The sequence below is a fragment of the Trichosurus vulpecula genome, chromosome 3 (assembly GCF_011100635.1).
Source record: "Trichosurus vulpecula isolate mTriVul1 chromosome 3, mTriVul1.pri, whole genome shotgun sequence".
Classification (NCBI taxonomy): Eukaryota; Metazoa; Chordata; class Mammalia; order Diprotodontia; family Phalangeridae; genus Trichosurus; species Trichosurus vulpecula.
Window position 1 is genome coordinate 396,285,087 of NC_050575.1, and position 144,179 is coordinate 396,429,265.

Sequence of the window (144,179 nt, forward strand, 5' to 3'; positions counted from 1 at the left end):
GTGCTCTACTCAATGTGCCACCTAGCTGCCCCCCTAGTATTGTATTTAAAAATTTTTGTGTCAATATTAAGGAAGTTGGTTTACTTTCTCTGTTTTTGCTCTCCTTAGTTTAGGTATCAGCACCATATTTGTGTCATAAAAGGAATTTCGTAGGATTCCTTTTTTTGCTTTTAAAAAATAATTTATATAGTGTTGGGATTAATTTTTCCTTAAATATTTGGTAGAATTCACCTGTAAATCCTTCTGGTCCTGGTCCTAGGGGACTCACTGATTACTTCTTCAATTTCTTTTTTTAAGATAGGACTATTTAAGTATTCCATTTCCTCTTCTGTTAATCTGGCCAACTTATATTTTTGGAAATATTCATCCATTTCACTTAGATTGTCCGTTTTATTGGCATACAATTGGGCAAAATAACACTTAATAATTGCTTTAATTTCATCCATTGATAGTGCATTCACCCTTTTCATTTTTGATACTAGTAATTTGATTCTCTTCTTTCTTTTTTAAAATAATATTAAATGGTTTCTGTATTTGTTTTTCCCCATAAAACCATATCTTAGTTTTATTTATTACTTCAATTTTTTTTAAATTCTATTTTTAAAATCTCTCCTTTGATTTTCAGGACTTCCTTATTGATATTTAATTGGGGATTTTTAATTTGTTCTTTTTTCTAATTTTTCTAGTTGTATGCCCAATTTATTGATTTGCTCTTTCCTTCTTTTATTGGTGTTAGCATTTGTGTGTAGCTATATACATATACATATGTGTATACATATACGTATATGTATATGTATACATATACACACATATACATACACATATAAACACATACACATACATATGTATACACATATATGCATATACATATACACATATGCATACACATGCACACATACATATGCATGCATATACACATACACAAACACATATACATATACATGCACATATATACAAGCACATATACATATACACACATATACATACACATACACATACACATGTATACACACATACACATACACATACACATATACATATACATACACATACACATACACATACACATAACTTATGTTTCCCCCCACGTACTGCTGTAGCTGCATCCACAGATTTGGGAATGTTGTCTCATTGTTGTCATTCTCTTTAATGAAATTAATGATTGTTTCTATTTGTTCTTGATCCACTCATTCTTTAGGATTAGATTACTTAGTTTCCAATTAATTTTTTAATATAATCTCTGTTTTATTGTATTTTATTTTGTTAAATATTTCCCAATTACATTTTTCTTTTAAAAATATTTTCAACTGTCTTTTCTTTTGAAATTTTGAGTTCCAAATTCTCTCCCTTCCTCCCATACCCACTCCCTGAGAAAGCAAAAGCAAGCAATATGATATCAGCTGTATATGTGAAATTATGCAAAACAAATTTCCATGATGGCCAAATTTTTTTTAAGCAAGAAGAATAAAGACAAATTTATACTTCAATTTGCACTCATAGTTCATCAGTTCTCTCTCTGGAAGTAGATGACATTTTTTTCATCATGAGTGCTTTGGAATAGTCTTGAATCATTATATTGATTAGAGTAACAAAACCTTTCACAGTTGATCATCATTATAACATTGCAATCACTATGCACAATGGCCTCCCAGTGCTTCTCACTCCCTTTGCATCAGTCCATATTGGTCTTGCCATGTTTTTCGGAAACTACCTCCTTCATTTTTCACAGCATAATAATATTTCATCACAACCATAGGCCACAATTTGTTCAGCCATTCCCCAATTGGTGAGCATCCCCTCGATTTCCAATTCTTTGCCACCACAGAGTTGCTATAAATATTTTTGTACATATGAGTCCTTTTCCTTTTTCTTTGATCTCTTTGGAATACGGAGCTAGTAGTAGTATTGCTGGGTTACTGTTTTACAATCCTTTGGGCCTAGCTCTAAATTGTTCTGCAGAATGGTTAGAGCAGTTCATACTCAACTAACAGTTCCTTAGTATACCCATTTTTCCTCATCACTTCCAGCATTTGTCATTTCTGCTGGGTGTGAGATGGTATGCCAGAGTTGTTCTAATTTGCCTTTCTCTAATTGATAGTGATTTAGAGCACTTTTCATGTGACTATAGACAGCTTTGATTTCTTCTTCTGAAAACTTCCTATTTGTATCCTTTCATCATTTATCAACTTGGGAGTGGCTCTTATTTTTATAAATTTAACTCAGTCCTATACTCATTAGATATTTGAAAAATAAGGCCTTTATCAGAGAAACTTGCTAAAAAAATTTTTTTAATTTAATTTAATATATTTAGTTTTCAGCACTGATTTTCACAAGAGTTTGAATTAAGAATTTTCTCCCCATTTCTACCCTCCCACCCACTCTGAGATGGCATATATTCTGATTGCCCCATTCCCCAGTCAGCCCTCCCTTTGTCACCCCACTCCCCTCCCATCCCCCTTTCCCTTCTTCTCTTGTAGGGCAAGATAAATGTTTATGCCCCATTGCCTGTGTATCTTATTTCCTAGTTGCATGCAAAAACTTTTTTTTTGTTTGTTTTTGAACGTCTGTTTTTAAAACTTTGAGTTCCAAATTCTCTCCCCTCTTCCCTCCGCACCCACCCTACCTAAGAAGGCAAGCAATTCAGCATAGGCCACATGCATATCGTTATGTAAAACCCTTCCACAATACTCATGCTGTGAAAGACTATGTTTTGCTCCTTCCTAACCTATCCCCCTTTATTCAGTTTTCTCCCTTGACCCTGTCCCTTTTTGAAACTGTTTGTTTTTGATTACCTCCTCCCCCTATCTTCCTTCCCTTCTATTGTCCCCCCTTTTTTATCTCCTTCCTCCTTCTTTCCTGTGGGGTAAGATACCCAATTGAGTGTGTATGGTATTCCCTCCCCAGGTCAAATCCAATGAGAGCAAGATTTACTCATTCCTCCTCACCTGCCCCCTCTTCCCTTCCTACAGAACTGCTTTTTCTTGCCACTTTTGTGCGAGATATTTTACCCCATTCTATCTCTCCCTTTCTCCCTCTCTCAATACGTTCCTCTCTTATCCCTTAATTTGATTTTATTTTTTTAGATATCATCCCTTCATATTCAATTCACCCTGTGCCCTCTGTCTATATATCTATATACCTACATATATACATATATACACACACATATGTATATATATACACATACATACATACATACACACACACACACACACACATATATATATATGTATATATATATATATATGCATATTCCTTTCAGCTACTCTAATACTGAGGTCTCATGAATCATACACATCATCTTTCCATGTAGGAATGTAAACAAAACAGTTCAACTTTAGTAAATCCCTTATGATTTCCCTTTCTTGTTTACCTTTTCATGCTTCTCTTGATTCTTGTGTTTGAAAGTAAATAAAATTTTTTTTTATATTACTTCATTGCCTATGGTCACTTTTAGCAAAATGTAGTTTCCCTGCATATCCCTTTTAATTAAGTCTATTTTTGCTTTTGCATTGTCTGAGATCATGATTGCTCCCCCAGCCTTTTTTAGCTTAGCTGAAATATATTAGATGCTCCTCCAGCCCTTTAACATTGTCTGTGTCTTTCTGTTTCAAGTGTGTCCCTTGTAAACAACATATTGTTGGATTCTGATTTCTATCTGCTTCTTTTTATAGGAAAGTTCACCCCATTCACATTCACGATTATAATTACTAACTGTGTATTTCCTTCCATCCCATTTCCTTCTGTTTCTTCTGTTCTCTTTTTATCCTGCCTCTCCTCAGAAGTACATTCTGCTTCAAAATTTGGGAGAAAATCTTTACAACCAGTGTCTCTGATAAAGGCCTCATATCTAAAATATATAGGGAACTGAACCAAATTTATAGGAATACAAGTCATTCCCCAATTGATAAATGGTCAAAGGATATGAACCAGCAGTTTTCAGAGGAAGAAATTAAAGATATCTATAGGCATATGAAAAAAATGCTCTAAGTCACTATTGATTAGAGAAATGCAAATCAAAACAACTCTTAGATACCACATCACTCCTGTCAGATTGGCTAAAATGACAAAACAGGAAAATGATAAATGCTGGAGATGATGTTGGAAAATGGGAACATTGCTACGTTGTTGGTGGAGTTGTGAACTGATTCAGCTATTCTGGAGAGCAATTTGGAACTATACCCAAAGGGCTATAAAAATGTGCATACCCTTTGACCTAGCAATACCACTTCTAGGGCTATATCCCAAAGAGATCATACAAGTAGGAAATGGACCTATACATACAAAAATATTTATAGCAGCTCTTTTTGTGGTGGCAAAGCATTGGAAATCAAGGGGATGCTAAACAAACTGTGGTATATGAATGTAATAGAATACTGTTGTGCAATAAGAAATGAGGAACAGACAGACTTTATTACAACCTGAAAAGATTTAAGTGAACTGATGCTGAGTGAGGGGAGCAGAACCAGGAGATCATTATACATGATTACAGACACACGGTATCTATAAGGACTAACTTTGGTAGACTTTACCCCTCTCATCAATACAAAGTTCAAAGACAGCTCCAAAAGACTCATGAGGGAAAAAGCTATGGGCACCCAGAGAAAGAATTATGGAGTCTGAATGCAGATTGAGGAAAACTATTTGCTCTCTTTTTTTTTCCATCTTTTTTTGGTTTTGTTTCTCCTTTCTCATGATTCATTACATTGATTATAATTCTTCTTTACAACAGGACTACTATGTAAATAAGTTCAATGTGAAGGTAAATGTAGAACCTACATTGGATTACATGCTGTCTTGGGGGGAAGGAGGGAGAAGGGGGAGGGAGAGAAAATTTGGAACCCCAAAACTTATGGAACTGAATGTTGTAAACTAAAAATTAAAAAAAAAATTTTTTTTTTAGAAAAGCATATTCTGCTTCTAAATACTGCCTCCATTAATCTGCCCTCCCTTTTAGCACCTTCACTTTTCTCTTATCTCCTTCCCTTTCTATTTCCTAATTGGGTTTGTTACATCTCTGTACACAACTGAGTGTGTATAAATATTCTTCCCTCTTTGAAACATCAAGTCCAATGAGAGCAAGATTGAAACATTGCCCACCACACCTCTGTTTCCCCCTCCACTTCCTTGTGCATCACTTTAATGTGAGAAAAATATCCCCATTCTACCTCTCTTTCCCCACTTCTCCCACTGCAACCCCCTTTCAATTCCCTTCATTTGTTTTGTATACCATTCCAACATAATTGACCCACATTCATGCCCTCTGTCTATGTAGATTCCTTCCAACTACCCCAATAAATATAAAGTTCTTAGTAGTAGTTATATATATCATCTTCCCATATAGGAAAGTAAAGTTTAACTTTATTGAGATGCTTATATAATTCTTTCATGTTTACCTTTTTATGTTTCTCTTTAGTCTTGTGTTTAAATGTCAAATTTTCTATTCAACTGTGGTCTTTTCATCAGGAATGCTTGGAAGTCCTCTATTTCATTAAATATCCATTTTTCCCCTTGGAGATTATACTCTGTTTTTCCAGGTAGGTGCTTCTTGGCTGTAACCCCAGCTCTTTTGCTTTCTGAAATAGCATATTCCAAGTCCTCCATTCCTTTAATGTTACAGCTGCTAACTCTTGTATGATCCTGACTATAGCTCCATAATATTTTTAATTGTTTCTGGCTACTTGAAGTATTTCTTCATTGACCTGGGAGCTCCAGGATTTGGCTATAATGTTCTTGAGAGTTTCCATTTTGGAAACCCCTTCAGGTGATGATCAGTAGATTCTTTCAATTTTTATTTTATCCTCAGGTTCCAGGATGTGAGGACAGTTTTTTCCTTGATAATTTCTTGAAATATAATGTCTAAGCTCTTTCTTTGATCGTGACTTTGAGGCAGTTCAATAATTTTAAAATTATCTCACTTGGTCTGTTTTCCCAGTCAGTTGTTTTTCTGATATTTCATCTTCTTCCATTTTTCTTCATTCTTTTAACTTTGCTTTATTGTTTCTTAATGTCTCATGGAGGCATTAGCTTGTACTTGCCCAATTCTAATTTTTAAGGAATTATTTTCTTCAGTGAATTTCTGTACCCTTTTCCATTTTGCCAATTTATTTTTTAAACATGTAATTTTCTTTAGTATTTTGTGCCTTTTTTAAACCAAGTTAGTAACTATGATTTTCTTCCTTTGCTTTCATTTACTTAATTTGTCATTTGCCACTTTTACTATTTTTTTAATTTTGGCTTTTCCAGGAATTCTCATTGGTTTTGTGTCCAATTCACATTTTTTTTCTTTGTAGCTTTGCTTATAGCTGTTTAAACTTCATCGTCTTCTTCTGAGTTTATATCTTGATCTTACTTGCCACCATAATAGCTTTTTATGGTCAGGGTCTTTTGTGGTTGTTTGCTCATTTTTCCACCTTATCTCTTTATTTGGAATTTGATGTTAATGTGCTTTGTTCATGGCTTGGGGAGGAGGAGGGGCATTGTCTCAAGCTTCAGGCTTTTTCACACTGCTGTTTTCAGAGCTAGTTCTGGGGATTTGGAAGTTTCCAGTTCTTCCAAGGTGGTATGATGTGGGGAGAAGTGTGGTCACTGCTTTCTTGGCTTGTGCTCTCATTCTATCTTGGAAGGGCCCCTGATCACTTGGGATTGCAATTGATACTGCTCTTCAAGGTTCCTCCTCCCTTGGCTAGAGAGTATTGTTTCCTCAGTGTCATTGATCACTCAGGGCTGGAAGTGATACTGCCCCTCAGGGCTTTCACTCCCTTCTTGACCAAAGTGCTCCTCTCCACCCTTGAGCTATGACGCAGAAGTAGGCAACAGAGTTGCCAAACATTGTCTGGTCCAGTATTCAGTGCTAGTCTCTTTCAGACCATTTGCCAGGTCTCCTTACCACCTCTGTCTTGAGACCTCCCAAAGCTGCTGCTGCTTTTGTAGTCACCACCTAGTCCCACCACTGGTGTTTCAGATTCCTCCACTCCTGGATATCTATGGCTCATGCTCCCTACCTTTGAAATTCCTAAGTTCAAATATTCTATTCCCTTCACTCCAAGCCAAAGAATCAGGCTTGTTTCTATAAGGGGTGAAGAGGGATATGATCTCAAAGACTTCCCCTTATAGCATGGTTCTCTCAAAGGAAGTTGTTAATAAAGGAGTAACCCTGATCCCTCAGACAAGAATGCAGCCAATGGTAAAAGGCCCAACCTCTGCAACAGGCCAAATGGAAACAGATGCAGAATGTCCACTCATGCCCCGGTCTTCATGATTCTACCAGAGACAACTTCCTAAGCTTCTTCCATGTGGATGATGCCATCTTAGCAAGGCAATGGAGTCTGTACATGCAGCAGACCACCGTTACATAGGTATTCTTGTAGTCCTTGTGGAAAATCCATTTTATCCTCTGAATATCTATAGTTTTTATGAAGTTATTCATTCCTTCTTTTGGTGGTAGCAGGGGATGGGGGAGTGAAAGGTGGGGAGAACCTCTAGATTTGCGATAATTTTTTATGTTGGTTATTTTCTTCAATTTACTCATTTTCCAATATTAGTTTCTAAATTGGGATATTTTGCCAGGGCCAGGCTCTACCCCCTATCATATTTTTGGTGAGATGGTTAGCTCTTGGTCTCATCTTGGATCCTCTGAATTCTTACAGTGACCTTTGCCTCCTAGGCCTCCCTAGCTCTTTGAAGTTCACCATGCTAGATCTTCAGGGCCGTCTCTAGAATCTAAGGCCAGAGTGCTAGGCATCTTGGCTTGGGATGTCTAAGGTTGGTCACTGTCTGCTGTTTTGCTGCTCCTTGAAACTTCCATGGTCCCCATCATGTGGCTTTCTCAGGGGAGCCCTCCATTCTTAATGCCTCTGGACCCAGAGCCTTGCAGGCTTCACAGCCTGTCTCTCTGACAGGCTTGGAGCCTACTTTGGGTTGGCTAGTTGGCTATGCTTTGGGAGGAGAGAGTTCCTGGATGACTTTTTTTTTTGGTAAGTGCTAGGTACTTGGGGGGAAAGGAGAAGTAGCCTCTGGAATTAAAAGACCAGAAAAGGAGATGAAAGGATGTCAAAAAGAAACTTGACTTACTTTGAGATTTTGTCTAAGACTGGCATTTTTCTCACTAAAGATAAGCTGTAGAGAACTCCCCTTTCTCTGCCCCAATCAAGTACCACCTATTACCTGAAGATGGGGGAGGGCAAAAGAATGTGGAGAGAAGGAGAAAGCTGGTGTGGTTACTGATCTAGAGCCAGACATTCTAGAGAATGAAGTCAAGTGGGCCTTAGGAAGCTTTGCTAACAATAAGGCTAGTATAGGTAATGGAATTCCAGATGCGCTATTTAAAATCCTCAAAGATGATGCTGTTAAAGTGCTGCACTCAATATGGCAGCAAATTTGCAAAACTCAAGAGTGGCCACTGGATTAGAAAAGAACAGTTTATATCCCAGTCCTAAAGAAGGCCAATGCCAAAGAATGTTCAAATTACTGAAGACTGTATTCATCTCACATGCCAGTAGGGTTATACTTAAGATTCTGCAAGCTAGCCTTCAGTAATAGGTGAACCAAGAAATACCAGAAGTGCAGGCTGGTTTTCAAAGAGGCAAAGGAACTAGAGACCAAATTGCTAACATTTGTTGGAGAAAACAAATGAGTTCCAGAAAAACATCTACTTCTGCTTCACTGACTACACTAAAGCCTTTGGTTGTGTGAATTATAACAAAATGTAGCAAATTCTCAAAGAGATGGGAGTACCAGATTATCTTACTTGTTTCCTGAGTAGCCTGTATGTGGGTTAAGAAGCAACAGTTAGAACTGAACATGGAACAACTAATTGCTTTAAGATTAGGAAAGGAGCATGACAAGGCTGTATATTTTCACCTTATTTATTTAACTTATATACAGAGTACATCATGCAAAATTCCAGGCTGGGTGAATCAAAAGCCAGAATTAAGGATACTGGGGGAAATACCAACAATCTCAAATGTGGAGATGATACCACTATGATGACAGAAAGTGAAAAGGAATTAAAAAGCCTCTTGATGAGGGTGAAAGAGGGGAGTGTAAAAGCTGACTTGACACAACATTAAAACCAGTAAGTGGAGGGCTTGGAATATGATATTCTGGAGGGCAAAAGAGTTAGGATTACATCCAAGAATCACCTACACAGCAAAACTGAGTATAATCCTTCAGGGAAAAAAATGGATATTTAGTGAGATAGAGGACTTTCAAGTATTCTTGATGAAAAGATCAGAGCTGAATAGAAAGCTTGACTTTCAAATACAAGACTCAAGGGAAGCACAAAAAGGTAAACAGGAAAGGGAAGTCATAAGAGGCTTAGTAAGGTTAAACTGTTTACATTCCTACATGGGAAGATGATATTTGTAACTCATAAGACCTTTCTCATTATTAGCATAGTTAGAAGGAGTATATATAGACAGAGGGCACAGGTGTGAGTTGAATATGATGAGATTTCTAAAATATAAAATTAAGGGGTGAGAGAGGAATGTACTGGGAGAAAGAAAAAGGGAGAGATAGAATAAAGTAAACTATCTCACATAAAAGAGGCAAGAAAAAGCTTTTACAGTGGAGGGGAAGGAGGAGAGGTGAGGGGAAGGGAATGAACCTTACTCTTGTCAGAATTGGCTCAAAGAAGGAATGACAAAAGGAAAAAAAAAACTAAGATCATGGCAACTGGTCCCATCACTTCCTGGCAAATAATGGGAGAAAAAATGAAAACAGTGTCAGGTTTCATCCTTGTGAACCCAAGCCTAGAGTAGGGAGACTCTGAGGTTTTAATGATACTGAACAAACCTTCCTTTGATCCCATAAGAAATGGCACACGCTGACTTGGCCCAGACAAATGAAAGAAAAGAGTGTGGAGAAAGAATTGGGCAGCCTTAAAACATCACTTCCTGACCTGGGCACAGTTCTAGCTTAGGGACCCCCCACCCCAAGGCTGATCTAGGGCTCAGTGACAGGCTAGGAAATAGTCCAGGTTCAGAGAGTTTCAACAACAGGCTTGGCTTCAGGGTGTTGGATTTTTTGGCCATAGTAGCTCCTGGAGACCATCTAAATTTCAGAGTGGCTGGGCTCTCTATTGGCGGAAGAAGTGACCACACTGATACCCAAAAGACTGAAGTATAACAATAGTTTAAAATACTTACCTACTCTATCCCTGTGTCAAATAGATACCTACCCTTTTAGCTACAAGTCTAGTGGTAGGAGAGGACTCTGAGAGTCACAGCACCCATTAGAATGAAAGCTAGCAACGAGTAAGTCCTTAGTGTGGTAATTTGTAAAACAGGCATTATCTTTGAAGCAGAATAGCATTTCCTTTTTGTTTTGTACAAGAATAAGCATGTAGAGGGGAATTAGACCTGTCATCTTAATAAATCTACTTCCTGATAACCAATTTTTATTACAAACAAGAGTAAGACCCAAATTAGTCAAGCTTTTGAACATGGCATAAGACTTTGAGCTTTTAATAACTGCTTCCTCACTTGTGTGAAGGTTTAAGAGGACTGACATCAAAGCTATGAAATTATTTTTCTTGGAGGCTCCCATTATAAGTCCAACAGGTCTTTGAATACTTACCCAGCCATCTTAACTAGAAGATATGATTGATATGGAATTCACTTGCTCACACCATCTTAAAGTATGCTCCTTTATGTATGTGCAAGATTCCCAAGTGTTGTCAGCTTCTGAACAAAAATTAATTGGATCCTAAATAATTTTTTGTGGTATCTCATTGGCTTTCAGATTCAGTATCTTTTGGAAGACAAAGAAAAACTTGGTTTCACCAGAAGGGCATCTGAGACCTGTTTTGATTACATGTCATCTGGGGGTGGAGCCAAGATGGCAGCTGGAAAGCAGGGACTTGCGTGATCTCCCACCCAGGTCCCTCCAAACACCTATAAAAAAATGGCTCTGAACAAATTCTAGAACTGCAGAACCCACAAAATAGCAGAGGGAAGCAGGGCTCCAGCTCAGGACAGCCTGGATGGTTGCCAGGTAAGGTCTATTGCATGGACCTGGGAGTGGAGCGGAGCAGAGCCCAGCATGGGCCATGTGGACCAACCAGACCAGGAACAGGGCAGAACAGGCCCTAGTGCCCAGAATCAGTGAGCTGTGGCAGTTACCAGACTTCTCAACCCACAAACACCAAAGACAACAGAGAAGGTTAGTGGGAAAAGCTGCGGGGGGACAGGGTGAAAGGAGTTTGCGGTTTGGCCACTGCCCTGGGGGCAGCAGAGGAGGTGCAGCTACAGAACTACAGCTGCAGTTGCTTCCGGCCCCAGGCCCACCTGGTGGGAGGAATTAAGTGGTCGATCAGAGCAGGATTGCAGAGCCTGCTTAAGATCTGAGTCAGGTCTGGGTTGGTGGTTCTTGGGGGAGGAGGAGCACCGCTGTGGCAGAGCTTGCTGTGAGAAATAGCTCTGAAAACAACAGCACATCCCCTTAAGCTTGGAACAAAGTACTCTGTACTCTACAAGCAGTTATACTCTGACAAAAAAACTCAATGGTTAAGTAGTTGGCTGGGAACATGGCCAGGCAGCGAAAACAGACTCAGATTCAGACTCGGACTTTGGAATCTTTCTTTGGTGACAAAGAAGACCAAAACATACAGCCAGAAGAAGTCAACAAAGTCAAAGAGCCTACATCAAAAGCCTCCAAGAAAAACATGAACTGGTCTCAGGCTATGGAAGAGCTCAAAAAGGATTTGGAAAAGCAAATTAGAGAAGTAGAGGAAAATTGGGAAGAGAAATGAGAGTGATGCAAGAAAACCAAGAAAAACAAGTCAATGACTGGCTGAAGGAGACCCAAAAAAATACTGAAAAATATACTGAAGAAAACAAGACCTTAAAAAATAGACTAACTCAAATGGCAAAAGGGCTCCAAAAAGCCAATGAGGAGAAGAATGCCTTGAAAGGCAGAATTAGCCAAATGGAAAAGGAGGTCCAAAAGACCACTGAAGAAAATACTACCTTCAAAATTAGGTTGGAGCAAGTGGAAGCTAGTGACCTTATGACAAATCAAGATATTATAAAACAGAACCAAAGGAATGAAAAAATGGAAGACAATGTGAAATATCTCATTGGAAAAACCACTGACCTGGAAAATAGAGTAAATCTTGCTCTCATCAGAATTGATCTGAGGGGGGAATACCATACTCACTCAATTGGGTATCTTACCCCACAGGAAAGAAGGAGGAAGGAGATAAAAAAGGAGGGACAATAGAAGGGAGGGCAGATGGGGGAGGAGGTAATCAAAAACAAACACTTTTGAAAAGGGACAGGGTCAAGGGAGAAAATTGAATAAAGGGGAATAGGATAGGAAGGAGCAAAATATAGTTAGTCTTTCACAACATGAGTATTGTGGAAGGGTTTTACATAATGATACACATGTGGCCTATGTGGAATTGCTTGCATTCTTGGGGAGGGTGGGTGGGGAGGGAAGAGGAGAGAGAATTTGGATCTCAAAGTTTTAAAAACAGATGTTCAAAAAAAAGTTTTTGCATGCAGCTAGGAAATAAAATATACAGGCAACAGGGCATAGAAATCTATCTTGCCCTACAAGAAAGTAAGGGAAAAGGGGATGGGGGGGAGTGGGGTGACAGAAGGGAGGACTGTCTGGGGAATGGGGCAACCAGAATGTATGCCATCTTGGAGTGGGGGGGGGGAGGGTAGAAATGGGGAGGAAATTTGTAATTCAATTACATGTCATCCATAATGACTACTCATTTTGCACCCAAATGAAAATAGGCAAAATTTTTCTAGACAGTAATCTCATAATATATTACAAGAGTCCTAAGATTGGTCTTACCCTCTAACTCAACAATCTCACTAATGAGAATACACACACACACACACACACCACATCCGTTGATCTGTTGTTGTCCTTTGTACTCGAAGAAGACCAAAATGACATCATGATGTTGAGGTCAATGTATAGTGTATTTGACCAAAATAAGCTTGCAAGGCCCTGTCACAGGTCAGGTACAAACAGTCTGTATGAACACTTGGAATGGAGATGTCTCTAAATTTGTGTATCTCACGTTTCTTTTGAGTTACTACAATTCTGCTTTGCTCGTGGATCACAGTGCCTTCTTTGATGCAGGCATGCCATGATGGGCAGTCTAATACCAGTGTCTCCTATGTCTCACAATCAATACCAAAGTTCTTCAGAGAGATTTTGAGAGTGTCCTTGTATTGCTTTTTCTGACCTCCATGTGAATTCTCCATAAAATAGTTATTTGGCATTCAAAATTCATGCCAACCCACTAAAGCTGTGCTCTCTGCAATAGAGTTTGAATGCTTGGCAGTTGAGCTCAAGAAGGACTTCTGTATCCAGTACCTTATCATTCCTGGTGATTTTCAGAATCTTCCTAAGACAATCCAAATGGAAATTCAGTTTTTTGGCATGTTGCTAGTATACTATGCAGATTTCACAGGCATATAACAGTGAGGTCAACACAATGGCTCTGTAGACCTTCAGTTTGATAGCCAACCTAATACCTCTTCTCTTCCACACTTTCCTTCAGAGCCTCCCAAATGCTGAGCTAACTCTGGCAGTGCATGTGCCAACTTCATCATCTATGGGTACATCCCTGGAAAGGAGACTGCAAAGGTAAATGAACTTATCCACAATATTCAAAATTTCTCCATTTGCTGTAACCAGTGATTCCACATATACATGGTGTGGTACTGGCTGGTGGAGGACCTCTGTTTTATTTGTCTTAATTATCAGACCAAAATTAGTACAAGTGGCAGAGAATTGATACATACTCTGTGACATCTCTGCCTTAGAGGTTATATTGAGTGCACAATTATCTGCAGACAAAAAATAGCACACCAACTCTTCCTCCACTTTAGACGTGGCTTGTACTTCTCTTGAGTCTTGTATTTGAAGTCAAACTTTCTATTCAGCTCTGATCTTTTCATCAAGAATACTTGAAAGTCCTCTATCTCACTAAATATCCATTTTCCCCCCTGAAGGATTATATTCAGTTTTGCTGGGTAGGTGATTCTTGGTTGTAATCCTAGCTCTTTTGCCCTCCAGAATATCATATTCCAAGCCCTCCACTTAGTGTTTTTTTTTTTGAGGGGGGAAGTAGGGCAATTGCGGTCAAGTGACTTGCCCAAGGTCACACAGCTAGTAAGTATGTCAAGTGTCCGAGACCGCATTTGAACTCAGGTCCTTCTGACTCCAGGGCCAGTGCTTCACTCACTGTGCCACCTAGCTACCCCCACTTAGTGTTTTTAATGTTAAGTTTCAAGCCAGCTTTAACACTCTCCTCTTTCACCCTCATCAAGAGGCTTCTTAATTCCCTTTCACTTTCTGTCATCATAGTGGTATCATCTCCACATTTGAGATTGTTGGTATTTCTCCCAGTAACCTTAATTCTGGCTTTTGATTCATCCAGCCTGAAATTTTACATGATGTACTCCATATATAAGTTAAATAAATAATATACATCCTTGTCGTGCTCCTTTCCTAATCTTAAACCAATTAGTTGTTCCACGTTCAGTTCTAACTGTTCCTTCTTGACCCACATACAGGTTCCTCAGGAGACAACTAAGATCATCTGTTACTCTCATCTCTGAGAACTTGCTACATTCAAAGGCTTTAGTGTAGTCAATGAAGCAGAAGTAGATGTTTTTCTGGAACTCACTTGTTTTCTCCAACAAATGTTGGCAATTTGGTCTCTAGTTCCTCTGCCTTTCCAAAAACCAGCCTGCACTCTATTCCATATTTCTTATCAGTGCAGCAGCTTCCCTGATCTTTTCCTTTGCTCTATTCTCAGAAGATCAGACTTTCTCTTTTCCAATACCAGTTCCTCTAATTAATCATATTCTCTTTCTTTTCCAAAAGCTAGCCCTTCTGATCATCCCTTCTTCCTAATTTTCAATCTCTCTTTATCCACTGGTTCCTTCTCTGCCACTTACAGGCATGCTTAGATCTCTGGCATCTTAAAAAACCTCCTCTTGACCCCACCATCCATTCAAACTATCATTCTTTCTACCTCACCTCCTTTTCAAAGCCAAACTCATACCAAAACCTAGCTACAGTTTTGCCTCCACTTTGTCACTTCCTAATGATTTCTCAACTCCTTGCAATCTGGCTCCCAGATTCATCTAGACCAATACTGCTTTAACGTCACCAATGATCTCTTTATTACTAAATCCAATAGCCTGTTTAGCCCTCGTCCTTTTGTCCTCTCTCCAGTATTAGATCTGTTAAAACAAATCACCTTCTCCTTTTATAACTATAGCTAGCTAACATTTATATAGTAGCTTTAAGGTTTGCAAAGGGCTTTACAAACATTATCTCAGTTTATCCCGGCAATAACCCTGGGTAAGTACAATTACTGTTTTACATTTTACAGATAAGGAAACTGAGGTAAGCAGAGGTCAAATGACTTTCCAGGGCTACACAGAGGTCTGAAGCTGGATTTCAACTCAGGTGTTTTGGACTCTAAATTCAGGCTTTATCTACTTGTACCACTCAGCTGCTTCAGAGATGTTAAATCTATGAGCCAGGAAAAACAAGTAATAGTACCATTTTGATAGTGATCTGCCAGTGTTGACAGAAGTTGTAATCTTAGAAGGGTTATATCAGAAAAAGCTGGATTAGCTTGGGAACCTTTTCCTAAGTGAAGGAGAAAAGGTAAGTTGTCAAGATGCATACCAAGCCTCTCATGTATACCAAGAGCTTAGCATTTAGCAGTTATTCCCTTCTATGTCCTCTCCCACACTTCCCTAACAAAGGTGTGTCGTGAGGAAAGCAGGCAGGAAGACACATACCATAGCGTCCAACTCTACGTGACCCCATGGGGGTTGCCCATAAAGTTTTCTCGGCAAAGATACTGGAGTAGTTTGCCGTTCCCTTCTCCAGTATGTCCCCATTTTACAGATGAGGAACTGAGGCAAATAGAGGTTAAGTGTCTTGCCCAGAGTCATACATTAAGTGTCTGAGGTCAAATTTGAACTCAAATCCTCCTGACTCCAAGCCTGGGGCTCTATCCATGGGACCACCTAGCTGTTCCTTACTATATGATAGTCACAAACAAAAATAACCTAGAATGAGTACACTAGTACATATGCCAGTGCTTATTGACCTCTGCCTTAAAAAAAAAAGAAGATAATGTTAATTAATATCAATTTACAGGAAAATAAAAGAAAAATGATAAACCTTAATTCTGAATACTCTCTCCTGTCTGGGTTTTGGTGATACTGTTCTGTTATGGTTCTCTTCTTATCCATCTGATTCTTCTCAGTATCCTTTGCAAGTTAGTTATCTATATTTAGTCCTAATGTATGTAACCTAGGGCTCTGTATGGGGTCCTCTTATTTTCTTTTGACATACTCTTTCTTATTGATCTCATTAGCTCCTATTGATTCAAATAATATCTCCTACGTAGATAACTTGCAAATGTACATACCCAGCCCTCATCTCTGCCCTGAGCTCCAATCCTGCATCTCCCAACTGCTTATTGGACATCTCCATGTGAATGTCCCATAGGCCCCTCAAATTTGGCATGTCTAGACCAGAACTGATCATTGTCCCTACTTGTCTTTCTAATTCCCCTTTTTATGCTAAGGTCCTTTCTCAAGCTAAACTGCCAAGCATTCAAACTACTATAGAGAGTTCAACTCTAATGGGTTTGCCGTGTTGTTCAAAAAGCAAATTTATGTTTGCCTAAGACTCTTATGGATAACTCATACAAGGCAAGCACTCACATGGTGGTCAGAAGAATACAAGGACATACTCAAGGTTTCTCTGAAGAACTTTGGGATTATGTGACATGGGAGACACTGTCAAAAGGACCACCCAGCATGGCGTGCCCACATCAAAGAAGGCGCTGTGCTTAGTGAACAAAGCAGAATTGTAGTAGCTCAAAAGAACCATAAGATGTGCGAATTTAGAGACATCTCCACTCCAAATGTTCATGCGGACTATTTGTGCTTGACCTATGGTAGAAGCTTCCAAGTTCATATTGGTCGGATCAGCTAGTCAGACACCCTGTACCTTGACTTCAACAAAGTGATGTCATTTTGGTCCTCTTCAAGAATTTAGAACAAAAACCAACCAACCAATAATTTATGCTGTAAGCATGACCATCCTTTCAGCTACCCAGGTTCACAATCTCAGCATCATTCTCCGCTCCTAACACCCCAAATATTCAGTCAGTGGTCAAGTTTTTTTTTTATCTATTTTAACCACTCAATATTTTCCCCACTTGTCCCTTTCCTTCCACTCTAGTCCAGGCCCTCATTGTGTCTTACCTTGACCATTGCAACAGCCTCCTAATTGTCTTTTTTGTATCTAGTCCATCCCTTCTCCCACCATCCTCCAAACAGTTGCCAAATCTGATATTCTGAAATTCAAATCTACCCATGTCACTTCTCCGTTCAAGAAGCTTCGATGACGCTCCATTATCTTTAGGATGAAGTACAAACTGATTTTTTGGCATTCCGCAATTTTATTTCAGCCTGTCTTTCTAGACAGATTACGCATTGCTTTCCCTCACACACTCTGCTGTAGCCAGAGCACTTGCTGTTCCCCATATATATCCTACCTTTATGCCTTTGCCCACGCTCCATACCTAGAAAATTCTTCCTCGCCTCCACCTTTTGAGAACCCATACTCCCTTCAAGGCTTAGCTCAAATGCTATCTCCTTCAGTGCTTATTGATCCCATCTTCTACAGAAAGCCTTTCCCAACCCGAATTAATTCTACAGCCTTCTATTAATTATTTCATATTGATCCTGTATATAATTTGTACATATTTGCTTGTTGTCTTTCCCCACTAGATTGTGAGCTCCCTGAGGGCTGGGGTTATCTTTTGCCTCTTTTTGTATTCCCAGCACTAAGCAGTGCCTGGCACATAGTAGGTGCCTAATGTGTGACTCATGGACTGATCTTCCCAGTTGTTAATGACATCTTCCCTCTGTCAGTCTGCATTTATTTTGTATATGTCCTTATCTGTGAATCTATTGCATCCCCATAATAGAAAGAATAGAACAGAATAGGACAGAATAGAGTAGAATAGAATGAGCAGAATAGAATAGAGCTCCTTGAGGGAAAGAGTTGCCCCTCTCCTGAATTTTTATCCCCAATGTCTAGCACAGTGCCCAACAAGCTATGGTGCTTAATAAATACTTGAATGATAATCCTACAATTTAGGAAACCAGGAAATGCAACTGAACACTACTACTTCCCATTGTAACAGGTTCTACCTGGTTTCTGGGGGTACTGAACAAACCAATGATTATACAGCAGATAACAACAGAAGATATAGAGGGCTTTGACTTAAATCTTCTCAATCTGACAAAAGGGGAAATTGACAAATTGGAACTTTTGGTAGAAAACTTATATTCCTTATTAAGGGAGTCAATGAAAAGAAATGCTAGGGAAGGTAGCCTAGCCATATCAAATATTAAACTGTATTATAAAGCAGCAGTCATCAAAACTACTTGGTACTGGCTAAGAAACAGAGAGTGGAATAGGCTAGGTACACAAGATACAGTAGTCAATGACTATAGCAGTCTACTCTTTGATAAACTCAAAGAATCCAGCTTCTGGATTAATGTGTTGGTAAGCAAAATGGCCTTTGTTTTCTGTGAGTAATCCTTACTAGGTGCTAAGCCCCAGGCCCAAACCTCTATCTATTAGGTGCTAAGCCTATGTGGGTGTGGATTGGCAACTAAGGTGGGGCCCAAGGTGGGGCTAACTCCAGCGAGGGCCTAGTTTACATGTCTGGGAGAGCAGAGGCTTTTAGACCACACGGGTTTAAGTCTACCTCTCTGTGATGATTCTAGGTCACGTGGGTGAGCCTCACCCTCACGCTGAAAAAGATATAAAAACCAGGGGTTGGCTGTTTGTTCTTTGGAGCTCTTTGGCGCAGCAGCGTGACTCTGGGCCAGCCCTTGTTCTGAGCTCCCGGGCTGAACCTAGATGTTGGTAACTATGAATCTGTATTGGGTCTGTCTGTTGATGTTTGTAACTTGTTTGTATTTTGCTCTGAAGTTCAGTGTGCTGGCTTTTTCCCCTGAACTAAGTGAATGATATTTGTGTGCTGAATTAAAGTAAGCTTGCCAACCCCTTAACCTTGCTTTCCTTAGTCAAGCAGATCAAAAGAACCTGTGCTGTTGGCAGCTTCCTGGGTGCTGGTTGTGGGTGGATCTTACTCCCCCACAGAAGCTGCTAGCCGGATTGTTGAAACAATTAAGAATTCACTATTTCACAAAAACTGCTGGGAAAATTGGAAAATAGTATGGCAGAAACTGGGCATAGCCACTGTATACCAAAATAAAGTCAAAATGAGTTCATGACTTAGGAATAAAGGCTGATACTATAAGCAATCTGGAAGAGCAAGAAATAGTTTACCTGTCAGATTTATGAGAAAGGGAAGAATTCGTGACCCAACAAGAGATAGAGAGCACTACAAAATGCAAAATGGATAATTTTGATTATGTTAAATTGAAAAGGTTTTATACAAACAATGCCAATGCAACAAAGATGAGGAGGGAAGCAGAAAATTGGGGAAGAATCTTTACAACCAGTGTCTCTGATAAAGGCCTCATAACTAAAATATACAGGGAACTGAGTCAAATTTATAGGAATGCAAGTCATTCCTCAACTGAGAAACGATCAGACTTCATTATAAGACTTATATGAACTGATGCTGAGTGAGGGGAGCAGAACCGGGAGATCATTATACATGACTACAGACACACAGTATCTGTAAGAACTAACTTTGATAGACTTGGCTGTTGTCGTCAATGCAAGGTTCAAAGACAGCTCCAAAAGACTCATGAGGGAAAAAGCTATGCACATCCAGAGAAAGAATTATGGAGTCTGAATGCAGATTGAGGCACACTATGCTTTTTTTTTCCCCCTTCTTTTTTGGTTTCATTTCTTTTTTCTTATGATTCATTCCATTGGATATAATTCTTCTTTACAACTGGACTTATTATGTAAATAAGTTCAATGTGAAGGTATATGTAGAACCTATATCGGATTACATGCCTTCTTGGGGGGGAGGGGAGAAGAGAGGGAGGGAGAAAAAATTTGGAACTCAAAAACTTGTGAAACTGTGCTGTAAACTAAAAATAAAAAATAAATTAAAAAAAGGAAAACTTATATTCTTATATATGAGCTCTGAACAAAATTAGAAAAAAAAAATCTATCTCCTTGTTAGAAATAACAAGAATTTTCCCTGGCCATGAGTGAATTTAGGAAAAAAAAAAAAAGGTTTTTATTTCATGTCTTTCAGGTGACTTCCCCTCTAAGCCCAGCACAAGCACACATAAAACTAGTCACAAAAGCTCTTTTATAATTCTTCCAGATTCAAATTGAACCTTGAATCCCATTGGCCAGAATTCCAGGGTTCACTAAACCCTACCCTTTGATTACACCTCATTTCCACATTTCAATTTGGCGACTCCCCCATCCTCATACAATTTATTTTTTATAAAAAGAAATGCCAAGCCAAAATATTTTTGGTTTGTATTAGATAGCATGAGAAAAGATCCCTTTCAATTGCTAAGAGAATTGACAAATGCTTGAATTTGAAGATTCCAACCGGGGAGACCAATGATAAAGGTAGGTTTATGGCCCTCATCCTCATCCTCTGCGAATGAGATCTGGCCTGGCAGTTTTTTTGAGACACAAAGAAAAGTAGCAGATATGCACATTTTCAGGCAGCTGACATCCCCCACGGCCTCTAAAAGCACTTTTATCTCCTACATTAGCCACCAGTAAGGCTTCAAATCACACTTTCATAAAATTTCTGTGGAATCAAAATCCAATCATACCTTAAACTCCCCAGAATATTTTAGGGGGCAGTCCCTCCAGAAATAACACGCTTAGTTGACCAAAACATTCAATCCTCAGTCATCCAATTCTCTTACTTCATGATGCCCAGGGGCTTATCACCTGGAAATGTCATCAAAAAGGGAGGAAAATTATGCATCTATAAAACCAGATTGTTGCTTGCATTTATGATCTGGTCACTTGAGGGTGCCATCTCTTTGGGTACATGGCATCAGCCTAGATACTTAGCCAGTGTTCTGAAACCAGTAACTCTTGTCTTTGCTGTACCCAGAGAAACTACGGTTAATACACCAACCTCTCACACCACCAAACCACCTGGTCAGCCTCAGAATGATATCAAGGTATAAGGCTTTAACAAAAAACTGCCATTACAACCTGCTTTAGGAAGAGGTTTTTGTACTTGTGTAAATTAAAATCAACAAAATGAATAAAGTATGTGAATATGAGAATTAGGCACAAAGTTTATTTCAAATAAAGGAAGGGAAGGTCAAAGCATGAAATTAAAATTCTATATGTGATTTTTAAGTCTCAAGTGGTCTTCAGCATAAATCTATTAGTCATTAATAATGAGAAATTCAATTAAGGTCTTGAGTTTTTTAGTAAGACTATGCCTTCTGGTTAGAGGGATAGATAGGAAGTAGGATTGAGCAGGGCAGGAAGGCAGTCAAGGGCCATAAACATGTTGTCAGAGCAAGATATAAACAAGAATCATGGTCCCTATAGAGAAAGGCAAAAGGGATAAGAAATATTTTTAAATAAATTTTTATTTCTCTTTTATTTTTGTACCACATTTCTCAGTGTACACAGGTATCCCTTATAACAGAATGAGAGGAGGAAAGACAGCATAGTAAACTAACCAACATAAGTAAGAGTCCAACATTATGTACAGTGTTCCACATTCACAGTCCCCCATCTCTGCAAAGAAGGGTGGGAGGAAGATAACTTCTTTTATCTTTTTTCTTTTTAGGCCAAGCTTGGTCATTATAATTTTGAAGTGAGTTCAATTTCAGTGGTTTTAGTGTCACTCATCTTTTGGGTTATATTACTGCGGTCAATGTGTGTACTAATTTCCTACTTCTGCTTTTCTTCTCTTTGTATCAGTCTTAGCACATTCCTCTGTATTCATTTCTTGCAACACAGTAATATTCCATTATGTTTATGAACCACAACTTGTTTCATCATTCCTCTAGTGAAGGGCATCTCAGTTTCTCACTCCTTGCTACTACAAAAACTGCTGCTATACCTCTGGGTATATCTGGTGTCTTTATCTTTTTCAACTGTGAGCGACCTGGGAGCAAGCACTGTCTTTTGCTATTCTTTGCATCTCCAGAGCTTAGTACAAGGCCTGTCACACAGTAGGCATTTAATCAATGCTACTTGACTGCACTCACAGCATATTTCTAGCAATGTAATCTATAGGTAAAAGACTAAGTATGCTTTGGCCATTTTCTCCATATTACTCTAAAATGCTTTCAGAAATGGTTGGATGAAGTCACAGCACAGTAGGCTATTTTCAAAGAAGTCAGGGAATCAGATCTCACTGCTGTTTTCTTTGGTGATTAGCAAGATGTACGAGCTCAGTTAAGTCTTTATCAAGGGTTCTTAAGGTGGAGCCCATGGACTGATTGCAGGGATCTAGGAACTTGGATGGGAAAAAAATTAGATCCTTATTTTCACTAACCTCTAACTAAAATTTAACATTTCTTTCAATTATTTAAAAACATTATTCTGAGAAATGGTTCAAAGATTTCACCAGACTTTCAAAGGGGTTCCCACCACAAAAAGAGGTCAAAAACCCCTGGTCTCTTATCACTTCGTTGAACCCTGTAAAAACCAAGCAGTTTTATAAGGCCCTATTAACTGGCTTTTAATATTATGAGATTTTCACAGGCTCAACCAATTTACATTGCTTTTTGCCAAAGGACAGCACAGTACAGTGGAAGGAGCACTGCCTCAGGTATCAAAGAACCTGAGTTCAAATTCCACCTGACATTTATTAAGTCTATATGGCCTTCCTTCTTAATCTCCATAGGTCTCAGCTTCCTCATCTGCAGAATGAAAGCACTGAAACAGATGGCCTCTGAGATCCAAAATCCCCTTGGGTTTCTCAAGTCCTACCTCTAACAAGGGCAGTAGGAATCACGTGGTGGGGGAGTTGGTTTTTTCCTCCCCCTGTAGCCTATCAATCTTTTACAGGGCATATCACCACATAATGGATAATACACCAGACTTAGGAGTTAGGAAGACCTGGACTCAAATCCTTTCTCAGATATTTAATAGGTATGGGAGCCTAGGTAAATCACCTAACCTCTGTGCCTCCGTTTATTCTGCTATAAAATGAAGGGACTGGAAATGATGAACTCTAAGGTGCCTTGCAGCTCTCAATCGATGATCCTTTGAATCTGTGACGAGGCAGAACACATTCTAACAGGCTAGAGGTTCTCTATTATTAATTTTTTTATGCAAAACATGAATTTATATTTTATCCCACCTCTGAAATAGCACTAGCTTACTTCCAGTAGAGCAGAGATCATAGGTTAAAATGATGAACTGGAATTCTCTGACTTAAGACTTTATACAATAAATGTTTCAAACAATTCCTGGAAGACAGAATGATACAGCAGGAAGAACTGGACATGGGAGCCAAGTGGCTGAAATCCCACCTCCCATATCTAATTCTGAGTATCAGTGAATGGGTGGGTAAGACATTTAACTTAATCTTCGATTTCATCTATGATGATGATAACACTTATAGAACCCATCTCATGTGATTGAGGTGAGGATCAGTCAGAGGAATGGATGAAAAACCCTTTTTGGACCTTGAAGCACTACATGACTACCAGCTGTTTTCCTATTTTCCAAATTTGTCTGCTTTTAAATTTTCTTACATGGTCACATTTGTTAACAAGTGCTATCTAACAGAGCAGTAACAGTACTAGTTAGTAATCAAGCGTCAGTCTTTTCCACTCCATCTTTGACAACTGCTCATTCTGCGAACCCTAGAGTCTGGCCTTTCTCCCTGACATCTTGCCCTAATTCCTTCTGAATTCAATCCTCCTAGCTACATTCTTAGCACCAAATTTTTTTATCAGTTTACTTCTGGTATTCTCATCATCTTTCTGCAAATCCACATCATCCTGTCGGGTCCAGATTGGATATCCATCAGATCGCTGGCCCGTCTGCAAGAAGGAACAAGTGGCTTCCAGCTCCCCACTGTTTTTCAAGAAAGCTTGTGTGACTGTTGCCAGATCCACACTAAACTCCTCCATTAAATGTTTGATGACTTTGATGGCAGCTCCCATCTCAGGTGAAAGAGAAGGGCTGGAACTGCCTTCCTCTGCTTCAGGCTGTGTTTCCAATACAACAGTGTCCTCAACAACCTCACTGTCCTTTGGAGCCTCTTTCAAATTGGAGTTATTTTTTCCAGGATTGGTCAGCTCTCCATTTTTAATCACAGTTAATTCAATGTCAGGGGTCTGATCATGAACCTAAAAGTAACGAAATCAGAAAACTGAGGTAGTTCATATTATCTAAAACAACTAAAGGAGAAAGGTAATTAGGACCTCAAGCAGTTGTTATAGGATTTTGTGACTGAAAGCAATGTTAGAGATAACCTGGTGTGGTTCTCTGAATTTACAAATGAAAGAAAACAGGCCCACAGAACTGAAGTGACTTGTACTCCAGGTCATTAGTTACCAGCAGAATCAGGGGAAAAAAGACAATTCTCCTAATTCCAGTTCAATATTGCCACTTCTTTTTAAAGTCTGATAGGACTATAAGTGAGCACATTCCTATCCACTCTACATGGTGGAAAGATCGATATAAACCACATACTTGGAGGAGTCTTAAGACCTTTTACAGTGGAAATATACACTGAAGTCAAATGCAGATCACTGGCAGGCAAGAAGCAACTACTTCCCATAGATTTAACTAGTTTATTATTTTTTTAAGTTAATTTTAAGATATTTATAATGTTTTTGTTATGTCTCAAAAACAGACTAATGGGGATCATTTTAATGACTAGTCTTCAGTGTGAGACAGTGGATATAGACCTAACCTCAAAGATGAGGAGACCTGGGTTCAAGCCTCACCTCTGGCACATGCTAGCTGTGTGGTCTGGGCACATCACCAAATGTCTAAATACTCAAGGCAGCACTCAAAAGAGTGATGATCTATGTGGGTAGAGATCCCTATGCCAATGGAACCTCAGGTCCAGTCCCCATCCCTGTCCCTGACCTGCTTCACTTTCCAGTTCTTACATCTTTCCACATACTATCATTCAATTTGGTATGTCAACACATGTTGGAAATTGTGCCAAACAACACAGAAAACATAAGAGACACAAATCTATACTTCATAAAAAGAAAAAAAGTTGACATATTTTCTTTCTTATCGTTCAAAGCTTACAAATCTGAGGGCCATTAAAGTTACTTTTCTAAAAACATAAACCCCAATTCAAATAAATAAATGAGTAAAAGTGAGTTTGGGACCAGTGCCCAAAGGAGATGTATTTTATGAATGAACATACCTACTGTATTGTTTTCCCTCCTTAACTAGAGCAGTTCCATTTTCTAGTCCTAAGAGACCCTCTACCCAAGACTTTCTTGGGGACCACTTACCTTCAATTATGCTCTGAACTGCTCATCTGTCTGTGTCTACATTTCTGGTTTATGCTGAGCAGCAGATCAAAGGAGATGACTGGGAGGTGGAAAAAAGTATTCAAGAAAACACCTTCTACAAACCTCACTGTCCTCAATCTCCTCGTTTTCAGGGCACAAAACGTCTCCCTCTGTCATTTCACTCTCCTGCACTTGCTCCTCTGCGTTATCTTCCTCAGGCCGATCAGGGGCTTTTTTCTTCTGAGGTTCTATAAAAGACAAAAAAACAAAAAAGACCAGAGCAAAACATACCCAAAAAAGTGAACATCGAGCATTAGCTGTTTTTGCCCAAAGACACCCCATGTACTTTGATCCAAGGATGGATTCCAGGGATACATCTTTTGATTCAACTGAAACCTGAGGAAGCAAGAATATGTAACAGTAAGAACCTCTACTCTCACTTCCAAAAAATAGCCTACAATGACCTCAGTGTTCCTGGACTCTGAAATACAAAACAAACACATTCTTCTATTTAAGTAAAAGGGTAGAAATAAGTTTCTAAATGCCAATTTTCTCAAATAAGCTAATCATTTTAAAAGCTTATCATATTATTTTAAAATCAAGGTTTTTCCAAAAACAAGGGACCCCCAAATCCTTCCTTAAACTATCAAGATATGTAGGCATACTGGAAATTCTTTTTTAAAAACGTAAGTGTAAATAATGTAGAATCCTTGTAGTTACTGGTAAAGTGCTATGCTATCATCATTAAGCAATAAGGATCCAAATATTCTTGACAATGAGGTTAGAAACCAGAGATCTGTGTATGTTCCTTTGCTTTGACCTCTCCAGAGTTTGGTGGCTTCTTTTGGGCATAGTGATTACTCAAGCAGACTTTTAGGGCTTGAAGATACAAGTTCCCCCTTAGGGGGTCTGCCACAGGCTTTCTGTTGAAAGAGGATGAGAGAAGATAAGAGAAGATTGGATAGGCCATCTTTTTACTAGTGGAATTTAACCTAGAGACACTGTTGCTTGTTACCACCTGCCTTGGGTGATACGTTAAAACAGTACAATCTCACAGTTGCATTGAGCCCTACCATTTAAAAAGACCTCTCTCGAGTACTACCTCATGTGATCCTCAAGAGCCCCTCAAGAAGGCAATACAGTCTCCTGAGGAAACGACGGCTCAGAGGGGCTAAGCGATTTAGCCAATGTCGCACAACCCATCCCAAAACCAGTGCTCTTTCCACTACACCTCATGTCAAGGGGATAGATACAGACTGAGAATTTTAATTTTCAGCCTCTACAATTTGACCTCTTGCTTCTCATTTATATTCTTTCCTTTGCCAAGTCTTTCTTTCACCGCCTGCCCCCTAGTGGAAGGAGGGGTGAATAGCAAAACACCAGGTGGATTGGGGTCAAAACGGCAGCTGTTCCACCATTCCACAAACTTCACCAGACAGTTAACGGCTTATGAATGACTACACACTTGATTCTAAGGCACTAAACAAACCCAACAAGGTTGAGTTGTTCAAGTACTTGGAATTAACTCTACCCTTGCTGTCACTTTAGTGGCTTCCTTTGGATAGAGTGATTGCCTAAGAAGCCCCTTTAGTGCTTGAAGTTATCAAATAGGAGTCTTAGGGGGTAAGGGGGAAGACTAGCTAAAAGACAATTCTTAGGCAATGCTGGCTGTCTGGCTTGCCTGAGGTCACAATGGTAGTAAAAGTGGCAGAGCAGGATTCAAGTCCTGGTCTTTAGATTCCACATCCAATCCTCCCTTTAACTACATTTTGCCCTACCTATTTGGAGTCACATTTATTTATGTGTTAGCATATCTCCTCCTCTTCTCCAATTACACATCAAGGGAGGAATTCCTGTTACTCCCTTTGCATCCTGAGCATAATGAATGCTCTGTACACAGTGATTACTTAAGGCTTGCTCAGTTTGGTTTTGGGGAGGGAAATATGAATGAGTGCAAAGGAACATAAGTGGCTTGGGAAAACTTGGCTTCCATCATCAAAGACCAAAAAATTTTCCCAGATGCCAAAAAAAGAAAAAAGAAGTGTCTTAAGGTGTCCCAAACACAGATCCTTGGTGGGGGTGGGGGCAAAATTAGGAAGTTTTCCTTCCATCTCTCCATTTGTTAGCGTTTCTGCCCACGGCTGCCACTGTCCAGTAAAAGTGGTCATTACCACCGTCTGCAGGTTCTGTTTCTTCGGCTTTTCTCTTGAGCTTCTGAGATGGGCTGGCAGGCTCCTCCCCCTCCAGATACTTCTGCTCCAGCCCCTTCAGGTGCTTCAAATAGCGGTCCTTCAGGGACTGCCAAGGATGCTGGGTGAGGGCCGCTTTCTCCAGGGCCTTCCACAGGGTGGTGCCGGCCAGGGCACTCGGGGAGCGTGCGTTATCCTTCACGTAGCGGACAATGGCCAGATCATCGGCCTCCGAGTAGGCATCCTCAGGCTCCCCGGAGGCCGCCTCGGGGCTCTCGGGCTCCCTGCGGGCTGGCCGGCCCAGGCGGTAGTCCTCCAAGTCCAGCCTCTCATTGCGCTCCACGCAGTCTGTAATATACTGCGTGGAGATGAAGTCCCCTGAGGCTTCAGCCATCGCCTCCCCGGGCTGAGCCAGCAGCACAGCCTCAGGCTCCTGCACCCGGCACAGGGTGCCCCCTCCGTGCAGGATCAGTGTGGACAGCCGCCGCTTCGCGGGGCCCGGCCGCACATAGAACGAGATCGAGCTGCCGTCTTCACGGACGAACAGCGTCCGTGAGTGGGTCGGGTCGTTGGGGTCCTTGCCCATCTCTAGGCCCTCAGCCATGACCCGTTGGGTCCTTGGGGAGGAGGCGGAGATGCTGGCTCGAGCACGCGTGATTCGCTCCAGGCCTAGCTCGCCACGGGGGCTGGATGGACACCTTTATGCACCCGCGCTCACCCTTTGACCCCACCAGCCCTGAGGCCTCACGCTCTTAGAGCAAGATCAAGGGGCTTGTCAGTTTCCTCAGCCCCATCTGCGCATGCGCTCGCCCAGCTCCTAAATCCTCCTTCTAGGGGAGCAGCCTGTGCGCGTGCACGCTCACTGAGACACGAGAAAGGAGCTTCACTCCAAGGATCGCCCCAACTATGCCCACCCCTAGCACGCAAGCAGACAGCCTGGCCGCGCGCCTCGCCCCCTCAAGACAGGCAGCAAAGGAAACTGCGGCACCGAACCGGATGGGGACAACCTGATGCGCCGAGCCGCCGACTCCCTTGGCGTGGTCCAGCCGGCCTCAAGAAAGACAGGAGTCTACCGTGCGCTATAGCCAGATGGAACGGAGCTAGAGGGCACGGCCTGGCAATCTTCACCCGGAAGTGGAAGGCTTGATGGGAGTGACCCGGAAATGGATCCGTGACCCACGCACCCACTCCTCCCCTTTTCCTTTTCCCGTCTGGCTCTCGGTGAAAGATGACGGCGGTGTAAGGACCGATAACTGAAGATTGCAAAGGAACGAAACTGAGAACGAATTTAGGGAGCAAGCGCTGCTTACGGAGACGTTAGGGCCCGTGAGGTCTATAGGGACTGGGACTTGGAGCCGCTCGGGCCTGGGGGTCCTACCGCTTCGGAGAAGGCACCATTCCCCTCCGGAAACTACAAATCCCGTGATGCACCGGGCTCGGCTGCATGTTGGAATTCGCTCTAGGGGTTCCGCTGTCGGGGGCAACCTCTTCTAAAACTTGGTCTCTACCTGTGCTACCTGTGTTCATTCGCTTTATGGTGGGAGGGGAGAAAAGAGCCTGGGAAAAGTGAGATACTCTTTTGTTATTCAACTCTGTTTAAAAAGGTTAGAGGAGACCCAAGCGAGTCCTAGACTCCACTGAATAGGGGTTTGATCTTCATAGGTGGGATCATTGCTCTCTCAAGCATCCAGGCAGGATTTCCCTTAAAAGAAATCTTGAGGTTATTCACGATAGACTTTAGACAGCAGGTTAAATTCTATTTTTCTTAAAACAGCCCGCAGAAAAGAAGTGAATTTAGAGTGAATTTGTGAGTGAATTTAGAACCTCTAGCCATTCATAATTTATGCTGGCCTCCTCGCTCCACTAATATTAACATTTCTGAGTGTAAGTACAATCTGTCTTTAACCCATCAGTAACTACTTTAATTTTTCTTTTGCTTGAGTGTTAATGTGATGAATAGATGTCAGATGGAGAGAAGATACTTACTATTCTCCAAACAAATGTTCAAGCTTAGGCATAAACGTTGACTTTTGCTGCACCATGGCCAACTATTCTTTACTAAATTAGAAAACTTTTTATGAATATTGGGCCTACAGAATTTTCCTTATATATCCTATAGTCTTTAATCACCAAACAGATTTGGTAACTAGTGTTGAGGTAGAGGCAGTAATTGCCTACTAGAAAGAAATAAGGGCTTGGAGTCGACAGAGAGTTGGTTTTATTCTGCAGCCAGAGGCAACAAGAAATATTATATTTACTTGATTATCTCATTGCAGTGCTTATTATAAGCACTTGGAAGAAAAAAACAAAATACTGCTACCTTAAAGTTAAAAAGAAATATGCAGCTTGTGCACCTCCAACTGTTGCTGAAAATAAGGATGTAGAGAAATTCTATGGAGAACTTAAGATGCTGGAAATTAAATCAACATACCTTAATACTCTTTTATTTCAAGGAAAGATAGGCCTAGGGTCAACAGACATTGCAAATGTACAATAAACTGGGTCTAGAATTGAATAGGAGGAAGAGAATGGGCTGGATTGCCTTTGGGGAATTGTGCAATGCTTTTAATAAACTTGTTCTTTAGAAACTTATTCTTGATTATATCGAGATCAAAGAAAGAAAAACCATTACTCGTATTAAAAAAAATGAGAAAGGAAAACTCTAAACTCTTTTCTGATAAAGCTTTAATCTATAGACCTTTGGGGCACTCTCATTACTCTGAATCGTTACAAAGCCAATAGTATGGGACATGGCCAAGAGTCCCAACTTAGTGGAACTAAGCCAGCTGTATGTGATGCCTTATGATTACATTTGGGGCTCCTCAGCCTGCAAGTTAAAGTTACACGTAATTTTGGTTTAGGACTGAAGAGATATTAGGGTGAGGTTGAAGTTACAGTAGAAGTTGAACTTGGAAAAATGTCATCCATCTCCTGAATTCATTCATTTTACCTAATGGTTTCTGATATTCATGTTTTATATTCCACCTAGTGGCATAATTTAGAATTTAACTTTTAGATATGGTCAAATGCCTTGGGGAAGAGGAATGCATCAAAATAGCTTGATTATGGTATGTGTCAGTTTATAAAGTGAATGAGATGTACTCTCGAAATGTCAGAGTGAAACAGACACAGATTTTGAGGTCAGAAAACCTGGTGTTGAATCTCAGTTTATCTCATCACACTCTGCCATTTAACTAGCCATATGACCTTAAACCATTTGCTTCATCTCTTGACTTCAGTTTACTTGTATATAAAATGAGGTATTTTAACTAGATCTGACTTTCTTTGATTTATTCTCATGTTCTTGCACATTCTTAGAACCTCCAGACTGAGTATTAGTATGTGGTGGCAATTGTCTCTCATGATTTGTCTCTTCACAGAGAAACTTACAGATTACAACATAGTTTTCATCTATTTCTCAAAACCTCTCTGAACTTCCTTATTATATAACATTCAGCAAGTATCAGCTGTATATCAGGTATTGTCCAGAACATCAAAACGATTCCTGCTTATTTGGTTCATGGGCAAACCTAGACCCTGAGCTTTGTTGCTTCTCTCTATGAGAGCTTCCCCATATAAACCATATTAATCCAAACCATTCCATGTTTTCGTAATTGTTCTTTTCCTTTTTCCTGGGAGAGAAGTTGGTAGATTTCTAAGACTTGGTTTTAGCCTTGGCTGTGATCCATGGAGTGAAACCCATAGTGAAGTTTTCATTCTCCTTTCTCCTTCAGATCAGGAGAGAATGTGGCACTAATGAGGCTTCATAAACTACTATCATATCCCAAGTGGGTTTTTCCCCCCAGTGTGCTGGAGGAAGACAGTTTCCAAAATTTTCTCCTCTTCAGTTTGTTATCGAACTATAATTTTACTGAAACTTGGCCACGAATGGGCCTCCTTCAAAAGTCCAGAACTGAAAACTCCTGTCAGTTACAGAATTATTATATGAAGGGCAACAAAAGTTTTTGTTTATGTGTTGGCCAGGTGCTCATTCTGATCCAGCACGTCTGTGTTTCCCTTTAGGTGGCAGTAACCATTAGTCCTGGAGTGTTCTGCCATGTTGAAGCAAGCTGTGCTTAAGCTTATCCGGGGGCCTTTGCACCAAGCCTCCTGGACAAAGTGGTGTCGGAGGGAACTTCGGCTGGATCATCCTGTACCTGTCACTCCACTTCACAAGGACAATGCCCTTTCTGAGAAAAGGAGGTTGGTGTGGCTGTTACCTTCTCTGTGGTCACATGAGCAAAACTGATGATCTTTTCTGATTCAGGGAGGTCTAAGCTGTCTGTAGGCCCATTGCCATAGAAAAAAGTTCTGTTAGCAACACTAGGAGCTAGTTCTTGTCTGCTGATTAAGGAATTCAAATTCCCTCTCCTCCCAGGCCCCAAATTAGCTGTTCAGGAATACAGAAGGTTTTGTTTTGGGGTGGCCCTGAGATAATTATTGCTTGCTGGGATTGTGGCTTTTTCTTTCCTGAGGACCTACTCAGGAACTTCTTATTCTCATGCTTAGACATTTTGTTTCTAATCCTATTGCCAAACCATTGGGGAAGTCTTTAGGAATATCTCGATGTGGTTTTAAAGAGAAATATCCAGAAAAAAAAAATTAAATTTTCTTCATAACCTGTGGAAAAGTCCCTGAGTTGGAGTTATCTGAAATGGAATATCATAGAACTCCACAACTGATTTTGAGAAAATTGTTAACGTGTTAACAATAAGTAATTAGAAGAAACATGGACTTGGAATTGGCAGGGTATAGGCCCTGGAAACCCTCCCCCTCCTGAACTTCCCCTGAACTCTCCTACCTGGCCCTGGCATTTGCCTGAGGCTCATTTCAGTATAATCCTTTTAACTGCCCTTTCACTGTGGCCCCACGCCCAATCTCCAATTCTCTGTTACCTGTAACCTAGCCCAGCCCTTCCCTGTTACCTTTGGATTGCCCAGGCAACTTCCTACCCTTAATTCCATTTAGACCCTTTCTCTCTGTTCCCAGGCAACTTGGCCACTCCTAGATCACAGCCAGATCTTTCCACAGTCTTGCCTCTGTAATTACAGTGCTCAGATTCAATCTGGCCTGCTTGTCAATACAAGCATCACAAATGCTCAGATTCCTTAAGTCTGGTCAATAGCTCCGCTTCTTAAAATCTCACCCACCCCAACTGATGTTTTAATAAGCCTTGTCTCTGACTGAAAGAAGGCTTAGTCGAATTCATTCCAGGCAGGAGCTGTGTTGTTTGCCCTTGAATTTGGGGATTCCCAGTACCCCTTGTGAACCTTAAGATGTTGGTTAAAGGAAACAACAGACTAGATAATAAAAAGACTGTATTATTTATATAAATTCCCATAAGCATAGCCAACAGACATACATGTATGAGATTGAGCCAGAGAATGCCTGACTGACTTGTACAGAAACATGAACAAGTTTTATATTCTTTTGAACAATCACAATTCAGCATGTTACTAAAATTTATGATTCTCAGCTGTGTTTGACCATAAAGACAAGGATTTCCCTTAATGGGATAGATTGTAAATACAACCAATTAGATAGTTGTCAAAGTGTCAATTGGATTTGTAGCCCCAGGATCTCTGTGTTTAATTGGCCATTAACATTCCACAACATAGTATATGCCCATAAAATATTAAGATAAGGAAAAAGTCACATCATTCAAGATAGTGTCTGGGCTCAAGGTTTTCACCCTTAATGGCCATGGACAGAGCAAGGAATACTCCATCTGGATTTGTTGATACAAGATAGAGATATCTCTGAGCTTACTCAGAGAACAAAGAGACTGTTAGGATCAGGCTTTTCTTCTGGTTAAGTAGTTCAGGCCCTAAGCCTTATAGAAATTACAAAAATGATATAAAATAGTATAATATTTTCCACACCCTAAACCTCAACAGAATCAGAGCCCTCAGAAAACCTGAAATCAATGACTTACTCTGCCATGTATTTGTTAGTGATGTAACCTCAGGCTAGTCACTTTATTTTTTGGTCTATGTAAAATGAAGGGATTATGCTGGACTGTTTCTGATAGATAGGCTCCTTCACTTAACAGGGTATGTGCTGCACACACCTAAATAAATGTTCTCTGGTAGATTAGGTCGGCATGATATATTGCATATAGCTTCAATCATTGGACCCTGAAGTTTTAACAATCCAAGCCTGAATTCATGTGTTTTACTATAGTTAAAGGCTAAAATTGTCCTCTAAATGAGGACCTCATTCTCTGTGATTTTGAAAGGAAGATGAATTCTACCCTATATTCCCCTGCACACAGTATGGAACTTAGGGTAATAGCCTGTTTAGAAATGGATAGAACTTCCTTTCTGAGAATGCAGAGGTAAAGGACCTACAGAGGCAATCTTGGCTAGAAAATATTTGAGGACTGATTAGTAGAGAAAGAAACTTTGGACCTCAAACTCAGCCCTAGAGTCTCCTTTACCTTGTTTTCTTGCTAGGTTTTGGCTAGGTACAGAGAACTAAGTAGTTTCTTCTCTTCCAGACCTTTTTTTTATTTTTTAACCCTCTGCTTGTTTGGTCTATGCTCTGGGTAGTTAAGTGACTGAATTGTTAAGTGATGTCTTTTCTGATGTAAAACTACTAAGGTTAGAGTGCCTTGGGAAGCAGATGTGTAACAGTTTCGTAAGGGAGATACTCAGTGCTTGCTTCTCCCAGGCAGCTGCCACAGTGAATTTTGTTTTCACCTTTGTTTTTCACAGTGAGCTAAAGAGATACTTGAAGGATGAGAAGGGGATCAGTGAGAAGCAGCTGAATCAAGCCCCTGCCACCAATCACTCTGTTGACCATGATGTGCCCACTGACGAAGAGAGCCTGGATCCACATGTGAGTTTCCTATACCCCAGCTCACCGGTGTTAGAGCTGGCCACCTCTGACTCCACTCAGCCATACAAGTCAGGATAGAAGATAGAATACTATTCTTTTAATCTGTTCTGAGAACTCCTAAGGGAGAATGACTTAGAGAAATAAGCAAGGTAAGAGTTTTTTGACTTGCACTGGTCCCTTGAGGTATTTTTAAGCCAACTGATTGAATGAATGAACATTTTTAAGCAGTATGTGCGAAGCACTGTGCTAAAATAAAATGTAAACAATGGTGATATCATTTATTTTATTGGAAAGAAGGGGCCAATTGCTCTGTGTGTGTGTGTGTGTGTGTGTGTGTGTGTTTGTATGTGTGTGTGTGTGTGTGTGTGTATCCATCCTGTAGAAATTAACCAACAGAAATGACATTCCAGAATATCTTTGTTCATTCACACAAACTGAGCTTCATGTGAATAAACTTAACTCTGTTCCCCTCTAAAATGATGAGTTTTCTCCAGTGTTGACAGTTTTTCTCATGTCCTGTATGTTGAGAAACAAGATCTATAAATAAACCAAGGCGTGAATTTTTCAGAGTGGGAGCCAGTGATTTGTAAATCTTTTTATATGTTTGGTGGAAGATCTCAATACCAGCAAATGAAAGTGACTGATAGGGTACATACAGGACAGAGAGTAGAAGGTTAAGAAGGGGAAAAGCAAAAGCCAAAAAACAGGATAAGGCCGTATGTGTTTTAGAATTGAAACATCAGCCCTCAAATCTGAAAGAATGCCCAGAGCGATCTACTGGAGAAGAAAGTTGAGAATTGCTGACCTTACTAGTATTCTTTGGAGCAATTTGGAACTGTGCCCACAAGGCTATAAAACTACACACATCCTTGGAGCCGGCAATACCACTGTGAGGGCTGTATCCCAAAGAGATTAAAAAAGAGAGAAAAGGACATATTTATGCAAAATATTTATAACATCTCTTTTTGTGGTGGATAAGAAGTGGAAATTGATAGGATGCCCCGTCAGTTGGGGAATGGCTGAACAAGTTGTGGAATATGATTGTGGTAGAGTATTATTGTGCTCTAAGAAATAACAAGTAGGATGATTTCAGAAAAACCTGGAGAGACTTACATGAACTGATGCAAAGTGAAGTGAGGAGAACCAGAAAAGAAATTTTTTTACATGATTGCACATGTATAACCTATATTGGATTGCTTAATGTCTCATGTGGGGGAGGGAAGAATAGAATTCGGAACCCAAAACTTAAAAAAAATGTTTACAAATGGTTTTAACATGTAATTGGGAAAAAATAAAATACTACTTAAAAAATATCTACTCTTCGATGGACCCATGAATAAGCCTCAGGGAAGTAGCTGATGGAGAAGAGAGAGCCCATGAGCTACCTACTAGAATAAAAGCAACTTGAGGGCACAAGCTACCTCACTTTTGTACTTGATATCCCCAGCTTCTGATATGTAGTAGAGCCTCAGGTAGTGCTTGTTGATTGATCACTTCCAGTATAAACCTGATTGAATAAATTTAACTCTGAGCTGGGTTAGCTTCAGTAGGGACAATTTTTGTCCTTAGTTCAGGCCTTCATCACCTTTCACCTGGATTGTTGTGATGGCTTAATTGGTCATCTCGCTTCTCATCTCTTCTCAAGCCAATCTATCATGCCATCTGTCTCATTATTCCTAAAACAATCAGTCCACAAGCACTTACTATGTGCTGGTCCCTGGGCATAGAGATTCAAAAGTAAGATGGTCTCTGTACTCAAGGAGCCCTCTGTAGGCTGGGAAACCATTACGTGTTCACAGAGGAGTAAATCATGAAATATTTATTCACTTTTCAGGGGCTCAGAGCAGTAACATTAAGGGAATCAGGGGAAGCCTTTTGAAGGAGGTGGCATTTTCCCTTGAGGGGAGTTTGGGGTTCCATGAGGCAGAGAGGAGAGGAGAGAGAACACAGTCTCTGCAAAGGAGTGGAGGCTGGAGGTAGAAGGCCTTGAGTGGTCTAGGCTGCCTGGAATATCAGGTGTATGGGCAGTGGGAGGAGGAGTTTGCAGCTGCCTGGAAAGATGGGTGGAAGCTGACTGTGAGAGGCTTCTGGTGCCAGATGGAGCAATTTATGTTTTCTCCTAATGGCTATGTCCATGTCACACCCTTTATTCAGATAACTTTGGGTGTTCTCTTGCCTCTAGAATAAAAGACAAAATCCTCAGTCTGGCATTTAAAGCCCTTTGAAACCGGGCTCCTACTGACCTTTCTAGTCTTATACCATGTCACATCCCTTCATGTTCTGTTACCTATAGATAACATTTCATCTTCTACCTTGGATATGTTTTGTCACAGCAATATTACAAGATTCGAAGCCAGGCAGTCCAGCAGCTGAAGATCAATGGAGACAACCCCTACCCACACAAGTTCCATGTGGACACCTCACTTACCCACTTTATCCAGAAGTATAATCATTTACAACCAGGTGACCACCTGACTGATATCACCTTGACAGTGGCAGGTAGTAATCCTCTCCTATCAGGTCATAGTATACATTGAACTCCCATTATGGAGGTGTAATAGCAAGGCAGTAAACATAACATCGACAATAATCATGAATATGCCTATGTAGTTCTGTGTCACAAAGTATGAAAGACTCTCCATATAGAAGGTCGAAGAAGTAAAACATTTATTCAGACACCAGATAACCATATCCCATAACTAGGCAATCTGCTCCCACAACCAGTAAGCCCACTTTATTAGAACAGCAAGGAACTTAAAACACAATATTATAGCATGGAGCCTGACCATCCCAAAACCTCTCTGACCTCCTGCTGGGGCCTTCCCACAAAACTCACAGTACTGCTATCATAGGTTGGCTGTCTTTACCTCAGCTCTAACTATCATGACAGGAAGCTATTACAGGAGGCAGCTAGTTGCATCGTGCAGAGACTGCTGGGCCTAGAGTCTGGGAGACCTGAGTTCCAATCCAGCTTAAGACACTTACTAGCAATGTGACCCTGGGCAGATCCTCTGCTTGCCTCAGTTTCTTCAACTTCAATGGGGCTAACAATAGTACCTACCTCACTATCAAATGAGATATTTGTAAAAAGCATGTAGTACAGGGCCTGCATATAAAAGGCTCCAGATAAAGGTTTATTCCTTCCTTTCCATTATAAAGTCTCCTGTGACCCAATATAATGGTCACACTGAAGAATGTCTCTCCCTTAGAGAGTCCCTTACATTCTAAAGGCTAATTTGAGGAAAGGAAGAAACCTGTCTGCTAGGAATGTCCCTTCTCTTTCTCTTCATAGATGAAGGTAAGATAATCCTAAGGTATCAGATGATGGTTAGAGGGGAAGTGAAAAAAGTCTGTGAAAGAGAGACCTAGATCCAGCGAAAGGAGTGTCATCTGTAGCGCTACTCATTACCTAATTTTTGCTGGTGGTACTTACCTCGTTGGAGGAATTACACTCATTAGTTAGACAGTGGTCGCCTGTACGCTTATGCTTAGGTTTATGAGAAGTGGGACTAATCACTTGTTGTGTCCTCTGACTGAGGTCACTGCTTCTGGGTAAGGGCAGCTGATGTTCTCCTGAGCTTGAGGGATAATGCTTCTCTGGGACCTCAGATGGGGAAAATGTACCCCTCTGTGCCTTGCTCTGCAGAGGGAGGGAAGCCTTTGGCATGAAGGTCATGGGGAAGGCAGTAGTGAGACAGCAGGGCTTTTGCTACTTACAGGCCGTGTCCATGCAAAACGGTCTGCAGGGAAAAAGCTCATCTTTTATGATATTCGAGGAGAGGGAGTCAAGCTGCAGGTCAAGGCCACGTCCAGGTACGTCAAGCTGCAAGCCCAGCACTGGAAGGTTGGGAGGTGCTCTTGGTCTTATTTTCCCAACCCTGTTCTCTAAAACTTTGGTAAGGGAGAGTGGGGTGGGGTTGAGTAGAGGTGAGCAGAGCTCAGGTCATTCAGTTAACTAGAATTTATTGGATGCATGGATGGAGAGATCAGTAAACGGGGAAAAGTCCTGTCCTCGGTTTGTAATAATAATAATGCCTAGCATTTATATAGCAGTTGAAGTTTTATAAAGCACTTTACAAAAGATGCTGCAAGGGGCAGCCTTGTATTTGTTTAGGATTTTCGTGAGAACACGTTGGTCATCTTGAACTTGGGCTACTGTGTGCTGAATTGAACGTCCCTTCCCCTCAGGAATTACAAATCAGAAGAAGAATTTTTTCACATAAACAACAAACTTCGACGAGGAGACATCATCGGGGTTCAGGGGAATCCAGGGAAGACCAAGAAGGGAGAGCTGAGCATCATTCCCCATGAGATCACGCTCCTCTCACCATGTCTTCATATGCTGCCTCACCTTCATTTTGGCCTCAAAGACAAGGTGAGCTCCTGGCGCCTCCTCCCTCTGAATCCAGCCCTTTTTAGGGCTTATTTTGTTCTTTTACCACCCTCCGTGTTCACCATTCTTAGGCCTTTGGTCTCACATCCGCATTTTCTGTTTCAAGATACAATGGCTCGCTAACTGCTGTGTCTGTTTCTTAAAGGAAACACGTTATCGTCAGCGATACTTAGACTTGATCCTGAATGACTTTGTGAGACAGAAGTTCATCACCCGCTCCAAGATCATTACCTACATAAGGAGCTTCCTAGATGAGTTGGGCTTCCTGGAGGTGAGGAAGGAGTCTGTAATGTTTATTCAGACATTCCCAATGTGTGCTTTCCCCACTGTTCCCTGCTCCTTCCTGAGGATTGCTGTATGTTGGTAGTCTCCAATTCCAGCTGAAGGTGGTCCCTTTTCTGCCACCATCCTGGTTCCCCGTGGTTCCATAATTCCCCAAGTCTTATGACAGGAGCTGACTTTCCAAAGTGCATTCACACAGGGAGCAGGGATGCTGGCTTGAGGAGGTGACTGGTGGACATGCCAAAAGGTCTGGCCTGACTTTCTCTTGGATTAGGCAGTCCTAGGCTGCATGGTTGGTAGCATTTTTAGTTCTTTAGTAGGAAGTAGGAGCCAAAATTTTAAGAGAAACACTTCTCCATGGTCCCTGATGCCTATTAGAATGGCTAACAGATGTCATGTACCCACGCCCTCCTTTGTACTGTGGTCAAGTTTCTCTTTCTCTTTCTAGATTGAAACTCCTATGATGAACTTCATCCCGGGGGGAGCTGCTGCCAAGCCCTTTGTCACCTATCACAAGGAGCTGGACATGAACTTGTTTATGAGGATCGCCCCAGAGCTGTATCACAAGGTCAGAAAACCGTAGCCCCTTTTTCTCGGTGAAAGGGCCAACTGGTCATGGGCAGGTCAGCACAGAAATCAGCTTGGCCAGAGTGGGCTGGGGCCTTGCACATAGCTGCCTGAGCTATACTGCCATCACCCCCGTCTCCTGAGCTTCATCTCGATTAGTAACTGCCTCATGGATGTTGCAGTTGGATATCTCTTATGCATCTCCACTTACCGTGTCTAAAATAGAACTCATCACTTTCCATCCTAAGCCCACCCCTCTTCCTGAGCCTCCATTTCTGCTGAGGACTTCACCACCCTTCCAGGCAGGCAAGTTTGTTACTTTAAAGATACCCTCAATCTTCATTCCCCCTTCCCTCAGAACCCAGTCAGTTGTCAGGGCTTGTCAGTTCTTCCTCCAGCTCTCATTCACACCTCTGCGCCTCTCTCTACTTACACTGCCTCCGCTCTGGTTTGGGCCTTCCTGGCCTTCTCATAGATCTCTCTGCCTCAAGCCTCTTTTTTCTAGTCCATCTTCCACACACTTCCCAAGTGGTGTTTCTTAAATACATACTCTCTCATTCAGAAAACTCTAGTGGTTCCTTATTGCCTCTAGGATAAAAGAAAGACTCCTCCTTGGGGCATCTAAACTCCTTTACCCTCTGGTTCCACCCTGTTTCCAGGCTTGTTACACATGATTCCCCTTCACCCATTCTTCAGTTCTAGATCAACTGGTTGACCTAGTGTTCGCCATCCATTACATTCCATCTGGGCCTTTCCATGGGCCCAGACGCCCCTCCTCCTCCTCCTCACCTGCCTCCTGGCTGTCTGACTGCCACCTTCCCCCTGATCCCTTCAGTTCCTATTGCTTTCCCCCTCCACCCCAATTACTTGGTATGTATTTTGTGTTTAAATGTATTCATGCTGTTTTTCCTGACAAAATACAAGTCCTGTGATGACAGGGCCTGTTAAGTTCTTGTCCTGGTATCCTCAGCACCTAGTACCGTGCCTGCCACATAGGAAGCATTTGGTAAATTCTCATTGTTTTATTGATTGAATAGACAGTGAGAGTGAGGATGAAAGAGGGATATCTAGAGGAAGGAGGAAGAAATAGATCTTTCAGGATTTTTCCTTAAGATCTGCTTTTTCTTGACAGCTTAGTTCCTTCTCCTGTCCAGTCTTCATGGGATACCAAATGGGCTAGTATACATGGTTGCTGCTATAGCTTTTTCCTTATGTCAGAGCTTATTTTAGGTTTTTTGTGTGGAGTATTTGTGTATACCTGTGCATGTCATCATCTTGGGTGATGTCTTCAAACCACCATGCACTTTTATTGAGAAGGATGGTGCATATCAGTCAGTAAGTACTGACTGTGCCCATGGTATACCCAGTAGTCTGCTCAGTTTTTGAAGTAACAGAAAGTTACAAGGATCCAGAGAATCCAGGATTCTCTGTATCTATAAACTATAATCCTGGTCTATAAAAAACTTATATTTATTCTGAGTTTTGTAAGCAAGTGTGGGCTTGTGCAAGGAAGATTTTTTTAATAATTATTGAAAATCAATTTTATTTCAACTTCCATTGAAAACAAGATTTCAAATATTTAAAGAATAAAAGAAAACTCAGTATAAAGAAAACAAAAAGTGATTATAAACCTAGCCATGAACTTTTGTGAATTGCCAGTTGTTTTTTTAAGATGTCTGTTGACTTTAACACAATACTAACAAAATTGTGATATTTCTATTCCCTTTTGTGAATTTCTCTCCCTTTCTCTTTTTTGCTATTATTTTCTATCTTTACATAATTTCTGTATAAAATGTTTGGTTCTTTTTTTTTCACTCTGCATCTTTTCGCATAAATTTTGCCATTTTTAAAAAAAATTCTTCATCATTATGATTTTATGCAGCAACATAGCAACATTCCATCACATTCATACAAAGTGATGAGCGCCCAAACTAGTGTGATGGCTCTTTAATTAGACAGACGTGGGTAGATATGAAGGATATACTGGAGGTAAAATTGACAAGACGTGGCAACTAATCAGATATGGGGATTAAGGGAGAGAGAAGAGTCAGGTCTTTCACAAACAATTTTGGTTTTTTTTTCCATATTTCTTGCTGTCACAAATAGCAAAATATTTTTGCACATATAGATCCTGTCATTAACCTCTTGGGGGCATAGTGGGATAACTAGATGAGTAGGTATAAAGATTTTTGTAATCTAATTGTATCGTTTTATATTGCCTTCCCAAAAGGCTGACCAAGTCAGTTCCACCAAAATTGTATAAGCATGCATGGTTTTTCCTCATGACTGCACAAGCATTGTATCTTACCTTGTATTATTTTCCCCAACTCGAAAGATATGAGGTAGCTACTCAGAGTTGTTTTAATTTGTATTTTTTAAACAGTTATGTACTTTGAATACTTTTTCAAATGGTCATTGATAATTTGTTTCTTCTATAAAAAATTCCCTGGCAGAATTTTTACAGGGTCACTTGACCAAGACTTGCTATGCATGACTTGTTTTCTTTGTATTTAGATGCTGGTAGTTGGTGGCATTGACCGGGTTTATGAAATTGGACGTCAGTTCAGGAATGAAGGAATTGATTTGACTCACAATCCTGAATTCACAACCTGTGAGTTCTACATGGCATATGCAGACTACCATGATCTCATGGAGATCACTGAGAAGATGATTTCAGGTAACCTCTCCACCATGCCTTTGACATGTGCTCTCTAGGACTTATGTGCCATATCGAGGGAAGGGCCATGTGGGATATTGGTAGACCCTTATTAAGGTGCAGGTTTCTCTCTCAGGAATGGTGAAGAACATTACAGGAAGTTACAAGGTTACCTATCACCCAGATGGCCCAGAGGGCCAGGCCTACCATATTGACTTCACACCACCCTTCCGGAGAATCAGCATGGTGGAAGAGCTTGAGAAAGCTCTGGGCATGAAGCTTCCTGAGACCAGTCTTTTTGAAACAGAAGGTAAAGACAGTTCTCCAGTTTATGTTTCTCCTTGACCTTAGCCATTGGATCAGAAACTGTCATTGCTAATAACTCGCTTTTACATAATGCTTTAAGGTTTACAAAGCCCTGTAGCTCTGCCGTAGTCCTTTACACAATTCCTCCCCCAGAGACTTGGGAGCTCTCCCCTAATTTTGTGTGTTTGGATAACAGAAACTCGTAAGATTCTTGATGACATCTGTGTGGAGAGAGGTGTGGAGTGTCCCCCTCCCCGAACTACAGCAAGGCTTCTTGACAAGGTAAGTGATCATGACCTTGGGGTCCTGGTCCCTCTCATCCAGGGATGGATGGCTCCTTCTACTCCCTGTGAAGACAGCAGCCCCCAGTGAGGAGAATCCAGCCCAAACATCTTCAGAGGAGTCAAGCTAGATAGCTTGAAAAGTATGAGCCAGATATTCAGAAGCGTATTGTAGCCTTCTTTTGGGTGGGGACTTAGAATTGGGACTAGGAAAGCATTATTCAGACTTGTTCTCTAGAATTGTGTCCTTTATTCAGCTTGTAGGTGAGTTCCTGGAAGTGACCTGCATCAACCCCACCTTCATCTGTGACCACCCACAGATAATGAGCCCACTGGCCAAATGGTAAGATACAGCATGGCTCTCCAGGAGAGGAGAGATCATTAACAAATTCAGGTCAACAAACATTTATTATAATGTACCAGGTCCTGTGCTAGGAATAGGAGATAAAGAAACAAAAAACCGAGCCCCTGCCTTTCAGGAGCTTAACGTTTTATGAGAAGGATGTGGGGGGCAGAAGGAAGGATTACTCCATACTATGTACACATGTCATCTCATCTGAACCTCACGACAACCCTACCTGATACTATGTGTACACAGGTGGGTAAATTTAAAGGAATTTCATGAAGACAAGAGTATGGATAACTGGAGGGTCAGCTGAAGCCTCATATAAGAGATAGCACATAAGTTCTGCTTTGAAGGACATGGGGAATGCTCGCTCCATGGTAGAGTTAAAGAGGGGGCGGCCTGAGAGAAGGCTAAGGAGAGGGAGGACATTGTCAGCATGGTAATGTCACATGGAGTGTTTGAAACAGGGACTATGTGAAGGAGTCATAGGAAATATACCTGGAAAGGTATGAAGGAACGAGATTTTGGAACACTTTAAATGCCAAGGGGAGGATTTTGCCTTTTGCCCTAGAGGCAACATGAAGCCATTTAAGATTTTTAGTGGGAGACATGTAACATGGTCAGATCTGTGCAAGATCTGACACATCTGTGAAGATGGACTCGAAAGAACCAGATTAGAAGTAGAGGGGCCAGTTAGAAGGCTGTTGCAGACTGTTCCATGGTGGTGACAACTGTGCTGGGCTAGAAGTTGTGTGTGTTAAGCAGCATCCTTCCCTCTCTCTGTACTCAGTCATCCCCCAGAAGGGCAGCCCCTGCCTGGCTTAACTCACCTGCCTCCCATATGGAGCTGCCCAAGGGCCCCTGGGATGGTAGGGCTTGCCAATTTCCCTATCTTCTTGATCAAGCTGGAGACCTTGGTGAGTGACCCAGGCACAGAACTGCTTTTCTGCTGATGCTTGAGTGGAAATGTGGAAATGACCATTATCAGGGGAGACAACTGGAGAAAGGCCCAGCTGTCCCTGTCAACTGCCAAACAGCTTTATTAGAAACTGAAGCAAGGAAAAGAAGGGTTTTGAAGTGTGGACTGGAGAAGAACAGGTTGCTTAGAGCTTGATTTTCTCTGTAACATAGGAGACAGGGCCTGTTCAGAGTGGGGTAGCAGGAGGTAGTCTAAGGGGAGAAGAGGTTTGGAATGGCTGGCTATGTAGAGGTAGGAAGAAAAGGATTGTCATACAATAGTGGGGACCCAGCTGGGATTAGATAAGCTGAGTTTATAATGAGGCCCTGGAAGCAACCCTCAACGTCCAACACACATGCACACACTGAGTGCCTCAGGTGCATTCAGGATCTGAAATACTTGGGAGTCACCCTCAGAACAGGCCACCTGTTGCTCCCAGGGGCAGTAGGGATCTTGAACTTGTTTTTAAACTATTCTGATAACAATATGTCAATATAACTGCTTTCCTTTGCAATCTTAGCATTTCATTTTGTGTATTTAAAAGCATGATACTGAGAGAGAGAGCGTCATAGTCTTCCTCAGACTGCCACAGGTGTCCATGACAGCTCCTTTGTTGTCCTCAGTGTTTAGAGGCTGAGGCCTGAAATGTGTCGCATCTCTGCATTCTTGGTTGTGGGTTTTCTACAGGGTTCGGTGCCACATCTCTCTGTGCATTTACACTTTGCTTTGTGACACCATGGCCTCCACATCAGCTGAAGTTGAGCAGTTATACCAGTTGCTGAATTACAGATGGACTTGGAACTTCAATCCCCCTTTCTGTATGAGACCCCTTCATGAGGCAATGGAAGGAGGCCATTGATTGTGACCTGTGTGGGCAAGTCTCTTCTGTGGCCTCATTTTCCTCATGTGTAAAATGAAAGGGCTGAACTAGGTCTGGTTGCCTGGCCAACAAGAATCCTCGTTTCTAAGCCCAGCACTGTCCTTTGGTTTCCGTTGTCCAGGCATCGCTCCAAGGACGGCCTCACTGAGCGCTTTGAACTCTTTGTGATGAAGAAGGAAGTGTGCAACGCCTATACTGAGCTGAACGACCCTGTGCGGCAGCGGCAGCTTTTTGAAGAGCAGGCCAAGGTAGGGATAAATGAGCATGAGCAGCAGAACGTGCTCGCAAAACCTAGGCCCTGACGCATTTCAGATTATTGCCTACTTCCCCTTATAACTCAAGTAAGAAACTAAGCAAATAGCCGTGGGTCTATTCTAAGGGAAAACACATGTAAATAAAGACTTTGACAGACAGACCTTTGGGAAGTGCGGGGGCAGCATGTGGTCTCCGGAAGAAGTCCTGCTCAATCCCAGCCTCTCTACGTTGTAGGCACAGAGAAATGTCTATTTGTCCAGAAATGGATTTCTTCCATGTGTATGTATAGAAATTATAGGAAATCGTTGTTCCATAATACAGTCTGATTGTTGGTAGTTCCCTAGAATAGTAGCCACCCCCCCCTGGGGAATGTTACTTTGTGCAGATGGGTGCTAAAATGTACATGCATGGTGCAGTGTGTAGAGCACCTGCCCTGGAGTCAGGAAGACCTGAGTTCAGATCCAGCCTCAGACCCTTGACACTTAACTAGCTCTGTGACCCTGGGCAAGTCACTTGACCCTGATTGCCTTGCCAAAAAAAGAGTAAATTAAAGTATATTCAGCTCAATGTTGATGGGCTCGCCCCTTTTTCCTCTCATCTAGGCCAAAGCTGCAGGTGATGATGAGGCCATGATGACGGATGACAACTTCTGCACTGCCCTAGAGTATGGGCTCCCGCCAACGGCCGGCTGGGGGATGGGCATTGACCGACTCACTATGTTTCTTACAGACTCCAATAACATTAAGGTAAATAGCCGACGCTCCCCATCTCATGCTAGAGAGCTCATGTTCTAAAAAGGACATTTTCTGCGAAGATTTTTTTTCCCCTAACTTGAGGCTTAAGAAATCTGAGTTCTCTACTCTCCTAGTTATAAAGAAGCAGAATTAATATAAGAAAAAAAAAAGCCTGTCCTTTCTGTCTATTTTGTGAAAATTTCTTATCTGGGATAGTGGTAACCTAGAACAGGGGTGGGGAACCTATGACCTCAAGGCCATATGTGGCCTTCTAGGTCCTCAAGTGGGGCTAAATCTGAACTTCCCAGAACAAATCCTCTTAAAAAAGGATTTGTTCTGTAAAACTTGGACTCAATCAGGTATTGGGTGCAGCCTTTTGACTGAGTCCAAGTTTTACGGAACAAATCTTTTTGTTAAGGGGATTTGTTCTAGAAAGTTTGGATTCAGTCAAAGGGCCGCATGTAAGGACCTAAGGGGCCACATGTGGCCTCGATGCCACAGGTTGCCCACCCCTGTTCTAGGGTTAACAGAGGCAAAAAGAAACTGGGTTATCTCTGTTCTCTGTCAAGGTGTATCCTCTGGGCACCTCCCTGGGAAGTCCTTTATTTTCTGATACTGTTCAGGAAGAGAAAACAGGTAAGGTGGGATAGTGGCAGAAGAAGAGTTTACACACGCTTCCTAAGCACGGTACCTATTTCTCCCTTCTAGGAGGTTCTTCTCTTTCCTGCCATGAAACCAGAAAACAAGAAGGAGAATCCAGCAAACGCTGGTTTACCAGAAGGCCCATCAATTGTTGCCTCCAGCTAGAGTATCACCCATGAGATTTCACTATCTTTTCTGACCTCGGAAAGACAATTCAGGGCCAAAAGGGACCGCATACAGTTCACCCACCAAATGTGTATTAAGTATGTGGGATGTGCCAGGCATTGTGCTGAGTGCTAGGGCCTACAAGGGCAAGAATGAAGCAGACCCTTTCCTCCAGGAGAAGATCCAAGGTCCCACTCTGCAGGCTGAGGAGGCGCCCTGAGGATGGCTTTCTGCATCCCCCTCCCCATAAGTCCTATTGGTCTTTTGCTGCGCTACTTCATTTCCCCCTAACCTTGGGATGCCCCTGTTCCAGCCAAATCAGTTCTTTCTTGGCACAGCTGCTTTCTCAGACTCACGCAGGACCCAGTGCGACAGTGATCAGAAAGTGGTCCTTTTTCTATAAAGAGCCGTGATTGGGAGTGAAATAATGCTTTTTCAAGATGCAAGAAAGCCCAGAACATCCAACAGGAGGTGTGGCACGGTAGAGAGATGATGGCATTTGAAGCCTGGCTGTGGATGCCCAGTCTGCTCCTTACCATGGGGCAGCCTCAGGTAAGTAACTCCACTCTCTGCACCTCACGGTCCTTGGCTGAGAAATGGCAGGATTGTCTTCAAGCGTCCATTCCAATGCCATCCAGTTTACTTCAACAAGAAGCTCTTGAGCGGCTATTTCATGCTCTGTGCTCGGTGCTAGGGTGGTGCAGAGGCTCCTAAGTTCTCTGGGATGAAGGGTGCTAGTCCCAGAAGAAGAATATGCTGATCAGATTCAATCTACTTCATATTCAGTCTGGCCCGCTTGTCAAATGCTCTTAAGAGTCTGCCCAATATGGCAAATCCTTAGTAAACTTTGTTTAAAAAAGAGAAAAAGAATAACACACCATCTGAAAAGGCTGAGATTTGAAATAGTTGGGGCCGCGGCTTAATGGGTGGATTGCTGACCTTAGAATCAGAAAGACCCTAATGTGAATCCTGCCTTCCACACTTAGGCAAGTCACCTGTCCTCTCTGATTCTTAATTTCCACCTATGTAAATGGGGATAATAATAGCTTCCGTCTCACAGAAGTGTAAGGATCATACATGACAATATAGTTAAAGTGGTTTGCAAACTTTAAAATGCCATAGACGTGTTAGCTGTTGTTATTTGTAAGAAGGAGGCTATAGCCTGAAATACAAAAAAATGAATTCTTCCTTTGTATAAAACAGAAGATTACGAGAACACTTGCATTTTCTAGAGTGAAGGATAGTTCCCCAAATATACTATACCATATGAATAGCAGATATAACCTAGATGCAGAAGAAAGCTATGGTTTTGGAATGAACCAAAACGTGCAGTTACACACTGGAGACAAGGTTGAGGGGGCATTTGGGAAAAAGTGCTGGGCCAGTAGGAACTCTACATCCCCTGCTCGTCACTAGGACCTAGCGCATAGAAGCCCAGTTATTTCTTGTTTCTGTGAGTTCAGAGAGGGCAGAAGGTGGGTGAAAAAAGGAAGAGGGACCTAGTACCCTCTGGCCGTGTTATCACTGTGGCTCACAATTGGAGTCTCATTCTTTTAAATATCTATGTGCATATCTCTGCCTATTTTAAGAGGCAGAATGACACAGTGGATAGATAACTGGCCTCAAATTCAGTCTACATCATTTTCCAAGGGATGGTCAAACTGAGGGATGCAGAGCAGAAGGAATTCTCTCTGATGTATCTAGTCAGCCACATCTCTCAGCTCCTGATCTCCAGCAGTCAGCCTCTGCCCCTGGTCAGCAGACAGTGAGCTTGGGTGTGAGGTGCCCTGGGATCTTTTGCTGTCTTGTCCAGTTGTTAGTCATCCCCTAACAAACACCATCCCTGGCTTACCTTCAGCATTTACCTTATCCTACATCTGTGCTGTTGAACCCTTCTAGAGAAAGTGCCACAACCTTGCTGAATGAATTCATTACAGATATATGGTACCGAATCAACACTAGGTTCTCACTGCTTCACAACAACACTTTTACAAATTGACCTCATCACACTCTACACAGGTGGATAGAGCACTGGACCTGAGTCCGGAAGACCCACATTCAAATGTGGCCTTGGACACTTCCTAGCTGTGTGACCCTGGATAAGTCTCCTCTCTTTGCCAAGAGCATCTGCCTCCCAGGGTTGTTGGGAGGATCAAAGGAGAAAACATTTGTAAAGCGCTTTGCAAACATTTTAGGGCTGTATAAATGCTGCCTAGTATTCTAGGCCTCTTTTCTGCCACCCTCCCCCCAGCCTGCCTTGGCCATAATAACCTGAAGCAAAATGGCCATCTTTTCAGCAGTCTCCCCTCTCCCAAGCCATTGAGAACTGGAGGAACTTGAAGCAGGGAAGGCCCCAGTTCATTAGCCTCCTCCGTCCTCCTGCATCCCAAAGTGAAGGTTGTAGGAAGCTAAAGAGTAAACTTAGGGTGTGAACACAGCCTGAGATGGAGTTGATTCCTTAACAACTTTTTTAGGAACATGTTAGTTCATAAAGTGGGGCATACTTGAATTTTGTTATCTTTTGATTTCTTGTAAAAAATGTTAAGAGAAAACAATTAGGTTTCAAAAAATAAATGCTTGGTACATATGGATGGAAGTTGTCTATATCCATGGTATTCCCTCTTGTGGAAGGGCCCAATTTGTTTACAGTACCCCTTGTTTTGACAGAATGTGAACAGAGAATGTTATTTTCCTGTGTATTTTCTGTAACTTTCACTTAGCCCTTGGGGCTCCTCAGCTGGGCTGGCCTCTGGGAAGACAGCAGATCCAGTGACAGATTCTTGAGCTCTTGTTCAGACAAAACTGGCCGGTAGCCCATCAGACTCATAAAGTCACCACAGATAGCCTGCAGTCGGGCCACCTTTTTATAGGGCAGTGACCAGCGCCAAGCCTGGGAAACATGATGGCCGTCCCTGGAATTTGGGTAGAAAGAATCATTTCCCAAACCCTGCCCACGAGTGATGAACTGAACCCAGGACTGGAGCTGAGGCAAGACTTGTAATCGTGAGAAATTGTATAGCTGGGAGACTTGGACCAGGGGCTCCCGGACCAGATCTTCATAGCGCATCAGGAGGTAGCGTCTCCGCAGAGGGCCCTCTAGTTGCTGTGCAGCCTCATAGATCTCCTGTTGGCTTTGGCAAATCGCCTTCATCAAATAATAGGGCCGGTCTTTGGCCTTCAGCCTGCTCCACTGCTGCCCCAGTAAAATACGATCATCCAACATCAGTTTACCTTTTGTGCGTTCTCGGGAACAGAACACGGCCCGGGGGTCACGTACCAGGTGAACAACGTGCAGGTTGAAAGCAGGGTCGGTCAGCAATGGGTAGAGTCCCTGGAGGTTGAAGAAGCGCACCTCCTTGAGTACCACGTGGCTGTAGGAGCGGCAGGCCTTCTCCACCCCACTGAAGGGCTGCTTCCTGCACAAAGGCCTACAGGCAGACCCAGAAACGATGGCTCCACGTGGGAAGGCGCCACAGGCAGGGGGAGAGCACAAGGCCCTACTCGTCTCCCACATGAAGAGGTCAGATTGTCCTCTGGAACCAGGGGCCAAGTAGCTGCCAAGGACAGTCATGTCACAGAGGAAGATAGAGCGGACCAGGTCCTGTACATGCCCCTGCAGCATGGCAGCGCTGCTCCTGGAGAAAGCCAGCCACACATGCCAGGAAGGCTCCATCAGGTAGAAGACATCTGGGTGCTGGCTGAAGAACTGCCCCATGAGGGAGGAGCCCGAGCGCCAGGAAGACAGGATCAACACCTGCACTGCTCTCGGGTTCTTCGGACTTCTGCTGCTGCTGGGGAGTTGGAAGAACAAGAGGATGACTGCTGATTGCAATGCCAGAAAGAAGAGGAGCCTTGGCTTGTTCTCCAGAAGAACCCTCCAGGACGTAGAAAGCCTGTCAGGTCCAAAAATATATGCTCTCTCAAGTGTCAAGGTCAATATCCTTGCCCTCACCCTTTCTCTATCCCCTTTCCCCAGAGATTCTGAACCCAGCCATATCTGATCACAACTTCCCAAATCACTCCTCTCCCTTGGAGCATGGTGTTAATTCCTCATTCCTAGTCCCTTGGAATTCCTCCCTGGTTTTGCCTTGCTCCTTAATTCTACTGTACCTCAGGAGGACTAAGAGTGCCTGAACCCCACTATAACTGGTTGTTTTTATCCCTTTGTAAGTCACCTCTTCCTCCATGTAGCAGATGAGTATGTCCTGGCTCTCAGTCCATATGGCCTCATGGCTTAGTTTTTTTTAATGGAAAAGTGATGTGTGGCTCTACTTCTCCCTAAAAGCTTGTGTCATTCTGATTTGCTTTCTTATGACATAAGCAAATGTCAAAGAATTATGTCACAGAGGAAGTCGACACATGTCAGACTGTTCACTGTCAAGGCCACATTGAGAGGCAACCACTCACACATGGCAGGTAGTTTCCATCAAGCAGGAGGTGTTCTGGTGTTAGCTAAAAACCTGCCCAAGAAGAGGACAGGTAGATTATAAATGTCTTGAGGTCAGGGAGCCAGTGTCTCTAAGCATCCAAGTATTGTCTGTAACACACAACCCTGGTAAAATATTCTGAGTTCTTTAATCAGATCGATCTCTGTCAGAGTGCAAAAGTAAAAGGCAAAATAATTGTAACTCATGGCTCAGAACCCACAGCTCTGAGATCACATGGACCAAATTCACTTTTGGCAGCTTCTCAAATTGTCATTTCTGTGGTTTATGTTACCCTCTCCGAGGACTCAGGCCCTGGGAATATCTGAATTTAACTCATTTCTATTCCTCCCCTGTAATTATGCAATTCCCTTGAAAGTTTCTCAGGCTACTAAGGCATAGAAGTCAAGTTCAATAAGAATTTATTATGCACCTACTATGTGATAGGCAGTATTACCTTTAATCATTAAAGTTACCAAAAAAAAAAAAAAAACCAGAAGCAGTTCCTGCTCTCAAGGAGCTCACAATGTAAAGGGGACTTGCAGCAGCTTTGTACTAGTAGATTTAGCATAAATCTAAGGTAATCCCAGAAGAAGGATGCTAACAATAACGGAGACCAGGAAAGGCTTCCTGTAGTAGGTGGGATTTTAGCTGAGACTTGAAGGAAATCATGGGAGTCAGAGGGTAGCCAGGGAAGCCGGAAGGTGGAGACAAGGAGGGAGAGCATTCCAGGCTTGGGGAACAGCCAGGGGAAATGCAGGGTGAAGGTGGGAGTGTTGTGAGCAAGGAACAGAAAAGGAGGTTGGTGTCATATCACAGAGCAGGCAAAGGATAGTAAAGGTTAAGAAGATGAGAAAGGTCAGATTATTAAGAGTTTAAAAGCCAGAGAATGTTATATTTGATCCTAGAGGCAATAGAGAACCATCTGAGTTCATTGAATAGGGGATGACACGGAGGGATCTGCACTTTAAGAGGTTACTCTGGTAGCCAAGCAGAGGATGGACTGGCATGGGGAGAGACTTGAGGCAGGGGGACCAACCAGAAGGCTATTGCAGTAGTCCAGGTGTGAGGTTAGAGCCTGCACCAGTGTCAGAGGGAGAAAGGGGTGAATATGAGAGAGAGCGCAGGTAAAATCAACAGGACAGGGCAGCAGATCAGATGTGAGGGCTGGGGAAGAGGGAGGAGCCAAGAACAGCATCTGAGTTGTGAGCCTTGGGTGCCTGGGGGGATGGGGTTACTCCTGACCTTGATAGGTAAGTTAGGAAGAGAGGAGTGAGTGTTTTAGGGGAAAGAGGACGAGTTGGGGTATGTTGAGTTTAAGATGTATATGGGACATCTGGTTCCAGATGTCTAATTGGCCATTGGAGATAAGAGACTAGCAGTCAGGGGAGACATTAGGGCTGGGTAAATCTGAGAATCATCTGCATAGAGAACGTGAATGTGGCGTACAGGACAAGTTTATTACACCTACAAATAAAGGAATTATATCTGAGCCCATAGTCAGCATAAACCTTCTAATGGACATCATCTTGCTTAGAGACTATAGTCTGTCCAGCTTAATGCTTAAAAAACGAACTTTAATGTTTAGATTGTTGACTCACTTAAGAGTTTTCTATGCTATGTATGATTACAGACAGCTTTTTTTAATACAGGTATCCAATTTTCCTTATGGTTTTGTTGAATAATGGAAAAGAGATGGAGAGAAGGGTTTTGTATGTAGACTCTCAGTTCTATCTCAGCTGGCTCTTCCTGTTTGGAAGCCAGTTGGAAGACTGTTCATCATCACACCGTACTGGCCCTTCAGTCCTGATACTTACCAGCAAGGTGACCCTGGGCCAGTCAATTTTTTCACCTCCTCTGAACTTAAGTTTCTTCATCTGTGAAATGGGGTTAATCCTTCATAGAATGATTGTGAGGTAAGCACCTAGGGGCCTTGAAAGCACTTTATGAAAGGCTTATTTTTCATAATTATGATAATGTTTTATTCAAGAGAAACACTAGTAAATGTTGAACTGAGCTATTGCATCTTGAAAGTGCCCTCTGCCCGCCTGCTGTTGGTTCCCTGTCTGGTGTTCATGGAGAAGATAGCACCACAATCTTGGTGAATGAATGCTGCAACCTTTTGCCTTATTTTCTCTCTAATCACCAGAGCCATAACTAATGTGGGGCCAACAGTGCTTTGTCCCAGGATTCCAGAATTATTCTTTCCACCTTCCAACGGTCCCTCACCGAGGGGAAGGAGGCTCCAGGTGCTCTGCAGGTTCTCTTCTAGAATAGTGAAGGTCCAGGGGACAGGTGTGGCACCGAGTGAAAAGGCAGTGCAGATTCTAGTTCAGGGATAAATGGCAGGAGGGGACATGATCTGAATGATTTCTAAAGTTCTTTCAGCTCAAAGATTCTGTGAGCTTATGGTTTAAAGCTGTGCTGGCCCCAGAAAGAAGACTGTCAGCCCAACATGTTCTCCTTTTCACTTCTCCCTCCTCCACCCTGGTAAGAAGAGAACAGTGAAGTAAAGAAGCTTTAAAAACCTGAGAAGGTCTAATATACTAGCTCCGTTTCCCCTGAACAATTGCAGTTCTCGTGTCAAGTTTCCTGAATTGGAAAGAAACCGACCTGTTTTGTTGTGAAAGAAAAGAAATTCTGTTCTTTCCTTTTTCACCGTGTCTGGGGCAATGCACCAGCATCTCCCACCTTATTTTAAGCAGCTCCCACCTTATTTGCTTCTCATTATCAAATGTGTTGAATTCCTACTATGTTCAGGTCACTGCTATGCACACAAATGAGTACAAAACATGTTCCCTATTCTTAATCATCCGTCTAATTGAGGAGTTAGTGCATATATGTAATAAAATGAAAATACAAGGTATCCATTGTATACTAATCAACAAATGAGTAGGATAACAGTAAGTGCTCTTCTGCCATTACTGTGCTTATGAAGGGTGCTGAGACTCAGAGTAAGTTGCATTGCCATACAGTGGCAGCAGTTGTTTTGAAATAATTTAAAGGTAAACATACAGGAGAATATGATAGAGTTGTTTTTCTAAATCATCTTCAACCTAACAACTTCACAAAAAGAAATTATGTATGGTATATAGAATGCCAAAGCAAAATCCACAGGATAAGACGTGTGCAAGGTAAAACACAAACATAGTATCAAAAGATATCATGATGATACAACACATCCCATCATATCATATCACAGCGTTGGAGGAGAACTTGAGTACTTAGAACTTCCATTTAGTGTCCTCACCTTTGAAATCACTCAGCTCACGGAGCAGGGAACACAAGCAACCACCAAGAGTTTTGCTTTGCGGTCTGGTGGTTCACCCTCCCTCACCCCACTGATTCTCCTAAGCCATGAGAATGGCAGGGGGCGTAGCTGGAACGTGTGCATGTGGAAGATAAGGCAGCATAGACCTCAGCACAGAGACAATTCGAGAACCACCTGTGCCTGAGGGAAAAGGAGCCCAAATCCCCTCCATGCAGGGGCCCAGGACACTTCCCAAGGACACCGATCCTTGGAGAGTCAAGGCATTTCAAACTTAACATGTCTAAAACCAAAATCATTCTATCTTGCCCTCAAGCAGCCTGTCTTCCAAACTTCCCTAGTGTTATGGAAGGCATCATCATTGTTCCAGTTTTGTAACCTCAGAGTGGGGCAGTTAGATGGCATGGTGACCTATCCTACAAATCTGAGCCTAACCATAAATTTTTAAAAAGATGAATGTTCAATAATAAATGGACATTTGAAATAATCTTAGAAAGAAAACAGACTTGAAAAGATTATTTGCTTTTAAAATGCCCCAGACAACTAAAATACAAGAAGGGTAAACAAGTACAGAAGCCAAAAATGACAACAAAATAAAGAGAGTGACCATTAAGGGAATTCTTTCTAAATGTACGCGAGGAGACGAGGATGAAAGCAGAAGTCAAAGAGAAGTGATAAATAAACCAGGTTGAAACATTATAAAGCAAACTTTACAAATGCCTCACCTATAGGCAAACCAGTGTTTGTTTTGCTTTGGGAGAAGAGACTAAATTACAAAATACAAGGGCATATAAGAAGACAAAGCAGAAGAGGAAGATGAAGATGCACCCTAATCATCAGAGGCTAACAATGAAGGGCAAATAGCTCCTCCAATCTTTCAGGAAGAAAAGAGCCTACGGGAGAATGGACTAGGAAGCAAAGGGAGTTATTAAGAAATGGGGAAAACCTTGTTTCAGTGGTGGGAGTACCACTGCTGAGGACTATGGGAGAAGAGACGTGAATTTTATCCATTTATAATGGATGTTATTTGCAGGGATTTGGTGCTTTCATCTTGCATCAGGAGTAGGGGAATCAGAGCTCCTGGAACAAGTGACATCTAAAAGATTGGGAAGCCATAGATCCAAGGAAGAAACTTTGAGGCAAATGAAAACAAAATGACCAATTGTAGGGCAAAGGTCACTAATGGACTGATCAGGAACATAGAAAGAATCCTACTATAGGGTAGTATCCTCTCTATCATCTGCAGGAATTGTTATTTCCAGAAGTGAGATAAAAGGGAAGGGGGGGGAGCAAGGGATAGGATCTAAAAGTAATAACAGAAGCTGTTTTAAGAGAGAAACAAACAAAAGTTTTAGTTCCATGAGGAATAAAGAGAACAAAGGATTAAATATATGGGTAGTGAAGCAAAGAACAAAAGTCTGGAATAGGCAGGAGGAGAAGATAAATGATGAGAATGATGGGAAATGAAATTAAAACAAAACTAATGAACAAATTGGAAGAGGTGGAGAGAATGAGGGATTCTACTTGACTGAGGGGGAGAAAAGGGAGAAATTAAATAACCAGATAAAAGCAAGCAAGAAAAAGGAACTAGAAAGCAAAACTCCACAACCAGGGAAAGAAGTAATAAAAAGCAGATGGGGGTGAGGAGGAACTTAGGTATGAGGGGAAGAGAGCCAGTGGGAATATGGTTGCCTTTAAAAAGCTTAATATAAGGTGGTGCAGTGAACAGAGCACCAGCCCTGAAGTTGGGAGGACCTGAGTTCAAATCCAAACTCAGACACTTACAGTGGCTCTGTGACCTTGGGCAAGTCACTTAATCCCAATTGCCTTGCCTTTCCCACTCCAAAAAAAAAAAATTAGTTACTATAACAACATATATTCTGTATACAGTGGAAAGGGAAAAAATAATTTGGAAAAAATATTAGAGATAAATGGAGGAAAATAAAAACCTTACTCTCAAAACTGAATGTGATAGATTAAACAATTCAATAAAACTAAAAAGTGATATTCAGTTAAAAAAATAAGCCCACAATCTTGCTTTGAAGAAAAACTTTTTAAAAGCAAAGACATGCACAGAATAAAAATGGGGAGTGGAAGAAAACTTACTATGCATCAAGTGATTCCAAAATAAAGTGGGCATGTGCAAGACTGCTGTCAGCCAAAGCAAAAATAAACATTCAAATCAAAAGGGATAAACAAAGGAATTACATTTTATGTTAGCCAATCTGACGAGAAGGAAGAGGGCAAAAATCAAATCAAAATAGCAAATGAGCAAGGTAAAACGACAACAAAGTCAGAAAAAAAAATCATTAAAACCTACTATGCAGAGTTAGATGCTAACAAAACCAAGAACACAAAAGAAATAGAGAAATGCTTTCAAAAATATAAAACTTACCATTTCACCAAATGGAGATCTTCACCTAATCTCAGAAAAAGGAAATAGACATTTAATCTCTCATCTGCAAATTGGATGCCCAGTAGGCTTCTTTTTTTTTTAAATTTTTTAAATTTTTTAAAAATTTATTTAACATATTTAGTTTTCAGCATTGATTTTCACAAGAGTTTGGATTACAAATTTTCTCCCCATTTCTACCCTCCCCCCCACTCCAAGACGACGTATATTCTGGTTGCCCTGTACCCCAGTCAGCGCTCCCCTCTGTCACCCCACTCCCCTCCCATCCCCTTTTCCCTTCCTTTCTTGTAGGGCAAGATAAATTTTTACGCCCCATTGCCTGTGTATCTTATTTTCTTGTTGCATGCAAAAACGTTTTTGTTTGTCTTTGAACATCTGTTTTTAAAACTTTGAGTTCCAAATTCTCTCCCCTCTTCCCTTCCCACCCACCCTCCCTAAGAAGTCAAGCAATTCAACATAGGCCACACATGTATCGTTATGTATAACCCTTCCACAATACTCATGTTGTGAAAGACTAACTATATTTTCCTCCTTTCCAACCCAACCCCCTTTATTGAATTTTCTCCCTTGACCCTGTCCCCTTTCGAAAGTGTTTGTTTTTGACTACCTCCACCCCCATCTGCCCTCCCCTCCATCATCCCCCCCATTTTTTTTTATCTTCTTCCCTCTTCTTTCCTGTGGGGTAATATTCCCAATTGTGTATGTATGGTATTCCCTCCTTAGGCCAAATCTGATGAAAGCAGTGTTCACTCATTCCCCCCTCATCCACCCTCTCCCCTCCTCCCACAGAACTGCTTCCTCTTGCCACCTTTATGGGAGATAATCCACCCCATTTCTGTCTCTCCTTATGTCCCTCTCTCAGTATGTTCCTGTCTCTCATCCCTTAATTTGATTTTATTTCTTTTAGATATCTTCCCTTCATCTTCAACTCACCCTGTGTCCGCTCTCTCCCTCTCTCCCTCTCTCCCTCTCTCTCTCTCTCTCTCTCTCTCTCTCTCTCTCTATATATATATATATATATATATATATACATATATATATATGTACACATACACACATAGATATATACATACATACACATTCACCCATATATATACATAGACATATATGTATACATATTCCCTTCAGCTACCCTAATACTGAGGTCTCATAAATCGTACACATCATCTTTCCATGTAGGAATGTCAACAAAGCAGTTCACCTTTAGTAAGTCCCTTGCAATTTCTTTTTCTTATTCTTTTTCTTGATTACCTTTTCATGCTTCTCTTGATTCTTGTGTTTGAAAGTCAAATTTTCTATTCAGTTCTGGTCTTTTCACTGAGAAAGCTTGAAAGTCCTCTATTTTATTGAAAGTCCATATTTTCCCTTTTAGCATGATACTCAGTTTTGCTGGGTAGGTGATTCTAGGTTTTAATCTTAGCTCCATTGACCTCTGGAATATCGTATTCCAAGCCCTTCGATCTCTTAATGTAGGGGCTGCCAGATCTTAGGTTATTCTAATTGGGTTTCCACAATACTCAAATTGTTTCTTTCTGGCTGCTTGCAGTATTTTCTCCTTGATCTGGGAGCTCTGGAATTTGGCGACAATATTCCTAGGAGATTTCTTTTTGGGATCTATTTGAGGAGGCGATCGATGGATTCTTTCAATTTCTATTTTGCCCTGTGGCTCTAGAATATTAGGGCAGTTCTCCTTGATAATTTCTTGAAAGATGATATCTAGGCTCTTTTTTTGATCATGGCTTTCAGGTAGTCCAATAATTTTTAAATTATCTCTCCTGCATCTATTTTCCAGGTCAGTGGTTTCTCCAATGAGATATTTCACATTATCTTCCATTTTTTCATTCCTTTGGTTCTGTTTTATAATATCTTGATTTCTCATAAAATCACTAGCTTCCACTTGCTCCAATCTAATTTTTAAAGTAGTATTTTCTTCAGTGGTCTTTTGGACCTCCTTTTCCATTTGGCTAATTCTGCCTTTCAAGGCATTCTTCTCCTCATTGGCTTTTTGGAGCTCTTTTGCCATTTGAGTTAGTCTGTTTTTTAAGGTGTTGTTTTCTTCAGTGTATTTTTCGGTATTTTTTTGGGTCTCCTTTAGCAAGTCATTGACTTGTTTTTCATGGTTTTTTCGCATCCTTCTCATTTCTCTTCCCAATTTTTCCTCTACTTCTCTAACTTGCTTTTCCAAATCCTTTTTGAGCTCTTCCATGGCCTGGGACCAGTTCATGTTTCTCTTGGAGGCTGTTGGTGTAGGCTCTTGCACTTTGTTGACTTCTTTAGGCTGTACATTTTGGTCTTCTTTGTCACCAAAGAAAGAATCCAAAGTCTGAGACTGAATCTCAGTGCATTTTCGCTGCTTGGCCATATTCCCAGCCAACTAACTTGACCTTTGAGTTTTTAAGTGGGGTATGACTGCTTGTAGACTAGAGAGTTCTATGTTCCACGTTTGGGGGGGAGGTGCCAGCTCTGCCACACTAGCACTGCTCCTTCCCCAACCCCCAACCCGGACTGGGCTTAGATCTTCAGCAGGCTGTGCACTCCTGCTCTGATCCGCCACTTAATTCCTCCCACCAGGTGGGCCTGGAGCCGGAAGTAACAACAGCTGTAGCTGCCCCACCTCCATTGCCTCTACTCCTGCAGCTTTTCCCACTAACCTTCTCCACAGTCTTTGGTGTTTGTGGGTTAAGGAGTCTGGTAACTGCTGCAGCTCACTGATTCAGGGCGCTAGGGCCCGCTCTGCCTGGCTTCTGGTCTGGATGGTCCACGCCGTTCAGGCTGGGTTCTGCTCCACTCTGTTCCCAGCTCCCAGCTCCGTGTGGGATAGACCTCACCCAGAGACCATCCAGGCTGTCCTGGGCTGGAGCCCTGCTTCCCTCTGCTGTTTTGTGGGTTCTGCCGTTCTAGAATTGGTTCAGAACCATTTTTATAGGTTTTTGGAGGGACTCGGTGCGGAGCTCACACTAGTTCCTGCTTACCAGCTGCCATCTTGGCTCCGCCCCACCCCCCCGCCCAGTAGGCATCTTAAACTCAACATGTACAAAATATAATTCATTATCTTTCCCCCTGACCACACCCCACACTCTTGCTTTCCTTGTTACTGTAGAGGGCAATACCATCCTCCCAGTCCCTCAGGTTTACAACCCAGGAGTTATCGGTGACACTCAACTATCACCCCCTAATAATATGAATAGCCAACATTTATATTACTGTGTGCTAGGCACTGTGCTAAAGCACCTTACAGTTATTTCACTTGAGCATCACAACAATAATTATAGCACCTGCAAAGTTGATAGTATTATTATCCTTATTTTACAGATGAAGAAACTGAGGCAAATAGGTTGAATGACTTGCCTAGAGTTTCACAGCCATGAAGTGTCTGAGGCTGGATTTGAACTCAGGTCTTCCTGATTCCAGGCTCAACACTCTTATCTACCATACCACCTAGCAGCCAAATTTTTCCCAAGGCTTGTTGATTTCACTTCTACAGCATCTTTCACATATGCTTCCTTCTCCCCTTTAATGCTTCAACCACCCTGGTTCAGGCTCTTACCACCTCATACCAGTACTACTGCTATAGCCGGCTGGTGGATCTGCCTGCCTTAAGTCTCTCCCCATTCCATCCTCCATTCAGCCACTAAAATAATTTTCCTAAAGCAAAGGTCTAACCATGTCACTCCCCTAGTTAATAAACTTAAGTGACTCTCCACTGTTTTCAACATCAAATACAAAATGTTCTGTTTGGCCTTCAAAACCTTTCATAACCTAGCCCCCTCCTGACTTATCGTGTTCTTACGCCTTATTCCCCTCCAGGTACACTTCAATCCTGTCACACTGGCCTCCTGGCCGTTCTTCCTCTTGGCTCTGGGCATTTTCCCTGGCTGTCACCCATACCTGGAATGCTTTCCCTCCTCAACTCCGCCTAATCGGTTTCCTCAGCTTCCTTTAGGTTCCAACTGAAATCCCATCTTTCATAGGAAGCCGTTCTCAACCCCTCTTAATTCCAATGCCTTCTGACTGTTAATTATTTCCTATTTATACCATATGTAGTTTGCTCTGTATATGTTTATTTGCATGTTGTCTCCCCCATTAGATTGTAAGCTTCTTGAGGGTAGGGATTGTCTTTTGCCCCTTTTTGTGTTCCCAGCAGTTAGCACAGTGCTTGGCACATAATAAATACTTAATAAATGTTTATTAATTCTGAAAATGCTTAACAGTAGCAATAAGATGAAAGAAATTAAAGGTATAAGTATAAGTAAAGGAGCTAAAACTGTCCCTATTTGCTAACAATATGATGAAATGCTTAGAAAGTCCTAGGGAATCAGCAAAGAGAGTAATTGAGATAATAGCTTCAGCAAAGTGGCAGGCTACAAAATAAAACTTCAAAAATCAACTGCATTTCTGTATAACAAAATCCAAGAGGCGAATAAATAGAAAAAGAAATCCCATTCCAATAATGACAAAATGCATAAAGTACCTGGGGATCCATCTACCAAAGCACACCAATGACTTGTACAGAATCAGTTACAAAGCACTCCTTAAAGGAAAAAAAAACAATGGAGGAGCAATCGGTGCTCATGGATGGTCAATGCCAATGTTACAAAAATGACAATACTGCCAAAGTTAATTTTCACTTTGAAAGCTCTAGATCAATCAGATTATCAAAACAATAACTTATAAAACTTGATAAAATAATTCATTCAGAAAAACAAAAGATCTGGAATATCAAAGGAAATGATAAAAACGGTAGGAATACAAGGGGAATATCACTTCCAGACCTCAAATTGTCTTATAAAAAAGCAGTTATTAAAACCATCTGGTATGGATTAAAAAAGTGAGGTAGATCAGTGGAAACACATAGAAAAGTAGAATCAGAAACAATGGAACTCAATGAGTTAGTGTTGAAGAAAATGAAAAACAAAATACTTAAGGAAAAAACTCCCTTTTTGATAAAAACTGGGAAAATAAAAGCAGTCTAGCAGAAATTAGACAATGCAATACTGTACACTTGTTTCTATAATACATTCTAAATAGGTCTAAAATGACCTAATATTAAAGATTATGCAATAAGAAAATTAGAGGAGAAGCAGATCCTATATCTCTCATAGCTGTGGTCAAGAGATATATTCTTGACCAAAAGGATAGGGACATTTACAAAAGACAAAATAAATAACTTTGATTATGTAAAACTGAAAAGATGCATAGACAAAATTAATGCATTGAAAATAAGGGAAGTGGTTAAATGGGGAAAAAAAATCTTTGTATTCAAATGGGTAAGATTTTGTATCCAAGATACATAAAAAGTTATCAGATTCCATATATGTTATATATGGGAGGTGGTTATATATACATGCATTTGTGTGTGTGACAAGTAGCCTTTCCCCAAAAGATAAGTAGTCAAAGGATATTAACAAACAGGTCTCAAAAGAATTGTAAACTATTAATGACCATATGAAAGAATGTTCCAAGTCTCTAATTAGAGAAATGTAAGTACAAACAACTCAGGTTTTACCTCACATTCTGTAAATTGACAAAAATGACAAACTATGACAATAGTCAATGTTGGAGAGGTTGTTGGATGATAGGCACACTGCTGAATTGCTGATGGAGCTGTGAACAACCATTTTGGAAAGTAATTTGTAATTTTGTATATAAAGTGACTAAATTTTCCATACCCTTTAACCCAGAGATTGAATTATTCGGCTTATATCCCAAGGAAGCCATTGATGAAAAGAAAGCCCCAAAATATCTATTACAGCAACTTTTGTAATAGCAAAGAATTGGAAACAAAGTAGATACTCATTGATTGGGGAATTACTAAGCAAATTGTGGTACCTGAATGTGAGAGAATATTATTGTGCTATAAAAAATTATAAATGTGATGAGTATAGAGAAGTATGGAAAGATCTACATGAACTGGCAGAGAATAAAGTGAGCAGAGCCAAAGAAACAATATGAGCAATGACTACACCAACATAACTGGAAAGAACAGCCAACACACACACACATCAAAAGTGGATATTGCAAAAAAAAATTTTTTTTAAAGTGTGGCTTTGGAAAAAATAAAAATGTGAGAAGATGCTCCCAACCCACTCCTTTGTGGAGGTGAGAGTCGGCAGGTGTTTTTGGACCTTTTTGACATATGGTTTAGTTGTGCCGATTCTTCCTCTTTTTTTCCTTTATTTTGTCTCTTAAAAAATACTACTATGTAATGGCTGTCTGAAAGAGGTAGGGGGTAGGATAGTGGAGAAACTATGTTAATGTAAAAAAACAAATGGCATCAATGAAAATTTAGTTAAGAAAAAAATAAGATCTTAGGATTTAAGTGAAATCAGAAATCAGAATTCTCCAAAGCAGAATTTTAAAATACAATCAGAAGGATATTGAATTTAGATGGCATAATAGATAATCTCACTAAAGAAGTAGAGGAGGAGAGAGGGAGAATAACATTTGGAATACAAAAATAGTGAAGTAGAGGAACATTTGAGGGAAAAGAAAAAAGCTTCAAAAGAATATGTGAATTCTAAATGTAGGCAGTTTCTCTGGAGCCAGTCCCCCACATTGTACATATACTTATAGATTGGAATCCCCAAAGAATAACTGACTATTCCTGTTTATTGTTCTTAGAGTATTCCTCAGGGATTGTGGTTCTTACTGCTTTATCTCCCGAGCCCCCACTAGTATAATTCCAATCAGAATAATCTGATTCTCACTAGTTTTTAGTAAAAAGATTTACCAAGAGATTAGTAAAATTGAAAGTAAGAAAATCATTGAACTAATAAATAAAACTAGGGGCTGGTTTATGGGAAAAAACAAAACAAAACCACTGGTTAATTTTTTTTTAATTTTAAAAAAAGAAAGAAGAAAACCAAATTACCTGAATGAAAAGGGTGAATTCATCACCAAATGAAGCAGAAATTAAAGCAATTATTAGGAACTATTTTGCCCAATTACATGCCAATAAATCTGACAATCTAAGTGAATTGGATGAGTGTTTACAAAAATATAAGTTGCCCAGATTAACAGAAGAGGAGGTAGAATACTTAAAGAGCCCTATTTTAGAAAAAGAAGTTGAACAAGCCATCAATGAGCTCCCTAAGAAAAAATCCCCAGGACCAGATGGATTCTAAAGTGGATTCTCAAACAACTCTGAGATTCCACTTCTCACCTATCAGATTAACTAACATGACAAAAAAGGAAAATGACTAATGCTGGAAGGGATGTGGAAAAATTGGGACACTAATGGATTGTTGGTGGAATTGTGAATTCATCCAGTCATTCTGGAGAGCAATTGGGAATTGTGTACAAAGGGCTATAAATTATGCATACCCTTTGACTCAGCAAATACTATTGTAGTGTTTGCTATTAGGTCTGTATCCCAGAGGGATAAGAAAAAAAAAACAGAGAAAAAGGACCTATATGTGCAAAAATATTTATAACAGCTTTTTTTTGTGGTGGCAAAGAATTGGAAATTGAAGGGATGCCCATCAATTGAGGAATAGCTGAATAAGTTGTGGTATATGATTGCAATGGAATACTATTGTGCTATAAGAAATGATGAGATGAATACTTTTAGAAAAACCTGGAAAAACTTATATGTGAACTGATGCAAAGTGAAGTGAGCAGAACCAAGAGAACATTATGCACAGTAACAGCAATATTGTACAATGATCAACTGTCAATGTCTTAGCTACTTTCAGCAATACAAAGATCCAAGACAATTCTGAAGAACTTAAGATGAAAATCAGCTAGGTGGTACAGTGGATAGATTTTAGAAATCAGGAAGGCCTGTGTTCATGAGTTCAAATCCAGCTTCAGACACTTATTAGCTCTGTGACCCCAGGCAACTCACTTAGCCCTATTTGCCTCTATTTCTTTGCCAAATGGGGTCACATAGAGTCAGACATGACTAAACAATAACAACATGAGTAGAAATATGGGGCAGGTAGATCGGGCAGTGAATAGAGTGCCTGGTGTTCTAATCTGGCTGTGTGGGCAAGTCATTTAACCCTATTTGCCCCAGTTCTTGATCTGTAAAATGAGCTGGAGAAGGAAAGACAAACCACTTAGGTATCTTTGCCAAGAAAACCCCAAATGGGGTCATGGAGAGTCGGACATGACTGAAATGACTCAACAACCACAAAATGATGACAAAAACTATCTACTGCCAGAGAAAGAACTGATAGAGTCTAAATGCAGATCAAAAAAACTGGGTTGTTTTTTTTAAATTTATTTTTCTTGGGTTTTTTGGTCTCTCTTTCTTTTGCAGCATTACTAATATGGAAATATGTTTTGCATGATTGCACATGTATGACTTTTATCAAATTGTTTGCCTTTTCAGTGACAGTGGAGAGAAGGGAGGGTGACGTGAAAAAATATATATTAAAAAAATTAAATAAGAGATTTACCAAGAGGGCAGTGCCATAGTTCTTATTACCAATCAACAGTTGGTACAAATTTGTTTTCTCCAGGTTGAGGGGCACACTTTCCCCCTTGCAATCCCTGGGGAGAATGGAGTCAGTGGTAGTGAGGCACATGTCTAAACTAGAACATTTGTGGTAAAGTGATACCTCATAATTCCTGTCCTGGAAGTCTTTTTATTCCTTCCTGGAGTCTTCTTGAAGTTCCCTTTAGTTATAACTTGCTGCTGGGTAGGTCACTCACTGCTGGGTAAGGCCAAGCATGTTGCTTGACTGCTCAGCTGGCTCCTCATCAGTCTCAGCTACTGTTGAGCTGGACAAAGCCTCTTGCTTAGCCGTTAGGCACAGCTTCTCACCAATCTCAGCTTCTGCTGCCCCTGCAATCTAATCAGACTCTGAAATGTCCACAAGGTCACTGCCTAGGCATATCCATCTCAAAGTTGGTACTTGCTCATATCTGAACTCCTGTAGCTAGTACTCCTGCCTCTGGTGAACTCTGCTACATACTTTGATGGAACCTCAGGATTTCCTGAACTCACAAGGTTGCCAGCTGGACAGTTACATCTCAGGATACATAGTCACAAAATCAGGGAATGATAAACACAAAAAAAGAGATATTCCACCCTTTCCTGCTAGCTCTATGCCATACAAAGCAACCCTCAAATTTCCTACATCTCTCCCTGAGCACTCCACCACCAACTGTTACAATTCTGTAACTTGGAAAGGAGTTGGCCATGCCATGGAGACTGGAACTCTAGACTCTCTGGTGCCTGGGGTGCTCTCTTTCTTGGGTAAATTTGACCAATCTCTCTTCTGCATAACACCATGCCTCCTCCACCCTGAATTTATCACAGGCATTAGAATTTCTAGTTAAGGCTCTGAGAGGACAATAGACATGGTGATTATCTAACCTGGTGCAGAGGAATAAACCAAACAGACAAACCAAAAATATTAGGTTGTTGAAGAAGGAGATAATATCAGTACAAAACATGACTTTAAATGTGAATAGATTAAGCAGTAGAATTAAATGCAAGAGAACAGCAGAATGTTTAAGAAAACAAAACCCAACAATTTGTTGTGTATTAAAAAGCCCATCTAAAAATGATACATACTGAATGAAAATGATAGGCTAAAAAAAAAAAAAAGTAAAACCGTAGGGGGAAATACATATATATTTATCAACAAAGTATTCACTATGACCAAATAGAATTTATGCCAGCAATTCGAGAAAGGTTCCATATTAGAAATGCAATTAACATAATCATTTTGAAAGTAAAACTCCAAATCACATGATTATATAAATACATGTAGAAAAAACTTTGAAAAAGTACAACACTTATGCTAAAAACTAGAAAAGAACAAGAATCACAATTATATGTAGGGAAAATTTTTTACAAAATAATGGCTAGCGGAGGTCACAAAAAAAATTTGATTTCCTGAAATTGAAAAACTTGTGCATAAACAAAATCAATGCACTACGGAGGAATATTGTCAAATGAGATTAACAAAAAATTATTGACAGGGAAATTTTTTTTGTACTAAGTATCTACAATAAGGGTCTAATAGCCAAGATGTATAGGGACAATAAGTAATTTAATGAGTCATCGTCCTTCAATAGTGACCAAAGAATATGAATAAATTATTCTCAGAATAATTGCAGCTTATTAACAGTCATATGAAAAGCTGCTCCAAATCACTAATAATAAGCAAAACACAAATCAAAATAATCTTGAGCTTTTAGTTCACAGCAAGAACATTGACAAAAATAATCCTAACACCACCAAAATGGAAATGTTCAAGTGCAATAGACAGCAGGAAAAAAAGATATTCTAATATCTTAATAATTGGTGGGTCTAAAAATCTGTCCAAGCAATTTGGAAACCAATTTCAAGTTATGCTATTTTTTTTAAAAGTAACTAAAATACCCATGTCCTTTGACCTAGAGCTTCGACTGCTGTGCATAGTGCCAAGGAGAGCTCTAAAACAAAAAGGTATAAATTAGTCATAGCAGCATTTTTTTTTTGTGGTAGCAAAAACTGAAAACATAAGTGCCTATTCATTGGACAGTGGTTAATCAAATTCTGGTATGGGAGGTGTAAAGAAATATTACTTCACCTAAGATACCACAAATATAGAGAAGTCAGAGAAACATGAGAAGACTTATGTGAACTGATGCACAATGAAGTAAGCAGAGCCAGGAAAACACTATACACAATTACTATTAACATGTAAATAGAACAATAAAACAAAACTAAATTGTATTATTATGACTGAGGCTGGCCCTGAAAGGGACTGGAGAAAATGTATTTCCTCCCCTTTCATAGAGAATTGGGGGTGGGATGGGGGGAGTTTCTATGGAAGTTCAGTGTTGCACACATACTGTTAGATATGATTAATGGTATTGGTTAGTTTTGGTGAACTTTTTTTTTCTCCTTTTAAAATCTTTGTTATGAAATACAGCTTACTGAGGTTGGGGAGGGAGGATGGTTAACAGAACTAAATATTTAATTCAAAAATTTCAATTTCTTAGATTTATTTATCATTTACTGTATCTAAAGCACGGCAAGATTCACAAGAACTATTTTTATTCATAAAAATATGCCAAAATGTTAAATACAAGTGGTGATTATGAAGTATTTAGAGTGTGGTGTAACGGATAGAAAGCCAGCCTTGGAGTCAGAAAAACTGTGTTCAATTCCTGCTCCTAATTGATACTGTTCCTGTGATTCTATGCAACTTAACCTCTTGGGGTCTCAGGCAAATTTCTTTTCTTTTTTTCTTTCTTTCTTTCTTCCTTCCTTCCTTTCTTCCTTCCTTCCTTCCTTCCTTCCTTCCTTCCTTCCTTCCTTCCTTCCTTCCTTCCTTCCTTCCTTCCTTTCTTTCTTTCTTTCTATCTTTCTTTCTTTCTTTCTTTCTTTCTTTCTTTCTTTCTTTCTTTCTTTCTTTCTTTCTTTCTTTCTTTCTTTCCTTCTTTCTTTTTCTTTCCTCCTTCCTTCCTTCCTTCCTTTCTATCTTCCTTCCTTCCTTTGTCTTTCTTTTTTTCCTCTCTCTTTCTTCCTTCCTTCCTCTCTCTTTCTTCCTTCCTTCCTTCCTTCCTTCTTTCTTTCTTTCTTTCTTTCTTTCTTTCTTTCTTTCTTTCTTTCTTTCTTTCTTTCTTCCTTCCTTCCTTCCTTCCTTCCTTCCTTCCTTCCTTCCTTCCTTCCTTTCGCTATCAGGGTTAAGTGACTTGCCCAGGGTCACACAGCTGGTGCGTGAGGGCAGATTTGAACTCAGGTTCTCCTGACTCTACTGCCAGTGCTCTGTGTACTATGGCACCACCTTTAGGCAAATTTCTTAAAATTAACTCTGGAACATTAGAAGTCCTGAATTGTTTAGATGAAATCACAAACCTAAACCCCCATCCCCTCTTTCCCCCTCCCCCTGACAAAAATCACAAATACTAACATTCTAATTATTAGATAGAAGAAACATGGCATGATAGAGAGCTGGTTTCAGAATTAGGAGCGCTTGGATTCAAATCCCACCTCTGATACATGCTGGCTATATGACCCAGGGCACTAGCCTCTCATTGCCCTCTGAGGATTTTCTAAAGCTGTAGAAGTTGGAGAGGCATTGCATATTTGCTTTGGTAGAAGGAATTTCCTCTCGGAGAGTTCTTCGTAAAACCAGCTATCCAGTTGTTTTTTTAAGTATTAATATTCTCACACACACAAAATTACAAATGCTAATACCCAAGCTTTTTTTTTTTGCTACCTAATATCTTTGGTTTCTCTATGTGTTTATGCCCATGCACTAGATTAGATAACAGTCAGGGCTGTAATTATGAATTCTAGTGCCAGTGACAAATGGGGGGCACAGTTGTTTGTCCTTCATTCTCAAGGGAACCATCAGGAAGATGGTGCCATGATTTGCAAGTGAATTGGATTTAAGTGAGGCAGGGCTGTGCAAGGTCACCAGCCTTACTTTCTCCTCCCTGGGACACAGTGCTATGCAGAAGGCAAATTGATCAGTGGTGGCTGAGCTGGGAAAGGGGGAAACCCAGGCAACAAAGAGTCTAATTCCAGTCTTCATTATATGGCCAATCTCGGACCCCTCACCAAATTACAGAGGGGGGAGAGGTGGCCAGTGGTGGGGTATGGCAGTGGGTTCATGGAGAGATGTGAGAACCTTGGTGATCCCTTTCTAGGCATGAAGTTAACAGGAAAGGAAGGAGCAAGATGTCAGTACAAGGGGCAAAATCCCAGCTGCCTTGCTGGTAGGTTCATACCTCTGACATCTGTGCTAAAGTTGGATCTTTCTTTGGTTGCCCTGACCACCCGCACCCCTTCCCCTCCGTATAGTAAGTTTGTAAGAAGCCAGTATAAAGGGGCAATAGCAGGAGGTCAGATTGCAAAGGGAACCTGGAAGCCACATGCCAAATCTCAAAGAGCAAAGGAGAATCATTTACAAATTGTATCCTAGATTAACTGAAATTCACATCCTGGTTATAGATGCTGAATTGGGAGAAACCACCTTGGTGCTGGTGTGAAGGTTCTTGGTCCTATCATTTGTAATTCACAGGCAAATTCCAGATTTCCAGAGTAAAACTAGCAGATCACCAAATGGTGTTGATCAATTTGAGATGATATGGCTTTGTTAATATTCAAATTTTGCTGACAATTCTGAAATGATTTGGTTATGTTAATGAACTGTCCCCAAGGTGGCAAAGATGAGTTAGTCTGTTCCCCCAAGGGCCTTATAAAAATGAGACTTCAAACTGCTGCCTCCCCCTCTCCCCGCCCCAGTACTCTTCATCTCCATCAGGTCCATGTTGCCATGAGCTTCCAGTGTAATAATCCACCTGTTATGTGAGTGATGCTCTCTGCTGCTCCCCAGCCCCTTCCTCTTCCACAGACTGCCTGCCTTCCTCCACTTTCCCATCCCCATCCCCACATCATCTGCCTCTGGATTCCTTTTACCACTTAGCTCTACATTTTCTATGTCTGCTTCCCTCTACACCCTCTGTGCCTTATTAAAGTGCTTCCCACTGCCGTCACTTTGTGGTCTTTCCCTTCCAGTTCTCAAAGAACTAGGGTGTCTGCCCCATTTCATAGTTTCGTACATTAATTACCAATTCATCCTCCCACCCATTTATCTGAACATGATATAATAGCAAAGATCATTTACAAGGACTTTATCTGTTTAAAGTTGTTTTGGTAGGGGCAGCTAGGTGGCGCAGTGAGTAGAGCACTGGCCCTGGAGTCAGGAGGACCTGAGTTCAAATCCAGTCTCAGACACATGTACTAGCTGAGTGACCTTGGGCAAGTCACTTAACCCCAATTGCCTTGCCAAAAAAAAAAAACCAGAAAAAAACAAAAAAAAAAAACAGAGAAAGTTATTTTGGTATATAGTATAACAATTGTTTCCATTGGAGAAATGATCTCTGTTCTTTTGAACTACTCCAAATACCAACTGCTCCTGCTATCACTCAGTTCCTGTTATATACCTTAGACCAGAAACAACAGGAGAGCAAGTGGAGTTCCTCATTGCTCTTTAGAAGTTTCATAGAGCAGTTCAGAACTATGTCCAATGAACTATAAAACTGCATATCCTTTGAACAGCAATACCACTGCTAGGTCTATATCCCAAAGACATCCCAAAAAAGAGAAAAGGACCTATTTGTACAAAAATATTTATGGCAGCTCTTTTTGAGGTGGCCAAAAATTGGAAATTGAAGGGATGCCCATCAATTGGGGAATAGCTGAACAAGCTGTGATATGTGATTGTAATGGAATATTATTGTGCCATAAGGAATAACAAGCAAGATGATTTCAGACAAACCTGGAAAGGAATTGATACATATTGAAGTGAACAGAACCAGAAGAATGTTGTACACAGTAACAGCAATGTTGTTTGATGAAAAACTGTGAAAAACTTAGAAGCTGGAGTCTTTGGATTTATCAAACAGTAGACTATTATAGTCATTGACTATTGTGTCTGGTGTACCTAAGCTAATTCCACTGATCCACCACTCTGTTTCTTAGCCAGTACCAAATAGTTTTGATGACTGCTTTATAATATAGGTTTAGATCTCATCTGGGTAGGCCATCTTCCTTTGCATTTCTTTTCATTAATTACTTTGATATTCTTAACCTTTTCTTCTTCCAGATGAATTTTGGTATTATTTTTTCTAGCTCTACAAAATAATTTTTTGGTAGTTTGATTGGTATGGCAATGAATAAGTAAATTAATTTAGCTAGAATTGTCAATTTTATTATATTATCTTGGCCTATCCATGAGCAATAGATGTTTTTCCAATTGTTTAGATCTAACTTTATTTGTGTGAAGTGTTTTGTAAATGTGTTCATATAGTTCCTGGGTTTCTCTTGGCAGGTAGACTCCCAAATATTTTATATTGTCTATAAATATTTTAAATGGAATTTCTCTTTCTATCTCATTTCTGGGCTTTATTGGTAATATATAGAAATGCTGATGATTTATGTGGGTTTATTTTATATCCTGAAACTTTGCTAAAGTTGTTAATTGTTTTAAGTAGTTTTTTAATTGATTCTCTAGGATTCTCTAAGTATACCATCATATCATCTGCAAAGAGAGGTAGTTTTGTTTCCTCATTTGCTATTCCAATTTCTTCAATTTCTTTTTCTTCTCTTATTGCTAATGCTACTATTTCTAGTACAGTACTGAATAATAGTGGTGACAATGGACATCCTTGTTTCACCCTGATCATATTGGGAATGCTTTTAGCTTCGCCTCATTACATATAGTGTTTGCTGATGGTTTTAGGAAGATATTACTTATCATTTTAAGGAAAACTCCATTTATTCCTATGTCCTCTAGTGTTTTTAATAGGAATGGGTACTGTATTTTGTCAAAAGCTTTTTCTGCATCTATTGACATAATCATGTGATTTCTGTTAGCTTTGTTATTCATATGGTCAATTATGGTGATAGTTTTCCTGATATTGAACCAGCCCTGCATTACTGGTATAAATCCCACCTGGTCATAGTAAATTATATTTGTGATATATTGTTGTAATATCCTTGCTAGTATTTTATTTAAAATTTTTGTGTCAATATTCATCAGGGAAATTAGTCTAGAATTTTCTTTCTCAATTTTGCCTCTTCCTAGTTTAGGTATCAGCACCATGTTTGTGTTATAAAAAGAATGTGGTAGGACTACTTCTTTGCCTATTTTCCCAGATAGTTTGTATAGCATTGGAATTGATTATTCTTTAAATGTTTGGAAAAATTCACTTGTAAATCCATCTGGCCCTAGAGATTTTTTCTTAGGGAGTTCATTGATGGCTAGTTCAATTTCTTTTTTTCTAAAGTGGGGTTAATTATTTTATTTTTTCTTCTGTTATTCTGGCCAATTTATATTTTTGTAAACATTCATCCATTTCACTTAGATTGTCAGATTTATTGCCATACAGTTGGGCCAAATAGCTCCCAATTATTGCTTTAATTTCCTCTTGATTGGTGGTGAATTCACCCTTTTCATCTTTGATACTAGTAATTTGGTTTCCTTCTTTCTTTTTTTTAAGTCAAATTAACCAAAGGTTTGTGCATTTTATTAGCTTTTTCATAAAAACCAGCTTTTAGTTTTAGTATTAGTTCAATAGTTTTCTTTCAATTTTATTAATCTCTCCTTTGGTTTTCAGAAATTTCTAATTTGGTATTTAATTGGGGATTTTTAATTTGTTCTTTTTCTAGCCTTTTTGGTTCCCTGCCCAATTCATTGATCTCCTCTTCCTCCATTTTATTCATGTAAGTATTTAGAGATAAAAGTTTCCCCTAAGAACTGTTTTGGCTGTATCCCATAAAGTTTTCGTATGTTATCTCATTATTGTCATTCTCTTTTTTGAAATTGTTGATTGCTTCTATGATTTGTTGTTTGACCTACTCATTCTTTAGGATTAGATTACTTAGTTTCCAAGTAATTTTTAATCTATCTTTCCATGGCCCTTTATTACATGTAATTTTGATTGCATCATGATCTGGAAAGGACGCATTTAATATTCCTGCCTTTCTGCATTTGATTGTGAGGTTTTTATGTCCCTACTACATGGTCAATTTTTGTGTAGGTGTCATGTACAGCTGAGAAAAAGATATATTCCTTTCTATCACCATTCAATTTTCTCCAAAGGTGTTTCCTATGTAGTTTTTCTAAAATTCTATTCTCCTCCTTAACTTCTTTCTTGTTTATTGTGTGGTTAGATTTATCTACTTCTGAGAGGGGGAGGTTGAGGTCCTCCACTAGGATAGTTTTGCTGTCTATTTCTTCCTGTAATTCATTAACTTCTCCTCTAAGAATTTGGATGCTCGACCACTTGGTGCATATATGTTTCATATTGATACTACTTCTTTGTCTATGTTACCTTTTAGTAAGATGTAGTTTCCTTCCTTATCTCTTTTAATTAGATCGATTTTTGCTCTTGCTTTGTCTGAATTCAGGATTGCTACCCCTGCTTTTTTTTTTTTACTTCAGCTGAAGCATAAAAGATTCTGCTCCATTTTACCTTTTCTTTGTTTATCTCTCTCTGCTTAAGATGTTTTTCATGTAAACAACATATTGTAAGATTCTGGTTTTTAATCCACTCTACTATCCATTTCCATATCACATTTACAGTTATGATTACTGTGTATTTCCCTCCATCTTATTTCCTCCCATTTATACTTTTCTCTCTCACCCAGTACTTCTTCACCAGTGTTTTGCTTCTGACTACAGCCTCCCTCATTCTACCTTCCCTTCTTTCAGCCCACCCCTTTTGCTTTTCCCTTTCCCCTCCCACTTCCCTATAGGGTAAGATAAATTTCTATACCCAACTGAGAATATATGTGATTCCCTCTCTGAGCCAAATCCAAGGAGAATAAGAGTCAAACAATGCTCATCCCCTCCCAATTTTCTTCTGCCTTTCTTTCTTGATTTTTAAGATCCTTTTTGAGCTCTTCAAGAGGACTTTTTGGGCTTGAGACCAATATCATATTCCCCTTTGAGGCTTCACATGTAGGCATTTTGATGTTGACCTCTTCTGAGTTTGTGTTTTGATCTCCCCTGTTTGCATAGGAGTTTTCTATAGTTACATCCTGCTTCTGTTTCTTATTAATTTTTCAGCCTATTTCTTGACTTTTAAAGTGAGGTTCTGCTCCTGGGACATAGTGGATACTATCCCAAGCTTCTTATGCTGAGTATCAGGGGCCAGGTCACTGGCTTTCCATATCAGGGACTTAGGTGCTTGCAGCATGCCCACTGTGCTGGGGGTGGCACAGCCTAGTCCCACCTGTTGTGCCAGGGTTCCAGGACTCCCAATTTGCCTTCTGCACTGAGTGTGGAGGCCCCATTGCTGCCCTGCTGAGCCAGGACTGAGGGCCTTTCATTGCTGATCTGTGCTGTGGCTAAGAGCCTCTCTGTGGCTTGCCCAGTCACTGTCTGCACTGGGTTGTGCTCCCCTTTAATGCAGGGAGACAGACCTTTTCTGAAGTCATTCTAAGTTATCTTAAGCTGACAAATTGTTTCACCCACCTTTTGCATGGGTTCTATGGCTAGAAAATTCATTTAGAGGCTTGATTTAACATTATTTCCAAGGGAAACTGGAGAGAACTCAGGCAAATTCTGAGTTCCCTGTACCATCTTGGCTTCTAGGGACATTGTTCTCTCATGTTTCCATCCCTACTTGTTTCCATTCCTTTCCAGGCAGGACTCCCAGCTCATCTTCTTTGGCAGAACTTTGTCCACCATGGTCCATTTCCGGGTAACCTCTAACCCCTTTTCAACTCCTTTTTATATGTTGTCTTCTCTCATTAAAATGCAAACTCCTGAAGAGTGAGGACTGGCTTTATTTTTGTTTGTATTGGTATGAAGTGATTAGTAGTGCCTGGCTCACATAGTAAGTGAGCTTGTGGGCATTTTTAACTCAACATGTTCAAAACAAAACTTTACCCTCTTCTGAATTTCCTTTTTGCTTTGCATCACTGTCTTCCCAGTCAGCCAGGCTGGTAACCTCATCCTCAACTCCTACCTCTTACCCCATATATCTCTCCTTCTCTCACCTTTCATCATTTCTACCTTCATAACTTTCCTCCTATGGCCCTTTCTCTCCACTCACACAGCCACTGTTCTGGTAAAGACCCTCATCTCCTCTTTCTTAGACCATTCCACTAGCCTGCTAGTTGGTGTCTCATCCTCAAGCCTCTCCCCATCCCAATCTATCCTCCATTTGACTGCCAGTGATTTTCCTAAAATGCAGGTTTGATTATGTCACCTTCCCCCCAAACTCACACACATTTACTCAACTCTAGTGTTTCCCTACAGCCCCAAAGATCAAATATGAAGTCCTCTGTATGGCATTTAAAGCCCTTCTTAACATGGCCCCTGCCTGTTGACTTGATGATCAAGCTACACTGGCTTATTTGCTGTTCCTTGACCATTATACTCCCACTTCCAGACTCTGCCTTTGCCCTGGCTGCCCCCTCCCCTGCCTGGAATGCTCACCTCTAACTCTGAGCTTTCCCTGGTTTTCTTATGGACTCCAGTCTCTGCAGAAGGCCTTTCCCAATCTCTCTTCACCCCTAACTTTCCCTCTACTATCTCCCCTCTGAGAGTACCTTCTGTCTATATCTGTATCTTATGTGCACATATTTATTTATATATTATTTCCCATATTAGAATGTGGATGCCATGAGGGAAGGGAGCATGCCTTTGCCTTTTTTTTTAACCCCAGCCCAGCCCTTACCATAATACCTGCAGTACAGTAAGCACTTCATATATGGAGGCATCAAAGTGACACAGTGGAGAGAACACTGGGCCTGGAGTCAGGAAGACTCATCTCTCTGAATTCAAGTCTGGTCTCAGATACTTACTAGCTGTGTGACCCTGGGCAAGTCACTTACCCCTGTCTGCCTCAGTTTCCTCAAATGTAAAATGAGGATAATAATAAGAACCACCTCTCAGGGTTGTTGTGAGAGTTAAATGACATAGGATTTATAAAATGCTTAGCACAGTGCCTGGCACTTAAGAGGGACTTGATAAACGTTTTTTCCTTCCTTCCTAGTAATAAATGCTTCTTAACTGAATTATCTGTGAAAGTAGTTTGATACAGTAATGATTTTATAATTCAGTATCATTATTTTTTAATTAAAACTACATGTCAGGTTAATACAGTACACAATGCATTTCCATAGCCCAGCGTTCTGAACACTTAGCATGTTTATTTTTACTGATATATTAAAAATACATGACAGGTTTATGCACCAAAATATTTTAGAATCAAAAGTCAAGCCATTGTAACTACACCTAACAAGGATGATTTGGACAAATGAAAAGAACAACACTTTTAGGAAAAAAAATTTCCTTAAAAACAAATCAAAAAATTTTCATCACAGAACCAAATAGCAGCCATAACTCTGTATGACAACTACATATTCCGGGTAACAATCACATTGCAGATAAAGACACTTAAAAAATAGATACATTTTCCCAGAAAAAAGAATTGTCGCATCATGAAATACCAGTCCTGAGCACATAGCCAGTTTGTCTAGATCCGAATCATCCTCTACCCACATTTAAACCTATCCCTAGGTCCTTTCAGAAAAATATGACAGAGAATTGTTGAGAATTGTCTCTATGACTTTCCATCAAGAGTTGAGGCTAGAAGAGGTATATCAGTCAGTCCAATTATGAAAACATACTGCCGTACCAGTCTTTGCTTCATTTCTAAATTCCAAATTCCAAAATCTCACCTGAGATATCCATTAAACAGAGCCTACCTGAGCTTATGAATAGCCATCACTACTCCATTCTGAGCACCACATTTCCAGTAACCAGCTGCTTCAATGGGATGCCAAGTCCAAGGTTGAGCAAGAAACAGCAAAATGTAGGATGGGGACTCTTTGCAAGCTTATTAGGTAAGACATTTTGACATTACATATGTAAGGTGGGGTTGAAACTTCCCCATTTCAGCTCTGAAATTTCTAGATGGAATCAGATAATCAGAACTTGAGTGTGAACAGCTCCCACAGACTTCCTTGAATCAATCAAAGCCATCCTGTGAGAGACAGCATCATGGCCGAAAGCAATTTGTTTAGATTGTTGGGGGGAGCCAGGTGGCCCAGCAGGGAGAGTGCTGGGTCTGGAGTCAGGAAGACCTGAGTTCAAATGTGGCCTCAGATACTCGGTAGCCGTGTTTGCCTCAGTTTCCTCAACTGAAAATGGGGATAATAATAGCACCTACCTCCCAGAGTCATTGTGAGTATCAGACTAGACAGTAATTGCAAAGCACTTAGCACAGTGCCTGGCACATAGCAAACACCACATAAATGGCAGCTATCATTATTATTGTCTGTTCTTATAAAGGGAAGAAGCTGCCTCAGGTCTGAGAGAGGTCCTGAGAGTCTAGGTTGGAGCAAGCGTGGCATTTCTGTACACCTTTGAGCAACAGGAGGACTGAGCTGTGCCAGAGAAGGGAGGTACTGAAGAGTCTTTGGTTTTACAGGTATCTCAGGGTGGAGGACCCAGGATGCAGGAAAACCCAAGAAAAGGTTAGCTCTTTCCCCCAGCTTCCCCTGCCAATGCCTGTCTGTCCATAGACACTATAATACAATCTGCTATTTTGTTACCAGATGGTTCTAGGAAACTAAAATTTCCCTGAGACACAAAGAAGCCAGAGAATAAATCAAAATAGATACTGATGTAAGGTGAGGCAGGGAGCCCACCCTCTGCTTAGGTAAGAGTCATCCAACACAGTGTCCAATCAATCAGTTTCAGTGATTGATTTTAGACTAAGGACTAAAAACCCTTGGAACTGGAGTGACCTTACATAGCAATCCCATTCAGATAGGCCGAGCAAAGTTGGCCATGCCCCAGTGGTTCTCTAAATTATCACCCTAGTTGAGAACCAGAGTTATTTGAGAAATGGTAGCAAGCCTGGCATTCCAGTCGACTCTCTGAAGGTGGGGGCAGGGAGAGGAAAAGACAGGTCCAGGCTTTAGCCTTGGCCTAGTCCTCCTCTGTACCCCAATCCTTTTGGCTGCAGGAAGGCCTCTGCAAGCAAGCTAGAAGGATGGGGAGCAGCTTGGACATCCACTGGGCCCAGCTGAGAGTAGTGTCTGCACTGGAAGCCAAGCACAGAATGGACAGATTCATGGCTCCACAAGGAACCCAGCAAAGGACTACACCATGCCTAAGGGGAACTTCTTGAACACCCCAAAAATTGGAGAGAGAACCTCCAGCAATCAGGAGCCTCATCACCCCATGGCCACATAGGCTTTCTAAGCTTGAGCCCACTTTCCCCTGCCCTCTAAATGGACTGGGGGCACAGGAAGCCACAGACTTGGCCAAGTATTCCTAGTGTTCCAGCTTTGTAAATATCCCCTCCTAAAAGCTACTTGGGGAGCTAGAGGGCGCCATAGAGCACAGAGCACCCCAAGTCTGGAGTCAGGAAGACTCATCTTCCAGAGTCCCAATCCAGCCTCAGACACCTCCTAGTTGGGTGACCCTGTTGTCCTCAGTTTCCTCACCTGTAAAATGAGCTGGAGAAGGAAATGGTGAACTGCTTTTTTTTCAGGGAGGAAGGCAGGGCAATTGGGGTTAAGTGACTTGCCTAAGGTCACACAGCTAGTACATATCAAGTGTCTGAGGCCAGATTTGAGCTCAGGTCTTCCTGACTCCAGGGCAGGTGCTCTAATCGCTGCACCACCTGGCTGCCTCTCCACACCAGTATCTTTGCCAAGAAAATCCCAAATAGGGTCATGTAGAGTTGGACACAACTGGAACAACTGAACAACAAGAATAACAAAAAGTACTTGAAGCTGAAATGACTAAAATGATTTTTATCTCATAATCGTGAGGCATAGTTGGTGGAAAAAATATACTACTGGGGTCTTGGGTTGATGGCATTAGAGAATGACCCCAATTTTTCAGGAGGGCCCCCTAGAACTCTGAGTGGGGAATATACTCTTGCTGTGGATCCTGAAACTCATGAAAGTGGGGATAAAGATTATCAGAGCTCATATGAGCTACACACACACACACATACACACACACATCCATATACACCCTATACCTGCAAAGTAGGTACAGGGTACCCTTAGAGGGGAAAGTATTAACTGCTTGAGGGATCAGGGAGGATCTTCCTCAGAAAGTGATGTTTGAGTTTCTTGAAGAACCCCAGGGATGTTCAGAGGCAGAAGTGAAGAGGGGAGCCTTACACACAAGGGGGATAATCGGTGCAAAGGTGTAGAGTGTCCTTTGGCCATATATAGTTATTTCCAACAACAGGTTCACATGTACACCTCTAGAGAAACAGTTAGACACAAAAGGATTCAGCTGACCATAGCCACTGTACAAAACCAGGCCATCACTCAGTTCATTTAGTTGCCCAGCTTTAGGGGATCTCAAGAGTGGATTGAAGATTTACTGATAAATTTCTCTGGTCTTTCTCAGACAATACAAGAAGGTAGCCCATCAGGTTCATGTAATCTTTACAAATTTTCTGTAACTGGACTACCTTGTCATGTGGTAAGGACTGACGCCAGGCCTGGGAGACACTCTGGGCATTCCTGGAGTTTGTATGGAAGGCATGCCCTCCCATGCCCTTGCCCTGTGTGATGTTATGCACCCAGATTTGAAGATGAGGTAGAAAATGTAACCCTACAAATTCATACAATTTGGAGGTTTGAGTCAGTGGGTCCTGCACCAAGTCCTCATAGCGTATTAGCAAGTAGCGTTGTCGTAGGGAGTCTGGTAGCAACTGTGCTGCCTTGTAGATCTCCTGTTGGCTTAGGCAGATAGCTTTCATCAAGTGATAGGGCTGGTCTTCACTCTTTATTTTATTCCATTGGTTCCCCATGATAATATGGTTGTCATACTTCAGGTCCTCTTTTGTGTTTTCCCGGGAGCGGAACACAGCCCGGGGGTCTCGGACAAGGTGAATGATGTGCAGGTTGAGGGAGGGGTCAGTCAGCAGTGGTTGAAGGGTTTTCAGGTTGAAGAAGCGCACCTCCTTAAGCACCACGTGACTGTAGGATTTACAGGTTTCTTCTACCAAGTTGAAGGGCTGTTTGCTACATAGGATCTTACAGTCACCCCGGGTGACAATGGCCTCCCTCTTAAAGAGATGGCATGCAGGTGAGGAACACAGTGCCCTACTAGTCTCCCACATGAAGAGGCTGGATTGTTTCCTCAGACCCTGAGCCATGTAGGCATCAAAGACACTCATGTCACAGAGGAAGACTGAATGAATCAGGTCTCTCACGGCCATTTGCAACTGCCCAGCACTGCCAGAGGAGAGGGTCGTCCACACGTGCCAGCCTGGCTCTATCAGGTAAAAGACATCTGGGTGCTGACTAAAGAGCTGGCCCACAAAGGAGGAGCCAGAGCGCCAGGAGGACAAGATCAACACACGCATAGGGCTTGACTTCTCTGCCAGACCAGGGCATTGGCTGTGGCTGTAAAACTGCTGCAAAAACAGGAAAGCTAGAGATGGCAGGACCAGGAGGACTAAGAGCCTTGCTTTGTTTGCCCAGAACATTGTGCAGGAAGCAAGTAGGCAGCCTGTTGGGGACAAGAAAAAAGAACTGCATGAGACTGCAGGGCATCCAGGGGCTGGCACACCTCCCTTCTAGCCAACCAACCCTAACCTACCTGCTACCAACTCCTACTTTGCCATGGCTCAACCCAACAATGGTTAAACACAGTTTCACCTCACCACCACCTCCCTTCCCCAACCACCTCTCATCTCCTATGAGATGTGAAGAAGTCCTGGGGCTCTGTCCCTTTGACCTCATCACTTAAACTCATCCAGAAAAGTGAATCCTAACACCATTTTCCACTCAAATTCTTAATCATAACTTTAACAGTCAGTTTTTAAGTAGCTACTATGTGCCAGGCACCATGTAAAGTGCAAGAGATACAAAGAAAGGCAAAAAAGCAAAAATCCCAGTTCTCAAGGAGCCCAGGGTCTCCAGGGCTAGATAATATACTAACAAATATGTACAAATAAGATAGCACAGGATAAATTGGGGACAGGGAGAGGATTCTGGGAAGATGGTGGGGTAGGTTAGGAAAATTCCAGACTCACCAAATATCCTCCACAAACAAGACAGAACAACACCTCAAAGTGAATGTAGAGTGGCAAAAATTAAAAAAGAAGTCAGGATAAGGCAGATGTCCTCTTACAACAGCTTGAGAGCCTCTCAGGAAAGACTCAACCTCTAAAGGTGGAGATTTGGTCTCACTGAAGTGCAAACAACTGCACTGAAGTTCAGCCACTTGTGAGAAAATTTCACCTCACAGACAGTGTGGAGCTTGGACAGCTGAGTAGGGGAAGGATCCTCCACTGTCTCAGGGTGCCAGGCATAGCTATGCTGACCAGAAACAGTCCCAGGCTGTGTCTATGGGTGAGAAGGAGCTAGCACAGTCCCAGTGTGTGCTGTGGTAGCATGGGTAGGGAGTTATCCTGCTGGCTATGGGCACTTGCAGGAAAGTGGAGTTCGTGGCTTCCATTCCAAGGCAGAGAGGGGAGCTGATTGCAGCTGTGGAAGGGGCCACAGGGAGCAAGAGTGTTTGTGAGACAGCATGGCTGGGGTCCCTAACCATGGCTCAGGAGTGGAGAGAACTGCCTGAGGCTAGGCCCCTAGACAGAGTTCAGAAAATAACAGTAAGAAGGACTTGAGGCCTGGAGCTCCATTACCCACACCTCAGAACTAGAACCTGATTACAATAATAAGATGCTAAAATAAAACAAAATAAAAATGAGTAAGCAGAGGAGAAAGAACCCAACCATAGACAGCTACTATGGGGATAGAAACGATCTGAGTTCACATTCAGAGGAAGATAGTGAATTTTTTTTAAAAACCACTCCTACCCCAAAAAGAAACATCAAATGGTCAGAAGCCCAAAAAGAATTCTTGGAAAAACTTAAAAAGGATTTCAAATATCAGATAAGAGAGGTTGATGGGGCTGTGGCAGCTAGGTGGTGCAATGAGTAGAGCACCAGCCCTGGAGTCAGGAAGGCCTGAGTGCAAATCCGGCCTCAGACATTTGACACATTTACTAGCTGTGTGACCTTGGGCAAGTCACTTAACCCCAATTGCCCTGCCTTCCCCCCGCAAAAATAAAAAGAGAGGTTGAGGGAAAATTAGTGGGGAAAAATAAGAGCAATCCAAGAAAACCAAGATAAGTATAAAAAGAGAATCAACCAATTGGAAAAAGAGATTCAAGAACTTAAGAAAATAACCGCTTGAAAACTAGAATTGGGCAAAGGGAAGCAAACGATGTTAAAGAACACCACAAAATAATAAAACAAAATAAAAGCATAGAAAAATAGAAGAGAATGTGAAACATCTCATTAGAAAAACAGCTGATCAGGAGAACAGATCAAGGAGAGACAATATAAGAATCATTGTACTACCTGAAAGTTATGATCAAAAAAAGAACCTTGATACAATATTATAAGGAATTAAAGACTATTGTCCTGAAGTTCTACAACAAGAGGGTAAAGTAGAAATAGAAAAAATCCACCTATCATGACCTGAAAGAGATCGCAGGTTGAAACCTACAGGAATTTTGATGCCAAGTTTCAAAGTTTCCAGGTCAAGGAGAAAATATTACAAGCAATAAGAAAAAACCCCCCACCAATTTAAATGCTCTGAAGCTACAATCAAGATTATAGAAGACCTAGCCGCTTCTACACCAAAAGACCATAGGTTTTGGAATAGTATATCTTGAAGAACAAGAGAACTGGGGTTGCAATCAAAAATAACTTACCCAGCAAAGTTAATTTGACATATAAAATACAGGAAACATTAAAGACCAATTATAAGGGACTTAATAAGGTCAAACTGCTTGCTTCTTATACGTAAAAATGTTATCAGTATTCTTAAGACTGTCATTATTACTTGGGTAGTTTGAAAGAAAGGTTGGGGCTGAGTTGAGCATGATGAGATGATTTTAAAAAACAAAATTGGATAGGAAAAGGTAAAAAAGAATAATTATCTCATACAGATGAGGCAGGCATGAAAGGAAGAATTGATACAAGGGAAGTGGGTGGGGGTGGAGGACTGGAACCTTACTCTCATCACACCTGGGTTAAAGAGGGAAATATATGTGTGTGTATACATATACACATAAATGTATAATAATCTTCTAAATTTATGAAGAAGTAAGAGGGCAAGGGGAGGGAATAAGGGAGGGACTTTTAGAAGGGTTTGAAGATTAAGATTTAGGTGGGTGGGGGAGAGGATAAGGGAGGGATTCTTAGAGGGGTGGGTAGAATAAAGAGTAGGAGGTAAGGGGAGAGTATAAAGAAGGGATTCTTTTAAAAGGTGTGAATTAGGGAGTTAGTGGTTAGAAATAAACTAGATATATGAGAAGGAATAGGCTAAAAAGAAAGGCTGAGAAGGACAATAGAGAGAAAATAGAATGAAGGGAAATATATAAATAGTAATTATAACTTTGAATGTGAATGGGGTGAACTCACCCATTAAACAGAAAGGGATAGCAGAATGGATTAAAAATCAGAATCCCACAATATATTTTTTACAAGAAACACATTTAAAAATGAGATACACGAAGTGTTCAAATAAAGAACAGGAGTAGAATTTCTTATACTTCAGCTGATGTAGAAAATGCAGGGGTAGCAATCATGATCTTAGACAAAGTAAAAGCTAACATAGATTTAATTTTAAAAGATGAACAGGGAAACTACATTAATAATTTTTTTCACAAGTCAATCAAAGTTAAGTGACCTGCCCAGGATCACATAGCTAGTAAATGTGAAGGGTCTGAGGCCAGATTTGAACTCAGGTCCTCCAAGGCTGGTGTTCCATTCGCTGTACCACATAGCTGCCCCCCTCGTTTTTTGAGGTGAATACATTATGATAAAAAGTACCAACCACAGTGAAGTAATATCAATACTAAGCCTATATTCACCAAAATTCAGGGGTGGGGACCCTGCAGACTGGAGACCACATGTAACCCTCTAGGTAATGAAGTGTGACCCTTTGACTGAATCCAAACTTCACAGAACAAATCCTCTTAATAAAAGAATTTGTTCTGTAGAACTTGGACTCAGTCAAAAGGCCACACCCAAGAACCTAGGAGGCCATATGGGCCCTTGAGGTCTCAGGTTCCCCACCCCTGCACCAAATATTATAGCATCTAAATTTCTAAAAGAAAAGTTCAACGAATCACAGGTGGAAATAAACAGTAGTACTATAATAGTGAAAGACTTTAATCTTCCCCTCTCAGAGCTAGATAAATCTAGCCAAAAACTAAATAAGATAGAAGTTAAGGAAGTGAATAGAGTTTTAGAGAGCAGATATCTGGAGAAGTAAATGGGAATAAAAATGAATACACCTTTTTCTCAGTGGCGTATGGTACCTTTACAAAGACTGACCATATGTTAGGGCATAAAAATTTTATAATGAGAAGCAGAAAACAGAAATGTTAAATGCATCTTTTCCAGATCACAGTGCAACAAATATTATATTTAATAAGGAACCATAGAAACAGAATAAAAACTAATTGGAGACTAAACAACCTAATAATTAAGAATAAATGGATTAAAGAACGATTCACATCAACAATAATTTCATTAAAGAGAATGATAATAATGAAACAACATATCAAAACCTATGGGATGCAGCAAAAGCAGTAAGTAGAGGAAAATGTACACCTTTAAATGTTTACATAAATAAAATAAAGAGCAAATGAACAGACTAGGTATGCAATTTTTAAAAAAAAACTATAAAAAGAACATATTAAAAATCACCAATTAAACAAATTGGAAATCTTAAAAATTAAAGATGAGATTAGTAAAATTGAATATAAGAAAACCATTGAATTAAGAAAACTAGATGTTGGTTTTTATTTAAAAAAAACAATAAATCATTGGTTAATATGATCAAAAAAAAGGGAGAAGAAACCAGATCACTAGTATTAAAAATGAAAAGGGTAAACATACCACAAACGAAGATGAAATCAAAGCAATTATTAGGAGTTATTTTGCCCAGTTGTATCCCAATAAATTTAACAATTTAAGTGAGATGGAAGAATATTTACAAAAATATAAACTGTCTAGATTAGCAGAAGAGGAAATAGAATATCTAAACAGACCTATTTTAGAAAAAGAAATTGAACAGGCTGTAATGAGCTTCTTAAGAAAAAAGCGCCAGGACTAGATGAATTTACAAGTGAATTCTATCAAATATTCAAAGGCCAATATTAAATTCCAATATTAAATAAATTCTTTGGAATAATAGGCAAAGAAGAGGTGCTACCAAGCTCCTTTTATGAAGCAAATATGTGTTGATACCTAAACCAGGAAGAGTAAAAACCAAAAAAGAAAATTATAGACCAATTTTATTAATGAATATAGATGCGAAAATCCTAAATGAAATTCCATGTAGGAGATTACAAAAATATATTATGATGACATGCAAATGGGATTTGTACTAGGAAAGCAGGGGTGGTTTAACATAAGAAAAACTATTAATACAGTTTATTATATAAATAACAAAAGTAACAAAATCATATGGTTATGTTAATAAATTCAGAAAAATCTTGGAGTGGGGGGGAGGGTAGAAATGGGGAGAAAATTTGTAATTCAAAGTCTTGTGAAAATCAATGCTGAAAACTAAATATGTTAAATAAATAAATTTAAAAAAATAAATTCAGAAAAAGCTTTTGAAATTGTACAACACTCAATTCTTTTAGAAACACTTGAAAGTATATGCAAAAATCAATTTTTCCTTAAATTGTTTTTTTTTCAAAAGCATTTAAAGCTATCAGCAAGAAATATTTGTGATGGGGATAAGCTTAGAGGTAAGATCAGGTGCGAAACAAGGATACCCACTGTCACCAGTACTATACATTAGTGTATTAAAAATCCTAGCAATAACAATAAGACAAGAAAAAGGAATAGAGGGAATCAGGACGGGCAACGAGTTATGAACTTCCTCTTTTTTGCAGACAATATAATGATATACTTGGAAAATCTCCTAATCAAACTTCCCTTAACTGGCTCCACCTGAGAAGCTTTTCTTAATTAGCTCTACCTGAGGCCTATTGAAGGGGCAGGGAAGATCTTTAATCACATTAACACCACACAAAGTAGCAGGATATAAAGTTAACCCACATAAATTATCAGCATTCTTATATATTACCAATAAAACCCTGCAAGAAGAGATGGTAACAAATGTTCCATTTAAAATAGTTTTAGACAGTATAAAATACCTAGGAGTATACCTTCCAAAACAAACCCAGGAACTATATTTTTTTTCTTTCTTTTTTTTTTTAATTTAAATTTATTTATTTTACATATTTAGTTTTCAGCATTGATTTTCACAAGAGTTTGAATTACAAATTTTCTCCCCATTTCTACCCTCCCCCCCACTCCAAGATGGCGTATATTCTGGTTGCCCTGTTCCCCAGTCAGCCCTCCCCTCTATCACCCCACTCCCCTCTCATCCCCTTTTCCCTTCCTTTCTTGTAGGGCAAGATAAATTTCTACTCCCCATTGCCTGTGTATCTTATTTTTTAATTGCATGCAAAAACTTTTTTTGTTTGTTTTTGAACATCTGATTTTAAACCTTTGAGTTCCAAATTCTCTCCCCTCTTCCCTTCCCACCCACCCTCCCTAAGAAGTCGAGCAATTCAACCTAGGCCACGCATGTATCATTATGTATAACCCTTCCACAATACTCATGTTGTGAAAGACTAACTACATTTTGCTCCTTCCCAACACATCCCGCTTTATTGAATTTTCTCCCTTGGCCCTGTCCCCTTTCCAAAGTATTTGTTTAGCAACTATATTTTTAAAAAACTTTTTATAGAAATAAAGTTAGATTTAAATAATTGGAGAAATATTAATTGTTCATAGGTAGCCAGGACCAATATAATAAAGTGATCTATATATCCAATGCCATCCTAATTAAATTACCAAAAAATTATTTTACTGAGTTAAAAAAAATAACAAAATCCATTTGGAAGAACAAAAAAAAATTGAGGGGATACCCATCTATTACGTATAGCTTGCTTTTCCTTTTAAATATATAATAAAGTTATCATGTAAGTTTCTTTTTCTTTCCTTCCTGTCTCTCCCCACCCCACCCCAGATGGCTACCATTAGACACAAATATGTATATGTATGTAAAATCATACTATATATATTTCTATTTATCAGTTCTTTCTCTGGATGTAGATAAAATCTTCCTTCTTGGGCCTTCTGTAGTTAACTTGGGTATTTATAACAGTCAAAATTACTTGGTTGCTCAAAGTTGTTCTTAAAACAATATTGCTATTACTGTATATGATGTTTTGGTTTTGCTCATTTCATTCTTCATTATTTCATGCAAATCTTGCCATATTTTTCTAAAATTATCAAGCTTATCATTACTTATATCATAGTAGTATTCTGTCAGGATCATATACCTGGTTAGCCACTCCCTAATTGATGTGTAGGTATTCTCTCAATTTCCAGTTCATTCCCACCACAGAGAGCTGCTATAAATATTTTGGAAAACATATAGGCTCTTTTCCCTTTCCCCCAATCATCTTCGGAAACAGACCTCAAATGATATTTCTGGGTCACAGGGTATAGATAGCTTAATAACTCTTTGGGTATAACTCCAAATTTCTCTCCAAAATAGTTGGATTGGTTCACAATTCCACCAACAATGAATTAGTTCCCCAATTTTTCCAGATCACCTCCAACATTTGTCACTTTCCCCTTCAATTATTTTAGCCAATTTGATAGGTATAAAATGATATCTCAAGATTGTTTTAATTTGCATTTCTCTAATCAGATTTAGAACATCTTTTCATATGACTATAAATTGTTTTAATTTCTTCATTGGAAAATTGCTTGCTCATATGCTTTACCCACCAATCAATTGGAGAATGACTTGTATTCTTATAGATTTGACAAGGTTCTTTATGTAGTTGAGATATGAGAACTTTATCTGAGACATTGTCTGCGAAATTTCCCTGCAATTTTCTGCCTTCCTTCTGATCTTGGCTTTATTGGTTTTATTTGTACAGAAACTTTAAAATTTAGTGTAACCAAAATTATCCATTTTACTTCTCACAGTGCTCTCTATCTCTTGTTTATTCATAAATTCTTCACCAATCCATAAGTCTGTTAAATAATATGTTCCATGTTCTTCATATTTTCTTGTAATATCTCTCTTTATATCTAGATCATGATTCCATTTTGATTTCAATTTTATTAATCTCTCCTTTGATTTCCAGTATTTCTAATTTGGTATTTAATTGGGGATTTTCAATTTGTTCTTTTTTATAGCTTTTTCAGTTGCATGCCTGTTTCATTGATCTCCTTTTTCTCCATTTTATTCATGTGAGCATTTAGAGATATAAAACTTCCCCATAGAACTGCTTTTGCTGAGTCCTATAAGTTTTGGTATGTTGTCTCATTATTGTCGTTCTCTTGAATGAAGTTGTTAATTGTTTCTATGATTTGATCTTTGGCCCACTCATACTTTAGGATTAGATTATTTAGTCTCCAATTAATTTTTAGTTTATCTTTCCATAGTCCTTTATTACAAATAATTTTTATTGCATTATGATCTGAAAAGGATGCATTGACTATTTCTGCCTTTCTGCACTGGATTGTGAGGTTTTTATGCCATAGTACATAATCAATTTTTGAATATGTGCCATGTACCGCTGAGAAAAAAGTATATTCCTTTTTATCCCCATTCAGTTTTCTCCAGAGGTCTATCATATCTGCCTTTTCTAAAATTCTATTCACCTCCTTAACTTATTTCTTGTTTATTTTGGGGTTAGTTTTTATCAAGTTCAGAGAGGGGAAGGTTGAGGTCCCCCATTAGCATAATTTTGCTGTCTATTTCTTCCTGTAACTCCCTTAACTTCTCCTCTAAGTATTTGCATGCTATACCACTTGGTGCATATATGTTAAATAATGATATTGCTTCATTGTCTATGGTGCCTTTTTAGCAGGATATAGTGTCCTTCCTTATCTATTTTAATTAGACCTATCTCTGCTTTTTCTTTGTCTGAGATTAGGATTGCTACCCCTGCTTTTTTTACTTTAGCTGAAGCACAATATATTCTACTCCAGGCTTTTACCTTTACCCTGTGTGTATCCCCTGTTTCAAATGTGTTTCTTGTAAACAACATATTGTAGGAGTATGACTTTTAATCCATTCTGCTATCCACTTCCATTTTATGGGAGAGTTCATCCCATTCACATTCACAGTTATGATTGCTATCTGTGTCTTTTTCTCCATCCTATTTCCCCCTTTTATGCTTTTATTTCTCCCTTCTCCCTCCCACTCCTCAAGAGTTTTGATTTTGACCACCGCTTTCCTGAGTTTACCCTTCCTCTTGATTCCCCTCCCTTATCTTAGCTTTTCCCCCTTACTACTTCTTCCCTCCCTTCTGACCACCTCCCTCCCTTTTCTTTCCCCTTTCCCCTCCTACTGCCTGTAGGACCAGTTTGATTTCTATACTTATCAGAGTATGTTATTCCCTTCTTGATCCAAATCCAATGAAAGTTCAAATATTGCTCTTCTCCCTCCCTTCTTTCCCTCTACTATATTTTTGTGCCTCTTCATGTGCTGTAATTTACCCTTTTTTACTACCTCCTTACCTCTTCTCCCAGCACCATCCCTTTATGTCTCTTAATTATGTTTTTTTATCATTATATCAGTTATTTTATACTGGCACCCACAGTCTATGTATATCCCTTTCAATTGTCATAATAACTGTACTGTTCTCAAGATTGACATATATATAAAACACATATAAAACAATATAATCCTATACAAGGATGTAAATAATTTGCATTCTTGATTAACAAGAGTTTTTTCCCACTGTTTACGTTTTTATGAATCTCTTGAGCTTTGTATTTGAAGATCAACTTTTCCATTGAGCTCTGGCCTTTTCTTCAGGAAGGTCTGGAATTCCCTTATTTCATTGAATGTCCATCTCCTTGCCTGAAAAATCATGCTCAATTTTGCTGGATAGTTGATCCTTGGTTGTAGTCTAAGCTCTTTTGCCTTTTGGAATATCATATTACGATTTCTCCTGTCATTTAATATAGAAGCTGAAAGATCCTGCGTGATCCTGACTGTTGTTCCACAATATTTGAATTGTTTCTTTCTTGCTTCTTGCAGTATTTTCTACTTGAACTGGTAGTTCTGGAATTTGGCTATAACATTTCTTGGAGTTTTCAATTTGGGATCTCTTTCAGGGGGTGATCAGTGGACTCTTTCAATGACTATTTTGTTCTCTGGTTCTAGGACCTTGGGGCAGTTATCCTTGATAATTTCTTGGAAGATACTGTACAGGGCCTTTTTTTCACTGTGGCTTTCTGGTAGACCAATAATTCTTAGATTATCTGTCCTGGATCTATTTTCCAGGTCAGTTGTTTTTTCCAATTAGATATCTCATGTTTTCTTATATTTTTTCATTCTTTAGATTTTGTTTGACTGATTCTTGATGTCTCACAGAGTCATTAGCCTCTACTTGCTCAATTCTAATTTTTAATGTATTGTTTTTTTCTTCCTTTAGCTTCTCTATCTCCTTTTCCATTTGGTTGATTTTACTTTTCAATGAGACATTTTTTCCATTTATATTCTGAATCTTCTTAACCATTTCACCGATTTTACTTTTTAAAGATTTGTTTTCATCAGTGAATTTTTTTCCATTTTTTTTCTTTTACCTCTCTAATTTCATTTTTAAAGTCCTCCTTGAGTTCTTCCAGGAATGCTTTTTGGGCTGGAGACCAGTTCACATTCCCTTTTGAGGTATCAGATATGGGTATAGTGTCCATGCTGTCCTCTTCTGAGTTGGTATTTTGATCTTCCCTGTCTCCATAATAGGAATCAATCATCTTTGGCTTTTTATTGTGCTTTTTCATGGTGCTTTTTTTTTCCTCCTGGCTTCTAAAGTGGATCTCTGCTTCTGGGGCTCAGGGGGCTCTGTCCCAAGCTTCTTGTGTTGGGATCTGTGGGTCTGCTCACTGGCTTTGTGTGTGCTATGGCCTCTAATTTGGTGAGGTGTGGGGTAGGGGTAGTCTCGCTGCTTGAAGTCTCCTCTTCCTCGGGACTTCTCTACAGCATGGGTGGTCTTAGCTGCTGTCTGTGCTAGTGTCTTCCACTTCCCCTGGCCATGCAAAGTTATGTCTGGGATCCTGGTGTTGACTTTGCTAGCTCCACCCCCCTGGGGCTCAGTAACTCTCATTGTTCTGCTGAGGTCTGGACTGCTGGGACAATTCTCTTCCTGCACTAGTCTCCTCCTGCCACCACAAGAAGGGCCCTCTCCCCAACTTCTCTCACTAAAAGGCTACTGAAGCCCCACTTCTGGCTCCTTTGTTTCTCCTGAGGGAGTATTTGCTGGGTGATTAAGGAAGGGAGAGACAATTTACCTGGACATCATGGCTCCTGGAAGTTCAAGAAGGCCAGTTTCAAACCGTTAGGCTGTGGGCTGGAGGTCTTTCCATGTAGGAATGTAAAAAAAAAAAACAGTTTAACTTTATTAAGTCCCTTATGAATTTTCTTTCTTGTTTACCTTTTCATGCTTCTCTTGATTCTTGCATTTTAAAGTCAAATGGGGTGGATTATCTCAAATAAAGGTGGCAAGAGGAAGCAGTTCTGTGGGAGGAGGGGAGAGGGTAGGTGAGGGGGGAATGAGTGAACCTTGCTCTCATCAGATTTGGCCAGAGGGGGAATACCATACATACTCAGTTGGGTATCTTACCCCACAGGAAAGAAGAGGGAGGAAGATAAAAAAAAAATAAAAGTTGGGGGGGGATGATGGAGGGGAGGGCAGATGGGGGTGGAGGTAATCAAAACAAACACTTTGGAAAGGGGACAGGGTCAAGGGAGAAAATTCAATAAAGTGGGATGGGTTGAGAAGGAGCAAAATGTAGTTAGCCTTTCACAACATGAGTATTGTGGAAGGGTTATACATAATGATACATGCGTGGCCTAGGTTGAAATGCTCGACTTCTCAGGGAGGGTGGGTGGGAAGGGAAGAGGGGAGAGAATTTGGAACTCAAAGTTTTAAAAACAGATGTTCAAAAACAAAAAAAAGTTTTTGCATGCAACTAAAAAATAAGATACACAGGCAATGGGGTGTAGAAATTTATCTTGCCCTACAAGAAAGGAAGGGAAAAGGGGATGAGAGGGGAGTGGGGTGATAGAGGGGAGGGCTGACTGGGGAACAGGGCAACCAGAATATATGCCATCTTGGAGTGGGGGGGAGGGTAGAAATGGGGAGAAAATTTGTAATTCAAACTGTTGTGAAAATCAATGCTGAAAACCAAATATGTTAAATAAATAAATTATTTTTAAAAAAAGAATATATTAAAGTCAAATTTTCTATTCAGCTCTGGTCTTTTCATCAAGAAAGCTTGAAAGTCCTCTATTTTATTGAAAATCCATATTTTGCCTAAGAGCGTTATACTCAGTTTTGCTAGATAGGTGTGATTCTTGGTTTTCATCCTAGCTCCTTTGACCTCTGTAATATCATATTCCAAGCCCTGCAATCCCTTAATGTAGAAACTGCTAGATCTTGTGTTATCTTGATTGTGTTTCCATAATACTCAAATTGTTTCTTTCTGGCTGTTTGCAGTATTTTCTCCTTGACCTGGGAACTCTGGAATTTGGTGACAATATTCTTAAGAGTTTTCTTTTGGGGATCTTTTTGAGGAGGTGATCTGTGGATTCTTTCAATTTCTATTTTACCCTCAGGCTCTAGAATATCAGGGCAGTTTTCCTTAATAATTTCTTGAAAGATGATGTCTAGGCTCTTTTTTTGATCATGGCTTCCAGGTAGTCCAATAATTTTTAAATTATCTCTCCTGGATCTATTCTCCAGGTCAGTGGTTTTTCCAGTGGGATATTTCACATTGTCTTCCATTTTTTCATTCCTTTGGTTCTGTTTTATAGTATCTTGATTTCTCATAAAGTCACTAGCTTCCACTTGCTCCAATCTAGTTTTGAAGGTAGTATTTTCTTCAGTGGTCTTTTGGACCTCCTTTTCCATTTGGCTAATTTTGCCTTTTAAGGCATTTTTCTCCTCATTGGCTTTTTGGAGCTCTTTTGCCATTTGGGTTAGTCTATTTTTAAGGTGTTATTTTCTTCAGTATTTTGGGGGGGGGGTCTCCTTTAGCAAGTCATTGACTTGTTTTTCATGGTTTTTTGCATCACTCTCATTTCTCTTCCCAATTTTTCCTCTACTTCTCTTAATTGCTTTTCCAAATCCTTTTTGAGCTCTTCCATGGCCTGAGACCAATTCATATTTTTCTTGGAGGCTTTTAATGTAGGCTCTTTGACTTTGTTGACTTCTTCTGACCATATGTTTTGGTCTTCTTTGTCACCAAAAAAAGATTCTAGAGTCTGAGTCTGCATTCTTTTTTTGCAGCCTGTTCATGTTCCCAGCCAACTACTTGACCTTTGAGCTTTTTGTCAGGGTATAACTGCTTGTAGAGTAGAGAGTGCTTTGTCCCAAGCTTTAAGGGCTGCGCTGTTGTTTTCAGAGCTGCTTCTACTCCACTGTCACTGCAAGCTCTGCCACAGCAGTGCTCCGCCTCCCCCAAGAACCACCAACCAGGATTGCAACCCAGATCCAGGCAGGGCAAAGCAAGCCCTGCTCTCCTGCTCTGGTCTGCTGCTTGATTCCTCCCACTGGGTAGGCTTGGGGCCAGAAGCAACTGCAGCTCGAACCCTGGAAGAACTTTCTGCTGCCCCCAGGGCTGGGGCCTGACCACACACTTCTCTCCCCACCCCCAATACCCCCCACTCCCGATCCAGCAGTTTTCCCACTAACCTGTTCCATGGTCTTTGGCGTTTGTGGATTGAGAAGTGCCACAGCTTAGTGATTCATGGCCCTACAGCCTGCTCTGCCTGACCCCCATCTGGTTGGTCCTGGGCCCATGCTGGGCTTCACTCTGCTCTCAGCACAGTGGGATAGACCCTTCCCAGTGACCATCCAGGCTGTCCTGGCCTGGAGACCTGCTTCCCTCTGCTATTTCATAGGTTCTGCAGCTCTATAATTTGTTCAGAGCCATTTTCCATGGGTATTTGGAGGAATTTGGGGGAGACCTCCCTGCTGTCCGGCTGCCATCTTGGCTCCACCCCCTATATTACTTCATTATCTATGGTATCCTTTATCATAATGTAGCTTCCCTGCTTCTCTCTTTTGTTGCATCAGCTGAAGCACAATAAATTCTACTCTAGCCCTTTATTTTTATTCTTTGTGTATCTCTTAATTTTTAAATGTATTTCTTGTAAACAATATATTGTTGGATTCTGGTTTTTAATCCATTCCTCCTTCCCTTTCCATTTATATTCAGTTATAATTACTAGTTGTGCATTTCCCTCCATCCTACTTTTCATCACTGTTTATCCTTCTTTCCCTCTCTTTTGACCCTATCCCTCCTTGAATGTCTAATTGACTTCTAACTACTGCCTCCCTAATCCACATCCCTTCTAAGAATCCCTCCTTTATGCTTTCCCTTGCCCCTCCTACTTCTAAGAGTTTCTTCCTCATTCTGTGTTAGAAATACACTTGACACTGAAATTCAGGTATCAAGGGCAATTTGTTATTATTGAAGAATCCAAAGGAATTGGGCTTACATTCCTGGCCAGGAGCAGACTCCACCCTTCTTTAGGAAGAGGGAGTGGGAATACAGGAGTGAGACCAGCTTTATTCTGTTAGACTGACCCAGATTGATGCAGCATCAGCTCAGTACCTCCCTTCAGAGAATGGACTGGTCAGCTTCCTTCTGAGTTACAATCTTCTCTATATGCCCCTTACATGCGACTCCTTGGTATGTTTCCCCCTCCCCCAACATACATCCCATGTTCAAATATGGTGGAAAATTCCTCCTTGTGTAAGGTAATATTCAATTAGCCAATTAAGCATGCATTGTAGCCATTTGACCCAGTTCTCTCTTCAACCCTGACCATTATCTGGCTGGTTTAGGCCGGTTTTCCTACCATCCTGAGTCTGTGGTTTTTGCAAAACCACAATCTTTATTCAGATTGGCTGGGGACCCTTATCCTGGTTAATTTTTACTCCTTTGTTCAAGCTGACACTTCATTAATTATTCTGTAGAAACTTAACTTTCCTTAACTTTTACTAATATCTCACTTACTTTTCTATTTCTCTGTAAGTTAAGAAGATTTTTATATCCCTGTAGATGTATATGTTATTCCCTCTTTAACCCAGTTCTGATGAGAATAAGGATCTAGCACTACCAGCCTTCTACCCCCTCCTGCCTCCATTGTAACAGTTCTTCTATTCATGCCTCATTTGTATGAGATAATTGCTCCATTTTATCTCTCCCTATACAATTTTATTTTTTGGAATCATCCCATCATACTCAACTCAACCCCGAGCCTTCTATCTCTGTGTGCTCTTTCAAAATACCCAAGTAATATTCTTAAGGCTAACATATAATGTTGTCCCACATAAGAAGTAAAGATTTTGACCTTGCTAAGTCCTGGTCTTTAATGTTTATCTTGTTTTGTTTCTCATGATTCTAAAAGGTCAAATTTTCCATTTAATTCTGGTCGTTTCTTCTAAAACCTGAATACCTTTTCTTCTAAATACCTGAAAGTCCTTTAGTTAATTAAATATCCATCTTTAAAAATTCAAGATAACACACAGCTTTGTTGGGGAAGTTATTCTTGTTTGCAAGCCCAGCTCCTTTACACTTTGAAATATATTGTTCCATGACCTCTGGTCTTTTGATGTAGAAGCTGCTAGATCTTGTTTTATCCTGATTGTAGCTCCACAGTATTTAAATTTCTTTTTTTCTAGTTGCTTGTAGTATTTTCTCCTTGATCTGGGAGCTCCCAAACTTAGTTATGATGTTTCTGGGAGTGTTCATATTGGAATCTCTTTTAGGTAGTGATCTGTGAATTTTTTCTATTTCTATCTTATCCTCTTGTTCTAAAACTTCAAGGCAATTTTCCTTATTAATCTATTGAAGAACAGTATCCGGGCTCTTTTTTTTATCATAATTTTCAGGTAGTCCAACAATTTTTGTATTGTCAATCCTCAATCTATTCTCTAGGTCAGTTGTTTTTCTACTGAGGTGTTTCACATTCTCTTCTATTTTTTTTCATTTTTTGGTTTTATTTTATTATTTCTTGGTGTCTTGTGAAGTCATTAGCTTCCCTTTACCCAATTCTAATTTTTAAGGAGTTATTTTCTTCTATAAGTTTTTGGATTTTTTTTCTAATTGGTTGACTTTCTTTTCATAATTTTCTTGATTTTCTTGCATTATTCTTATTTTTTCCTAATTTTTCCTCAGACTTTCTTGTTTGATTTTTAAAGTCCTTTTGAAGCTCTTCTAAAAACTTGTGACTCATGATCATTTTGCTTTTTTCTTTGAAGGAGAAGTAGTTGTTTTAACTTCACTTTCTTCTTCTGAGTTTGAACCCAGATCTTCTTTATCACCATGTTAGCTAGCTGTGGTTAGGTCCTTTCTCTTTTGTTTTGTTGTTGTTGTTGTTGTTGTTGTTGTTAGCATTAGCCTATTTCTTGTCTGTTAATTTTATGTTAAAGTTGGCTCTAGTTCAGAGGTACGGGAGATAATATGTCAGGCTTAAGGTTTTTTGTGCTATTGTTTTCTGCGCTCTATCCCAGGACTGGAAATGAAGTATTCCTCTCCACCCCTGAGCCCTCTGCATTGCCCTCTGCAACACTGTTACCACAAATGTTCTTGTTCCCTTCAGTCCCTCCCACAACTGCAAGCTTCAGTTCATCCTTCTGCCCTGGAACTAAAACCAGGGACTCCATAGGTGCCCACAGCCAGCAAGGTCCCTGCCCTCTGTGACCACACTCAACAGCATGTGCTTGTTCCTCCTCACCCATAGCCACCTTGTCAGGTCAGCATACCTGGGCTCAGCATCCAGCACTAGCAGAGGCACTATAAGCTTCCCCTGATCAGCTCTCCAACCCCCACACTGTTCATGAAGTGAAAGTTCCTGAAGGTAAGGCTGCTACCTGACACAGCTGCCCCCAAAGTTTGTGGTTTATTGATTCACCAGTATTTGCCTGAAGGTATTTGCACTTCACTCAGGTCAAACCACCACTCCTGGAGGTTGGGTCTTTCCTAAGGTCTTCCCAAGTTGTCTTGGGTGAACAAATGCTTTACCCCAACTTTATATAATTCTGCCACTCAAAGTTCACTTTGAAGTGAACTTTGTCTACTTGTTTGTGGGGGGAATTTAGGAGAGCCAGGTAATTTCCTGCCTTATTCTGCTATCTTCCCAGAGTCCTCTCTATATTTACTTTTTTATTTATTTATATTTACTTTTCCTTTTTTATTTCCTTTTTTATTTATTTATATTTACTTTTCCTTGAGAAAAATCTCTCTCTCTTTCCTGGATTCTGGCCAAAGTCTGGGAGACAGACAAAAGAAACTGAGCTATAAGGGAGTCTAGGTTTTAAATTAATTAATTAATTAAGTCTAGGTGTTTTAAATTAATTTGAGACCAAATTTATGACTGAAATGCAAATTCTCTACTGTGGAACTTTAGATTGTGGTTTGAATGTGTTTTTTTAAAATAAATGCTGAAATATTCTAGTAAATTTGGGGTTAACATTCTTTAGAATTTATTTTAAAGAAATTGAGAATATAATTGTAAAAGTTATAAGGGCAATAACATTCAAATCTTTTATCATTCTGCCTGCCAAGTGGCAAATTTATTAATTTTCTGCTTAAGGTAAGGTCATTTTACTGATTGTAAGCAGTGTTAATGAAGTTTAAAAGTGAAAAAAAATAGGCTGCAGCTTTTATTTTAAATGTTAACTCTTTCGTGGTTCATAGGAAGAGAAAAGCTTGTGCAAATCAGAAGAAAATCTGTATGCTGTTAAAGGGTTTTAATTGCTAAGAACATCTTAATGGATTTTTGGTGCTTCCATCTTCCAGAAAAAATAGAATTATAATTAATTAGCAATAATTCAACAGAGTTATAGGTATATTAAGGGCAAAGTTACCTGAGTTGAAATAAATGATACACTTTCAGGAATATGTCTTTAATAAACCATCAGTTTGGTTTAACAACAAAGCATACTAAAATTGTGGAGGGGGAATGTACAGAAAAATGTAAGGAAAAAATTTTAGGCATGTATGCTATTGGAATAAGGAGAATTTAAGAAGTGAACAAGTAAAGGAAAGTTTATGAGAAGAATATGAAGGTAATGAGAAAAGTCGTTTTGAAGACCACTGAAGGTATATACAGAAAAATGTGAGAAGGTTTGAATGTGATGAAAGAAATGTTCAAAGGAAATTTTGGTTTCATTGAAATAAGAAAAATGTGAGAAATTTTATGTATTTATTTTTGGCGACTATAGTAATAAGAAAATTGCAGGTTGGAACTCCCAAGCTCCAAAGCAGGGAGTAGGGAATGCAAAGTTAGAATTGGCCAAATGATAAAAGAAGTATAAAATCTTACTTAAGAAAATACCTCCTTAAAAATTAGAATTGGCCAAGTAGAAGCTAATGACTACCATGTTAAAGCAGCATGATATTCTGAAAGACAAAGGAACTAGGATTACAACCAAGAATAATCTACCCGGCAAAACTGGGCATAGTCCTCCAGGGGGAAAAATGGATATTTAATGAAATGGAAAACTTTCAAGCATTCCTGATGAAATGACCAGAAATGAAGAAAAAATTTGACTTTCAAATACAAGACTCCAGAGAAGCATAAAAAGACAAACATAAATGAAAAATTGTAAGGGACTTAACAGGGTTAAATGTTTACATTCCTATATGGGAAGATGACACATGTAACTCCCAAGAACAATATCATTATTAGAGCAATTAGAAAGAGTCTACATAGAAGGCACAGATATGAGTTGATTATATGGGGATGATCTAAAAAAATGGATGGACTAGAAAGAGGGATGCATTGAGAGAAGGGGAAAGGGAAAAGAAGAGTGGGGAAATTATCTCACATAAAAGAGGCATACAAGAAAGAGCTTTTATGCTGGAGGAGAAAATGGGGGAGGGAAGTAACATTTGAACCTCACTCTTATCTGAACTGGTATAAAGAAGGAAAAAGATATATATGCACACTCAGTCGCATATAAAAATCTATCCTACTTAACAGGGAAGTAGGAGGGGAAGGGAATAAAAGAAAGTGGGGGATTGATAAAAGGAAGGTCAGATTAAGGGAGACACTGATGAGAAGCAAAACAAAATTTTGAGAAGTGATAGGGTAAAAAGAGAAAGATAAATGGAAGAAAATAGGATGGAGGGAAATGCACTATTAGTAATCATAACTGTGAATGGGAATGGGATAAACTCATCTATAAAATGAAAGTAAATAGCTGAATGGATTAGAAACAAGAATCAGCAATATGTTGTTTATAAGAAACAAATTGAACAGAAAGGCACACACAAAGTTAAAATAAGGGGCTGGAGCAGAATTTACTATACTTCAGCTGAAGTAAAAAAAAAAAAAAGACAGTGGTAGCAATCATGATCTCAGACAAGGCAAAAAGCAAAAATAGACCAAATTAAAAGAGATAAGCAGGGAAACTATATCTTGCTAAAAAGCACCATAGACAATAAAGTGATATCAATACTAAACATTTGTGCACCAAAGGTATAGCATCTAAATTCTTAAAGGAAAAGTCAAAGAATTACAAGAGGAAGTAGAAAATAAAACTATACTAATGGGGAACTTCAACTTTCCCCTCTCAGCACTAGACAAATCTAACAATAAAATAAATTTAAAAGAAGTTAAGGAGATGAATAGAATTTTAGAAAAGTTAGATGTGATAGACCTCTGGAGAAAACAGAATAGGAATAGAAAGGAGTATGCCTTTTTCTCAGCTATACATGGCACCTTCACAAAAATTGACCATACATTGACTATTGCATGAAATATAAAAACCTCACAAACAAATGCAGACAAGCAGAAATACTAAATATACCACTTTCAAATAATAGTGCAATAAAAACTACATTCCATAAAGGATTGTAGAAGCATAGATTAAAAATTCATCAAAAACTAAATAATCCAATCCCAAAGAATGAATAGATCGAAGAACAAACCATAGAAACAATAATTTCATTAGAGATAATGACAACAATGAGATGACATACCAAAATTTGTGGGATGCAGCCAAAACAATATTTAGGAGGAAATGTGTATCTCTAAATACATATATCAAGAAGAGAGAAAAAGCAGATCAATGAATTGGATATGAAACTAAAAAAACTAGCAAAGAATAAATTATAAATCCCCAATTAAGTACCAAAATAGAAATCCTGAAAATTAGGGGAGAGATTAATAAAACTGAAAGTTAAAAAAAAACAACCCTGAGTTATTAAATACAACTCAGAGCTAGTTTTATGGAAAAGGCAATAAAACAGATAAACCATTGGTTTATTTTATTTTTAAAAACAGAAAAAGCAAATTACCAATATCAAAAATGAAAAGGGTGTATGCACCACCAATGAAGATAAAATTAATCATTAAGACTTATTTTGCCCAATTATATGCCAGTAAAACTGAGAATCTAAATGAAATGGATGAATATTTTTAAAAATATATATTGCCCAAATTAACAGAAGAGAAAATAAAATACTTAAATAGCCCTTTCTTAGAAAAAGAAATTGAACAAGCCATAAATGAACTCCCTAAGGAAAAAAAAAACAACCCAGGACCAGATAGATTTACAAGTGAATTCTACCAAACATTTGAAAATATAAAAAATTAATATTACCTCTAGTTTCTTCTGTATTGATTCCTACAATGTAATTGATTTTATGATATATTGATTTTTATAAATGAGTCTTCATCATGTCCTTGAGTTGGCTTAGGAAGTCAACTTTCCCCTGAGTAAGTTATAATTAATGGGAAAAACTGTTATCTACCATACTTTCAGCTTCTGAGAAAATACCAAGACATCTGATGTTATTTTTAAGTCTGGAAGCTAGTTCTAAGACATACATTGTCCTTGAACTGTCCTTACACCATTAAAGAAAACCTTATCTCCCTAACAAACCTCTCTAGGGGCCAGGGAGTTGGCTAACTCAGGTGCGCTAACAAGGTCTACAATATGGAGATGGATCCCACAAGTCAATCAAGCACAGACTGTGACAGAGAGGATTGATTACTAGCCCCATGTACGTGCTAGTCCACTCTTCTCAATGTAACCAGTCATGTTGTCCTCACCCCCATGATGCTGGCAAGTCCTGTAACCAATTGCATTATATTCCACTCTTACCCAACTCTGTTCTTGGCTCTTTTGTACTTCCCAAAACTATTTGAAGGCTAGTAAGCCCTACCTTGTGATCTTTGGTCATTAAGATAGGCCACTGTCAGACCCTTGTCTCTCAGTTTGCCTTAATTTTCAAACATAACGCATTTAAGGAACAATTAATACTGATACTATATGAACTGCTTGAAAAAAAATAGGCAAAGGTGTCCTACCAAATTCCTTTTGTAACACAAATATGGGTTTGATACCTAAACCAAGAAGAACAAAAACAGAGAAAAAATATGATAGGCCAACTTTGCTAATGAATATCGATACAAAAATTTTAAATAAAATACTAGCAAGGAGATTACAGCAGTCTATCCCAAAGATTGTACACTATGAACAGCATAATAGACCATATCGATAACAAAAAAACACAAAAATCATATGATTGTAGCAATAGATACAGAAAAAGCTTTTGACAAAATTCTATTAAAAACACTAGAAAGCATAGGAATAAATGGAGACTTTTTTTTAATCTATTTATTAAACACCCATTTTCTTAGTTTTTCAAAAATGTGGGAAAAAGACGACAACATACAAAGTCAATTGCACAATTGATTTCCATACTCAAGACTATCAATGTAAAACAACGATCTCCCCAAAAGAGACAGTTTGAAGATAGTATGGCTTTATTAGGATAAACTGATTTTTAAGTAGCCTGAAACTACTTTATATAATTAATTTTAGTTTACTTCCCCAAAATCATTTAATTTTAGAATGTTTAATTTTTCAATAATTCATTTTCTGATATTTGTAATAGCTAATTATCATTAACAAAAAAGTGTTGAGGAAACTTCAAATAAGGAAATATGTGTATCAATTAGGACCAGGAACTACAAACTCTCCTAATTAAAAGAGCAATCTAGTAACTGACTTAAAATGGCAACTTTAAGTTTACTTCTTTCAACACTTAATTTGATACCCATCTTGAAAGTAGTTAATAGGTAAAGTAGAGATGGAGAAAAGGAACGATAAAGGGAAAGTATACTCCTTTACTGCAAAACCACAAAAAAAGAGACCCAGTGTTTAGTAGCTTACTTTGTACCATGGCTGAAGTAAGTTATCTTTTTACTAGACATCTCATTTCCTTATATTTATGGTGGTCTATCTAGTATTTAACTATCCTTTTCCAGATAAGAGATTTTAAGCATTAAATGGTTCAACTAGATAATCAGAGAATTACACATTATGCTTCAGACTGCCTGGAATCAAATTAGTTTTTCCCAAAAATGATTAGCAGCCCTTTAAAAAACAAAAAACCCCAGCAGAACTTTGCTTTGCCCAAAATTAATGTCTGAAGACTCACTAGAAAACTGTGGGAAGGCACACGGACACCTATTAATGAGGCTTGAAAGTACATCACCAGGACATACATCACCGTCCCCTGATACAGGCAGAACTGACCAGGTCTAGACACAAGACAGTAAGCCAACAAAAAACAAAGCCTACATTTGTAAAACAAAAAAGAGCCAGCTGTCTTAGGAATAGGACATTTGACCTTTGTACAGGATGATTCTGCTCCATATATAAATGTACTTCAACTTGACTGTGACTGACTGGATGATTTTTCCTACATAGTGCCCTTTCATTAAACTAAGCTACTCCTAACCTCAGGACTCCTGTGTAAATGTGCAGAACTTTTTCTGCTCTCACTATACTGTCAATCATTTGTGAGCAGAGACTGCCTTTCTCTCCTGGAAAACATCTGCAGAAATTTAGCAGACATGTTAAATACTTAGAGGCATCTCTTAAAAATCTGCTTTTCCAAATAGCATACAAATAAGTATTAGACCTTGAATGTAAAAACTTCTCATTGCACATTACAGTGTAAATGGCATAGCATGCTACCTATTCCTACCTCATAGAAAAGGCAGTAGCCACAAAGTTTGGGTCAGAATGATTGTTTCACATTTTCAGTTTAGTACTTAATACCAGAGATCCCAATTAGCCTTCCTTTGTTAAAAAAGAAAAAAAAATATATTGTGTGTTCTCAAACAAACGCCCCACTGCCCCAAATCTTCTCATTTTTTCCCCTCCTTCAGACGGAAACTGACAAAGACAAAGTGAAGATTATCAGGATAATGCATTTTTTTAGGATTTAAAGGCAAGCCTTGCTCCTGTAACCCAACAGTGAGAAAGTGCAGCTCAGTGGAAAGGATGCTGGATTTGGCATCGGAGCAAGCAGGTTCACATTCTGGCTCTGCTTTTTACTAGTACTTGCGTGACCTCCAGCTTAACCTCCCCAGACCTCAGTTTTCTCATCTGTAATCTAAAGGGAGTAAGCATTTATCTAACTCCTACTGTGTGCCAAGCACTATACTAAGTCCTTTTTGAAAATTACCCCATTTGAACAAACCTAAAGGGTAGGTGCTATTATTATCCCACATTTTATAGTTTAGGAAACTGAGGCAGACAGAGATTAAGTCAGTTTCCCAGAGTCCCACAGCTCATGAGTGCCTGAGGTCAAATTTGAACTCAGGTCTTCCTGACTCCAGGCACAGCACTCAATCCTCTGCACTGCCTCAAAAATCACTGACTGGGACTCAGTTGCTTCTAAGTTCCCTTCTAAATCTACAATCCTATGAAATGATCTGTTTGACTGGATCTAGAAGCTAGAGACTGGACGAGGCAGAGTTCTTATAAGAATGTGCAGAGGGAAGCCAGAACCACCAAGAAATGAGAGTTTTTCCTTTCTTAAAATCTCCCCTGTGGAGATTTGCTCAGTTGCCATAAGAATGGGTAAGCTTTATGCCAAGAAAAACCTGGCTGTCAGACTATGTGCTTAATTCCAACTAGCCTGGAGTGTCAAACGTATGCCCTCGGTCACAGAGGGAACCCTTCCTAGAAAAACAATCAATGGCAGTCCATTGTTAAGCTCATTGTACAACACTTGGCTTTTAGATGAAACAACCTATGTAATTCCCATGAAGAATGAGAAAAAAAGCAATCCTGGGTGACCCAGTAACCTGCTCACCGAGTAGCTCTTCCTTCCCAGCATCTCCCCACCTTTACCATCCCTAAGTTTCCCTGGAGACATCTATAGTGAGAAGTGACAGCTTCCCTCGACACTCTCAAGAGGCTCATAACTGGCTTTGTTTTGCAACCTGCTTTACACCCATTATCTCATGATTGGCCCCCGTTGATAACCCTGAGAGGTAAATGCTACGCACACTGCTATCTCCATTTTGTGGATGAAGAAACTGAGGCTAACAACAATAAAAGATAGTGCTTTAAAATGTGCAAGGCACTCAAGTATCATCTCATTCTATCCTAACAATAGCCCAGTGAGGTGGGGGAGGGGGACTATCATGATTATCCCCATTTTACTGATGAGAAACTGAGGCTGAGGGGGTAAAGTGACTGGTTGAGGGTCACACAGCTAGTAAGTGTCTAAGGCAGTATTGGAACTCAAGTCTTTCTGGCTCAAATGCTGCACTACCAAGCCGCCTTGGTAAAAGAGGTCAAGGGACTTGACCAGTAACAACACTCAGTTTGTAAATGTCTGAGGTGGGATTTGAGTCCAGATCTGCCTACCCCATGTCCCTCTAGCCACATCTCTGGCTCTTGGCTTACAGCTCTCATGAGGGCTTCTTTTATTCTAATTTGAATAGCTCTTTGTATAGGAGAGCTCAAAAACAAGTGCTATAAGAGAAATCCACTGCCATAATTCATAATCAGCTTAAGAACTGCTCTCTTGGACCCATGGTACAACTTCAGCCAGTTATTGGCAGAACTCCCAGACTCTCCCTTGGGGTTACCATCCAAACCAGAAATTCCATGAGAAGCATCTTTAGCTAGAAATAAGGGCAAAGGATGGTAACACAACAGAATGACTGTGAGAAGGAGCAGGGATGTTTATTGCCATAGATGGGACAGTCACTGTGACAAGTATCTCATCAAAGAAAGCCCAGACAGCAAGCTCTGAGGTTGGCATGGCATTTTCAGACATGTTACATGATTCTTACAAATGACCCTCCGAGGCAGACAAGGCAGAAAGTATTCTGTTGGGGGAAGGGGAGAAGGGTCCAGGTAACTCCACCTATCAACACAATTTGGGACCTTCTCTATCCCTTAGAGTCAGAGGTATCTGAACACACTTCCCCACTCGAAGGCTAGCTCTCTACCCATTTCTCCACTCTGACTCTGTTTTACAAATATAAAAATTACCCTCAATTTGCAATTGATACATAAGGAAGTGAAAACACTTAGAACTTGGAATCACAGGACTTTAGGATGTTAAGAGTTCACATTTTGCAGAAAGGGAAACCGAGGCCGATGGTGGCTCTGGAGGGGACCCTGACAATTTCTCCCACTGTGACTTTGGCCAAGCCTCTTCCTTTCTCTGGGTCTCAGTTTCCTCATCTTTAAAGGATCCCCGCCAGCTCTGAAATGCTATTTTTCTATGGTCCCAAGAGCTCTTCTTGCTGAGTTTAGAAATAGCTTCCCAAATTCAATCAGCCCTGCCCAGCCCCACACCGTGCCCCTAGATACAAGGGGAACTCAAGCTGCCCAAGGGGACTGGCCGCCCTGCAGGACTTACACACAGAGGAGCTGTGTTCTTATCCTCTTCACCTCTCTGGCTCCTTCCCCGGCTTGGCAGTCCTGGTAGTCTTCTTCCCTTGCCTCAGGATCTGATCCAGCTTCCAGCCTCCTACTACATTCTGCATAACTGTTCTGAGCGAGCCTCTATTCTGGGAGCAGTTTTATCATCTTCTCGCAGCCAGGAAATGACCCCACTTTCCAAGACTGGTGTGGGATGAATGGCAACGCCCGTCAGGAAGCAGTGCTAGGGACAGCTCTGAGAGCCACAGACCAAGTGGGGTGAGAAGAGGGAGCACAAGGGCGTGAACCCAGTGGATGTTTCCAGCACAGAAGCTTCTCTCCTACTGGGCAGGGAGGAGCAGAGGAGGAGGAAGCAGGGTGACTCTGGAATGTGGACTCCTCCTGTGTCAGGAGCTTGCTCACTGCCAGAGGAATGGGTGAGAACAGTGGGAATCTGAGCATAAAAGCCACTGACTCACCTAGGACCATTAGTATGACCCACCCTCCACTGATAACAGAAAGCCTGGCTCTCCCTGAGATCTTCCCAGAAGAGCAGAAGGGGTAAAAGCTGGGCTCCCTCTTTGGAGTCTACAATCACTGTTGTCCAAGGAAGGGAGCGAAGGTAGGTTAAAAATCTCCTCTCCTTTGCACGATGGGGAGCAGAGTTTCTTCCCTCCTACTAGAGGGAAGGATACTAAGCTCCCTAGAGAAGAGGGATAATGGAATGTGTTTGGGGAAGGGGTGGAAGGAACAAGTCATGTTTTCTCTCTTTTCTGCAGTTGTCAGTTGACATCATCAGGTCTACTGAATTCAATCAATCAGTAAACTTATTAAGTCCCTAATATGTGTCAGGCACTGTGCAAAGGGCTGGGGATACCAAAAGAGGTAAAAGACAGTCCCTGCCCTGAAGGAGCTTAGAATCTGCATTTAATATCTCCTTCCTTTACCCAGCTTCTAGATTTCCTGAGTTCGGGGGAAGCTAGAAAAGTGGACTAAGTCTGGGGTTTCTATCTGTGAAGAGTTCATCCAATCAAACAACATGGTCACCTAAACATAAATGATGGTGTGATCACCACTACAAATCACAAGCAGCCAGGTATTTGTTGCTCCCTCCCTAATTTTCGAATTGTTGAATCATCTCCAGGTTTCTTCCCTCCTTCAAATTTCATATACATTTAATTCAATGAATATTTTATTAAGTGCTTCCTAAGTGGAAAGCCTGGTATCTAATCTGCCCTAGGGAGATATGAGACAGAATCAGAAGCTCACCACCAAGAGAAGCAGTGGGTAGAATGTGGGGCCTGGACTCAAGAAGACCCAGATTCAAATCCAGCCTCAAATATTTCCTAGTTGTGTGACCCTGGGTGAGTCACTTAGTCTCTGCCTATGTCCCAATAGAAAAGGGGGGCTAATAATATCACCTACTTCTCAGGGTTGTTAAGAGAATCACATGAGACAATATTTATAAAGCATTTGGCACATAGTAAGTGCTTAATAAATGCTTGTTCCCATCCCACCTCCAACTACAGGAACAGCCAAATACTTAAAAAAAAGCTCCGTCATGTAAATGAGAACACAAAAGACTACCAGACAGATGCAAATATGAGGCAGATTTGTGTAACAAAAATACCATTCAAGGTCTGAGGAAAGAGTGATTGTTTCTGATAGATTCTTTTCCAAACAACTTACTTCAAAACTATAAAATAGATTATAATTTTTAAAAATGGACCTTGATGCTCCAGAACACCAAAGGCCTATCAGCTTCCTCCTGTTTCTGATTCAGAAGTCAGATTAGGATGATAATGGTCAAGCCTGAGCCTGCCAGTGAAGATCAGGCAACCTAATGGACTGAGGGCCCATTGTGTGCATGAATCCCTCTGTTCCTCCCCGCTCAGTACGAGCAAAAATGATGATAATGATTTCACTTCAATTCAATGCACATTTACTAAGTACCTACTATGTGCCAGGCCTGGGGACACAAAAAAAAAGAGGCAACAGACAGTCCCAGATCTCAAGGAGCTTATGATCTAGTAGTGAAGGGGATAGCTAGCATTTCTATAGTACTTTAAAGTTTAGAAAATGACCCCAGCCTCAGAGGTTGAGTATCTTACCCAGGGTCACATGCAGAGGGGTGTGCCCAGAAAGAGAAATATGTATGACCACACTTTTAAGTTTAACCTTCATTAGTAACATTTTTTCCATCACTTTCTTAATATGCCAAAACCTTAAATAAAAGCAGTAAATATGCAAGTATTTATTTAGAGTGTGGTATAGTGGTTAGAAAGGCAGTCTTGGAGTCAGAAAGACTGTGTTCCAGTCCTACTCTTAATAGATACTTGTTTGAGACAAGATTTTCAAATAATAGGAGAGACATCCTTAGGAGAAACAAAGTAAATTTATTTTACAAACCTTGCAAGATTTGGGCACATCTCCATAATGGAGGAGGCAAGGTAAAAGGGAACCTGCCTTAATTTATACTCTTTAATGAAAAGATTCCCACCCACCTCTATCCCTTCTCACCATTGGCTGAGAGGTGGGCTTACAGTCTAGGCACGAAAACTACACAGAGGACCAAGGTTGATCCGGTCCATTCAGGTTTTTCCCTATCAGAACTCAACTGCCAGGGTGGCATCTGAAAGTCTAGGAGAAGAAATGGTGTAAGGGGTGAGGGGGAGGGGGGGAGGAGAGACCTTCCTGGAGCAGAGAACAAATAGCTCACAGGAAGTTCATTATCTTCTAACATCTGAGAGAGAGGGGGAAGGGCATGCCCATAGCTCCAGGCCTTCCAAGCCTCTCCTACTCCCTTAGACATACCCTGTGAAGTCTTCACAATTATCCATCCCATTCAGTCCCCACTCTGATTTCTTATGATTTTGAAGACTACACACATCATTGCTGATATAAATTGTCCATCAACTTATCTTCCCATCATGCTTGCGTCCCCATTACCCTTTTCTAAGGTTTCCATTCCTCAAAATCTCCGACGCATTGACAAATCAAAGAGGGCAGTCCCTTTTTGTAAATACAGATACAGAGACCCAAAGGAAAACGATGATGTAATTGTCCCTTTAAGATTCAAAAAGTCTTTTCCTGTATAGCTGTCCGGCAGGGAGCACCAAAAGTCTCCTGGTACTTGGCATTTGCTCTCAGCACAGCATCCCAGCACCTTCCTCTTGTCTTCTTATAGGAACCAGCTTTCTGTCCACTCTTCTACAAAAGTCACCTTAGCACAATTTTAAGTTACCATTTCTAATCCTTATAACCCTGATCATTTTACAAATCCAAAATTGGAACTTTGACCAATTGTTCTGTTTAAGAAATTCACATCAGAACCCAGTTTCTTATATTTTACATTCACATATCACCAGGAGGATGATATCTCACTTAAGGAATTAACAGGCTCCAGTATATACATAAACACATTAAATAACCGATTTTTATCACAGTACATACAATATCATAAACTTTTGTCATGCCATGTTTCTTTGATGGCATTTACAGAATAAGCCACAAACCATTCTTCTTTTAATTTAATTTAAATTTATTTATTTAACATATTTGGTTTTCAGCATTGATTTTCACAACAGTTTGAATTGAAAATTTTCTCCCCATTTCTACCCTCCCCCCCACTCCAAGATGGCATATATTCTGGTTGCCCTGTTCCCCAGTCAGCCCTCCCTTCTGTCACCCCACTCCCCTCTCATCCCCTTTTCCCTTCCTTTCTTGTAGGGCAAGATAAATTTCTACACCCCATTGCCTGTGTATCTTATTTTCTAGTTGCATGCAAAAACATTTTTGTTTGTTTTTGAACATCTGTTTTTAAAACTTTGAGTTTCAAATTCTCTCCCCTCTTCCCTTCCCACCCATCCTCCCTAAGAAGTCGAGCAATTCAACCTAGGCCACACATGTATCATTATGTATAACCCTTCCACAATACTCATGTTGTGAAAGGCTAACTACATTTTGCTCCTTCCCAACCCATCCCGCTTTATTGAATTTTCTCCCTTGACCCTGTCCCCTTTCCAAAGTGTTTGTTTTGATTACCTCCACCCCCATCTGCCCTCCCCTCCATCATCCCCCCCAACTTTTATTTTTTTTTTATCTTCCTCCCTCTTCTTTCCTGTGGGGTAAGATACCCAACTGAGTATGTATGGTATTCCCCCTCTGGCCAAATCTGATGAGAGCAAGGTTCACTCATTCCCCCCTCACCTACCCTCTCCCCTCCTCCCACAGAACTGCTTCCTCTTGCCACCTTTATTCGAGATAATCCACCCCATTCTATCTCTCCCTATCTCCCTCTCTCAGTATGTTGCTCTCTCATCCCTTAATTTCATTTTATTTCTTTTAGATATCTTCCCTTTATCTTCAACTCACCCTGTGTCTGCTCTCTCTCTTTTACATATATATATAAACACATATATATATATACACACATATATACACATAAATACATATACACATAGATATATACATACATACACATTCACTTATAGATATATATACATAAACATATATATGCATATTCCCTTCAACTACGCTAATACTGAGGTCTCATGAATCATACACATCATCTTTCCATGTAGGAATGTAAACAAAACAGTTCAACTTTAGTAAGTCCCTTGCAATTTCCGTTTCTTGATTACCTTTTCATGCTTCTCTTGATTCTTGTGTTTGAAAGTCAAATTTTCTATTCAGTTCTGGTCTTTTCACTGAGAAAGCTTGAAAGTCCTCTATTTTATTGAAAATCTATATTTTGCCTTGGAACATGATACTCAGTTTTGCTGGGTAGGTGATTCTTGGTTTTAATCCTAGCTCCATTGACCTCCGGAATATCGCATTCCAAGCCCTTCGATCTCTTAATGTAGAAGCTGCCAGATCTTGGGTTATTCTGATTGGGTTTCCACAATACTCAAATTGTTTCTTTCTGGATGCTTGCAGTATTTTCTCCTTGATCTGGGAGCTCTGGAATTTGGCGACAATATTCCTAGGAGATTTCTTTTTAGGATCTATTTGAGGAGGCGATCGATGGATTCTTTCAATTTCTATTTTGCCCTGTGGCTCTAGAATATCAGGGCAATTCTCCTTGATAATTTCTTGAAAGATGATATCTAGGCTCTTTTTTTGGTCATGGCTTTCAGGTAGTCCAATAATTTTTAAATTATCTCTCCTGGATCTATTTTCCAGGTCAGTGGTTTTTCCAAGGAGATATTTCACATTGTCTTCCATTTTTTCATTCCTCTGGTTCTGTTTTATAATATCCTGATTTCTCATAAAGTCACTAGCTTCCACTTGCTCCAATCTAATTTTTAAAGTAGTATCTTCTTCAGTGGTCTTTTGGACCTCCTTTTCCATTTGGCTAATTCTGCCTTTCAAGGCATTCTTCTCCTCATTGGCTTTTTGGAGCTCTTTTGCCATTTGAGTTAGTCTGTTTTTTAAGGTGTTGTTTTCTTCAGTGTATTTTTCAGTATTTTTTGGGGTCTCCTTTAGCAAGTCATTGACTTGTTTTTCATGGTTTTCTTGCATCCTTCTCATTTCTCTTCCCAATTTTTCCTCTACTTCTCTAACTTGCTTTTCCAACTCCTTTTTGAGTTCTTCTATGGCCTGGGGCCAGTTCATGTTTTTCTTGGAGGCTTTTGTTGTAGGCTCTATGACTTTGTTGTCTTCTTTAGGCTGTATGTTTTGGTCTTCTTTGTCACCAAAGAAAGAATCCAAAGTCTGAGACTGAATCTGGGCACGTTTTCGCTGCCTGGCCATATTCCCAACCAACTAACTTGACCCTTGAGTTTTTCAGTGGGGTATGACTGCTTGTAGACTAATGAGTTCTATGTTCCACGTTTGGGGGGGAGGTGCCAGCTCTGTCAGACCCGCACTACTCCTTCCCCAAGAACCCCCAGCCCGAGCTGGGCTTAGATCTTCAGCAGGCTGTTGCACTCCTGCTCTGATCCGCCACTTAATTCCTCCCACCAGGTGGGCCCGGGGCCAGAAGCAGCAGCAACTGTAGCTGCCCCACCTCCGCTGCCCCCGGGGCTGAAAGCCGAACCTCGAACTCCTTCCACTCCCGCAGCTTTTCCCACTAACCTTCTCCACAGTCTTTGGTGTTTGTGGGTCGAGGGGTCTGGTAACTGCCGCAGCTCACATATTCAGGGCGCTAGGGGCCCCATTCACCCAACTCCAAGTTTGGTTGTTCCACGCTGCTCAGGCTGGGCTCTGCTCCACTCCGTTCCCAGCTCCCAGCTCCCAGCTCCGTGTGGAATAGACCTCACCCAGAGACCACCCAGGCTGTCCTGGGCTGGAGCCCTGCTTCCCTCTGCTGTTCTGTGGGTTCTGCCATTCTAGAATTGATTCAGAGCCATTTTTTATAGGTTTTTGGAGGGACTCGTTACGGAGCTCACTCTAGTCCCTGCTTACCAGCCGCCATCTTGGCTCCGCCTCCATAAAGCACCATCCTTCTTTTAACATTACTAATTGTAACAAAGCCCTAGACAAGCTTGATATTAACCAAATAGCAAAATAATATTCTCACAAGCCCTTGACCTAATCATCTCCATACCATTACCAAGGAAAAAAATCTAACTTATATATGGACCTATGCAAAAACGTTACTCCCAGTCCTATAGTAATCTAAGATGTTCCATAATCAATAGATTTTTTTTTCCTGTACTTACAAAACCTTCTGATTATAGAAATTTTCCACCAAGAGAGTAGGGACTTAAGAGTAAGGGGACCATATTTTCCCCAGCTTCCTATCAACTCCAGGCAGAAGTTATGTCAAACTGCAAGCTGCATTGAGCCAGGCCTAGTCTGCCAGGCTTCAGTTAAGAGGATCAAGTTAAGAGGGTCCCACCTCAGCATATGCTGAACAGTTGCCCTCTCAACTTTGCCAAGAAATGATACCTGCAGCTCATGCCTGCCCTCCCACAGGGCTGCTGGCATCTTGGGTCAGCCTTCCTGGATACTCACAACTGGAATTAGACTCAGAAAAACAGTCAGTTAACAGTCCCATTAAGTCTTTGAATGGCAAGTTCCAATGAATATGAATATAATCTCACATTGCTTGAGTAACATCCTTAACACTAGCTCTAAATAGCTTGTATGCATTTCCTCCCTTATTCATAAAGTCTTCCCATTAAGATCATAAGTTATTGCTCTAACACATTTGCATCAGTTTCTCCTCTATTTTTCTATTCTTTTCTAATTATGCCTGATCTGAAAGAATTGAACCATATAACTTTATCTTTATGTTTTAGATGATGGAATGAATTCCAATCCACATTTAGCTTTTCCCATCAATAAAGAAATATTCAACAACTTATCTCTCTTAAAGAGACTTACATTGAAATTCTTTTCCCTAAACTGAAGATGTCTCTGATTTAGTTCCAGTGATTAATTACACTATTTGTGTTAATACCTAATTGCTCTTAAATAACTTTAAAACATCTAAGAACTCTATCTCACATAGATACAATATAACTTTAAATCCCAGCCTTAGTCTATGGGATAATGATTCAACCTTATATTTGTAAATAATATTATCTCATAAAACTTCTTTTCCCTTTTTCCCAAATTATTCCCATTAATACTTTAGAAACCATATTATCTTTCATTTGGCTATAAAAGAGAACCAACGTAACTAGCCATTTGATTAAAAACAACAGGATTTCACATATTTGCATTTATGCAATTTTCCATTTTCCCCATAAAACCAACTTCTTTCACAATGGTAACAGATTCTAGCAGATAACTTCCCTTTTGTCACTACCTGCTTATTTCTGATTAAAGAGATCTGCCATATCATCTCCCCCTGAGGGTGGGTTCTTTTCCATCAGATGGCAAGGTTCACTAATAAAAACTGTATCCTTAAGACCCCATCCTCAAAACCTAATCTTATCCTAAAAACCCATCACTTTTGCTGACTTTAAAAAGCCAGGTTTGGAGGCTTATGACCCCTACTGTTCTCTTTCTTTCAGTAAAAACTCGAATCCCAGTAACTGCTGCTCCTCCCCCTTCCTTCACTTCTGACAGGTGGGCAAAGGTAAAACTCTTTCTTCTTATCTAAACTAAGGGGGGGAGGAGTAAGGAATGCACAGACTGCCTCCTTACTCAAAAATGTAGAATAAGACATTGAATGGGCCTTTCTTGGGGTACATAAAACACATGCTTTAACCACCCTCCCCCAAGACTTCTACAGATAAGCATTAATTCCCCAAGTATAAGGTTCTCACCCATAAACTCAGAAAACTCACACTAGATTTGAACTGCAACCAATTAGCTTACAGGTGGAAATTCAGCAGGCCTTCTGAAAATTATACAAAAAGATTTTACGCAGCATTTTTCAAAAGTATTTTCCCTTCTTTAAAACAGTTTAAAATTCATCCTGATATAAACAGGGATTGTCAGTAAACTTTCATGAAGAAAAAATTATTTGGACAGCTCTAAAATGAGATGTGTCTGTCTCCTTCTTAAAGCAAAATTAACCTTTAAACATTGGGATTCATTCACAAATTCCCAAAGTGCCATCACAAATTAGTCCATAAACCACCAGATTAACATACATAAATATATCTCTAGATGATACAGGCTTGAAAATCATACCCCTATATTTTTCAAAGTATTATAACAACTCAATTCTTTGTTATTACAAAATTTCTAGATATCATAAAAATTCTTTAGTCAAAAAGGTGTTGTAATGGGGAGAACGCTTAGTTTCTATACATTACATACCCAATTAAATTAACTTTACCACAATAACAAAGTTTACCAGGACTTTAAAAGCTTTGTCCATAGGAATTCCTCTATCCTGAAAACTTCACACAAGATTGAATATCCAAAAGTCTTTGGTTCAGTTAACAACCTCAGTTTCTTAACTAAGTACAATTCTTAATCTAACAACATCTAGATTATAAGAGGACTTATTTTAATCACTAGTGGTAACATTTTAATTTCTAAGGCCCAATACTCTTAGCATTGTAAAAGAAAAGATTACTGTTTATAAAACCACATTTTAACAGTTCACAATGTATCCTGAATTGACAGAGATTACAAGAGGACCCAACAAGGCCTTTGTATAAATACTTGATTTATAGCAAAAACAATTTCAATTGAACTTTCAGACAAAACTTGGAAGTTATCATTTCTTAGGTTACAGCAATTGTCCAACTTCTTAACCTAATGCAACTCTAACAAAATTTATACTATAGAAATGTAATAATGCCCTAAACATTATTATATATGTAAAATTTGAACTACCCATTTCAGTCTAGGTAAATACATTTCTAAACCAAATATGACAGTTTAAAATTATCAAATTTTCATCACATCCTTTAAAAGCACCCAATTCACATATATCAAACTCAGACTAAAATCACATAATGGTCTTCTCAAACTTCACAATCTAAGAGAATTTTAGAAATACAATATAATTTTAGAAATACAGAAGCAATAAATTTCAGATGACATCAATTGCATTTCCAGGTTATCACATATAGGAATTGTTGATCCTGTTACTTCTGGTATTTCTATATTAATATTTTAATATATAAATACATGCATAACATATATCAATACATTAATATCTTTAATACACTGTATTTATTTAGCTGTATATTCTTCAGCACCCACTACCTCTGGCCCAAGTATTAGGAATATTTGCTTGGCCATGAATGAACTTATAAAAGTATAGAAAAACTTTATTTCATATCATTATCTGCTTTTATGAACCATCTAGATTTGAATTTGGCACCCTGCTTTCTCCAAGCTTCATCTTAAACATACTAGCAATTAACAAAATGCCTAAAATGGTTTTGAGGGGAAGGGGTGTGGGCACTTCTCTTCAAAAAAAACCTTTTGGACTCTTAAGAAAGATAAGAGGGAGTGGTCCTTAAGAGCACATGGGTTCGCAACTCCCCCACTCATTCTTTCTACCAGGCCAAAATATTTTTCTCAGTTTCCTCTTCATCCTGCTTTCTCAGATAACGTGAAGGGGAAAAATCCCTCTCAGTTGCTAACGGCTTTTCCCTAGGTGTATTACATTTGGGCCTGGAAGCCTTTCTAAGAACAAAGGAGCAAATTAGATATGCTTATTTTCAGGGGGTTAGCTTAATTCCTATCCCTAGCCACTAGTATATGGCTTCAAATCATGATTTTATATAATCTCTGTGAAAACAAAATTTAGTCATACCTTACATGGGCAAAGCTTAATGATTATACAAATCAAAATCTTTCTCATAGTCAATATCCAGAGATTCAATAAAACCTTTCATCACTAACTAATCAGCCCTATTTCCCAATCAGGTTACAAGTTTCTTTTAGCTTCAGCTCCTCACAGACTTTCAATGTGGAGGGTGGGGGAAGGGTGTGGCCAGGAGCACATGGAAGCTAAGAGCAACAACCCCCCACCTAAATTTATCTCTAGCTTCTATCTTTCTCTTTCCCAACTTTTACTTTAACTTTTAGCCTCTGAATTCCAATTTCAATCTTTCTTCCCTAATCTTGACCCAAACTACCTCAAACATTTCAAGTAAATAATAAATTACATACTCACCCAGCTTTTCTTTTTCCCAGCTGCTTTCTTTTTCACCTTAAAACTTAAAGGTTAAAATGACCAACAATTTTTAATCACATCCTAAGCAGACCACTGAACCTCTTTAAAGTGGTCATCCAATTTTTCATACAGACCCCTTTACTTCTCCTCTACAGTTTAAACACTTGCCTGATGTTAGATAGGCTAACTCAATACAAAATACACAGATTTTTTCCCTTTAGAATCTAACCAACCCTTAATTCAGAGCCCCCAGCCCTCCCGGCTGGCAGTTTCAGTTCTGATTCCTTATCTAACAATTTTCATACCAAAGGAGCCCATTTTGGTCTCCTAGAGTTAAACATTTTTACCTGAACATAGAACAAAAAAACACAGACAAAACATTAATTAGACAGACATTTCACATGAACAATTTCGAATTCGAATTCAGACCCTGTTCCAACATTACCAGGGGAAACCCATTTTCCCCACCTGAGTCAAATATTTTAAGAATTCTTTCTATGGCCATTCCTTTCTACTTTAGTACAGCACATCAGGGCTGTCCAAGTGCTGAGATTTGCAACCAATTTACACAAGACAGGTCACCTTTGTCTCTGGGTTAGAAACCCCACAAATTCCAATCCTCTGGCACTCCAGGACCAGGTGGCTTGGTTTTTTCTAAGACCTCACAATCTTAGCTCAGTCCCCCAGTATCTTCTCAGAGTCCTTAAATCTGTCAATCTGATCCTATGGCTTTTTCTCAAAATTTGCTATCCCCTTTCTTTTTTTATTAGACATTTATCACATTACATCTTTGCCTTATTACTTTGTGTAATCATTCCTCCTTTTGGAGGATGTTATGTCTATATTATTTTAATGTTTATTTGGCCATGAATATAGGTTAAAATTGTAAGCTATTCGTTCCTGCAGCCCATTGTAATAACTCAGAGATATTCCAATATTCATCTATTACCTAATACATTTAGCATTGTGCTTACAAAACTTTTGCTATGAAAGAAAAGAGGGACAATGTCATATGTCTTCACAGAAGGAAATAACTTCTTTAGCTCTGTTTGATTCCAGGCATGAGTCATGTCTGATAGCCAATCATATAGCCCTTAGATGCTGAAAGCAGGACTTAGGAGTAATCAGATAGGGATTTTTCCTTTTCAGAAAGGAAATGGCAGAATTGGGAAATAGAGTCAAGAAGATCCTACCTAGGCTGTGTCCAAGGTCATCTTCAAAACTTTATCCCAGGCACAGACATCCCTTTAGAAGTTCTCAGCCTGTAATGCCTGCCATTCTACTACTGGATTTATGACACCTATTCCTGTAATCAGAGTTTAAAACAATATTAAACTGTAGTCCCATAAAATCTTAAATAGCAAATAAATATCCTTCAGACAGGACTGTCCCAAATTTCATTGAGCTAATAATTATCAAATCAAGGTACCTAACTTTTCTGTCTTCTAAAATACTTTCTCACATTCTTTCAACTTACTTAAACCATCTGAAACTAGTATTCTTTCAGGACAGGAGAGGCTTAGCTAACTCCCATTTGTCCCCAAACCTTCTTATCTGCCTTTCGTATTTCCAATCAAATCTTTATTTACCTTTCTAATCTCTCAAACCCATTATTCAGTCTTCCTTTACGTTTCAACCATAAGACAAAATAGTTCATAAATTAGTAATTTATGACATAATGGCCTGTATTGGAATCCCATTCCAGCTTAAAGAAAGCAAAGAGGTTAATGACCAACTTCACAGGTTGATGGATTTATGTCCCCTGTTTACTCATTCTAGAGGAAAGGGACACTTTAGGCATCAAATCTTATACACATTGATAAGCTCTAACTCTTGCTTAAAATCACAAAAATATTTTTCAAAACATTTCTAGAATTATTTCCCTTCTTTAAAAAGTTTAAAATTTATCCTGATGTTAAAAGGAATACTCACTAAACTTTTCTGAAGAAAATTATTTAAAAGGTTTTAAAATGACAGACATCTCCTTCTTTTTCCTTAAAGAAAATTAACCCTTAAACACTGGAATTCATTAACTAAGTTGGTGCCAAATGTCCTCATTCTCAAATATTGCACAGAATCCTAGATATTACAAAGTTCCTTAGTCAAAAAGGTGTTGTAATATAGAGGACACTTAGTTTCTATAAGTTAAAAAAGAACATACCCAATTAAATTAGCCTTATCACAATAACAAAATTTACCAGGATTTTAAAAACTTACTTCATAGGAATTCCTCTACACAGAAACTTTACACAAGATGGATAAGAATTCATGGCTAGATAGTTCCAAAAGTCCTTGTTTCAGTTAAAAACCTCAATTTCTTAATTAGATACTGTTATTAATCTAATAATATCTAGATTATAAGAGAAATTGTTTTTCTAACAGCATAGGCAATGGAATGTTAACCAAGTTGCATAATATAACAAATTTAGAAATGTAAGTACACCACAAGCAATTATCGTGTATTTAAAACTTGAAACAGAATCTATTAGGTAACAATCAGGTGACTATAACTTAGTTGGATGAGCAAATCAAATCTGGATTCATAATCACTAGTGGTAACATTTTAATTTCTAAGGCCCAATACTCAGCACTGTAAAAGAAAAGACTATTATCTATAAAATCAAATTTTTTGTCTTCAATATTTCTGATCTCTGTTTGCCAAATTACACAATTTAGAAATGTAACAATGTCCTAAACATAATTATGCATTTTAAAACTTGAAACAACCCATTTATCAATTTAGATGAATGCATTTCTAAATCTCCTTGCACAGAGAATCTTTCATCCCATCATTTGAAACCATAACTTTAAATCATCACATATATTCTCATGAGAGACAAGGTTTCACATGGAAAGTCTGTTCTCATAGTAAATATCAGTATTATTAATTATTTCTTGTTATAACCAAATATAACAGTTCCAAATTGTCAAATTTTATCACATCCCTTTAAAAATCCAATTCACATATATCAAAATCAGATTAAAATTGTCATAATATCACTTCTTACCACACAATGGTCTTCTCAAATTTCACAATCTAAGAGAATTTTAGAAATACAATGTAATTTTTGAAATACATAAACAATAAATTTCAGACAACATCAATTGCATTTCTAGATTATCACATATAGGAAAATTTTCAACTTAATACTTTCGGTATTCAAAAACCACTACAAAAGTTAACAAGTACATTAAATCAGACAAAGATAATAATAATGTTGTATCTAACATATACTAGACGTTATGTTAAGCATTTTACAATCATTATCATTTTGATCCCATAACAACCACCCTTATTTTCCCTTTACAAATCAGGAAACAGGTCAAACAGAGATTAAAATACAGTTTTGCAATTGGAACAAAGAAGTGTGAAGTTACCTAGAGCAGAAGCTGGTATCCCAGTGGTGCCAATTCTGGGAGGCAGAGCTTAGAGAATGCTAACCAAAGTCCAAATCCATCTACCTCACCCTTCCCCCACAACTGCAGAAGTTACTGAGCCTAGAGCAGTTTTGCAGCTGCTGGGACAGAGTGGGCAGAATGCATAGGACCTCAGTGACATTTCCAAGCTTTGCCAAAAAGAATGGGCTACAAAGGTACCTGGGGGCACAGGACTGTCAGGATACTGTCAGTCTCTGAATTTCTGCCCTTCTCCTCCTTTGGTCGGGTGGGGAAGGGTGATTTAAGTTTTCCCTACATTTCTCCTGCATTCTCTTCTCCTAATCTGATCTGGGAGGAAAGGAGTTTGTTTTAGCTGCTCTGACTTTTACTGCAGTCCTGGCTCAGTCAGAGACAGGACAACAATGGTGAAAGACCTTAATGATTGTAATTCAAGTAAACTCCACCTTTTGCTCACTCCTTAAAAACTTTTTGCACTTAAATCTAAGGGAAAAGATTCCATCTTAACTCTAGGGAGGGAGTGGGGAATGATAAGTGATCAGCATTGGGAGGGTGTTTCAGCAAGAGTGTGCTCCTGGAGTGATTTTACAGTCTCAGGAGTTCTCTCTCTCCCCAAATCCAACTAACCAGTTTCCAAACTTTTAATGAATAATCAATCCCAGAATCTGCTAAAATGTTTCAGCTCTACTTTTTTCTGTAAGTCCAGTTGGCCAGACCAGACATTACAAAAAAAAAAGAGTCTCTGTTTCCCTAACTGCACCTTAGAGATCTCTGGCTGCCTGGATTTTGGATTTTACCAAAGTATAGACATTTCACAGCACGCTTTCACACAGACAATTAACAAAACAAATACAGACTATGCTCTGAGTTTAAACAACAGAGAATTAGAAGCTTTCTTGAGTTGGCTATGGTCTTTGGGAAAGCCTTGGCATTCCTGATTTTTCTGACTCTCCATATCCTATCCCTTAGGAAGGGGGAAAGAGGAGATGGAGGAGGACTAGGGCAGGTAAGGGAAGGCTAAAGGCTGAAATAAGGATAAAATGCATTTATCCTCCCCATAATCAGAGCCTTTAGGGGAAAGGAAGCAGGAATAGGGCAGAAGGCAAAAACAGAGCCCTTAAGGGAAGGGGGAAGGGGAGGGTGGAGGAAAGAGAGGAGGCAATGGTAGCAGAACAGAGTTACCCCTCTCCTGTTAGAGTAGGTACTGGGAGGCAGAAGGGGAGGGGGAACTGGTTAAGTGCAGTTTTTCTCCCCCCCCCCCCCCCCCCCCCCCCCCCCCCCGATCCAGGCCTCCAAGTGAAGGAAGGGAGGGAGGGGGTAAGGAATAGGGTGGAGGGAGTGGAGGAACAGTTGGACTTCTAATTCTAGTTTTTGATTGATCCACAGCTAATTTTCTAGATCAATCAGCCTTTCCAGGGGATCTATGTGTGTTTGACCACAGATCTGTGTTTTACAAATTTCTTAAGATTAACTCTGGAACATTAGAAGTCCTGAATTGAACTGGAAATTCCCTATAACAATGAAATCACAGACCTAGAGCCCTGTCCCCTCTTCCCCTCCCCCACAAAAGCCACAAATTCTAATTATTAGATAGAAGAAGCATGGTATTGTGTGAGGTAAATAAAATGTGAAGACTTCACAAGGAAGATATGTATAAATATATATCTATATTCATATCTATACTTATGTGTGAGGTAAAAAGAATGTGAAGACTTCAAGGGAAGATATGTATAAATATATATCTATATCTATTCATATCTATACTGAGAAATGTTTAAAAAATCAAGAAATAGGTGAGTGAGATAAATGAAGACCTCTTATAAGAAAAAGGGACAAATTAAATAAGTAGGAAATAAGTAAGATAGTAAGGCCTCTCATGAAATCTAAACTTCAGCTTTCTACTTAAATTTTTCTGTAGGACAAGTTAGTGACCATGGGAAGACAACTTAGTAACCGTAGGATCCCCCAAGAATAAAAATAGGACACAGGATGCTCACATCCTGTGTATTTACCTAAGGGTGAGGGGCTCCCAGAAGAGAAATGGATTAAAAGCCCGAAAGCCAGGTGCCATGTAGCTATGTAAGAACTGGTGGGAGAGACGAGTTAGGTGTAAGAATGATGGGAGACAAATGTAAGGGTGCTGGGGGATATCTGTCACAGATGTAAGGGTGATGGATGGCATCTGTTGCAGAAGCAAGGGTGGTGGTGTGTGGCACAGATTTATGAATTAAAGAATTAAAGTAGAGGCATCTCAAGGTGAAAGTAGGAAGGAAATTTTATTATGATCCCACGGGAAAGGGCAACTCAGGCACCCCAAGGGTCCTCTCAGTGTCAGAGTGCACCAGACACAGAAAATTCGGGTGTTTTTATAGGTCTCTAACTGCAATTCCCCCTCCCCACCTCCTTCCTCTCAGCTTGAAGATGCAAGCTTTGAGGGTACAATCTGGATGCAATAAATCTACCCCGGTGACAATGGCAAAGAACAAATAGTATGGTTATTTTTGACAAGCAAGTGACACACCATTCTTACATCTTAAGTGATAAATCTACCTCAGTGACCATGACAATGAACAAATGGTTTGGTTATCTGTGACAAGCAGAAGCCAGTTGTTGGTTACTTCATTTTCACATCTGTGGCAAACTACCCTTTCCCACCATGCTTGCTTCTGCAACAGATGCCGTCCATCACCCTTACATCTGTAACGAATGTCCTCCAACACCATTCTTACACGTCTACATTGCACCTGGCTTTCTGGCTTTTCATCCATTCTTCTGAGCCAAGGATCCCTTATCCTGGGGTCAATACATAAGATGGGAGCATCCTATGTCCTATCCTTATTCTCAGAGGCTTTTATGGTTGCCGACTTATTCACCTCTACCCTTCTTTCTTTTGGGCCTCTCACTCTTAGGTAAATACACAGGATGGGAATATCCTGTGTCCTATTTTTATTCTCAGGGGATTCTACAGTTACTAACTTGTCTTCCCATGGTCACTAACTTGTCTTACAGAAAAACTTAAGTAGAAAGCTGAAGATTAGATTTCATGAGAGGCCTTACTATCTTACTTACTCTTATTTATTCAATTTGTCCCTTTTTATGAGAGGTCTTCACTCATTCCACTTGGTGGGAAATGCTAGTTTGCCACGGATATGAAGATGAGGTAACCAACAACTGGCTTCTGCTTGTCACAGATAACCAAGCCATTTGTTCATTGTCATGGTCACTGAGGTAGATTTATCACTTAAGATGTAAGAAATGGTGTGTCACCTGCTTGTCAAAAATAACCATACCATTTGTTCTTTGCCATTGTCACTGGGGTAGATTTATCACGTCCAGATTGTACCCTCAAAGCTTGCGTCTTCAAGCCAAGAGGAAGGAGGTGGGGAGGGGGAAGTGCAGTTAGGGACCTATAAAAACACCTGAATTTTCTGTGTCTGGTGCGCTCTGACACTGAGACGACCCTTGGGGTGCTCTTGGTACCTGAGTTGCTCTTTCCCGCGGGATCGTAATAAAATTTCCTTTCTACTTTCTACCTGAGATGCCTCTGATTTTAATTTGTCAACTGTACCACACATAGTGAAGTGCAAAAATTCTGCTGAGGCTGTGAGAGTCTGATTGCTCAGCCTCTGGGAAAGTTTACCCTGAAACTTTTTGTCCTGTCTTATGGTTCTGGTTTAAAGATTTGCTCAGTAAGAATAGGGTCACTGTGACCTGCTTTCCTTTACTATAAAAGTACTGTAGAAGAATGGAGAGGGTCTTCCCCTCCCCTTATCCTATTCTCCTTCTTCAGATTAATAGATGTCATCTCAGCTGTAATCGTTAACCAAGGGAATGGGAATTGGAGTTTCTGTGCCTTGATTTCCCGGTTCTTTGTCTAGCTTTTCACGCTCGGATTGTAAGCCCACCTCCCAGCCAATGATGAGAAGGGTCAGAGGTGGGCGGGAATTCTCTTGCCTTAGGTATAATTATTGATGCTTTGCCCCTTTTAAGGGTCCTCCCTTGCTATATCTGTTCTGGCAGAAGACACCCTATTCTCACGAAAATTGAATAAAATTTTATTTCTGTTCCCACCCTGAGATGGCTCCTTATTAAAAATTAACTTTTTTAATTGGTGAGGGCTTTTCATTCCAGAGTTTGATAGTGATCCAGTTTCAGAATTAGGACTTAGATTCAAATCCCCCCTTAGATATATACTAGCTCTATGACCCTGGGCACTAGCTTCTCATTGCCCTCTGAGGATTTTCTAAAGCTATAGAAGTTGGAGAGTCATCGCAATTCAAATAGCCAAGATTTTTTTGCTACCTAATATCTTTGGTTTCTCTATGTGTTTATGCCCCTGCACTAAATTAAATAACAGTCAGGCCCATAATTATGAATTCTGATGCCAGTGACACATGGGGAGGTGGAACATAGTTGTTGTTTGTACTTCGTTCTCAAAGGGGACCTTGACATCAGGAAGATGGTGCCATGACTCACAAGTGAATTGGATTTAAGTGAGGTCAACCAGCCTCACTTTCTCCTCCCTGGGGCACAGTGCTATGCAGAAGACAGATTGGTCAGTGGTGGCGGAGCTGAGAAAGGGGGCAGCCCAGGCACCAAAAGTCTAATTCCAGTCTCCATTATACAGCCAACCTCTGACCCCTCCCCAAATTACAGAGAGGGAGGGGTGGCCAGTGGTGGGGTAGAGCAACGGGCTCAGGGATAGATGTGACAACCTTGGTGATCCCTTTCTAGGAATGAAGCTGACAGGAAAAGATAGAGCAAGATGTCAGTACAAGGGGCAAAGTCCCAGCTACGTTGCTGGTAGGTTCATACCTCTGACCTCTGTGCTAAAGTTGGATCTTGTTTTGGTTCCCCTGACCACCTGTAGTGGTAATCAGGGCAGGGCTTTTTGCTGTTTTTCTCTTAAGTGCCTTTAATGATTCTGGTCTTTGTTTGAATGGGGCAGGTAAAATGGGATCTTTTTGTCTTGGAGTGTTTCTCAGGGCTAAGACAATGTAATGGTAATCAGGACAGGACTTTTTGTTATCTTCTCCTTTGGAATGTTGAGGTAATTAAGTATATTTGATGAGTCTTGCCTTGCCAGCAAAATCAGACTTTTTCACTATTCTTTGTTTGAGTGCTTCTCAACACTAAGGTAATCAAGTGCCCCAGGGCCCTTTGACTTTTGGAGCTCGCTCATGGAAGGAGTGTTGAGACTCTGGGCAAGCCACTGTAACTGCCCCCTGCCTTTGCTAACCCAGATCCATTGATTCTTCTTTGGTAACTATGAACTATGATTTGAATCAGACAAGGTCTGACAGATTGTCAATGTTTGTGATTTCTGTTTGTATTTGCCTTGAAGTTCAGGGGGCTGATCTTTTCCTCCTGAACTAAGTGAATGATATATGTATGTTTGATTAAACTGAGATTGTTAACCCCTTTTCCTTAGAAAAGCAGATCAAAGGACCTGTGTTGGCAGCCCTCTGTGTGCTGGTTCTTACACCTCCCTACAGCAGCTGCTAGCCAAATTGTTGCTACACTACCTCCACCCCTTCTACTCAGTATAGTAGTTTGTAAGTAGCCAGTATAAAGGGGCAGTAGCAAGAGGTCAGATTTGCAAAGGGAACCTAGAAGCCACACACAAAATCTCAAAGAGCAAAGGAGAATCATTTACAAATTGTATCCTAGATTAACCAAAATTCACATCCTGATGATAGATGCTGAATCAATGGAAGTCACCTTGGTGCTGGTGTGAAGGTTCTTGGTCCTATCATTGGTAATTCTGGACCTCCAGACAAATCCAGACCTCCAGAGTAAGACCAGCAGATCACCAAATGATGTTGATCATTTTGAGATGATGTGGCTACGTTAACTTTCAAGTTTTACTGAAATGATTTGGTTATATTAATAAAATATCCCCAAGGTGGCAGAGATGAGTTAGTGTGCTCCCCCAAGAGCCTATAAAAATGAGACTTCAAACTCCTGCCTCCCCCTCCCCCCACCCCAGTACTCTTCATCTCCATCAGGTCCATGTTGCCATGGGCTTCCAATGTAATTCACCCTTTATGTAAGGGATGCTCTCTGCTGCTCCTGTTTCAACAATACGGCTAGCAGCTGTTGTGGGGGTGAAAGACTGACACAAGTGCAACAACAAGAATGCTGCCAAAGCCCAGGTTCTTTTGATCTGCTTTACTAAGGAAAGCAACGTTAAGGGGTTGACAATCTCACTTTAATCCGGCATACAAATATCACTCACTTAGTTCAGGGGAAAAAGCCAGCACCCTGAACTTCAGAGCAAATACAAACAAATTGCCAATAGACCAAATACAATTCATAGTTACCAAGAAAACCAAGTCCAGCCATCGGGGCAAGCTGGGGGGCTCTTAACTACAGCTGCCCGGAGTCTCCATACCAGTGAGCCACCAAGAGTGAGAGCCCTCAGCAAATGGCTCTGTCTTCCCTTTTTATACAGTTTCAGACATTATCAAATGTCATCTGAGTGACCACAACTTAGGCTCCTATGATTGGCTCTGGAGTTAGCACCTCCCCTTACAACCCTGGGAGCTTCACACCCACATAGGCTTAGCACCTAGTAATTAGGGGTTTGGGGCAAACTTAGGAGCAAAGATCTAATCAGGCCTCCCTTAGTTAGCACCACCTGGGGCCCCACCTTAGCTACCAATTCACACCCACATAGGTTTAGCACCTAATAGGGATTTGGGCCTGGGGCTTAGTACCTAGTAAGACTCAAAGACACTTCATTAATCATTTTAAAACAGTAAGAAAACCCCAATTTAATTGATATTACAGCTCCACAGCCCCTTCCTGTTCCATAGGCTGCCTACCTTCCTCCACAATCCTATCCCCATTCCCACACCCTGGACTCCTTTCACCACTTAGCTCTATATTTTCTATGTCTGCTCCCCTCTACACCCTCTGTGCCTTATTAAAGTGTGATTGCTACCTTGCTTACCACTGCCATGACTTTGTGGTCTTTCCAGTTCCCAAAGAACTAGGGTGTCTGCTCCATTTCATAGTTTCATACATTAATTACCAATTCATCCTCCCACCCATTTATCTGAACATAATATAATAGTGATGATCATTTACAAGGACTTTATCTGTTTAAAGGTGTTTTGGTATATGGTATAACAATTGTTTCCACTGGAGAAATGATCTCTGTTCTTTTGAACTACTCCAAATACCAATTGCTCCTACTATACACCTTAGACCAGAAACTGCAGGAGAGCAAGTGGAGTTCCTCATTGCTCTTTAGAAAGTTTCATACAGCAGTTCAGAACTATGTCCAATGGACTATAAAACTGTGCATATCCTTTGAACAGTAATACCACTGCTAGGTCTATATCCCAAAGACATCCCCCCAAAAAGGACCTATTTGTACAAAAATATTTATAGCAGCTGAATTATTGTAGATTTAACCAGAAAAAGCACAATTACAGAAAGCAATTTATAATTATGCAGTTAAAGTTATTGAACTTTGACCCAGCAGTGCCACTATCAGACCCATAGGGCAAGGAGATCTTATCACTTCCCTATTCAACAAAGTCCAGGGGTTTCCTGTGGGATCAAATATAAAATCCTTGATTTGGCTTTTCAAAGCTGTCCAGAATGTCTTCTTTTCCTACCTTTCCAGGATTCTTCTGCCTTTGCTCCTTCCATGGACTCTGCCATCCAGAGGCACTGAGCTCCTTGCTGGTCCTCCTAGCACTCCATCTCCATTCTGGGTGTTTTCACTGCCTGTCCCCTCAACTCCAGAATTCTCTCCCTCTTCATCTCTGCCTCCTCATTTCCTTGACTTTCTTCAAGTCTTAGCCAAAGTCTCAGCTTCTGCAAGAGACCTTCCCCAGCCTGCCTTAAAATAGCTAATATAATAATACAGAAGAGAAACTGTGGCAAACAGACATTAAGTGAGAGCTAGTAAGTGCTGTAAAATGGATGTTTTTGGTAGATGTAATGTCAGGCAAAGTGGGCCTTTTTGCTGTTTGTTTTCTTTTGGAATGCTTCTCAGCACTAAAGCAATCAAGTGCCTTTGATTGAATCTTGCCTTCCTTTGAATCAAGAGTCTGTGATTGAACCAAGAGTCTTTGAACCTCCTTAATCCACAAGAAAGCCTAAGACACATGAGATTGAGTCACATGCTCGTGACACCCTCTGAACTTGAAGAGAGGTGTATGTACTCTAAGGTTAGCATTTTGCCTGGAGGCTCACTCATTGGAAGAGTGTTAGTGTGATTTGGCCAGATGAGACTCTGGGTAGCCATTAAGGAGCACCCCCCCACACACACACACTTTGAAAACCCACATATTGGTGTTTTTCTCTCTGGTAACTGTGTATATATTGCTATGGACAGACAGTTAGAAGCCCTGTATGCTGATTTGTTATTTCCTCTGTTTATATAATTTCTGCTTGTAATTTCTGTTTGCGTTTTCTCTGAAGTTCAGAGTGCTAACTTTTCCCCCTGAACTAAGTGAATGATATGTGTGTGTTTAATTAAAGTGAGATTATAAACCCCTTAAAGTTGCTTTCCTTAGAAAAGCAGATCAAAGAACTTGTACTAACAGCCCTCCTGTGTACTGGTGTTATTGGCCTTACACCTCCATAGCAGGTACAAGCAGCATTGTTATTACAAAATGGTGTAGTCAGTAGGATCTGAAAATTAAAAGGAAAGTATGGGGCTTGGGGGGACTGGGATAGTGGTTAGATGTTTCCCAGGTATTATATTGCTCTTTATGCTTGTGGTGGCTATGGTTCTCTGGAGCCCCAGAATCAGCAGCAGCCTGAGGGAAAACAGGCAAGTAGCAGTGGCAGGAGCCGTTTCCCTGGTGCCTAGAGCAGGGGCCCTGGGAGATAGCCTCTCCTTCCTCCACACCGACCCCACTAGCACTCCAGAGGAGACAGGACAGAGCAGCAGCTATGGGAGAAAAACAAGCAGAGGCTTGGGGGAGGTGGAGATGGCCAGAGCAAGGGCTTGAGTGGATTAGCCCAGCTCTGCCCTGTGCTACAGGGATGAAAGCCCTGAAAGGTATTGTATTCAGAAGCCAGACCAGAGTGGCAAGAGCTTGGAAGGGAGCCCTGGAGCAAGAGTGAAGAACTGCCTGCGTACAGACCTAGCAGGAGCAGAGAACTGTCTTCCAGTCAACCTTGGTGAGGAGAGAGCTAAAGCAGAGAGCTGCCTGCATCGGGAATCAGGAAGAAGCCAGGAGCAGCCTGCTTCTGCAGGAGGAGAAGGAACCTCGGAGCTCAGAATTCAGCTCTGGAGCAAGATAAAAACTTTGCAGCAAAGTGCTATGTGCGCTTTTCTGCTGTGTCCCCCAGGAATGTTTTGGGACCCAGGGGGAGGGTAGAGTTGTCTATGGTAGGTGGGGGGACATGCAGTGGACTCCCAAGGACCCCACCCTGTTGGCTTTGTTGTGCAGCTGCCCCTCAGGACTTGGAATGGGGGGCTGGAGCAGTGTGGGGGACAACACACCCACAAGGGAACTTTATTCAGACTTTTTTGTTTGGGTTGGGACTTTGCTCATTAAAGTGACACTGTTAACCCCTTACAGTTACTTTCCTTAAGAAAGCAGATCAAAAGATTCTGTGTTGGCCACCCTCTGTGTGCTAGTTGTTCTTGGTTTTACACAGCCACGGTAGCTGCTAGAAAAATTGTTGTTACAGTCTTATATACAGAAAGACTGTGGGAGGGATCTAGAAGTAGCCAAGTGGTCTGAAGTGACTGGAGGAGGGGTCTAGGGAGGATCCTAATGGAAATGGCCAGTAGGCTAGGGTAAGGGGAGACTGCTCTTAGATATGCTGATTAATAAGCAGCTAACATCCCCCACTGTCTTCTTCTGCAATCAGTTTATCTCTTACATTAGCCATAAGTATGATTTCTTAGGATTCATAAATTATGTTTCATATATCGTTTCTGTGGTAACAAAATGCAAACATCCCTTACAGCCAGGCTGGTAACCTTATCCTCAACTCCTACCTCTTACCCCATATATCTCTCCTTCTGTCACCTTTCATCATTTCTATCTTCATAACTTTCCTCCTATGGCCCTTTCTCTCCACTCACACAGCCACTGTTCTGGTAAAGACCCTCACCTCCTCTTTCTTAGACCATTCCACTAGCCTGCTAGTTGGTGTCTCATCCTCAAGCCTCTCCCCATCCCAATCCATCCTCCACTTGACTGCCAGTGATTTTCCTAAATGTAGGTTTGATTGTGTCACCTTCCCCCCAAACTCACACACGCTTGATCAACTCTAGTGTTTCCCTACAGCCCCAAAGATCAAATATGAAGTCCTCTGTATGGCATTTAAAGCCCGTCTCAACATGGCCCCTGCCTATTGACTCGAAGATCAAGCTACACTGGCTTATTTGCTGTTCCTTGACTATTATACTCCCACCTCCAGACTCTGCCTTTGCCCTGGCTGTCCCCTCCCCTGCCTGGAATGCTCACCTCTAACTCTGAGCTTTCCCTGGTTTTCTTATGAACTCCACTCAAATCCCACCTTCTGCAGAAGGCCTTTCCCAGTCTCCCTCCACCTCCAACTTTCCCTCTACTTTCTCCCCTCTGAGATTACCTTCTGTCTATATCTGTATCTTATGTGCACATAATTATTTATATATTATCTCCCATATTAGAATGTGGATGCCTTGAGGGAAGGGAACATGCCTTTGCCTTTCTTTTCATCCCCAGCCCTTGCTTGCTGCTGCTGTTTGTTCTTGGTTCTCAAAGAAGACCATAATATCAGGAAGGTGATGCGATGAAATTGGAATTGGATTTAAGTGAGGGAGGGCTGTGTTAAGTCACCAACCTCACGTTCTCTTCCAGAGCCATCTGGGTCCAGTGGCCTGTTATACAACAGGACAACTGGAGATGGCCCAAGATACAGTAGGGGACCTTGACCTTTTTGAAGCTAAAGTTTTTAACGGGTCTCAGTTTGACTGGGGCCACACCCTTTCAGCCATTCAGGCTTATTGAGAAATGAAGTGAAAAATAGCCTCTTTAAAAAAATAGATTTGGGAGGAGAAGATGCTCAAGGTTTCTGGGCAAAAGAGAACCAATTGTTATTTATATTCATTCTGAGCCAATCATAGTCGAAACAATGCCAAGTAGTGCTTGGCCTGGGACCTATTGTTGGCCAATCAATGACAGCCAGAATGATTTGTGCTTAAGAAGAAAAAAAACAAAAGCAAAAATGTTTCAAACATTTAAAATTGATATTCCCTTTGGGCAGATCACCCACAGTTAAGGGTGTGATACCCTATGTAGAGAGATAGAAAGAGAGAGAAAAAGAAAAGGAAGGAGGGAGAGAAGGAAGGAAGGAAGGAAGGAAGGAAGGAAGGAAGGAAGGGAAGAGGGAAGGAAGGAAAGAAGAAAAGGAAGGAAGGAAGGAAAGGAAGGAGGGAAGGAGGGAGGGAGAGAAGGAAGGAAGGAAGAAGGAAGGAAGGGAAGAGGGAAGGAAGGAAAGAAGGAAAGGAAGGAAGGAAGGAAAGGAAGGAGGGAAGGAGGGAGGGAGAGAAGGAAGGAAGGAAGGAAGGAAGGAAGGAAGGAAGGAAGGAAGGAAGGAAGGAAGGAAACCCCCCCCCCACTGGGAAGCAACTCTTCTGCTTAAAGAGGCTGCTGTTTGTCCTTTGTTCCTGAAGAGTACCAAATACTACAATACCTCCTGTATAGTAAGCATTTAATATATGGAACCATCAAAGTGACACAGTGGAGAGAGACTCAAGAAATCTCATCTTCCTGAGTTCAAATTTGGTCTCAGGTATTTACTAGCTGGGTGACCCTGGGCAAGTGACTTTAAGCTGTCTGCCTCAGTTTACTCAATTGTAAAAGGGGGATAATGTTGTGGTCTAGGGGAAGAGAGAAAGAGAAGAAGGCATGGGTCTGCCTTGAAAGAATTCAACCACTAAAGACTTCCAATCCAAGTGGTGAGCTTTATTGGTGACACCAAAACAAGCTGGCCAGACTCCTAGAGAGTCTGCACGTTTATGTACTGATGTTTTTATAGGGAAAAAGATTGTTGGAAGATTTGGAATGAGATTAAGGAGTTGAGAATAGCCTGGGGTGATCTTGAGGTGCCCCAGAAAGGTGGTCTGGATGGGATTAAGGAGTGTCAAGTAAATTAATTAAGTAATCAAGGTGGGCTGGGGTGGGCCAGATACCTTGAGGGAGGCACCAGTGACTGAAATGCATGTGAAAATTCAGGGACTGGGTCCTAAGTACCTAAGAATGAAGGGTTGGGCTGGATCAGGCCACAATGAAAGGACATTTGTAGGGATTATAATGGGATGAGCCAGGTGCCTCAGGTGACTGCAGGGGATCTGGGTACAGGGGCTGGGTTCCTGAAATTCATGGGAAAGTCCTTGGGGGTGAGAGGAGGGGGTGGTCCAGATCCATACCCTTCAATAATAACACCTACCTCTCAGGGTTGTTATGAGAGGTAAATGAGATAATATTTACAAAGTGCCTAGCACAGGGCCTGGCACTTAATAAGCACTTGATACATGCTTATTTCCTTCCTTCCTACTAATAAATACTTCTTAACTGAATTATCTTTGAAAAACGTTTGACTACAGTAATGATTTTATAATTTAGTCTGGTTATTTTTTCATTAAAACTAGTAGATTACTAGTAGATTAATATAATACGCAAAGCATTTCAGCAGCCCAACATTCTGAACATTTAACATGTTTATTTTGACTGAAATATATCACAAACACATGACAGATTTTTGCACCAAAATATTTTAGAATCAAGAGTCAGTCCATTGTAATTATACCTATCATGGATGATAGTCAGAAATGAATGAACAATACTTTTAGTAAAAATTCCTTTAAAGAACAAGTACAGTAATTTTCAGCATGGAACCAAATAGCAACTTCAAATGACAACCATATACAGTGGGTAACAATTACATTGCAGATAAAGAAACTCAACTCCAGTAGAGTCTCTGAAGGTGGGGGCAGGGAGAGGAAAAGACAGGCTTGGAATTCAGCCTTGAACTAGTTCTCTTCTGCACCCCAATCCTTTTGCCTGCAGGAGGGCCTCTGCAAGCAAGCTAGAAGGATGGGGAGCAGCTTGGACATCCACTGGGCCCAGCTGAGAGTAGTGTCTGCACTGGAAGCCAAGCACAGAATGGACAGATTTATGGCTCCACAAGGAACCCAGCAAAGGACTACACCATGCCTAAGGGGAACTTCTTGAACACCCCACAAATGTGAGGAAAGGACCTCCAGCAATCAGGAGCCTCATCACCCCTTGGACACATAGGCTTTCTAAGCTTGAGCCCACTTTCCTGTGCCCTCTAAATGGACTGGGGGCACAGGGAGTCACAGACTTCGCCAATTATTCCCAGTGTTCCAGCTTTGTAAATATCCCCTCCTAAAAGCTACTTGGGGAGCTAGAGGGCGCCACAGAGCACAGAGCACCCCAAGTCTGGAGTCAGGAAGACTCATCTTCTTGAGTTCAAACGCAGCCTCAGACACCTCCTAGCTGCGTGACCTGGGCAAGGATCTTAACCCTTTTGGCCGTAAATTCTTCATCTCTCAAGTGAGCTGAAGAAGAAAATGGCAAACACTGCCAGTGTCTTTGGCAAGAAAACCCCAAACGGGGTCATGCAGAGTTGGGCACGACTGAAACAACTGAACAACGACAACAATAACAAGAAGTACTAAGAGCTTGCTGAATAAAATGATTTTTATCTCATAATCTTGAGGCACAGTTGGCAGAAAAAAGATGGTACCGGGGTCTTGCGTAGATGGCATTAGAGGATCACCCCAGTTATTCAGGAGGGCCCTCTAGAACTCTGAGCAGGGAACACACACTTGCTATGGATCCTGAAACTCATCTGTGGGGGGGTAAAGATCATCAGAGCTCATACGAGCTACACAGCTACACACACATACACACACACACACACACACACACACTATACCTGCAAAGTAAATACAAGGTACCCTTAGAGGGGAAGGTACTAACTGCTTGAGGCATCAGGGAGGATCTCCCTCAGAAAATTATGCTTGACTTACTCTGAAGAACCCCAGGGATGCTCAGAGGCAGAAGTGAAGAGGGAGCATCACGCACAAGGGGGACACACATCAAGGAATAAAATCAGGAGGTACAATGTCCTTTGACCACAGGCAGTCACATGCAACAGCATGTTCACATGTATACGCATAGAGAAACATAGTTAGATCCAAACACATTCAGCTGACCATAGCCACTGTAAAAACCAGACTGTCACTCGGTTTTAGGGGAACTCAACAGCAGACAGAAGATTCACTAATAAATTTTTCTGATCTTTCTCAGACAATACAGGAAGGTAACCCATCAGGTTCATGTAATCTTTACAAATTTTCTGTAACTGGACTACCTTGTCATGTGGTAAGGACCGACGCCAGGCCTGGGAGACATTTCGGGCATTCCTGGAGTTTGTGTCGAAGGCACGCCCTCCCATGCCCTTGCCCTGTGTGATATTATGCACCCAGATTCGAAGATGAGGCAGGAAACGTAACCCTGCAAATTCATACAATTTGGAGGTTTGGGTCAGTGGGGACTGCACCAAGTCCTCATAGCGTATTAGCAGGTAGCGTTCTCGTAGGGAGTATGGAAGCAACTGTGCTGCCCTGTAGATCTCCAGTTGGCTTAGGCAGATAGCTTTCATCAAGTAATAGGGCTGGTCTTCACTCTTTATTTTGTTCCATTGCTTCCCCATGATAATATAGTTGTCATACTTCAGTCCCTCTTTTGTGTTTTCCCGGGAGCGGAACACAGCCCGGGGGTCTCGGACAAGGTGAATGATGTGCAGGTTGAGGGAGGGGTCAGTCAGCAGTGAATGGAGGGTCTTCAGGTCGAAGAAGCGCACCTCCTTGAGTACCACATGACTGTAGGATCTACAGGTTTCTTCTACCAAGTCAAAGGGCTGTCTGCTACAAAAAATCTTACAGTCATCCCGGGTGACAATGGACTCCCTCTTAAAGAGAGGGCATGCAGGTGAGGAACACAGTGCCCTACTACTCTCCCACATGAAGAGGCTGGACAGTTTCATCAGAGTCCAGGGGATATAGGCATCAAAGACACTCATGTCACAGAGGAAGACTGAACGAATCAGGTCTCTCACAGCCATCTGCAATTGCCAAGCAGTGCCAGAGGAGAGGGTTGTCCACACGTGCCAGGCTGGCTCTATCAGGTAAAACACATCTGGGTGCTGACTGAAGAGCTGGCCCACAAAGGAGGAGCCAGAGCGCCAGGAGGACAAGATCAACACATGCATAGGACTTGACTTCTCTGCCAGATCAGGGCATTGGCTGTGGCTGTAAAACTGCTGCAAAAACAGGAAAGCCAGAGATGGCAGGACCAGGAGGACTAAGAGCCTTGCTTTTCTTGCCCAGAGCATTGTGCAGGAAGCAAGCAGGCAGCCTGTTGGGGACAAGAAAAATGAACTGCATGAGACTGCTGGTCATCCAGGGGCTGACACATCTCCCTTCTAGCCAACCAACCCTAACCTACGTGCTACCAACTCCTACTTTGCCATGGCTCAACCTAACAATGGTTAAACACAGTTCCACCTCACCACCACCTCCCTTCCCCAATCACTTCCCACCTCCTATGAGAGGTGAAGAAGTCCTGGGGCTCTGTCCCTTTGACCTCATCACTTAAACTCATCCAGAAAAGTGAATCCTAACACCATTTTCCACTTAAACTCTTAATCATAACTATAACAGTCAGTCAGTCAACTAGCATTTTTTAAGTAGCTACTATGTGCCAGGCACCATGTAAACTGCAAGAGATACAAAGAAAGGCAAAAAAACAAAAATCCCAGTTCTCAAGGAGCCCAGGGTCTCATGGGCTAGATAACATACTAAAAAATATGTACAGATAGGCAGATAAACACAAGATAAATTGGGGACACGGAGAGGATTCTGGGAAGATGGTGGAGTAGGTCAGGAAAGTTCCAGACTCACCAAATGTTCTCCATAAACAAGACAGAACAACTCAAAGTGAATGTAGAGTGGCAAAAATTAAAAAAGAAGTCAGGATAAGGCAGATGTCCTCCTACAACAGCTTGAGAGCCCCTCAGGAAAGACTCAACCTCTAAAGGTGGAGGTTCTGTCTGACTGAGGCAGAAATACCACCACTGAAGCTCAGCCACTTGTGAGGAGCTTTCACCTCACAGACAGTATGGAGGTTGGACAGCTGAGTAACGGAAGGATCCTCCACTGTCTCAGGATGCCAGGCATAGCTGTGCTGACCAGAGACAGTCCCAGGCTGCGGCTATGGGGGAGAAGGGGCTAGCACAGTCCCAGTGTGCGCTGTGGTAGCATGGGTAGGGGAGTATCCTTCTGGCTGTGGGCACTTGCAGGAAAGTGGAGGCCCTGGCTTCCTTCCCAAGGCAGAGAGGAGAGCTGAAGTTCGCAGCTATGGAAGGGGCCGCAGGGAGCAAGAGTGTTTGTGAGACAGCATGGTTGGGGGCCCTAGCCATGGCTCAGGAGTGGAGAGAACTGCCTGAGGTTAGGCCCCTAGACAGAGTTCAGAAAATAACAGTAAGAAGGACCTGAGACCTGGGGCTCCATTACCCACCCCTCACGACTTGATCCTGTTTGTAGTAATAAGATGCTAAAATAAAACAAAATAAAAATGAGTAAGCAGAGGAGAAAGAACCCAACCATAGACAGCTACTACGGGACAGAAAAGATCTGAGTTCATATTCAGAGGAAGATAGTGAAATTTACAAAGAAAATGCTACTCTTGCCCAAAGAGAAACATCAAACGGTCAGAAGCCTAAAAAGAATTCTTGGAAGAACTTAAAAAGGACTCCAATAATGAAATAAGAGAGGCTGAGGGAAAATTAAGGGGGAAAAATAAGAGCCATCCAAGAAAACCCAGATAATTATAAAAAGAGAGTCAACCAATTGGAAAAAGAGATTCAAGAACTGAAGGAGGAAATTAGCCCCTGGAAAACTAGAACAGGACAAGGGGAAGTGAATGAAATAATAAAACAAAATAGAAAGCATGAAAAACTAGAAGAGCATGTGAAACATCTCATTAGAAACACAGCTGGGGCTTCTAGGACCCTACCCCTAGCAGGCGGGTAAAGATGGCGGAGAGCAGCAACCGGCCCAACAAGAGGAATGGCGGAGCTCCGGCGGCGTCAGCGCAGGCGAGGGGGCGGTGTCGGCCGAGCAGGTGGCTGCTGGCTTCAACCGCCTTCGGCAGGAACAGAGGGGCCTGGCCTCCAAAGCAGCTGAGCTGGAGATGGAGTTGAATGAGCACAGCCTAGTGATAGATACGCTGGGAGAAGCGGACCCAACCCGGAAGTGCTAGCGAACGTGGGGGGGGGGGGGGGGCGGGGTTCTGGTGGAGCCAACTGCCAAAGAGGTGCTACCTGCCTTGGACGGTAACAAGGAGCAGATTCAAAAGATCATTGAGACACTGACCCAGCAGCTTCAAGCAAAGGGAAGGGAGTTGAATGACTTCAGAGAGAAACGTAATATTCGGGTAATGCGTGAGGATGAGAAGCCAGCAGCCAAGGACGATGGGGAGGGGTCTGGGGCCAAGACCAGTTCAGCTGGTGTGCTGGTCTCCTAAAAATCAAGACCTCTGTCACGTTTATCTCCCATGCCTCTTAAACATACCCTTTATTATTTTTCTTTGTTGCTGCTCATGTAATATATTTGTTAAATAAATGGTTTGGTCTCAGTGTCCCCCCCCCCCAAAAAAAAACAGCTGATCTGGAGAACAGATCAAGGAGAGACAATAACATAATTTACTGGGCTACCTGAGAGTTATGATCAAAACAAGAACCTTGATACAATATCATAAGGAATTGTTAAGTGAAAATTGCCCTACAATTCTAGAACAGGAGGGTAAAGTAGAAATAGAAAAAAATCCACCAATCACCACCTGACAGAAAGCCTGGACTGAAAACTTAACAGGAATATATATCATAGCTAAGTTTCAAAGCTTTCAGGTTAAGGAGAAAATATTACAAGCAACAAGAAAAACAGTTTAAATACTCTGCAACTACAATCAAGATTACAGAAGACCTAGCAGCTTCTACACTAAAAGGCCAAAGGCCTTGGAACATATTTTGAAGAGCAAGAGAACTGGGGTCGCAACCCAAAATAACTTACCCGGCAGAGTATAATCTTGGACAAAAAAAAAAAAGGACATTTAATAAACTGAAAGACTTTTAGGCATTTGTGACAAAAAGACTAGAACTCAGTGGAAAACTTGACATATAAAATCTAAGAGAAATACAAAGTAAACATAAAAGACCAATTATGAGGAAGGCAACAAGGTCAAATAACATGTTTACTTCTTATATATGAAAATGTTATCAGTATTCTAAAGGCTGTCATTTTTTCTTGGGTAGTTTGAAAGAAAGATTGGGGCTTAGCTGAGTATGATGAGATGATTCTAAAAAACAAAACTGGGTAGGAAAAGGTAAAAAGGAGTAATTATCTCATACAGATGAGGCATGAAAGGAAGAACTGATAGAAAGGAAACAGGTGGAGGGATGGCACCTTACCCTCCTCATATCTGGGTTAAAGAAAGAACAATACATACACCAAGAAGAGTATAAAAGTCTTCTAGGTTTGTTTTTTTTAAAAAGAAGCTGAAGGGAGAGGATAAGGGAGGGATTTTTAGAAGAGTTTCCAGATTAAGATTTAGGAGGGTGGGGGAAAAGGATAAAGGAGGGATTCTTTTAAAAGGTGTGGATCTGGGAGATATGATTAGAAGTAAACTAGACTTGTGAAGAGAGTAAAAAGAAGCTGAGAATGACAATAATAAGGACATACAATGGAGGGAAATATAAAATAGTAATTATAACTTTGAATGTGAATGGGATGAACTCACCCATAAAACAGAAAGGGATAGCAAAATGGATTAAAAATCAGAATCCCACAACATGTTGTTTAGAAGAAACACATTTTAAAATGAGAGACACACAAAGAGTTAAAATAAAAGGCAGGAGTAGAATTTCTTATGCTTCAGCTAATGTAGAAAAAGCAGGGGTAGCAATCATGGTCTCAAAGTTGAAGCTAAAATAGATTTAATTGAAAAAGATAAAGATAAACAGAGAAAGTATGTTTAAAAAAAAAGTACCATCAACAATGAAGCAGTATCAATACTAAGCCAATATGCACCAAATACCATAGCATCTAAATTTTTGAAAGAAAAGTTAAATGAATTACAGGTGGAAATAGACAGCAGTACTACAATATTGAGGGACTTCAATCCTTCCCTCTTGGGACCAGATAAATCTAACCAAAACATAAATAAGAATGAAGTCAAGGAATTGAATAGAATTTTAGATCAGCTATATAGGATAGATGTCTAGAAAGAATAGAATGGGAACAGAAAAGAATACACCTTTACAAAGATTGACCATACATTAGGGCATAAAAATTTTACAGTGAAAAGCAAAAAAGCAGAAGTATTAAGCACATCCTTTTCAGATCACAATGCAACACATTATATTTAATAAGGCATAGAACACAGAATAAAAACTAATTGGAGACTAAACAGCCTACCCTTAAAGAATGAGTAGGGTAAAGAACCAATCATAGAAACAATCAATAATTTCATTAAAGAGAGTGATAATAATGAAACAACATATCACAACCTACGGGATGCAACAAAAGCCATAATTAGAGGAAAATTTATATCTCTAAATGCTTACATCAATAAAATAGAGAAAGAACAAACCAGTGAACTAGGTTTCCAATTTTAAAAAGATATAAAAAGAACATATTAAAAATCCCCCATTAAACAAACTGGAAATCCTAAAAATTAAAGGTGAGATTAATAAAACTGAACATAAGTAAACCATTGAATTAATAAAACTAGAAGTTGGTTTTTAATTTAAAAAATAACCCACAAACCATTGGTTAATATGATCAAAAAGAGAGAAGAAAACCAAATCATTAGCATTAAAAATGAAAAAGGTGAACATACTACTAACACAGATGAGATCAAAGCAATTACTAGGAGTTATTTTTCCCAATTATATGCCAATAAATTTAACAATTTAAGCAAAATGGAAGAATATTTACAACAATATAAACTGCCTAGGTTACCAGAAGAGGAAATAGAATATCTAAACAGACCTATTTTACAAAAATAAATTGAACAGACCATAAAGCAGCCTCTTAAGAAAAATGCACCAGGACCAGATGGATTTACAAGTGACTTCTATCAAACATTTAAAGACCAACTAATTCCAATATTAAATAATTTATTCTGGAATAATAGGCAAAGAAGGGGTCCTACCAACCTCCTTTTATGAAATAAATATATGCTGATATCTAAGTCAGGAAGAATAAAAACCTGAAAAAGACAACTATAGACCAATTTCATTAATTAATATGGATGCAAAAATCCTAAATAAAATTCTAGCTAGGAGATTACAACAATATATTAAAAAGATTATACATGGTGACCAAGTCGGATTTAGACCAGGAATGCAGGGATGGTTTAACAAAAGGAAAACTATTACAGTAATTGATTGTATCAGTAGTAGTAACAAAATCATATGATTACATCAATAGATGCAGGAAAAGCTTTTGAAAAAGTACAACATTCATTTCTATTTAAAAAAAATATTTATATGAACTGATGCTGAGTGGGGGGAGCAGAACCAGGAGATCATTATACATGATTACATACACATGATATCTATAAGGACTAACTTTGATAGACTTGGCTCTTCTCATCAATGCAAAGTTCAAAGACAGCTCATCATGGAAAAAGCTATGCATGTCCACAGAAAGAATTATGGAGTGTGAATGCAGATTGAGGCAAACTTTTTGCTCTCTCTTTTTTTTTCCCTTCTTTTTTCGGTTTTGTTTCTCCTTTCTCGTGATTCATTCCATTGGTTATAATTCTTTCTTACAAATGGACTACTATATAAATAAGTTCAATGTGAAGGTATATGTAGAACCTATATTGGATTACATGCCATCTTGTGGGGTGGGAGGGAAGAGAGGGAGGAAGAGAAAATTTGGAACCCAAAAACTTGTAGAACTGAGTGTTGTAAACTAAAAATAAAAAATAAATGTATAAAAAAAATACACGAATGTATAGGTATAAATGGATTTTTCCTTAAATTGATAAAAAGTATTTTAAACCATCATTGATCAATATTTGTGATGGGGATAAGCTAGAACTAAGATCAGGTATGAAACAAGGATGCCCACTGTCATCAATTTTATTCAATAGTGTATTGGAAATATTAGCAATAGCAATAAGACAAGAAAAAGGAATAGAGGGAATCAGAAAAGTCAATGAGCTAATAAAACTGTCTTTTTTGCAGACAATATGATGATATACTTGGAAAATTTGGAGATTCAACTAAAAAGTTAGTTGAAACAATAATTTTAACAAAGTAGCAGGATATAAAGTAAACCCATATAAATCATCAGCATTCCTACATATCACCAACAAAACCCTGCAAGAAGAGGTGGCAACAGATACCCCATTTAAACAGCTTTAGACAGTACAAAATACCTGGGAGTATACCTGCCAAAACAAACCCAGGAACTATAGGAACAAAATTATGGCACTCCAAACTCACCTTCCTTCACAGGACTTTGTCTACCATGGTCCATTTCAAGGTAACCTCTAACCCCTTTTTAACTCCTTTTTACCTGTTCTCTTCCCTCATTAGTATGTAAACTCCTGGAGAATGAGGATTGGCTTTATTTTTGCTTGTATTGGTATGCAGTGATTAGCAGTGCCTGGCTCATAGTAAGTGCTTATTGGCTGACTGACCTAGCTGACCTTTCCTCAGTCTCCTTTGCTGGATCTTCCTAAAGATCATACCCACTTACCTTGGGTGTTCTTGCCTCCCCAGGCTCCACCTTGGGCCCTCCTATACTATCTCACTGAATAATCTAATCAGTTCCCATGTGTTCCATCAACATCTCCATGATATATGGTGACTGCTAGATCTATGAGTCTATTGAGGTTTATGGTTACTGGGACCCAAAAATAGTGAAACATGGGCCTGCCTGGATGAATTCAACCCAAGCCCTCTTTCAGCCAAAGACAAGGTGTACTAAAACATCAATTGAAGGTGGGCATGATTCTAAAAATCCACCATATTGGTCAGACTCTTAAGGAATCTGAGCATTAGCTAGGCTCTTAAGGAATCCGAGTTCCTTAATGGAAATGAGATGGGTCTTTGTATCAGTAATTAAGGTGGAGTTTTTTTTTTTACTGTTTTCTCTTTTGCAGCACTTGTTTAATCAAGTGCCCTTAAAGAGTCTCCTCTTTGTTTCTTTCATTGGATCAGGAGTCTTTGAAGACCTCCTTGCCTCAAGGGAAAACCCTGGTTTGCATGGGTTTGAGTCAGATGTTTGTGACACCCTTTGACCCTGAACAGGATATATAAACTCAGAGGTTGGCATTTTTTCCTTGGGGCTCTCACTCACTGGAAGAGTGGCATGTGACTTGAAGAGACTCTGGGCAGCCATTGTTAAGAGCCCTGGCTTGTAAACCCAGGTGTTGATGCTTTCCTGGTAACTATGAACTGTGATTTGAATCAGACAAGGTCTGTCTGTTGATGTTTGTAATTTCTATTTGTATTTGTTCTGAAGTTCAGGATGCTGTCTTTTCCTCCCGAACTAAGTGAATGATATTTGTATGTGTGATTAAAGTAAGACCATTAACCCCTTACAGTTACTTTCCTTAGGAAAGCAGATCAAAAGAACTTGTGTTGGCAACCCTCTGTGTGCTGGTTGTTGTTGGTTTTACACAGCCAGAGTAGCTGCTAGAAAAATTGTTGTTACAATCTTATATACAGAAAGACTGTGGGAGGGATCTAGAAGTGGCCAAGTAGTCTGAAGTGACTGGAGGAGGGGTCCAGGGAGGATCCTAATGGAAATGGCCAGTAGGCTAGGGTAAGGGGATACTGCTCTTAGATATGCTGATTAATAAGCAGCTAACATCCCCCACTGTCTTCTTCGGCAATCAGTTTATCTCTTACATTAGCCATAAGTATGATTTCTTAGGTTTCATAAATTATGTTTCATATATCGTTTCTGTGGAAACAAAATACAAACATCTCTTACAGCCAGGCTGGTAACCTCATCCTCAACTCCTACCTCTTACCCCATATATCTCTCCTTCTGTCACCTTTCATCATTTCTATCTTCATAACTTTCCTCCTATGGCCCTTTCTCTCCACTCACACAGCCACTGTTCTGGTAAAAACCCTCACCTCCTCTTTCTTAGACCATTCCACTAGCCTGCTAGTTGGTGTCTCATCCTCAAGCCTCTCCCCATCCCAATCCATCCTCCACTTGACTGCCAGGGATTTTCCTAAATGTAGGTTTGATTGTGTCACCTCCCCCCCAAACTCACACACACTTGATCAACTCTAGTGTTTCCCTACAGCCCCAAAGATCAAATATGAAGTCCTCTGTATGGCATTTAAAGCCCTTCTCAACATGGCCCCTGCCTATTGACTCGAAGATCAAGCTACACTGGCTTATTTGCTGTTCCTTGACTATTATACTCCCACCTCCAGACTCTGCCTTTGCCCTGGCTGCCCCCTCCCCTACATGGAATGCTCACCTCTAACTCTGAGCTTTCCCTGGTTTTCTTATGAACTCCACTCAAATCCCACCTTCTGCAGAAGGCCTTTCCCAGTCTCCCTCCACCCCCAATTTTCCCTCTACTATCTCCCCTCTGAGATTACCTTCTGTCTATATCTGTATCTTATGTGCACATATTTATTTATTATCTCCCATATTAGAATGTGGAAGCCTTGGGGGTGGAGCTAAGATGGTGGCTAGAAATCCAGGACTTGCTTAACCTCTCCCTCAAATCCCTCCAAACACCTGCAAAAAAATGGCTCTAAACAAATTCTAGAGCTGTAGAATCCACAAAATAGCAGAGGGAAACATGTCTCCAGCCCAGGAGAGCCTGGATGGTCTCTGGGAAGGGTCTATCGCACGGTGCTGGG

General features: G+C 40.4%; 5 protein-coding genes and 1 pseudogene across 5 annotated transcripts; 2 read left to right on the top strand and 4 right to left on the bottom strand.

Moving 5' to 3' along the window:
- Positions 1–21,569: 21,569 nt before the first annotated feature.
- On the bottom strand, positions 21,570–28,804 carry LOC118844090 (TERF2 interacting protein). Its single transcript, XM_036751904.1, has 3 exons — positions 27,614–28,804; positions 25,566–25,690; positions 21,570–24,311 (listed from the first exon to the last, which is right to left on the bottom strand). Exons 1-3 carry the CDS (start codon positions 28,233–28,235, stop codon positions 23,856–23,858), a joined length of 1,203 nt encoding a protein of 400 aa, XP_036607799.1. The 5' UTR covers positions 28,236–28,804; the 3' UTR covers positions 21,570–23,855.
- A 37-nt stretch (positions 28,805–28,841) lies between these two features.
- Positions 28,842–49,527, top strand: LOC118844635 (lysine--tRNA ligase-like). Its single transcript, XM_036752572.1, has 15 exons — positions 28,842–29,197; positions 31,655–31,834; positions 34,348–34,471; positions 36,805–36,970; positions 38,191–38,284; positions 38,660–38,846; positions 39,010–39,135; positions 39,595–39,714; positions 42,228–42,390; positions 42,506–42,679; positions 42,872–42,957; positions 43,214–43,299; positions 45,262–45,388; positions 45,998–46,141; positions 46,838–49,527. Exons 2-15 carry the CDS (start codon positions 31,689–31,691, stop codon positions 46,934–46,936), a joined length of 1,842 nt encoding a protein of 613 aa, XP_036608467.1. The 5' UTR covers positions 28,842–29,197; positions 31,655–31,688; the 3' UTR covers positions 46,937–49,527.
- A 125-nt stretch (positions 49,528–49,652) lies between these two features.
- Positions 49,653–51,123, bottom strand: LOC118842678 (carbohydrate sulfotransferase 4-like). Its single transcript, XM_036750073.1, has 2 exons — positions 51,047–51,123; positions 49,653–50,727 (listed from the first exon to the last, which is right to left on the bottom strand). The coding sequence occupies exons 1-2, from the start codon at positions 51,121–51,123 to the stop codon at positions 49,653–49,655; spliced, it is 1,152 nt and encodes a 383-aa protein (XP_036605968.1).
- Positions 51,124–79,835: 28,712 nt separating this feature from the next.
- LOC118844636 (carbohydrate sulfotransferase 4-like) lies at positions 79,836–106,334 on the bottom strand. Its single transcript, XM_036752575.1, has 2 exons — positions 106,275–106,334; positions 79,836–81,004 (listed from the first exon to the last, which is right to left on the bottom strand). Exon 2 carries the CDS (start codon positions 80,979–80,981, stop codon positions 79,836–79,838), a length of 1,146 nt encoding a protein of 381 aa, XP_036608470.1. The 5' UTR covers positions 80,982–81,004; positions 106,275–106,334.
- Positions 106,335–134,456: 28,122 nt separating this feature from the next.
- On the bottom strand, positions 134,457–135,617 carry LOC118844637 (carbohydrate sulfotransferase 4-like). Its single transcript, XM_036752576.1, has one exon. It carries the CDS (start codon positions 135,600–135,602, stop codon positions 134,457–134,459), a length of 1,146 nt encoding a protein of 381 aa, XP_036608471.1. The 5' UTR covers positions 135,603–135,617.
- A 1,686-nt stretch (positions 135,618–137,303) lies between these two features.
- On the top strand, positions 137,304–137,794 carry LOC118844638 (annotated as a pseudogene).
- The last annotated feature ends 6,385 nt before the right edge of the window (positions 137,795–144,179 follow it).

Excerpts from the sequence above, each read along its gene's own strand:
- LOC118842678 (XM_036750073.1), bottom strand. The coding sequence starts at position 51,123 with ATGGAGGAAGAGGTGACTTACAAAGGGATAAAAACAACCAGTTATAGT. Across the intron at positions 50,728-51,046 it reads GCACTCTTAGTCCTCCTGAG|CAGCAGCAGAAGTCCGAAGA; the intron begins GTACAGTAGAAT and ends CCAACTCCCCAG.
- LOC118844636 (XM_036752575.1), bottom strand. The coding sequence starts at position 80,981 with ATGTTCTGGGCAAACAAAGCAAGGCTCTTAGTCCTCCTGGTCCTGCCA.
- LOC118844635 (XM_036752572.1), top strand. The coding sequence starts at position 31,689 with ATGTTGAAGCAAGCTGTGCTTAAGCTTATCCGGGGGCCTTTGCACCAA. Across the intron at positions 36,971-38,190 it reads TATCACCTTGACAGTGGCAG|GCCGTGTCCATGCAAAACGG; the intron begins GTAGTAATCCTC and ends TGCTACTTACAG. Across the intron at positions 43,300-45,261 it reads ATGAGCCCACTGGCCAAATG|GCATCGCTCCAAGGACGGCC; the intron begins GTAAGATACAGC and ends TCCGTTGTCCAG.
- LOC118844090 (XM_036751904.1), bottom strand. The coding sequence starts at position 28,235 with ATGGCTGAGGGCCTAGAGATGGGCAAGGACCCCAACGACCCGACCCAC. Across the intron at positions 25,691-27,613 it reads AACAGAACCTGCAGACGGTG|AACCTCAGAAGAAAAAAGCC; the intron begins GTAATGACCACT and ends TGTCTTTTATAG. Across the intron at positions 24,312-25,565 it reads AGGAGATTGAGGACAGTGAG|GTTCATGATCAGACCCCTGA; the intron begins GTTTGTAGAAGG and ends CGTTACTTTTAG.
- LOC118844637 (XM_036752576.1), bottom strand. The coding sequence starts at position 135,602 with ATGCTCTGGGCAAGAAAAGCAAGGCTCTTAGTCCTCCTGGTCCTGCCA.